This window comes from Ictidomys tridecemlineatus, chromosome 10 (genome assembly GCF_052094955.1).
Source record: "Ictidomys tridecemlineatus isolate mIctTri1 chromosome 10, mIctTri1.hap1, whole genome shotgun sequence".
In the NCBI taxonomy this organism is placed as follows: domain Eukaryota; kingdom Metazoa; phylum Chordata; class Mammalia; order Rodentia; family Sciuridae; genus Ictidomys; species Ictidomys tridecemlineatus.
The window spans coordinates 48,721,032-48,863,233 of record NC_135486.1 but is presented as its reverse complement, the minus strand read 5'-3'; the positions used below and the strand labels follow the sequence as shown (position 1 = coordinate 48,863,233).

The 142,202-nt window shown below is 36.2% G+C and overlaps 3 protein-coding genes across 8 annotated transcripts; 1 reads left to right on the top strand and 2 right to left on the bottom strand.

Moving 5' to 3' along the window:
• Positions 1–62,187: 62,187 nt before the first annotated feature.
• Positions 62,188–66,096, bottom strand: Fam177b (family with sequence similarity 177 member B). Its single transcript, XM_005326584.3, has 4 exons — positions 65,662–66,096; positions 65,290–65,356; positions 63,471–63,568; positions 62,188–63,140 (listed from the first exon to the last, which is right to left on the bottom strand). The coding sequence occupies exons 1-4, from the start codon at positions 65,830–65,832 to the stop codon at positions 62,958–62,960; spliced, it is 519 nt and encodes a 172-aa protein (XP_005326641.1). The 5' UTR covers positions 65,833–66,096; the 3' UTR covers positions 62,188–62,957.
• Positions 66,097–74,330: 8,234 nt separating this feature from the next.
• Brox (BRO1 domain and CAAX motif containing) lies at positions 74,331–98,398 on the bottom strand. Of its 4 annotated transcripts, XM_013359221.4 has the most exons (15): positions 98,182–98,398; positions 97,994–98,025; positions 97,526–97,653; positions 95,785–95,901; positions 92,096–92,202; positions 91,648–91,744; positions 88,363–88,458; positions 87,278–87,350; positions 85,188–85,293; positions 84,421–84,510; positions 80,248–80,333; positions 79,314–79,395; positions 78,841–78,991; positions 77,460–77,619; positions 74,331–76,575 (listed from the first exon to the last, which is right to left on the bottom strand). In XM_013359221.4, exons 4-15 carry the CDS (start codon positions 95,883–95,885, stop codon positions 76,489–76,491), a joined length of 1,236 nt encoding a protein of 411 aa, XP_013214675.1. In that variant the 5' UTR covers positions 95,886–95,901; positions 97,526–97,653; positions 97,994–98,025; positions 98,182–98,398; the 3' UTR covers positions 74,331–76,488. The 4 variants fall into 4 exon arrangements, with proteins under 4 accessions (XP_013214675.1, XP_021582827.1, XP_077878994.1 ...); XM_021727152.3 differs by lacking the exon at positions 97,526–97,653; XM_078022868.1 differs by lacking the exon at positions 84,421–84,510 and having other exon boundaries at positions 97,994–98,398.
• A 22-nt stretch (positions 98,399–98,420) lies between these two features.
• Positions 98,421–141,383, top strand: Aida (axin interactor, dorsalization associated). 3 transcript variants are annotated; one of them, XM_078022869.1, is made up of 11 exons: positions 98,421–98,723; positions 105,726–105,795; positions 112,296–112,343; positions 113,274–113,327; positions 113,683–113,737; positions 120,932–120,995; positions 121,262–121,368; positions 136,583–136,705; positions 138,396–138,518; positions 139,329–139,446; positions 139,570–141,383. In XM_078022869.1, exons 1-11 carry the CDS (start codon positions 98,614–98,616, stop codon positions 139,664–139,666), a joined length of 969 nt encoding a protein of 322 aa, XP_077878995.1. In that variant the 5' UTR covers positions 98,421–98,613; the 3' UTR covers positions 139,667–141,383. The 3 variants fall into 3 exon arrangements, with proteins under 3 accessions (XP_077878995.1, XP_077878996.1, XP_077878997.1); XM_078022870.1 differs by lacking the exon at positions 112,296–112,343 and having other exon boundaries at positions 98,424–98,723; XM_078022871.1 differs by lacking the exons at positions 98,421–98,723; positions 105,726–105,795 and adding an exon at positions 109,166–109,202.
• Positions 141,384–142,202: the final 819 nt, after the last annotated feature.

The following is a 142,202-nucleotide window of genomic DNA, read 5'->3' as shown; positions in this document are numbered from 1 at the left end:
AATTTCAATTTCAGGTTTTTTAAAAGAATAATTATGCCCTAAATATTGCATGGGACATATTTATAGTAAAGAATTACTCATTATTTATCTAAAATTCAAGTTTAAGTGGGAATTCTGCATTTTTATTTGCTAGAGTCTGGCGACCCTAGTTGCACACCAGCAAGATTTCTTAAATATTTCTAAAGGAAAGTTTCCTTAAATACATCTAATGCAACTCCTCCCAATTGACAAAAGTACAAAAGGGGCATTGGATTATCAGAGTACTGTATAAAATCTATCTACCTTTATATGGTTTTATTAATATTTTGAAATTTTTTTAAAAAAGAAACAAAACCAAAGAGCTCTGGAGGATATTAGAACTAAACCTAAAGTGAATAAGACTGAGCCAGAGAAACTGATCTAATTTTCATATGATTATAAGATTAATAACTAATGGATTGGATGTTATTTAGTTAGTATAGTCTAGAATTTTACTTTGCTTTCTCAGAGTGCACAAGTGATTTGAAATAGGTATCTTCACCATTGTTACTTTCACAGAATTTTTCTTTAATATTTTTAAGGATATATCTCGTTTTTTCTTAACCCATTGTTTTTTTCTCCTGGAAGTCATGTAGAATTTTGGCAATTGGGGAGTACAACCCAAAGAATATAAAGAGGAATTTATATGGCATTTCTGGGAAAAGGAACATGGGCCTTCATTTACAAATAAATATGGAGAAACCTCCTCTTCACATCCTTTTCTACATTCACTCCAGCAGGGTCAAGCTGAGCACATATCTGAGACATCACTGCTTCTCAGACCCATGGTCCTGTCTATATATGTCATCTAAGTTTCCAGTCTCAAAGTGAAGTTACTTACAAATGTTTTTCCCCACCTGATGACATCTTCTCACCTGAGCACAACAAACCTCTAATGAAGCCCATGTTTGTAAAATACCTTCTTTGTTTTCTTCCTGCAGCTCCTCTTTCCACATAGGCTAGAGATGGTTAGATCTAAGGCAGATGCCATCCTATCCTTATTAGCTTTGTGCATTAGTCATATTTCCATTGCTGCAACAAAATACCCAAGATAAAACAACTTAAAGGAGTGTGTGTGTGTGTGTGTGTGTGTGTGTGTACGCGTGTGTATATATAGATTTTTTTTGGCTCATGATTCCTAAAGTTTTATTCCATGATTATCCAAGTCTATTTTGGGCCTGTGGATGGCAGTATGTCATGGCAAGAATATATAATAGAGGAAGTTTCTCATCTCATGGCACCCAGGAAGGAAAACAAGAGAGAAGAAGGAGCTGGGGTCCCAATATCCTTTTTATGGTCACCACCTTCCAAATGACATAACATCTTTGTACTCTGCCCCAACTCCTAAATTTACACAGCCTCCCAATAGTGCAGCAGGCTGGTGACCAAACCTTTTAACACATAAGATTTTGAGGTACACTCATGACCCAATCTATAACAACTTATGTTAGCCTTTTGCCAAAGATCTTCTTTATGCTTCTTCAACTAAGCATACCCTCATTTATCAGATCATTCAATGAATATTCAGAGAGAATTTGCTGATCCAGATTCCAGGATGATGGTCAATTTTAGGTGTCAGCTTGCTTGGGTTAGGGTATATCTGGATAGCTGGTAAAGCATTATTTCTGGGTGTTATCTGTGTGGGTGTTTCTGGAGGAGATTGGTATACAAGTCGACTGAATAACTGAGGAGGATCTGCCTTCAACATGGATAGGCACTATCCAATTAAGGCAGAAGAAATATAAATATATGTTCTCTCTCTCTCTGGATCTGGGATGTCCTTATTCCTCTGATCTCAGACATCAGAACTCCAGATTCTCTGTCCTTTAGACTGGGACTTGCACCAACTCCTTTCCCCCAGATTCTCAGGCCTTTGGCCTCTGACTGAGTCACATTTTTCCTGGTTTTGAGTCTTTCAAGCTTGGACTGAATCACAACAACAGCATTTCAGGGTCTTCAGCTTGCAAATGGCCTGATGTGGGACTTCTCAGCCTCCAAAATTGATTATATGAGCAATTTTCCCTAATAATTAGTTCATTCTCATATTCATTCTCTCTCTCTCTCTCTCTCTCTCTCTCTCTCTCTCTCTCTCTCTCTCTCTCTTTCTCTCTCTCTTCCCTCCCCCCACCCCCATTGGTTCTACTTCTCTGAAGAGGCCAAACTAATACAACTACTCATATAGAGTTTACATCCTATTAGGGGAAGACAAAAAAAATCAACAATAAACCAACATATGAATATGTTATTTTTAACATTTTTATGTACTTAACATGATGATAAATATTTATTTATTGTATCTTAACATGATTATTTGACATCATGGTAAGTATTTTGGAGAAAATGGAACTGATAAATGGGCATGCAGCAGGGATTAGGTGGTGATTACATTCTTTAAGAAGTGACAGTTGAGAGACTAGGGATACAGCTCAGTTGGTAGAGTGCTTGTCTCACATGTGCAAGGCCATGGGTTCAATCCCCAACACCCCCCCCCCAAAAAAATTGATATTTGTAATAGATGGAACTTGATAATATTATGTTAAGTGAAATAAACCAAATTCAGAAAGTCAAGGATCCTGTGTTTTCTCTCATATGTGGAAGCTCGAGAGGTAAAAGGAAAAGAAAGATGAGGTGGAGATCTTATGAAAATCAAAGTGAGAATAGTAAATAGAGGAAAAGGATGGTGGGGTGGGGGAGAGGCAAAGGAGAAATACTAGAGAATGATATTGACCAAATTATATTGTTATATTGTGTGCATATATGAATATGTAACCACAAATCCTTCCATCATGTACAACTAAAATGCCCCAGTAAAAAAATGTGTGTAGGAGGGAGTGATATTCAAGCAGAATCTTGAAGATAGAGGGAGAAATATGTCTGTGGAAAGGTGTTTCAGGAAAAAAGCATAACCAGGGCAAAGGTCCCGAGGCAGAAACATGCAAATCTAATTCTAATTCTAAATCTAATTCTAGTTCTCTAGCATGCAACACGCTAACCACATTTCAATTCCACTTTAGATCTAAACTGAACCCCCTTCTAGGATGACTGAATTGTTTGTGTTTCTGGCTCCACGTGTCAGCTCTGCAGATATTTTTCCTTTGCCAGTTGCTTCCTGCAAGACTTTGCCAACAGGGGTGACAGAAGTAGTCTGGAAGCCAAGGGGCAGAGAAGGTATTTGCTCTTTTCTGGCTACTTGCTCTTTCCTGTCAGCATCACCTATGAATGACCTTTCACCTTGGGAATAAGTGGGTTTTAGTCAGTTTTTTCACTGCTGTGACTAAAAGACCTGACCAGAATAATTGTAGAGGAGGAAAAGTTCATTTGGGAGCTCACAGTTTCAGAGGTCTCAGCCCATTGTCTGACAGCTCCATTTCTCAGGTCCAGAGGTGAGACAGAACATCAGGGTGGAAGGGTATGGTGGAAGGAAGTGGCTCACATCGGGATCAGAAAGCAGAGAAAGAGATTCCACTCAACAGATACAAAATATATACCCTGATGACCCGCCTCCTCCAGCCAGCCATACCCTACCTACCTTCAGTTACCACCCAGTTAATCCTATGGGGGGGGGGGCTATAATTCACTGATTAGATTAAGGCTCTCATAATCCAATCATTTTATCTCTAAACTTTCTTACATTATCTCACACATGAGATTTTGGGGGATACCTCACATCCAAATCATAACTAGGTGTGAGGATCAGGTCTCAGCTTTTATCTTATTTCCAAAGCCAGCCCCATTGGACCCCTTGGAATACCTGCTACCATAGAGCAGCTGCACCTCAGAGTCCACAGTCCACGTTTGCTAATTCTGCCTATCCCTTTGTTCCCACTGCCCTTGAGGCCTGAGCTGCTTCTTGCAGCTCCTGCTCTCTCCCTGTGTCCTTGTTCTTTGGCCTTTTCAGTTGTCCATCATACATTTGACCAATTCCCAACACTGAATTCTCTCTGTCAAGGTCACTAGTGGTTTGTTTTTTTTTTTCTTGACTGGAACTTGACTGATACAGGGAGCTAGTATGTAACCTTCCTAACATCACAAGCTATATTTTATTCATCTCTGACTCTAAACACTTGGCAGAAAACCTAGCATATCATAGTGCTCAATGAAGGTTTGTTGAATGAGTAATGAACAAAGTCATATCTACTCACAGGCATGGTAAAGTAAGACAAATTCCCCGATGCTTGATTCCTCACCTCAACTGTCCCATAAAGCATTCAGAAAATTCCCTTCGTTTGCCTTGCAAGAGTGCCTAAATGGAGGGAGTGAATATGAACAGCAACCCCCACTCTCTGCTCCCATCCAACACACAGAGGGAGTCTGTGCCAGGTGGGAAGAGGGTGCACCCGGAGAACACAGTCAGGAATAACCAAGTCCTTGGGCAGGCTACCATTAGTCCACAGAGGTTTTGAAACAAAAAGAGAGTGTTTGGCTTAAAATGATTTACTAAAATCATTAGAGTTTGGCCCACCGCCCACCCAAGCTCTGCCAAAACATGGGCCACTTACTGACAGAGATTCATAGCAAGACACTGAGCAGCTTATTTTAGTCTGGTCAGAAAATATAAAAGAGCATCTCTTTGGGGATGCCTGTGCACTGAGGAAATACCAAACCACATTTCAAATGCTAAGCTGTATTCCTGCAAGGAAATTTGGTTGTAATAAAAATGAAGCAAATGAAAGTAGAAACGGAGTGGCACAGGGCCTTGCATGTAGTGAGCATACAATAAATATTTGTTAAATTATTCTATGGACACTTGTTACCAAAGTTCTAACCTGTGATTAAATTATCCTAGAGAACTTGGTTGCTTTGGATCTGATAGCAAGCAGGTGAGAGAGAACATTTGACACGGATACTTTTTGAGGTACTTTTCCACCCTGGCCACAGTTTCAATATAAACTCTCTTGTTTAAACAATTATAATAGCTTATAGACTTTACTTTTTGCTACTGGCTCTAGATCATATTTCACATTGCTATCATATATTCTCCCAAACATCCCTTGCTTCATTCAATCCCAACTCTGTCAATCACTCACTGCATGGCTTTAGATAATTTACTTGACCTTTCTGTGACTTGGTTTCAATCTTTTTTAAAAAATGCAGAGGATAATTGTATTTACCTTATAGTGCTGGCATGAAGTCCGAGTAAGTTAATGCATCTAAAACATTTAGGACAATTCTTGGCACAGCAAACGTGTAATATAGAAATGCAAGCTCAATTCTTTTTGAGTGAATGAGTCTATTGCTGCTGCCATCACCTGAGGACATTCAGCTCCAACACTCTTCCAGTGTGGAATCTCACCAGTGATTCTCCAAGGAATTTCAAGACCTCTAGTCCCAGACTGGAGCTGCATCATTGATCCCTCCTGTTCCAAGTTTCCAATTTCTCAGACTGAGAAGCTTCTGGTTCCTTCAGGTCTCTAGCCTGCAAACCATCATTGTGGAACTATCCAGCTTTTTTAAAAAATATTTTTTTTAATTATTGATGGATCTTTATTTTATGTATGTGTATGTGGTGCTGAGAATCGAACCCAGTGCCCCATACACCCTAGGCAAGCACACTACCACTGAGTCACAACCCCAGCCCTATCCAGCTTTTGATTATGCCCAACTAGAGCCAAGTTCAAAAGCTTCTTGAGGAACACTGTCCTTCCCACACAAGTGAGGCATAGCCAGTGCACTCTGTAGGAAGTTGCAGTCAAGGTCACCGACTCTCCTGACTGCTCTGATCATGCATTTTGCATTCCTCTCCCTTCAGCAATCGCCTTCCTAGGCACCTCTGTCATGGCCCCCTTTTATATGTGTATTTGGTCTGGGGTAGGGGGAGACACTTTTCTCCATCCTGACTCTGTAATTTTTCACTCATATAGAAGGACATCTATCGATCTACCTATATGTATTTATAGATAGATCAATAGATAAGTAGATAGATACATAAGTAGATAGATACATAGATAGACAACCCAGCCAGTTCAATATGACAGAAACAAGAAACCAAAGGCACATAGTTTTGAAATGGAGAAATAAATGTATTTATTTGTAGATGATGTGATTGTGTATATAGAAAACCCCAGGGCATCTACCAAAATATACTAGGATCAATAAATGACTTAGTAAGACTGTTATACATAAAATCAAAATCCTAAAATTAATTGCATTTCAATATATTATCACCAAAAGTTGGAAATTAAAATTAAATAAAGAATAGAATCAATAACAGCATTCAACCTACCAAAAAGGATAAATCCTGCAAAAGATGTGTTAGATTCTTTGCTGAAAAACCACAAAATATTGCTGAAATAAATGGAAAGATATAAGAAGGCTCAAACACCCCCCAAAGACATTGCAATATAAATGATAACTACAATTACTACATTTGTAATACTAGTTGGTTTCGTGTTGCTTATGGATAAAAATCCAATAGCTGATATGATTTTCCCACTCAAACCTCTAGTGACCTTTCCAGACTCATCTTCCACCTTTCCCACTCTACTTCTCCCCAAATCCCTTGTCTCCTCACCCCCTCGAATATAAATCTATTTTTTTGTTGGAAGATCCCATGAAATGGACCTCAAACCACCTGTCACTGCCACAGCTACCACTTTCTGGTCTTAATGTCTTTGTGTTTTTCTTGCACTTGGAATGCCTTCCTTCTGTCTCTTCATCATCTGACACCTCCTCCTCCTCCTTCAAGACCTGTAAAACCTGACTTTATGAAGCCTCCTGATGCTCTTCCAAGAAGACATACCTAGTCTTGTCCTCTGGCATTAAATAAGACTTCATATCTCTGCCATATTCATGATCACAGTACACACAATACCACATACTTACGTATCTGTTTCTTCTCACAGGAATTTAGTCTCCCTGGAGGGCAGAAAATACACCAAAACAGATGACTATGTTTTTCAGTGATCAATGAAGTTGTGTATGATAAATGATGAGTAAATGAACCAAGAGACAAGCCAATGATTTAAAAAGCCACTTGAAATGTGAAGATGGAGTTGTCCATTATTTGGGACCTTAAAAGACAACTGAATGACAATCTTTCATCATTGCTTTTAAGGAGAAGTAGGTGAGAGTTTGGACCACATCTCTTGTCTTCTGACTGTATGAGTCCAGGAGAATCTGGGAGAAAGTTTGTGTGTGGCTGTTAGTTTACTTTGCAGGACATCAATAAACTGAAATTGGACTCTGATTTAATCTTTGAAAAATGTAAACTTAAGCTATTCCTATTACCAAAGAAAGTCAAACAGAGAAAGCATGATAAAGTGATTGGTGAAGAAAGGTGGGTGCTACAGGAAAATAAAGGAACTGCCAATGGAACTAAAAAATGCAGTAAAAAATTAACAGTAAGATGAACAGTGAGAGGTCCTAGATGAAGAGGGCCTAGATGACTCAGAAAAGCTAACTGTCCAAATAACTTCAAATCTAAAATTGCAATGTTTATTTCAGTAATATATAAAATTGACAGTCAAGCAGCAAAATTACTATTGGTTTTTTCTTAACAAATATGTAGCATACCTATCTCAAATAATACCTCTTTTCATTTAAGAAGTTTCTTCCTCTTTCAGACTCCAGTTCCTTACATGTCAGTGCAACAGAAAACATTTTTTAGAAATGGAGGTCAAAGAATAATTCTGGAAAAAAAATATCACTCATTTTAACAAAACAAATATATGTTTAAAATATTAAAATTATTCAGTCTCGAAGTTAAATGTTGATTTGCTAAACAAAAAAACCCAATTAACTGTTTAGACAACTCAACACATTTAAAATACTGGAGAGCCACCTAATTCATTCATTTTTTACCTTCTTCTTCCTTGTTATTCATAGATTAAAGAGAAAGATAACTTTCCTGCTGTTTTTGAAGGTTCCAAAGAGATCTTGATTTACAAAGAGAGATAACATTTTTCTCTACCATCTTAGCATCAGTTTATCTTCAAAGACAGACTCCCCTCAGAATCCCCCATAATGCCAGATGCTCATTTATCCTTCAAAATCTCAAATGCAAACTTATTTAGGCTTTAAGCTTTTCCCTAGCCACCCAAATAAATTCATTGTGACCAATAATAAATTTTCTTGACATCTAACATATATGAAAATAAAATACAGAGTTTTAAAAAAAATGAAAATCCTTAAATGCAGGCATCCATATAAAAATTATAATATTACCCAAATTTTTTGACCAGTAATTATTCTACAATTTTTCAAGGGGAAGAAAACATTCTTGCCTAACACTTTATGTGGCATAAGCCCAGCAGATCTAATTATAAGTTGGAAAATGTGTAACTCCATCAGAGAAATGAGAGTCAGCCAACTTTGGCTAAAGTTCATTATAATCTCAAAGAGCCTATATCTGTGTAAGTACACTTATATTTGTCAGATCACTTGGGAATATTTTTATTTTGTAAACATGATCAGTGAGCTTTTGACATGTAGGCCACTAATGATTTTTCAAACTTTATTTTATTTGTTTGTTTTTTTAATGTGGTGCTGAGGATTGAACCCAGTGCCTCAAAAGTGCTAGGCAAGCGCTCTACCACTGAGGCACAAACCCAGCCTCTACTAATGATTTTTAATGCTGCTGGGACAGAAATTTTCAGAAAAGTAGATTCCTTAGGCAAAATTATGAAAAATAATCGTCAGCCCTTTCCTATTTCTTCTCTGTTCCTCCCTCTTGATATGGTATTAAATTATATCAAGATATTAGCTCTAGAGGTTTCGCCATTGATCCTCTCAGGAATATTTTTATTTCCTTGGAAAATAGTCTATTAAAAATTTGGAAGGAGTAACTAAGAACAGAGTAGGGACGAAGAGCTTGAGAAGAAGATTAACATTAAACAGGGAGGAGAGGTGGGAGGGAAAGGGAGAGAGAAGGGAAACTGCATAGAAATGGAAGGGGTTCCTCAGGCTTATACAAAATTACATACAAGAGGAAATGAGGGGTAAGGGAAGAATAATACAAGAGGAAGAAATGATTTACAGTAGAGGGGGTAGAGAGAGAAGAGGGGAAGGGAGGGGAGAGGAGGGGAGGGGGGATAGTAGAGAATAGGATAGACAGCAGAATACATCAGACACTAGAATGGCAATATGTAAATCAATGGAAGGGTAACTGATGTGATACAGCAATCTGTATACGGGGTAAAATGGGAGTTCATAACCCACTTGAATCTAACTGTGAAATACGATATATCAAGAACTATGTAATGTTTTGAATGACCAACAATAAAAAAAAAATTTGGAAGGCTTAAGAATTCATGAAATGAAGCAATACTAGTGGATATATTGGAAAAAGAAGTCCTCAATTTACCAGCCTGGCACCCTGCCCAGGATTTTGCCCGTTTCCTACTTAGAGATATGAAGCTCCATGGAGCTGCTGACATCTACCAAGACTTGTCTTTTCCCTCCATCCTCCCTCTCTTCCATTATGTCCCTGAAGCTGCTCCAGTGTCACCTGCCTTCCAATTCCTACCAACACTCGATGAATAAACTGCTAATAAGACTGCTTCTTTGGAAAAGAATGACTTCTGGCCAAATCACAAATAAACTGAAAAGACCTGAAATGGTCAACTTAAGTGATGAGCCCCTTGTCCTGTCCTTAGCTGGGGTCTAAGCTTGTGAATTCAGCCAGTCTACTTCTTCCTCCTCCTCCTCACCCCACAGCATTTCTGTTGAAGTATTCACCCATCTTCAGTCCACATCGAGCATTTTCACCTTCTTCAAAGACTGTGGGTAGACAGTCTTTTTACCTGAATGATATGCCTGATCCCCGCTTCACCCCCCAAAAATCAATGCTGGCAAATTGAGATCAGAGTATTTACAATAAATAGACCCTATCTTTCAGTGATGGCGGGTTCTCTCTGCTCCTGGACAGTTATTTCTGAGTTTAATGCTTCAGAACAATTGCCTATATCTTCTTTTCCACCCACCACTTCAGCTGTTTTAGATTAGCATTTTGCTCTTTTGTTTGTTTGTTTGGGTGGATGGTACTGGGAACCCAGGACTTTGTGCATGCTAGGCAAGTTGTCTACCACTGAATCACATGCTCAAAGACAGCACCCCTCTTTTATTTTGAGACAGAGTCTTATGAAGTTGCCCAAGGCTGGCCTCACACTTGCAATCCTCCTGCCTCAACCTCCTGAGTAGCTGGGATTACAGGCTGGTGACACCCGCCCGACCAGATGTCAGTGATTCTTACCCTATCTCTGTCACAGGATTTGTGCATGCACACACATGATTTTACATACCATTTCAGTATGCTCATGGATGGTTCTGCTGTTTGCGTCTAAGAACCCTTATATTAGGAATCTTTGATTAAAACTACAGAGAAAAAGTTAACCCTATCTATTAAAAACAAAGTTTACTCTGTGTGTTAGTCATATTTGTGTTGCTGTGACCAAAACACCTAATAAGAACAACTTAGAGAAGGGAAAGTTTATTTTGGCTGACAGTTTCCATGGTTCAGTCCATGGTGGGCCTACCCCATTGCTCTGGGGCTATGGTAAGGCGGACCATCATGGCAGAAGGACATAGCAGGGGAGTGCTGCTCACTTCATGGTGACCAGATAGCAGAAGGAGAAAGGGAAAGGGGGAGAGTCTTCAGGGAAGATGAACCTTCCAAAGCATTCCCCTAGTGGCCCACCTCAGCCATATCCCACTCATCAGTCTATTCAAACTAGGTCACAGCTCTCATAATCCAATAATTTCACCTTTGAATATTCTCACATTAACAGGAGCTTTGGGGGGACATCTCATATCTAAATCCTAATACCCTAAACTTATCAAGTATTTCAAATATATGGTACAGCTCAGCTTAGATTTTTTTTTAATTTTTTAAAATATTTATTTATTTATTTATTTTAGTTTTCTGTGGACACAACATCTTTGTTTGTATGTGGTGCTGAGGATCGAACCCAGGCCCCACGCATGCCAGGCGAGCACACTACCACTTGAGGCACATCCCCAGCCCTCAGCTTAGATTTTTAGGGAACAAGTTTCGTGGGACTCATCTTTGGAAACCCACACTATTACTGATATCTCCTCATCTTAGGCTACATTCGAGATCTATATAGTCAAAGATTCAGGCTTCACTTATTTTAGCTGGAAGAATGCCAATTAGACTACAATTTTTGCCTAAGGCTCAATTTTTCCATTACCCAAAACATGATTTGAATTATCCTTTCTTTAGGAAAAAGAAAACACAAATAGTTTATGCTTTCATCACCATGCCTGTATTTTCCCTACATCTTGTTTTTTTTTTAAAGTTGGGGAAGAAAGAATGTGGAAATAAAATAGCATTTGTTAAATATCTACAGTGGCATTGTTCATGAGTTTCAGAGAGAGACTATGTAACAACTTAGCTTGTTCAAGCGTAATGGAGTTACAATTATTCTCATGTAGAACAAATCTTGAGACCTGAAGAACTTAATGGTGTCATTATAATTACTGAGGATTATAATTACTTTTGGATTATGATTGTCCATTAATTTGATGATGACAGTTTAAGTGCAATTTGGCTCTTTAAAGAGATACTTTTGCATTTATATATTGAAATATAAGGATGATAGTATTTAAAAAGCACTTTCAAAGCATTATAACATCTGTTATAAACCCCTAAACCATTACTAATGTTACTTTGAATCTGGAAATTCCTGAATAAGAGAGTAGGTGGAAAGGGAAAGAAACAAGTAGATATGTTGCAATTTGTTTTTTAAAGAGGTATTTGTGTTCAACATTTCTGAGGATTCATGCATGCATTCTTCCCACAGAACTTGAAAAGAGATCCAAGCATCAAGAGCATACTTGTGGGCTCAAAATATAGCCAGACTGAGTACAATGAAGTCTACAGCTTCGGGACATAATGCTGGAACCAGATAAAGAGATGAATGCCTAAATCTCACATCTGCCTCATCAGAGCATCTCAGGCAGGATGAATGATCAGATTGTTGTCTTAGGGAATAAGGGACCAAAGATGTAAGGGTTGCTCCATATTTGGGAGAATGAGGTGGGGGTGGGGGACTTGCAGTAATCTGGTTAGAATAGGAGTAAGGTACTTTTCTTGAAGCTCTTCCCAAAACAAGCTTGTGATTGCCTTTTTAACTATAAAAAGGATTGGTCATAGGTTGTACTTATTTGAAATATTTAGATAAGTTTATGGAAATTTTTGTGTGGAGTATGCCCTAAGTCCCTCTCAGGAGCTTCTATTATACATGCTTTCTTGTTTCTTCTACTTTCTTGTCCTTCTCTCAGAAATAACTTGCTAGCCATCGCCTGTGGGACCCCTCGCCTAAGCCAGAAAATGGCTCCTATTGCTTTTTATTGCCAGGCTCCTCTTATTGTGTCAGGGAGATTCATTCAAATTGTTGACAACAACAGTTCATTCTTTTCCATTGATATGTAGCATTCAACTGAGAAAATGAGAACAGGAATTTCTAGGTTAGGTTTATATGTAGACAGAAAACACCACATATTTTTTTTTCCTATTTAGTTCCAGAATTACTCAAGCTTGAGTTACTAAAGTTCTTTAGGGATATTTTAATTACACTATAAAAATTAAGGTTTAGCCAAAAGATAGAAAAGGAAAAATTAAACTTTTGAGGTTGAGAGTATTTTGTAATCAAGAGTGATTGGCGGGGGGGAGGTTGTGGCTCAGTGGTAGAGTGCTTGCCTTGCATGTGTGAGGCACTGGGTTTGATCCTCAGCACCATATAAATAAATAAATAAAATAAAGGTATTATATTATGTACAACTAAAAAAATTTTAAAAAAAGAGTGGGGGTGGGAGATGATTCTAAGGCTCTTCTCTGGGCTCCCTGAAAATTTTGTTGTTGTTGTTGTTGTTGCTATTATTATTATTATTATTATTATTATTATTATTTTGTAGTTGTAGATAGACAGAATGCCTTTATTTTATTTGTTTATTTTTATGTGGTGCTAAGGATCAAACCCACTGCCTCACACATGCTAGGCAAGCGCTCTGCCACTGAGCTACAGCCCCAGTCCCTCCCTGAAGTTTTAAGGACAAGCCTGGATCTTAACAAAGTTTAACAAAAGACAGGAAAGAAAAAAAGAAGAAGAAGATGATGGGAAGATGGGAGAAAAGATGAGGTTAAACTTCAAGTAAAGTATCCCATTCTCTAAAAGTTAAACTTCCAGATGACTCTTCAATATCAGTTATTTTCTAGCTCACAAAATACAGTGTGGTATACCGAAGATTGATTCTGAGTGTGTCTATTTAACCCATAAATAAATTGGCATTTGAAGACTTAAAAATTTGGATGGTCAGCATTTCCTGATTACCTACTCTGAATTCATAATTTGCAAGAGAATAAAAAAGAATCCAGTAATCATTTTTCAGAAGAGAATACACAATATAGTCTCATTAAAATTTTAAGAAAAAATATATAATTCTCTTTGTTTTAGCAGAGTTTCTCCACCTTTGTTCAAATTAAATACTTATCGAGTGTCTACTATATATAAATCTTAATAATAGGTGTTATGATGGATATCTAAATAAATCAGAGAATTTTTCTTCTACTGAGTTACTTCATATTGGGAAGAATGAATGAGTCAAAAATACAAAAGGTAGCTGAGCGTGGTGTCGCACATAATCCCAGCAGCTCAGGAGACTGAGGCAGAAGGATTGAGAGTTCAAAGCCAGTGTCAGCAATTTAGTGAGGCCCTAAGCAACTCAGACCCTGTCTCTAAGTAAAATACATCAAAAGGCTGGGATATGTCTCAGCGGTTGAGTGTCCCTGGGTTGAATCCCCAAAACCAACCAACAAACCACACAAACAAAAAAATACAACAAGTAACCAGGCATAGTGGTGCAAGCCTATAATCTCAGCAGCTTGGGAGACTGAGGCAGAAGGATTGCAAGTTCAAAGCCAGGGTTAGCAACTTAACGAGGCCCCTAAGCAATTTATTGAGACCCTGTCTCAAAATAAAAAATAAAAAGGACTAGGGATGTGGCTCAGTGGTTAAGCACCCCTGGGTTCAAACCCAGTACCAAAAGAAAAGGAAAACAATAAATAAAGCTGCAAAAAAAAAGACACACATAAATAAATAGATACATATGAGAACCAAAAGAAAAGACCAACTGCATAAAGTTCTAAACAGAGAAAAGATGTTGGAGAAATTGGCTATGGCTTTGACTTTGAGGAATGAACAGAATTTTGATAGTAAAGTGAGAATGGAGAGGAGGATACACTCAGTAAAGAAAATGGCCAAGACAAAGCCATGGAGACTAGGCAAATCTGTGTTTATTAGGAGGAGAACAATAAATAATGCATCCGATAATAATGCATCACTAGGCTTATAAAGGAGAGAGAGTTTGACTCTTAGCTCCTCGTGGTTGGAGTACACTGGAACATTTCTCCAAAAATGTATTGCACTTACTTATTGCGTTCATTTTCCAGGCCTGCCAAAACAAACTATCACAGACTGGGTGGCTTAGAAGACAAAAATTTATTTTCTCCCAGTCCTGGAGTGTAGAAGTCCAAGATCAAGGTGCTGGCAGGGTTGGTCTCTCCTGAGACCGCTCTCCTTGCCTTGCAGATGACTGCTTTCTTTCTCCTTGTGTCCTCACATCACCTTTCCTGGGTGTGTGTACATCCCTGGCATCTCTTCCTCTTTTTATAAGGACACCAGTCTTTCTGAGGCCTGATTTTAAGACCTCATTTAACCTTAATCACCCCGTTAGAGAACTTATCTCCAACTACAGCCACATTGTGCCATACTGGCAGTGAGGGCTTCAAAACCTATGAAATTGGCAGGGTGGGGACACAATTCAATCCCTAACACTTAAATAACCTTCTTCTGCTTATCATAAGGAAGAGATCTGCTCTCGGATTCCACGAGCCTTACCCTGAAGCCTGACACATAAATATTTCTTGATCCTCTTTTTATAGATTGAAGAAGTAGAGTGCTAACTAGGTAGGTTGAAGTCAAATGATGAATGCTAAGAAAAGGTATTTAAATATTTTAGAATGAAGAGTGAAAGTAGAGGGTATATGGTGAGAAGTACTGTTTAAGAGAATTACCCTGTGAGCAAAGTGGACCGTTTGCTGGAGTCAAGAAGAACAGAAGTTAAGAAAACCAGTTAGGAGTCTAGTACTCTGACTCGGGCAAAAGGTACTAAAGATTTGAATGTTAGTGGTGGCTTTGAGGAAGAAGACAGAGAAGGGGAAGACCTATTCCAAAACTAAAATGTGACAATAGATTAGGATTAGGAGACAAGGACAGGAAGCAACGAAAGAAAACTGAGGTTTTGAATTTGGTGAATTGACAGAATTGGCAAAGTTTCCAATCAAGTTGATGAGCTTGACAAGTAGGTGGGCTATCTGGATGCTGCTCTGGGGTGATTTCCAATGTGGGGTAGAGAAAGGTCCTGAATTTGTTTATTTTATTTTACAGCAGAGTATTGGAAATGTGAATCTGTTGTCCAAGAAAAAGACAGCACAGTGAGTGACACAGTAGCCAGATTTTTATCTATTTTATTTACTCCTACATCCCTAGCTCCTAAGTTCAAGGCCTGGCACATGTATAATGTTTAACAAAGATTTGTCAAATGGATGAAATGAAGATCCAAGAGTGATCTCCATTGCATGAAAGAGGAGGAAGAAGGGAAGCAAAGAGGAAGACCAATTAGTCTTACTTAATTTTAAATGACCTCACAGTAAATTATGTGAAACACAATAGATAATCCTAAAAATCAAATAAAGAAAAAAACAATTTCAGTATCTACAAGAAAATGCACCTATTTGATGTTGCTTGGGGAGGATGTTAAAAATGTGTAATCAAATAGCAGCACCTAGTGACCAGTTCCAAAACCACATGGGGACTTTTGAATGTCTTAGGATTTTCTCAGTACTCAAACTAGAGAGGCAGGAAATTTTTAGAAATTGAGCAGTTCTGCTGTGGTTGTGTCACAGGAGAAGAGATATCTCCAAAGAAGAGTCCAGGGAGTTACCAGAGAGAAGGGGGAAATTGACTCAGGATCAGCAGGGTTCTTAATGTGTATCGAAGGATTTCAGCACACGTATGTCAAAGGCATAGACAGAGATTTATTTAGGAGAGTAGATACAAATTCAAAAGGGAATGGGGGTGACCTCAAGAGAGACACCTTTGGGATAAACCAAGGAATACACTATTCAAGGAAGAATACAGGCTATCCCCAGAAGGAAAAACAGCAACCTGTTGGTGTGGGGTGTTAATAACTATCAAGGGATGATTGCTGGGGTCTGGTGGGGTGGAACTACAAAATTTCATATCCATTTTCCCTGTGCTTGTGCATTGCCCTCAGGTTACAAGAGCATTGATCAAAGGCATGGGCTAAGGCCTGTAGCTGAGGATTTGGGATTGTGCATGGTGCTTTCTGCATTTCAATGGCACATGGATGTTTTCTTTGAGTCTCAGCAACTCTCCCTTTATTCCCAGGTTCTTATCCTAGTAGCAACCTTGATAACGAATATTAACAATTTGAAAGACACTCTCCTATACTCTATCTCATTTAGTAACCAAGATGAATAATGTTGTTAAATAAAATTAAAGCTGACATAGAGAAGAGAGTTGGGGTCTGGGTGGTCTAGCATGATGGAATATGGCAGGGTATCAGGGCAGCCAGAGAGGAAGGTTGATTTCTGTACAAGTTTTATTTGAAGAATTGGAACAGAGTGTAGACCAGTTCTCCAGCTCTGCCCTCTGTAGCAGAAATGGTGGGCCATAAGAAGCGGCAAGCAGGGGGGAGAGATAATTCACTCAGTTCTCACCACTATTAGAAAAAAGTCCCAAGGAGAGCCAAGCACACACATTCACACATGCGTGTACACACACACACACACACACACACACACACACACACACACCCCGCAGTCCCCAAACTCAGGTAGGAACTGTATCCAGTTTTTCAATCCCTCTATTGATTTCCACTTGAATTTCCCTCAGCAACCTTTCTAAACCTTTTCCACTCTGAAACTCTGAATGCTGAATTGCAGAGGCAGACTGCTTCGGGGTTTGAATGCCAGTTCCAATATTGTATGACCTGGGAAAAGTTGCTTCATCTCTCAGTATCTAAGTTTTACCCTCTATAAAATGGGAATAATAATAATGATAATAATAATAATGCCTGGTTTATTATAAGGATTATGTCAGTTAATATATCTCACACACTTAAAAATACCTATCTATAATAATGTTAGCAATTCTTTTTCTAGCACTGTTTTGTAGCTAAGTATTTATGGTTTTTTGGCTCTTCCCCTGGACTCTGGCTTTCTCAACTCTTAAAGTCTCATTCATCTTCAAAGCTGCAGCACTTATGTGTGGCACATAGTGGGTCCAGGTAATAGTTAGCCTCAGAGCATTCAGAATAGCATGCTGTCTGAACAGTTTTCTGGAACACAAAGCTATTTAAACAGGACATGTCAGAGGACTCAGGCAGGCTGTCAGTTTAGAATTCTGAACTGTCCCCAATTTGTTGAGTGGGGTAGGGTGAAAAAGTTAGGCACAGTGACAGGAACCTGGAAAGGGATCCACTTACCAGACTTAAGTGAGCAATAAGATTCAGGATTCAGGAAGAGGGCAGCAACCTTGATATCAGCATTGGAGCAAATCCAAGGCTGGACTCTCACTGCAAATTTGCTGAACTGATTCATCAGTCTTCAAAGTCTCTCTTGTTCCTGTTCTTTCTCACACTGCTCTCAGAGTTTGCTTTTAAACTCTGATTATACCACTTTCTTGCTCATGAACATTCTGTGGCACACTGTGACAGCCACTGTCTCACCTTCAAGCCTGCCTTTCTATACCCTGCTTTGCATTATTGAGAACCTGGACTTTGCAAAAACGACCTGTTCTTTTTGTGGCCTGGCTCCAAGCTCAGCTCTGCCAACAGGGGGCGAGAGAGAGAAACTGAAGAACAAAGGGTTGTTTATGCTTCCACACACACCCTAGCAAACAAGCTTCAGTGGCCAGTGGGGGCCTTCCGTTAGTTCTTATACCAGTTCCTGATCCCAGTTTGCCCTTTTCTGACACTTAAAGAGCCAGCTTTATTATGGCCCCTTCAGAGACATCAGCACCAACCAGTCCATTCCTCCTAAGCCCTACATGGTTCAGCATGCAGATTCACAGGCCCTTCCTGTGAGCTCAGAGATATCAACACTTTCAATTTCAAGTTTTAGCTCTGCAGGGCTTTTCCAAACTTTTAAGTCTTTTTTTCTTTTTTCTTTTTAACTGTTGGTAAACACCTGGCATAAAAGTTACATCTTAACCATGTATGTAGTAGTCCAGCAGCATTCAGTACATTCACATTGTTATGCAACCAATCTCCAGAACCCTTTTCATCTTGTAAAACAGAAACTCTATCCTTTAAATAATAATTCACCATTATCCTCTTCCCCCACCCCATGGCAGCCACCATTCTACTCTCTGTCTCTATGACTTGGACCTCATATAAGTTAAGTCATACAATATTTGTCATTTTGTGCCTGGCTTCTTTCACTTAACATAATGTCCTCCAGGTCCTTCCATGTTATAGCAAGTGCCAGAATTCTCCATCTATGTGACATGCATGGGGCATGCTAGTTGCATGTCTTTCAGGATAATTTCTATATATTTGGCATGAATAGCACACAGATTGTTGTCTTCAAAAAGGCCAAACAGATTAGCCTCACTTGCCTGTTTTAAAGTCCTGAGCAACCTTTCCCACCAGACACTGGATGTGGAATTGAGAATAAGAATTTTGGTGGACTTCTGATAACATCAAATTTCATGCTCCACAACCAGGCCTGTAATGCTGAGATTTCTTTTCTGCCACAGAACCAGGCCCAGAATGCTGAGATTTTTTTTACCCCTCCAATAGAAGGTACACTCTTGGCTTTTGTAGCTATTTGTTTCCTGAGTGCTTTTTCATTGGTAAGTTTGTGTGCAGTCTGCTCTTTAGGAGCCCTGGAAGAAAGATCTCCTTACTTACCCTCAGGGCATAGAGACCTCCTAACTTACCCCCCTTCTCCTTTGCCTGGAGCTCCAGAGCTAGAGGTAGTGCTGGCATTAGAGAGCAATGGCAATGCAATGTGTTAGAAGCTGGAAACTCTATTTCGTCCTCTTAAATACACAAACAGCTGAACAGATGTCTGGGTGCACCTGCTAGGTGCTGAACACTACAGAAGGAGCTTTCACACACACCATTTCCTTTTTTATTTACAACAACCTTTTGTCTTAGTCCACTCAGGTGCTATAACAAACACCATAGACTGGGTAGCTTATAACAACAAAATTTTCTTTCTCTTAGTTCTGGAGGCTGGAAGTCTAAGATTAAGGGCCCAGAAGATTTGGTATCTGGTGAGGATGTATTTTCTGATTCACAGAGTGGTGTCTTCTTGCTTCCTCCCAGAATGGAGGGGGCAAAGGAGCTTGTTGGAACCTCTTTTTTAAGGGCACTAATCCCGTTATGGGAATGATCAGGACCTAATCACCTCCTAATACCGTCACCTTGGGGATTAGGATTTCAATTTACGAATTTGGGGAAGGACACATTCAGACTATAGTATCTTGTGTTTTTGTTTTGTCCCCCACTCCGCAGCTGATTAAGTGACTTGCCTAAGGTTACACAGCTAATTGGTTGCAGAGTCAAGATTCCAGCAGTGCTGAAGTCTTTTTCAGTGCAATTTCCCCGTCAAATTCCACCTGTTTCATTAAGCCTTTGTCACTCTTCCTTATGTAGATTAGTGTCTTTCTTTTTCTGTTCTGTCCTGTGTCTGGACCATCTTTAGAATTAAGACAACACCATCTTACTTATGTGGGGTTTCCCGTTTACTGTGTTTTTATCTCCATGAGGATAAAAACTTATCATAATTCATTATCTATACCCACCACCAGCACTGAGCATACTGCCTTGGATACTATTGTACTCAGTAAACTGTGATGGACTTGAACATTGGGGATTATTTAAGGAACTCTGTGCCACCAGGATTCGCTTCTTTGCAAAGTGGCTAGTTGGCTACCCTGGGACACAATGTGTGACTTTGGGAGCCTTGTGGAAATACACATCAGAAAATCAGATATTCACTTTTCAGGGCTACAAATGTAGTGATCCCAGAGAGCTCCCTCAGCTCACTGAGGGCTCTTACATCTGGAATAATCTCCCTCTGTTGGATGACTCCATCCCAGAATTTAACTACCTTGAAGTGAGAAGTAAAAGGCAAATCATAATGTCTTATTCATTTGTTTTCTGTGGTTTCTCTGTTAGGATTTGCCAAGCAAACCAAAGTGAAAAATGTTCTTACATGTTCTGAGATGCAGAGATATACTATAATGACCCTTGTTTTGTTTCCCTCAGTGCAGCTATAGAACTCTTTGAAGACATGTGAAGAAGTGCTTAAATGCTGTTTCAGGGGCATCCAAAACAAGGCAATGATTAACATTAGCACCTCATGTTCCAGCTCTGGAGATTTTGAGTCTGTGCATTCACAAGAGACTCTCTTACAGGCATCAAATGGAACATGACATGACACAGCCTGACTTAAAATCTTTCAGAGGTTTCCTGCCCATCGGTTTTAGGACAAGATTCAAACTCTTTCCCATGGGCTATCAGCCCTGCAGGATGTGACCCTATCTCCATGTCCCAAATCATCAGGCATTACTTGTCTTTGTGTTTATACGCATTCCTGTTTGCCCAGGACAGTCTTGGTTTGTACTTATTGTCCTGGCATAATTGTGAATAGCACACATTTCTTGGTTTGCACAGTCAATTATATGTTCATTCCAGCCTTACTTGTCTTCTTTCATGTCCTATTTTTCACCACTCCAGGGCCTTCACAATATTATTCTCTCTGCCTGAAAGAATCTCCCCCTCCCCACATCTGTACTCAGTGCTGTCAGATTCCACACATCGTGTTCTCTTATCAGGGAAGGATCCTGCTCAATATCCATCAAAGGATTACCTATGGGGTCAAGCACCAGTACCAGATGCTGGCATTCAGCCAGGCTAGTCAACCTGCTCTTCTCTCCTTTTCTTTTCTCTCCCTCCCTCCCTCCCTCCTCTCTCCACATTTTTTTAATTGGTGTATTATAGTTGTACATAATGATGGGATTTTTTTCCTTACATATTCATACATGCATACAATATAACAAAATAATTTGTCCAATATCACAGTCCAACTCTACCCCTCCCTCCCCTTTCTCTTACCTCCTGGTTCCTTTTCTCTACTCATCTCCCTTTGATTTTCATGAGATTCCTACATACATGTGCGCGCACACACACACACACACACACACACACCACCTTCTTTTTCTTTTTCCTCTCTAACTTCCACAGATGAGAGAAAACATACAAACCTTGACCTTTTGAGTCTGGATTATTTTGCTTAACATAATAGTCTCAAGTTCCATCCATTTTCCTGCTAATAACATAATTTCATTTTTCTTTACAGCCAAATAAAACTCCATTGTGTATATAGACCACATTTTCTTTGTCCATTCATCCATTGATGGACACCTAGGCTGGTTCCATAGTTTGACTGTTGTGAATTGTGCTGTTATAAACATGGGCCTGCATGTATCTGCTATGCTGTCTTCATCTCACCTTCTTCAAGCCCCAATGAATTCTTACCCCTCTTATGTTCCTCCTGTCTCACTATGTTGAGTCTCTGTGTACATTTACACAGATTGTGCCCTCTCAAGTGTCACCCAGTCATGAGGTAAAGCAAGGACGATGTGCAGCATGGCTTCCACCCACAGGACTGCATGCCAGTGAGTGCAACTTTCCAAGGGTGTCCCTTTTTCTCATTCACACAAAGGTACCAAAAAGTCTGGTAAAGAGGCCATAACTGTGTATATTCTATCAATAAAGTTTTCATGCATAGTTAGGACAATGACTCCTGAAGATCAGTCTACGATATATAAAGAGCTCAAAAAACTTAAAACCAAAAACCCAAATAACCCAATCAATAAATGGCAAAAAAAAAAAAAAACCTGAACAGGCACTTCACAGAAGAAATAGGAATTGTCAACAAATACACGAAAAAATGTTCAACATCACTAGCAATTAGAGAAATACAAATTAAAACTATACTGAGATTCCATCTCACTCCAGTCAGAATGGCAATTATCAAGAACACAAGTGGCAATAATTGTTGATGAAGATGTGGGGGGAAAGGTACACTCAGACATTGCTGGAGGGACTGCAAATTGGTGCAACCACTATGGAAAGCAGTATGGAGATTCCTCAGAAAACTTGGAATGGAACCCACCATTTGACCCAGTGGTCAAATGGTCACTGTTTGACCCAGTTATCCCACTCCTCAGCATATATCCAGAGGACTTAACATAAGCATACTATATTGACTTGGACACATCAGAATTTTCTACATCACGTTATAGCTGCTCAATTCACAATAAATAAGCTATAGAACCAAACTATGTGCCCTTCAACAGATGAATGGCTGAAGAAAATGTGGTACATATACACAAGAGAATGTGACTCATCCATTAAGAAGAACGAAATTATAGCATTTACTGGTAAATGCATAGAACTGGAGGTTATCATACTAAGTGAAAAAGCCAATCCCCAAAAACTAAAGGTCAAATGTTTTCTCTAATATGTGGATGCTGACTCACAATGGGGGTGGGCAGGGGCATGGATGTTCACCAGATCGGACAAGAAGGAGTAGGGGGAAGGGAGTGGATATGGGATTGGGAAAGACAGTAGAATTAATCAGACATAACTTTCCTATGTTCATATATAAATACATGACCCGCAAAACTCCACATCATATACAACCACAAAAATGGAAAGCTATACTCTATGTAAGTATGATATGTCAAAATATATTCTACAGTCAAGTATAACTAAAAAGAACAAAAGATCAGTCCATGGTCCACATGCACCAGAATTCCCTGCATCACTTAATATCAAGAGAACCCTGGATCTTTTCAATTAAAACCTCTAAGCAATATTGAGAATCTGAATGAGATTTGTACAGTTAGTAAGTTCCCTTAGGTGATTCTGATGCACAATCAGATCTGAGGATTCAACCATGATAACCATTTCTTACTTTCCTATCTGGAGTATAACTCCTGGGGGTGGGCATTTTGTTACACAGTGCTTAATAGCCACTTAATAGCCACTTAATAGTGAAACAGGGGTCCGGGAATGTGTAAACTACAGGGGACCTAATTTCTCAACAAAGGAGAGTTCACTCACCAGATGGATCTCCATTGAATAAATACTTCATTTGTTAGTGGGGTTGGAAAGTAGGTTGTAAGGAGGGGAGGAAGATGTGGTTGGAGAGATAAGCAGAAGGCAGTTCAAGAAGAGCAGTAGGTATTGAGTGGCCAGGAATGGACTTGACCTCACACTAGATGCATACTCCCATTCAATGCAGTAGACCTTTAATGTAGGGGCTTGTTTGGAAAGAAAATTCCGTATCTCAAAACTTCCAAGCTAAAGGAAGCACACTGCTCCCCCAGGAGGACTTCCAGACTGGCCACAGCCCGTCTGCTATGTCAGTCATGGTCCTTCTATTCCTTAATGCTGGAGGGGGGTTGTGAGTGGAATATTAATGTATAGTTCTAGCTACAGAATTGGCCTCTTATATGGAGTAAGGAAGATGTATTGCTGACTTAAGTGAATTGCTCAGTTTGGGATTTGAAAGTGCTGAGGAATGCAATTTTGGCACAGAATCAAAAATACCAGGTGCTAGAACAATTGGAAAAATTTAGATTAAGCTCTGAATTAGGAGACATTACTGAATCAACGTTAAATATTATGGTTATAGAAGAGAGTATCCTTATTCTGTCTTAGGAGATAGTTCCTAAAGTATTTAGGAGTACTTGGCAATGTCTGCAACTTACTTTATACATACATTTGAAAGCAGATGTGACAAAATGCTAATGATCAGTGATCCAAGATGGATGAAGGCTCCGTGGATGTTTATTGTGTTATTTTTTTTTCAACTTTTCTGTAGGTTTCATAGTTTTCCAAATAATAAATTAAAGGACTAAGAGGGGGGAAAAAGACTGTCAGGTATCTGGCACAATTCAATTCTTAGATCTTATGTTTCTCGTCCATTTCTCTGAGATGGTAGGGTCTTTGACCCCTTTACTTACAACGGGCTCACTTTATCATCTTGGAGCTCCCAAAGTAAGCTTTAAAATCTGTTTGAAATTGCAAAAATACCATTCCTTCCCTTCTTCAAAACCAAAACACACGCTAAAAGACTAAAAAAAAAAAAATGGTTTTGCACACTTTGCAAGATTCTGTTGCTTTCCCCTGTCAGAAAATGATTTCTACAAACAACCAAGTCAGCATTATATTTGAAAATACCACGCACAGGAATTGTATCATTCTTTACATTTTACCTTTCTTGGGATTTTGGTTTTAAACTGCCAATTGAATTCTCATTTCAGGCACTCATAATGTATGCTGCCTTAAATAATTCATAACACAATTCTATCATCTGTCCCTACTATATTCCTTGGCTCCAGAGATTTATAAAATATGTTTTCAGATGATTGCATGTGGGCTTAAGAAATATATCAAAGATGTCTTTTGGGAGAAGAGGAATAAAGTGATTTATGACCACCAAATGTAATAAATGACACAAGAATGGGTGTAATTAATGAAAGAAAGCTATATGCTTGAACAAATAGTTTACTCTCAGCTTCAGCAACTGATACATGATAGGTACCCTTCTGGGAAATAATTATTCATAAAAACTCAGTCTGATCAGAAATCTTTCAATCTACTTGTCCTTTTCTCTCTGTTCTGAGAATGTCTTTGGCAATATCCCTAAAGAGCAAGACCCCTTCGTGTAACGAAGTTTTATCACACATAATTCACTTCTGGTATGTCCATTGGATGAAAACTACTGTACATTTCAGTGCAAATAGATCAGTGAAATAGATCAGTGCTCTGCAAACCTTTTAACCTTGACCCAGAGAAAGAAATACATTTTCTTCAGAGACCCAGTACACATCTACAAAACTGAAACAAACGCTTTACGAAATTATCTGTTTGACTGCCTGCTTTCTGATATTTTCTTTTTTAAAACCCCATTTCATTTTTTTAAAAATGACGTTGGAGATTCATTTAATCCATTTCAAAGCATATTGGGTCCTGACCTGGACTAGAGAAACTCTTAACTAAAGGACTACCTTTACAAATGCATCTTTCTGATGGAGAAACAAAACACTGAAATGGAAATAAATAGGACCTTTATGGGTTCTTGGCTCCATAGGGGCTTTGGACAAAGGACAGACAGTGGTCTGATGATTCAACAGCACAGGTTCCTAGCACTGTGCATTGGCACATAGTAGACACCTAACGAATGCCAGTATAACAATCAGTATCCACAGCAATAGTTATCTCCTACTTGATGTTCAGAGCCCACATCCTGAGAGTCTGCTTTTCCTTTATATCCTATTCTTAGTGCCTCCTTAGAATTGTCCTTGTTAGGTACCACCATAGGCAGTAGTTCTGGTCTGGTTCTATTTTTCTCTTTTCACACATTTAAGAATTCAAAAACTGAGATTTAAAATATAAAAAATGGATCATTGGCTTATAAGCCAACAGACAGTCAAGAGAAGGAAGGAATCATTATTCCCAACTGAATTCTATGTAGATACACTGGAAACCAGCAGCAAGCCAGAACACTAAAGTTCACTGCCTTAATTTCTTCTTCTTGGAATGATGGAGAATCCCCCCCAACCCCCTGCCAAAAGCCTTCACTAGAAGTGACATTTGGATACTTAGACTTCCTATTCCTTGCACCCTGGGAAGACAGCTATGAGACATCTAAATAGTCAAATGGAATCAAAGACTTATATCAATCCATGTCTTGTCCTGAAACATGTGTTGCCTGCATTTTTGACACAATTAGGTGGGAAATTCCTCAACACATTCCTGTAGAAGTCCAGATTCTTTAGTCCTCCTCTGCTGGCTTTCCTTTCTTTCCCAAGGTTTCTATATATCTTCCCTACACCATCTGTCCCACCATGGAGAACTCCCAAGGGGAAGAGGAAATCCTGTGGTTGGAGCCTCCTGTTCCATCTGGTCGCCAGCCCCAGTTGCCAGACACTGGAAACTATCATTGCTGGTCCTCATCTTGCTTTGATGGATAAGATTCTTCTCTCCCTTGGGCATTATTGTCATCTCTACTTCGCACTCTGGGAGCTGTGCTGGTCTAGCTACCCTAGTCAAACCAGGGGTTGGTCATTTTCTTGAGTAAAACTTATTAAACTAAACTGTTTTATTATCTAACTTATTTTGATATATTTTCCCATCAGATTTCCTTAGTACTTTCCTCTTGAGTGATTCATCATAAGTATAAACATTATAGATCAAAAATAATTTAATTTAAGCTATATTATGGTCAAAATCATCCTAGCCATCAAGATTTGGGCAAGTGAGAGCTGACAACGAGCGAGCACGCACATGCTTTTTCCAGGTTAACCATCTGCACATGCTCCTACAATCCTGCTGAGAGGCACTTGTTGTGGTTTGGCTCTGGAATGTTTCCCCAAAGACTGAAGTTTTGAAGCAATGTTCCGAAGTGGGGCAGTTGGGAAGTGATGGAATCATGAGGGCTCTGACCTCATCAGTGGATTAATAATTTGATGGCATTTGTGGGAGGTGGTTGAAACTGTAGGAGGTGGGACCTGTTGTTGGAGTGGGTCCTTGGGAGCATTCACTTTGGGACCATATCTCATCCCTGGACCTTTCTCTGATTTCCAGCTATAATGAGTTAATCATAACTTTCCTCTGCTCTGACATTCTGCCATGATGTCCTGCGTCACTTCAGGCCCAAAGCAACAGAGATAGCCAAACATGGACTCTAAAACTGTGAGCCAAAGTAAGTCTTTCCTCCACTAAGTTGTTTTTTTTCATGTAGTTTGTCACAGCAAAGAAAAGATGACTAACATAGCACTCAAGCTATTATTTTAAAAAGAAATGGGAACTGTTCTCTCCTCTTCCTTTTTTGAAAGAATGTGAGAGAGATTAGCATGGACTCTTTAAATGTTTGGTAGAATTTACTCATGACACCATCTGGTCTTGAGCTTTTCTTTGTCGGGAGGTTTTTGATTACTGGTTCAACCTCCTTACTTATCTCAGTCTATTTAGAGATTCCATTTCTTGATCATTCGGTCTTGGTATATTATATATTTCTAGGGATATATTAATTTATTCTAAACTATCCCAATTTGTTGGTACATAATTGTTCACAGCAGTCTCCTTGACCCTTTGTGTTTCTGTGGTATCAGTTATAATGTCTCCTCTTTCATTCATCATTTTATTTATTTGAGTCTTTTTTTTCCCATAGTAAGTCTAGCTACTGTTTTATCAATTTTGTTCATGTTATCAAAAACAAAACACCTTTAATTTCACTGATTTTCCTCTTGCCTTTATAATCTCTATTTCATTTCTTTTATAATTTCTTCAAGTGTGAGGTTCACTTGTTTACTTAAGATCTTTCTTTTTTCCTAACATAAGCACTTATCAGTAAACTTCCTGTTAGTAATGCTTTTCCTCTGTCCTATAAGTTTTGGTATGTTGTTGCCATTTTTATTTGTCTTAAGATAGTTTTTGATATCCTGTTTGGTTTCTTCTTGGATCCACTGGTTGTTCAGGAGTGTGTTGTTTAATTTCACATATTTGTGAATTTTCTAAGAATCCTCCTATTGTTGATTTCTAGTTTTACCTCATTGTGGTTAGAAAAGAGAGTTCTTATTATTTCAGACCTCTTCAATTTGTTAAGACTTGTTTTGTGACCCAAAATATTATTTATCTGGATGTGTAGACTGTGTGCACTTGAAAAGCATGTGTATTCACTGTCATTCTTCAGAATGTTCTGTATGTCTATTAGGTTAATTTGGTCTATAGTGTTAGCCAAGCCTACTGTTTTCTTATTGATTTGCTGTCTGGATGAGCTATGCCTTGTTGAAAGTGTGATACTAATGTCCTTTAGCTTTATTATATACTGTCTATTTCTCATTTCAATTCTGTAGACATTCGCTTTATGTATTTGGGTGATCCAGTGTTGGGTGCAGATATACTTACAATTGCTATATCCTCTCGATGAATTTACTCCTCTATCATCATAGTGACCTTCTTTGTCTCTTTTATGACAGATTTTGAATGAACGTCTAATTTATCTATGTAAGTACAGCATCCTTGCTCTCTTTTGGTGTCCATTCGCATGAAATATCCTTTTTCCATTTCTTCATTCTCAGTCCACATGTATTCTTGTAGCTAAAGTGAGTCTCTTATAGGCAGCATCTTGGGGAATATTGTTTGTTTTATCCACACAAAGCCACTCTCGATGTGATTCTGCAATTTGTATTTGGGGTAAAAATGGGAGTTCATAACCCAATTGAGTCAAATGTATGAAAGATGATATATCATGAGCTTTGTAATGTTTTGAACAACCAATAAAAAAATATTTAAAAAAAAAAGAAAAAAAAGCCACTCTGCCTTTTGACTAGAGAATTCAATTCATTTTCATTTAGAGTAATTATTGAAAAGCAAGGAGTTACTGCTGTCATTTGGTTAATTTTTACTGACCATTTTGGATATAGCACCAAAAAAAAAAAAAAAGGCAACATACCGAATACATGCAAGTGGACTACATCAAACTCAAAAGCTTCTGCACAGCACGGGAAACAGGAACAGGAAACAGCAAAATGAGAAGATCAGATACAGAATGGAAAATCATATACCTGACAAGAGGTCAATCTTCACAACTAATAATGAACTCACATAACTCAATAAAAACAAAACAAAACAAAAAGCAAATAACCTAACGAAAATGGGAAAGGACTGGAATAGAAAAATTTTCAAAGAAAATATACAGAGGCTGGGGTTGTGGCTCAGCAGTAGAGCGCTCTCCTAGCACATGTGAGGCTCTGGGTTCGATCCTCAGCATCACATAAAAAATAAATAAATAAAATAAAGGTACTGTGTCCAACTACAACTAAATATATATATATATATTACAAATCACCAACTAAATATATATATATAAAACATACAAATCACCAACAGGTTTATGGAAAGTTACTCAAGTGACTATTATCAAAAAGATAAATGATAACAAATTGTTATGGTTTGGATATGAAGTGTCCCCCAAAAAGATCATGTTAGGCAAGGCAGGAATGTTCAGAGATAAAATGATTAATTATGATAGCTATAACCTCATTAGTGGGTAACACATTTAAATAGACACATATTTTTGAATATATATTGCTTTTTATTAGAGCACCATAGTTATTTATACATAGTAGTTATGCTCATTTGGACAAAATCATACATGGCTGGAATTTGATTTTAATCCCCATCCTTCCCCTTTCCCTCCCCTATTCCCTCCCTCTACACTACTGATTTCCCTTTTACTCTTTATTCATTTATTTATTTATTTTTGATTGGTACTTTCTACATATACGTAAAAATGACATTCTCTTTGGGAGCTTGATTTTCTGAGTCTGTATTATTTTACTTAGCACAATTTTCTCCATTTCCATTCATCTAATGGCAAATTCCATCATTTCATTCTTATTTATAGCTGAGTAAAATTCCATTTTGTATATATACAACATTTTCTTGATTTATTCATCTATTGATAGGCAACTGGGATGATTCCATAATTTGGCTATTGTGAATTGTGCTGCTACAAATAATGATGTGACTCTTCCACTACAGTATGCTGATTTTAGTTCTTTTGGATAAATACCAAGCAGTGGGATAGCTGGGTCTTGTAATTTCATTCCTAGTTTTTTTGAGGAAGCTCCATGTAGCTTTCTAGAGTGGTTGTACTCATTTGCAGTCCCACCAACAATGCAAGAGTAACTTTTTCCCCATAACCTCACTAACATTTATTATTATTTGTGTTCTTGATAACTGCAATTCTGACCGGGAGTAAGATGAACTCTTAGATTAATTTTTGGTTTGCATTTCCCTGATTGTTAGACATGTTGAGTGTTATTTTACGTATTTGTCAGCAATTTGTGTTTCTTCTTTTGAAAAATATCTTTTTGTTTATTTTGCCTATTTATTGGTTGGTTTTTATTGTTGTTGTTGTTGTTTGTGTGTGTGTGTGTGTGTGTTGATTATATATTCTAGACATTAATCCCTTGCAGGGAAGCAAAATTGAATCCCATTCTATAGGCTTTCCCTTTATACTCTTCATGTTTCCTTTGTTGTGAAGAAGCCTTTGAATTTGATGCTGTCCCACTTATTGATTCTTGGTTTTATTTTGTGAGCTTTTAGGGGTCTTGTTGAGCAAGTTGGTGCCTCTACCTTTCCGATAGTGGGTTGACCCTCTGCTTCTAGCAGTTGCAAAATTTCTGGTCTAATACCTGAGGCTATCTTTTCTCCAATGCATATTTTTGGTACCTTTGTCAAGTATCAGATGGTTTTAAGTGTGTGGGTTTGTTTCTGTGCCCTCTATTCTATTCCATTGGTCTTCATGTCTGTTTTGATGCCAATACCATGCTGTTTTTGTTATTATAGCTCTGTAGCATACTTCAAGATTGGGTACTGTGGTGTATCAGTCTTCTTGCTCAGAATTACTTTGGCTTTTCTTGGTCTCTTATTCTTTCAAATGAATTTAAGGACGGATTATTCTAATTCTGTAAAGAATGTCATTGGTATTTTGATGAGGATCTAATTGAATATGTATATGGCTTTTGGTAGAATGATCTTTTCAACAATGTTAATTCTGCCTATCCAAGAACATGGGAGGTCTTTCCATCTTGGGGATTATATTTTGACCCTGGTTTCTCACTTTCTCTCCCTCTGATTCCTGGGAGCCAGGAGAAGCTTCCCATTGTCACCCCTTTCCACCATGATTTGTTCTGCCTCCTCATGCTCAAAATGATGGAGCCAGCTGACCATGGACTGAATCTCTGAAACTGTGAGCTCAAAATAAATCTGCTTCCTCCTCTAAATTACTCTTGTTAGGTATTTTGATCACAGCTACAAAAATCTGACTAACACGCAAGTGTCGTTTAGAATGCAAGGAAAAGGGAGGTCTTGTGCACTTTTAGTAATCATGTTAATTGCTACAATCATTACAGAAAACAGCGTGGAGGGTCCTACCATATGATCCAGAAACCCTACCTCTCGCTATATATTGAAATCAGTATCTTGCAGAGATCTCTACCCCTGTGTTTATTGCACTATAATTCATAATATCCAAGGTATGGAAACAATCTAAGTGTACACTGATGGAGAGAGAGGTAAAGGAAATATGGGGTATAGATATAGACATAGATATAATGGAATATTATTCAGCCATTACAAAGAAGGAAATTCTGTCACTTGTAACAACATGGATGACCCTGAAGGATATTATGTTAAGTGAAATCTTCCAGACACAGAAAGAAAAATACTGCATGATCTCACTTATATGTGGACTCTCAAAAAGTTTAGCTCAAAAACAGAAAGTAGAATAGTGGTTTCTAGGGTTTCGGGGTGGGAGAATTGGGGAGATGTTGGACAACAGGTACAAACTTTCAGTTTCATTCTACTAATCAGATTGATTGAAAAAGTAAGACCCTACTAAATATATATTTTTAAGAAGAAACTTACTTTAAGTAAAAATACACATACAAGTTAAAACTAAAAGGATAGAGAAAAAGACATCCTATATAAGTCTTAATCAAAGAAAACTGGAGAAGCTAAATTAATAGTAGACAAACTATACTTCTGAGCAAGAAACATTACCAGGAATAAAGAGGGTCAATGTATAATGTTAAAGGGATAAGTACCATAATGTTTCATTACAGAGGTCTTATAATATCTGAAAAAAATAAATCTCTCTTGTTAATTTCCTTTTTCATAATTTTCTTTAAATGTCATTAACATTTATTTTTCTTTAGATACTTTAGGATCATTTTTTTCACTAAAGAAAATAAATAGTGAATCTTATATATTATGTTTGTCAATTAATATTTGAAAAATTGATATTTTATGATATTGTCTTTTTAATTCATTAAAAATATAGTTTTTCCACTTAATTCCTTTTAGTTCAGGAGTTTTTTAGTAGGACATTTAAAATTTTCAAAGTAGAAGAAACATAATTGCCATCCTTTGTTTATTTATATTTAATATTATTAAATTTTGATGAAAGAATTTTGGCCAAGATAGCTCTACTTTATAAAATTTGCTAATGACTTTCTGGTTAAGATGAGAACAATTTTGAAAATGCTTCATGGACAACAGAAAAATTCTTCTTTTATTAAACATAAAACCATTGACTTTTGCATAATTCAATCATTGTCCTTACCTTTCTTTCGACCATATATTGCTCTGAAAAAACGTGAATTATAATTTCTCAGAATGGTTGTGTTTTATCAACTTCTTGAATTTTTAATTGCCTTTGGCTTCACATATTTAAAACAATGCTACTTCACATACATAATTATTGCATATCTCCTTTGTAAATTGTCTCTTATTCTTGCAAGATATTCTTCTTAAACCTGTTTCATGCTTTTACACTTTTGTTCTACCTTGTCTGATCTTGTCCTTGCCATTCCTGATTTCTTTTTGCTTGCATTTTGTCTAGTAGCTTCATGACTTTAGGACTGATACATAAATATCTGAGTTGACTTTTATTTTTGGCTGTATCAGAGGTTTCTATCTTTTCATGGATGAAATTATCTTCTTCATGTACAATCAAATAGCTGATGTACTCCTTTTCATCACTTTCATCTTTATCTTTACTATTTACTTTGATTTGTGGTTTCTTCATGTCCTTTTCATTGTTTTTTGTTGGTGTAATAATTTTTTTGTCTTCTTGTTAATTTAAAAAATTTCACCCTCCTTTCCCATCCCTAATAGTTATTGCCTCTTTCCTGACATTTATGATTGAATATATTCTTTGACAATTTTGTGAAAACAAGATCTTATCGGCCCCCACTCAGGTATTATACTCGTGATTGCTCTGGCTCTTCAAAAAGACTGTCTCTAGAGTGTTATTAAGGGGCTGTGGTGTGGTTCAGTGGTAGAGCACTTGCCTAGCACCACATAAAAATAAATAAGTAAAATAAAGGTATTGTGTCCAACTGCAACTAAAAAAAATGGATATTAATTACACATGCCTCATACAACCCCTCCACCACAAAAGACAAGGCTATGAGACCCCCTTCTTGCTTTGAGTGTCCTTATTCATCTTTCCTCCATCCATAGGTTTTGCTGAGGTAATTTGATGCCTTAATTTCAACATGTTATTAGATATTTTCATTGAAGAAAATATCCTCTTTCAAAAATCCAAATTCTCCCTATATAACCCCAGCCACTCTTTATTTAAATTTTAGCGTATATTGCAAGATTCATTCTTCATCACTATTTTTATCTTTTTCTTAATCTTCTCTCTTAAGATCTGTTTGGAGTCTTTTCCAACTTGTCAAGAATTCTTTCTCAAACATTTACTTCAGATGGGGTACATGGCTGATTTATTCTCTGATAACTTTCAGTCCTCTGTCGGGTGATTCCTTGGCAGCAGAACTGATATCCAAATACTTAACCAGACATTGGCCAATCACTCGCAAAGATGCTGGGTAGCAATTTTTCAGTTGTTGAATCCTGCACAATGTGTCCCTAGGAGGGGCAGGGAGGGATGGGAAGGGGTGAAGGTGCTTGGGGCCACAGCTATTCCTATCTGATGTAGAAATATTTCAATATTTTAACCAAAGATGTGGCTAAGCCAGTAAGTTCTGGCTATGAAGCCATCCTGGGTATCATTTGCCTCCTAGATGTTATTTCACTGTAGTTTAGTTTTTAGTTCAACAGATGGCAGATGCCAATCTAATTTCTTTTCCTCTGAAAATAATTTTTTTATGTCTTATGTCTTAAATAAGACTTTTCTTTAATTGGTGTATGTCTAGGTGTATGTGGGGTTTTTCCCCTTAAATTCTATATAAAAATTGGTGAACTTGAGCATTTTTCAGTTTTAAGAATTTCTTTAGGTCAGGGACATTTTTCTCCATTGTTTGATTTTTGTCTTTTTCCCATCTGTTATTTTGCCAACCCTTTTTTTTTTTTACTCTTCTTTTTTAAAAAAATTATATATATATATGTATGTATATATATAATTTTTAGGGCAGTTTTAAGTCCACCAGAATATTGAGCAGAAGGTACAGTGATGACTACTTAACTCTTATCCCCACTCATGCACAACCTCCTCCACCCTGCCCCCCATTTTGCATTTTGCATCAGAGTGGTATGTCTGTTACAACAGACGATGTATCTTTGACACATCATTATCACCCTCAGCCCCAGGGTTCACTCTTGCTCTTGTGCATTTGGTCAAAAATATAATGAAAAATATAATCCATCACTATAGTACCATACACAGTGGTTTCACTTCCCTAAGCATCCTCTGTGCTCTGCCTGCTCAGCCCTCCCTCCCAGCACCCCTGTTTTTCACAGGTATTGTCTTTGGGCCTTACAAATCTTTTAATTTTTTGTTCTTTCTTTCCATCTCTTTGCATTTTTTATTATACTTCAAGATATTGCTTTCATTTGATCATCCAGGAAATGCATTAGGATTTCTACAGTGAATGCTTTTTTCTTTCAATTTATCTATACATTTTAAATTTATGAGATCCTCTTTTCCAGACAGTACCTTGCAGACTGTAATTGTGTTCCTATTCAAACATTTCTATTCTATAGGACCTGTACATTCTAACTGTCCTATTTCTGGTTTCTCCCTGGCTACGAGTCTTCATAAATGGAATGCTACATGTCTTTGCCTGCTCATGATTTTATACATCCTTGGAATCCAGGTCTAGTTATTTTTTTTTTATTCTAATTGGTTATACATGACAGTCTGGGTCTAGTTCTTAAGTGTGTCTTCAGCAGTGGTCATTCTGTGAACTGTGAGAAAAGATGTACCAGCAGTGAGTCATCAGTTCCTTCTCCGGGAGAAAAACCTCTCAATTCGCAGTCTTTTCAGCTGTAGAGGGTGGAGCCCTGCCAGCCTTAGGAGTGAGTGGTAAGGAGCCAGCCGGCTTCTTCATTTCTCTCCATGCTCCTTGGTGCCAGGGAAGCCAGCAAATGCCCTCAAGAACACTAGCACAGGCTGTGGCTCCCCTTCCTGTACGAGCTCATGAATCACATTCTGCTCTCTGCCCTAGTGCTTTCTGCTGTAGATCTCCAACATTTTGTAGGATCCAGAGGGGAAAATAAGGCTTTCCAAGACTTTCCATGTCCCTGATATGCCAGAATCTAAGGTCCTGATTATACTTTACAGATCCCACCTGGGTATTTCCCTGAGATGGTCCCTTTATCCATGTGGTTCGTAGCTGAATAGATGTTCCAAAGGAGGGTATCAGGGTATTATAGTCAGTCTACTGCCTTCCTGGGAAAAAAAAAATATATGTATGCACATATATTTAAGTGATTATTTTCTTCATCAATTTTTTAAAATTATATGTATTTTTCATCCATATAATAGATGCACTATTTTTTTCTTTTTTATTTGTTCTTTTTAGTTATATATGACATTAGAATACATTTTGGCATATCATACATACATAGAGTGTATAACTTCCCATTCTTGTGGTTGTACATGAAGTGGACCCACACTGATCTTGTATTCACTTTATGAACATAGGAAAGTTATGTCCAATTCATTCTATTGTCTTTCCCATTCCCATTCCTCCCTGTCCTATCTGGTGAACCTCTACTCCTTTCTCCCAGATGCACTATTTTTTGAATAGGATCAAAAAGTCATAATCCACTGCTAATGTATACCAATGTGGAGATTCGTTGCTCTTAACTCCCTTGAAGAGAGATGCTGTTACAGGGAATGCAACTAATGGATAGGCTCCAGTTGTGAGTGACTCTATATGCCTCAGCTTTCAAGCCAAGGCCACATGCTTCCTGGGAAGTCTCTAATTAAGGACTAGTCTGGGAGACTGGTGTTTGTAGCCAACAAGGGATTCCTCTATGGATGAGCTTTTCTCCAGAGCTCCTCATGGGGCTGGCCAACACTTGCACTGTAGGAAATATCTGAGCCTTTTCCCATCCGATCATCATGTCTTCCTCTTCTACTTTCACAGGTCAGACTAGCACCGGAGTCTGAAGGTTCTCCCTGACTTCCTGCTTCTTGTACTCCTTATCTTTCACAGGTGTTGACCTCAATAAATCTCCTGCCTTTCTAACTTTGTCTTAGTGTTGGCTTCCTGCAGTCAATTGACACCATCTGTGTTAGTCAGCTTTTTGTTGCTGTGACCATAATATCTAACAACAACTTAGAAGAGGAAATGTTTATTTGGTCTTAAAGTTTTAGAGGTCTCCACCCACCATCAACCAACTCCATTGCTCTGGGCCTGAGGTGAGGCAGTACATCATGGTGGAAGGGCATTTCAGAGGAAAACAGTTTAGCTCACGGCCACTGTGAAGTATGGAGGGGGTGTAGGGAGGGATGACCCAGGGACAAGATAGAGTCTAGAAGTACGACCCAGTGAACTGCTTCCACCAGCCATGCCCTGCCTGCCTAGTTTCCACTCATTCAGACTGTTTATCTACCAGATGGATTAATCCACTGATGAGGTCACAGCCCATAATCTAATCATTTCATCTCTGAACATTCCCGAATTGCCTAACACATGAGTATTTCAGGGGAAACCTCATATCCAAACCACAACACCGCCCAAGAGAAATTCTTACAAGTATCAAGTAATAGTCTGCTTTTCATCACTCTGGAAAAATACCCAAGACAATCAACTTGAAAAGAAGAAAATTTTGGCTCACAGTTTTGGAGGTTTCACTCTGTTGGCTCTTGCTTTCAGGCCTGTGTCTAGGCACTATATCATGGTGGGGAGTCCATGATTGAACAAGGTGCTTATCTCATGGCAGCTAGGAAGCAAAAATAGAGAGATGAGAGTTTGAGGTCCCCCAATCCCCTTGACAATCATGCCTCAATGACTTACCTCTCCCACTAGCCTCCACCTCTTAAAGGTTCACCACCTCTGAATAGCATCATAGGTTGAGAACCAAGCCTTCAACGTTTATCCAAACCATAGCAATGCCAAAGAATATTTCTGATAATACTATTCATACCAAAATGAAACAAAATTTGAAACCACACAACTAAGACCTCCATAGTGGCAAAGATACCATGTTTTATTTATTTGTTTAATTGAAGACAAAAAAATCTTAGAACTAAAAAGGACCTTTGTTCAAAGGATGTAAACTGGTAGCCTTTGGGGATAAGCCCTGCTCACGAAAGTGTTTGCTTGGCAGGCACAGTGTCATTAAAAATTGTAGTATGTATGACTCCAACGAGGTTTAATTATCTCTAATTTACCACTGTTTGTCCTACACATTATTGTTACACTGGCCTAATTCACATATTTATCTTATGAATTTGGACCCTCTGGATATTTGAATTCACATCCCAAATAGATCTGAACATTGAGGCCCAGAGGTGAAGTGATTCACTCAGTTCACACTTCTGTTGCCTTGTGTATACCTGCAGAGAATGAAAGGATGTCGCCTGTTGTAGGTAGTATTAAGCATTCTCAATAGGAGTGATATCACTCCCAAAGGAGCAAGAATGGTTTCAGGGGGAGGGGCAGAAATCTCGCTCATTTCATGTATAAAGCACAGAGAGTCCATAAATATATATAAAGTGTATTTGTGGCATTAAAATTTCACATTGGAGGCCAATTAGAAAAAAAAATTTAAAAAGCTCCTTAAGAGGACAATAATGTAAAAAGGTTGAGAAATATTGAACCATATGTTCAATAAATGTTTGTGAATTTTTTCTTTGTGCAGGGATTGTAGATACAACACTGCATAAGATAAAACTGTTTCCTGTTCTCAGGTGAGAGAGAAACTCTAAACTCACAGGCCTAGATATGGATGTTAGACCTGCCACCCACTGGCTCTAGGACAGTGGGTAAAAATTTTAATTTTTACATTTCTTGGTTATTTTATGTGTAAAATAGTTGTTGGATATTAATAGTACTTTTTATAAAGATCTGTGAGAGAATTAAATGAACCAATGCAAATTACTTAGCACAGTGCCTGATAGATAACAAATGATCGCTTCACATTAGCTACTAAGTAATAAATGAATATATAACTTCAAATTGTTGCAAATGTGTTAGTTATCAATTCATCACCCCTCATTTTCATGTTAACCCTTCCTTGCCTGCTCTATGAAAATGGATTTGGACCCTTTACATTTTATTTTAACCTTTGTTTAGTTGGCAGTCACCTTCACCAATAAAAGAAGCTGAAGAGGCATCACAGAAAGAAAGGGTTTTCCTTCCTGGTTCTGATATGATCTCTTCTGTCACCTGCCCTGTGAGCAGCTTCACCACTATCTACTCCTGTAGCACAAGCAAGGCTTCCCCAGCACTCAACTCCAACAATACAAGCAGCTTCTCCAGTATCTGATATGTAATCGACAGCATCCTAAAGACAACAGTTGTCCTGTACCCCTCCTCTGAGGTGGTTTTGTAACTGAATGTCTCCACTGGGACCGTTCTTCATAAACAGCCTTTTCCAGCATCTTGGTGGAGAGTTTCCCAGCAGGTTGCAGAGAAGTTTCCAGTAAGTTCTATTGGCATGCCATCACAGCACTTGCTCTGCCATTTAGTGAGTCAGGGTCTTTCCTTCTCCAACAAAATCTGAGCACTGAGGTATAAGAGCTCTTTCTTGTGTACCCTGGGTTATCTCTAGAGCAGCTGGTGACTGCTACTGATGCCCACTATTCTTATATTCTTTAGAGTTCTCTTTATGTTTTACTAGCTAGTCCCAAGTTGTAGCAATAGTTTTTATGTTAAAAATTTCCCATTCATGATGAAAGAGCGAGAGCACTAATCTCCAGGATATATAAAGAACTCAAAAAACTTAACACCAAAAAAACAAACAACCCAATAAACAGGCTAAGGAGCTGAACAGACACTTCTCAGAGGAAGATATGCATTCAGTCAACAAATATATGAAAAAATGTTCAGCGTCTCTAGTAATTAGAGAAATGCAAATCAAAACTACTCTAAGATTTCATCTCAAACCAGATAGAATGGCAGCTATTATGAAGACAAACAACAATAAGTGTTGGCGAGGAGGGGGGAGAAAAGGCACACTTGTACACTGCTGGTGGGACTGCAAATTGGTGCAACCAATTTGGAAAGCATTATGAAGCTCTCTTAGAAAACTTGGAATGGAACCACCATTTGACCCAGCTATCCCACTCCCCTGACCATATACAAAGGACTTAAAATTAGCATACTATAGTAACACAACCACATCAATGTTTATAGCAGCTCCATTCACGAGAGCTAACCTGTAGAACCAACCTAGATGTCCTTCAATAGATGAACGTGTTAAGGAACTGTGGTTCCTTTAATACTGAATATTATTCAGCATTAAAAAAGAATAAAATTATGGCATTTGCCTATAAATGGATAGAGTTAGAGAATATCATGCTAAGCAATGTTAGCCAATCCCAAAAAAGCAAAGGCCAAATGTTCTCTCTGATAATTGGATGCTGGTCCATACTGGGGTGGGGAGATGGAGAAACTGATTGGGCAAAGAGGAGGAGGGGAAGAGAGGGGGTCTGGGGGCAGGAAAGATGGTGCAATGAACTGGAAATTATTACCCTAGGTACATGTATGATTGCACATATGGTGCAATGCTACATGGTGTACAGAGAAATGAAAAGTTGTGCTGCATTTGTGTACAATGAATCAAAATACATTCTTCTGTCATATATACCTAACTAAAATAAATAAATAAAAAAATTTTTTTTTAAAATCCTCATTCAAATTACTATGTGATTTCTCTCTCCTAACAAGACTTAGTTTGATACAGGTGTCCTGAGACCAAAGAGTTTGAAAACCATTATTTTAGAACACTAGTTCCATAGTATTACAATAGCTATTATCTGTGTCAAATAAGTTTAAGACACAAATGAAAGGTAGAAAAGTGGTGAAAGTGGTATATGTGTGTGCATGTATGTGCATGTTTATGGAGCACTTGATGGGACTAATATTCTAAGGATAACACTATAAGAAATGCCGAGTTAATAGTTGTATCTACTAATGTTGGAATCACTTATTTTGCTTTCTCTTTTTTATTAATTTTTTATTTATATATGACAGCGGAATGCATTACAATTCATATTACACATATTGAGCACAATTTTTCATATCTCTGGTTGTATACAAAGTATATCCACACCAATTCATGTCCTCATATGTGTACTTTGTATAATAATGTTCATCACATTCCACCATCATTTCCAACCTCAGGCCCTCCCAGGTTCCCCCTCCCAAACCCACTATGAATCAGGCTCCTTATATCAGAGAAAATATTCAGCATTTTTTTTTGAGATTGGCTAACTTCACTTAGCATTATTTTCTTTAACTCCATCCATTTACCTGTAATTACCATGATTTTATTCTCTTTTATTGCTGAATAATATTCCATTGTGTATATATGCCACATTTTTTTATCCATTCATCTATTGAAGGGTATCTAGGTTGGTTCCACATTTTAGCTATTGTGCTGCTATAAACATTGATTTAGCTGTGTCCCTGTAGTATGCAGTTTTGAAGTCCTTTGAATATAGACCGAGGAGAAGGATAGCTGGTTCAAATGGTGGTTCCATTCCCAGTTTTCCAAGGAATCTCCATACTACTTTCCAGATTGGCTGCACCAATTTGCAGTCCCACCAGCAATGTATGAGTGTACCTTTTCCCCCACATCCTCACCAACACTTATTATTGTTTGTCTTCATAATAGCTGCCTTTCTGACTGGAGTGAGATGAAATCTTAAAATGGTTTTGATTTGCATTTCTCTAATTGCTAGTGATGATGAACATTTTTTCATATATTTGTTGATTGATAGTACATCATCTTCTGAGAAGTGTCTGTTTAGGTCCTTGACCCATTTATTATTGATTGGGTTATTTGTTTTTTTGTTTGTTTGTTTGTTTGTTTTGTTTTTTCTTTTGGTGCTTAGCTTCTTGAGTCTTTATATATCCTAGAGATTAGTGTTCTATCAGATGTGTGAGGGGTAAAGATTCGCTCCCAAGATGTAGGCTCTCTATTCACCTCATGGATTATTTCTTTTTGCTGAGAATAAACTTTTTACTTTGATTCCATCCCATTTATTGATTCTTGATTTTAATTCTTGTGCTACAAGAGTCTTTTTAAGAAAGTTGTAGCCTAATTCCACATGATGGAGATTTGGGCCTACTTTTTCTTCTATTAGGCACAGGGTCTCTGATTTTATTCCTAGGTCCTTGATCCATTTTGAGCTGAGTTTTGTGCATGGTGAGAGATAGGGGTTTAATTTCATTTGTTGCATATGGATTTCCAGTTTTCCCATGCACTCTCTGTTGAAGGGACTATCTTTTCTCCAATGCATGTTTTTGGCACCTTTGTCAAAAAGTAGCTCACCTTCCTTTAAATCTACTTTTGTCCCTTTGTATACAATTTCATTGTGCATTCTCTAATTTATGGATCTTCAGGTTTTCATCTTTGTTTCTTCTCTGACCCATGAAAGGTTTTTCCTCCCCAATCCTGGGACATGTTTCTAGCTGTTTACCACAAGAATGAGTCCACAGCAGCTTCTAGTGAAATGGAGTGTGATATTTTTGTAGGTTGAGTCCTAGGCAAAGACAAACAGTATAACACACTGTCTACATGGACTGGGGAAGAGCAGTGATGGCATTAGCCTAACCATTGGGAATGGCTTGTGTCGTTGGGTTTCATATGTACATCAATGTTTTTTTTTTTCCTTCAAAGCAATATGGACCATTTTAAGTTTCTCCCTGCAGAAGTATCAACTCAGAACAATATTTTTTTCAGTTATGTTGGAAACTGAGAAAAATGGCATCTGAAAAAGCTGCCAACTTTACACAGAAAGTTCAGCTCACCAAATGCCATAACTGAATAACTTACAAGCGGTTATACCTTCAAAAATATGTGATACATAGGAAACAATAGCCACTGATTAACGAACCCTGGAGCCCATGGGAAACTGCCAAAACTTTCATTCAGTCTTTAGGTGAGGTAGAAAGCAGCCCTCATTTGCTCTTCGCCTCCAACCCTGGCCTTGTCCTTCCTTTGAATTAAATTCTGCACCTGCCACATGCAAAAGTCCTGTGCTAGTGTCATGGGTGCTACAAATGGAAACAGAACACGGTGGTCTTCCAAAGCCCAAGTGGTTTAGAACTGAGATGGAGACACAGCCATGTGTGTTTGCATTTTTAAAGTGATAGAGGAGACAGGAGGAGGAGTGAGAAGAGGACACAGGAAACAGGAAATAAAGAACAAGAATTAGGACATTGAGCAAGTAGGAATTTCCCCCCCACCTATAAGTCAGGAAGTAGAAATGAGCTGCCCAAACCTGGAGCCTGGGTGAACTGCTTCTCACACAAGTTCTCCTTGGCTTTTTGTATCTCCATAGGACAGCACAGACTTTCATATGGAATTAGATGTCCTGAGCTGAAAGGGACACCTCAGTGTCATCGTGCTTCACCTCCTTTCACAGTGGGTTCTAAGTGGAGATGAACGCACCTCTGAATGGGGAGGTAGCACTTCCAGAAGAGGCTGTCCCACCATCAACCCTGCTCATGATTTTTCTCCCGTGGTAGGTATGGTGACCACTAATCCCTAAGGCCCCGGAGCATACTAACAAAACCTGTCGTGATGGGTGCTCTCGTTCTGGAACCAGTTAGTGGTCAAGGAATTTCATTTTTTTGTGACAGGAGATCATAGCAGGGGCTCATGTACTGGGGAGATTTTATAGGCACAGATATCAAGGTTCCCACTCCTGAAATCAGAATCTCTGAGGGTGCGTTATGATATGGGGATTTTTTAAAACTAATGAAGGAAATATTACATTTTTTCACCTTTGCTTTGTCATTGTTCCCATCTGTTCTCTCTCTATATATACATGTATATGTTACATATTCATATAGACATACACACACGTAAAATTGCTTTTTTTCTGAAACATTTGGGATTCAGTTGCAAACATGGCACTGCTTTACTCCTAAATACTTCAGTGTGTGTATTATCCTCAAACAAGAACACTCTCTTGATATTATCACAACATGGTTATTCAGATTAGAAAACAAACATTGACACAATATTATATACAACAAATTGCTCCTTTCTGGTGCCTTGGGTGTATGATTTGCTTTTAAATATATGTCACACATGCTGTTGAGCAATCTTTTGGTTTTTCATTCAATAAAGATATTGAATATTTCATCTCCATTAGCATAAATCTATGACACTTCCTTTATTCTTATATAATATTAACTATTAATTCACCATATTTTTTTTAAAAAAGTATGATGGGGATTCTGATATGCTCTTATGGTCAGGAACCACTGCCTCACAGGATCCCCAGTGCTCAGTCCTATACTAGAACCTCAGAAAGATGCATGATCCCTGAAAGAAAGCACTAGGCAGGTGCCTATCCCAGCAATCTGGAGACATCATGCTTTCTTTCCACCCCTAAATTTTATTGATAAATACTGACAAGTTGGGAGAATATTGCAATGAATTCCCTTATATCCATCATCTAGATTCTACCATTAATATTTTACTGTACTTGCTGTCTGTATATCTATCCCTCTATTCTTTCTTCTATCTATCCATTAATTTGTCTTAATTTTGATGTATATTAAACTAAACTTTAGACATCAGTACATTTCCTTCTAACCATTTCAGTACATGGATCATTCATTAAAGCCCATTTGTTTTTTATTCCATCTGGGGTAAAATTTGTATTAAACAAAATGTACAAATCTTAAGCATGCATTGTGTAATCCAATGCAAACACCTGTGTGATCTAAACTGCTTTCAAGCTACAGAATATTACCATGACCCCAGAAATCTCCCTTCAGCCCCTTCTCAATCAATCCCCTCTCCTACTTCCAAAGGCAACCACCAATCTGGTTTTCCTCCACCATAATAGTTTTCTCTGTTCTAAAATTTCACATTAACAGAATTACATGTATCTACTCTTTTGTACTTCTTTCACTTAGCATGACATTTAGAGATTTATTCTTTTTTTGCATATTCTAGTAACTTGTTCCTTTTTGTCACTGCCTTGTATCCCATCATACAAATATACTAATTTGTTTTCCTTTTTTTCCATTGTAGTATGGTTGAGACAGTAATCATTGGTTTCAGAATGTATTTGTGAGAGATCTCACTACCCTATGCTAAAATGTATCTTATACAAAGCAAATACACCATACCTTCCTCTGGGATTGTAATTTTGAGAACATCAATGGGGAATCACGTGTGGAACAAAAACTTCAGAGACAATTAAAAGAATGTAGGAGCAGAATACTTTCAATAGCGCTTTGATTTTTCTTGTTTTTAAAGGGAACCTCCCTCCCTGTGTGTCCTCATCTAATGAGTCTATCAATTATGTAATTATGCAATTACATTTTATCATAATTAACTTTTTATTTATCTGTCTCTCCAATTAACTGGAAGCTTTTCTATAGCAGACGCTGTCATGCATGTATCCTCAGCACAGAACCAGACACAGAGTAAACGGCTCATGAATGAATAAATGAATGAGTGAATAAAAACAAAATTCACTGAATGTCTTCCTTACCCAAGCTTTAGCCTTGATAAATTCTCTACATAATTTTGGTAGTATTTTCTTATATCAGATTATCTATAGCTGTAGAACATTTCAAATGTTGTTTCAGTTATATGTGCTTTGATTTCTAACAAGACTCTTAAAACTTGATGCCAGGGGTAAGGATGTGTTTTCTACATCCTTCGACAGAGTGCTGGAATGAGATGCTGAACAACAGAATTGATGGTGGAACCAAAGTTCATATTTGATACAACAGAATCCTGACTCCCAGAGGGTGCTGAGAAGTTAGAGTTCCACCTCCTGATTCTTCAAGAAGAACCAGAAGCACCTGGAGGAGGGACAGTGTCATTTGTACTTTGATGAAGTAGTTGGCACTCAAGAAATACTCAGCAGAAGAAAAGAAGGAAGGACTGGAGGAAAGAAGGAGATGGGAGGAAACAAGATGCTGTGGCTTAGAGTTGTAAAATGATTCCACCAAAACTGACATCAGAACCTACCCTTCTTTTCCAGTCCGGCTCTGTTTCTACTAGATCATTTGCATTTTAACATTACTAATGTTGTCAAAAATGGCATCTATTTTCCTTTTACTGATGGCAATTTAATCATGAAAAGCAGTTGCTTTGCTTCACTGCAGCTGTTGCCTCCATGTACCTGAAATGCCAGTGCTCCAGCTGTCTTGATTGAGAGGCCTAGTTTGCAAGAAAACAAGACAAAATACTTTGCTGCCTTAATTCTAGTGGGAATTTAATTTAATTAGCATCTGATTTACACAATGCACTTCTGACAGCTGTGTTTGTGGAGTCTCTGTGGAAGCAAGAAATTACCATCCATTGAAATCATCATCAAAGCGTATTTATCATCCTGCCGAATCTTTCCAGCCTTGAGCACTGGGGACTTCTGTGTGTTTATGGCACGCTTCTTGGAGGTTACAGTAAATAATACTCAAGTAAGTACACCAGGGTGTGGAGTGTTTAGTGCGGGCTTGTTCCAAAGCCTTAATAGGATGAATCTGGAAATGAGGCTTTGCAGGTTTGATCAAAGGACAGGTGTCTTTTAATGTTGGGTTTTAAGGATCTCAAATTCTCATGCTTAGCACCTGGGCAAAGGGGACACTAAGCAGTGGCATTTAGGGGCTTGTGCAGTCATTCTGCTGATGGTAGCTCAGGAAGGATGTAGGAGATCTGGAATGTGGACTCCCACAGGGGCCTTTCCTTAAGGACCTGGAGCTGGATTGGGGCAAACAAGGTTATTAGTTCTAAGGTCTTAATCATCTTCATGTTCCCCAGTGCCTGGCACATGATGAATAGTCATTGAATGTGTGAGTGAATGAATGAATGAATGAATGAGGTTATGAAACAAAGTCCTTGGTCAATAGGCCACATTTTTTGTTAGCTATTTACTAAAATATCTAATAACTGTAAGGATCAGAAGCATCTCTCAAGTAGGAGCTGAGAGTAATTTCAAAGGATGAAATCATGAAAAGAATGAGACCACTGTCTCCAAGATTCCATGGGAGGACAGAGTCCTAACTTTGCTATCAGCTAACAAACACAGCTGGATTGTTCTCAGGAACACTAACCCGCCCTTTGTACTTTGTACTTCTCTGACTAAGCACCAGTCCTTCCCCTCCCTCTAAAACACCCATATCAGAATGGAGCTGAGTGCTTTCTCATATTGTGAGGCATTTTAAAATAATCTCACTTCTAACTACTGTGGAAGATATTTTATATGACCTGGAGGGCACCTCAAAGTTTGACCAAAGGATGGCCTTGAGTTGAATGTAGCTTAAAGTCTCAGACCAACACTACCCTGGATTCAGGACTGGGAGCTATACAAACTAAAATCAAGAGCAATGGGCACTGATTATGAGACAACAACATGGGACTATACCTTGAAAATCACAAGTGCACCCAACATATTATTGGACCCATCAACCTGTCAGCTCCCCAGATCCATTTAAAACCCTCTTTCCACGGGCTGGGGTTGTGGCTCAGTGGTAGAGCACTTGCCTAGCACATGTGAGGCACTGGGTTTGATCTCCAGCACCACATAAACAAACAAACACAACTCTCTTTTCCATCTGATCTTGGAGACAGATTTGAGCAAAAATCTGTTTCTCATTGGTTAACCTTCAATAAATATCCTTCTTCTTGCAAAACTAGTGCCAAGGAATTGGCTTCTTTGCATGTAGGCAGTAAGTCCTTGCAGGGTATCAATCAGATATGATTGACATGACTGCCCAGTGTTTAAGACTAGTTCAGTCATTCAGTGTTTTTCTCACCCATCCCCACCCGCCCTGTGTTCAATAAATCCATTATCTCAAGAATTATTAACATGGGCTGGGGCTGAGCTCAGTGGTAGAGTGCTTGTCCTGCACGTATAAGGCACTGGGTTTAATCCTGAGCACCACATAAAAATAAATAAAGATATTAAAAATATATATTAAAAAAAGAATTGTTAGCATGACCATAAATCATTGTAATCCTGGCAGGAGGTATATAAGATGAAAGAGGTAATAACCAGATACAGAAAGGGAAGAATACATGACTAAGGCTGCAAGGGAAGGCTTCAAAGAGGTAGCATTACACCTGAGCCTTGAACACTACAAATCCCTTATTGGAGTCAATTGTTTTACTAAGAAGAGATAAGAGGTAAGAATCTCAAGGAGGAGAAATTATGCAAACAGAGATGAAAAGGTGTGAAACAAGATTTTTTTTTAAGGAACAAGGAGCTTAGCTTATAGATATAGAAAAGATAAGTGAGGCATAGAACCTAAATAACTTTGAAGAATTTAAAATTTTATTATGTAAGCATCTGATATCTTTGAAAAGTTTTGAGAAGGGGTGTGACCTGATTAGATTTACAGTTAGGAATCAAACCCTCTGGTATGAAGGTAAAGAATAGACAAGGAGGGGCTGGGGTTGTGACTCAGCAGTACATCGATTGCCTAGCACTTGTGAAACACTGGGGTTGATCCTCAGCACCACATAAAAATAAATAAATAAATAAAACAATAAGATGAAGATATTGTGTTCATCTACAACCAAAAAAAAAAAATAGACAAGGAGGGAAAGAGAGACTTTTCATGTTCTCGCTCCTTAGAGACATTGTCATTTCCTATGGGTCCAACTGGGTACAGTAGTGCATGCCCGTAGTAATCCCAGCTACTTGGGAGGCCAAGTAAGGCAGGAGGATCACAAGTTCAAGGACAGCTTGGGCAACTTAGGAAATACTTTGAAAATCACAACTGCACCCAAGATATTATTGGACCCATCAACCCTGGGTTTGACCCTGTTTCAAAATAAAAAATCAAAAGGGCTGGGAATGCATCTCAATGGTAGAGAGCCCCTGGGTTCAGTCCCCCCTACCAAAAACAAAACAAAAACAAACAAACAAATGGGGGGGACAAATAGGTCCAGCAGTAAAATATGGAAGCAGGATGTGAAATGAATTTCCCAGATACCATAAAGAATGAATTGTCAGGAGTTAGCAATGGAGAGATTGAGAGCTGATATTCAAGCTTGCTCCTAAAGTTCCGAAGTTTCCAATTTACCTTACTGCAAGAATAGGGACTTCATTACAAAGAGCCATGTCTAAGGAGATGCCAGTAAACATAAAAAAAAAAAATGTTTCCTGCTTTAGCATGTCATTCATACCTGGTAAATGTTTATTTCCTTGGCAACCTCCAAGGAAGGTTCTTATGGAATATTAGAGTCACTTTACAGATTACCTGGTTTAGAGTTTCTCAAAATAAGTTCCTCAGATTATTGCTTCTCCCAATGCTATATGTACAAGTGATTTTATAATAAAAAACTCTGGAAATTACTGTAGACTCTCTACCTTTTGTAGCTTCACACATTAATATTTGTAGAGGAACAAAATTTTTCTCATTTTTTAAAAGTCCCCTACAAATTAATTTTCTCAGCTTGTCTTTTTTATATGAACTATATTATTCAGAAGAACATACTTTTGAGTGAAGTTAGTTTAGCACAACTCAATTCATTGATCAGAAAAGTGAGATCAGAGGAATGAAATGGAAACTTTCGCAAAGTCATAAACCTGTTCAGTGGCAGAGTCAGGACTAGAGTCTCATTTTTACAACTTCTTATCCAGTGCTTCTCTCACTACTAGGTTTTAGTTTCTCTGAAGATGGCCTATGTCTCTTTCTTAACCAGGGGTTTGAAGACTCCATTTGTCCTATCTTGCTCTGTTCTCTCCTTTCCACCTCAGGCAGGAAGCTCTTTCAGGTTGGCGAAGAGCTTAACCTCTCTTTGTCATCTCTTCGTACCTTTCTAGCAGAAAGACAACATTGGTTGCTGAGTACTTGGGGACCAGTTGAGAGGAAACCTCTCAATTCACTCTGACCCAGAATAGAGTTCCTAATCTGGCCCCCTGTCAGCCAAAGTCTCTTCCTTTCAAAATGAAGAATATCCTTCATTCATTTTATTGGTCCCATTGCTGTATGTACATCTCTCAAAATACTGTCTCCCTCCTTCCCTGAGTCTGATCTCAGCAGCCAAGGATCTTTGTCTCGGTGCTGCTCTCTGACCTCAGTTATTGAGGTCACACTCCTGGGAAAGCTCCCTCGGTTGAGCTGCTCATGGTGTGAAACTATAAAAAAAAAAACTATTTCTCCACAAACTCTTACTTTCCTCAGGGAAGCGATTTGGGTTGTATATTTCCCACACAGTGACACATTTTGTAGATACTGGCTAAAATGAACCATCTCTGGCTGTTTATAAATGTTGAGGAGTGTTGAATGTAACACATTTCATTTCCCACAAAATCATACCTCTAGTGAGAATTCAAGCAGAGACACGCATAAGAATAATCTCTAGCATACGTTCTAACTGTACAATTTACAGCTTCTAAGTATTATTCCACAGGGGTGGAGGAGACTAAAGGAGATGAGGTAACACTGATGGGTGCCCCTGGAATAGAGCTTGGACTAGTGTGTTCACATAATGGGACCATAATTCATTCTCACCCTTCTTAAGGAGGCTGTTTTTATTATTCCTCTTCAAGACAAGACTGATGCTTGACCTGTATAATGTCCAGCCAGCTAAAAAAAAAAAAAAAAAAAAAAAAAAACCTGGAACTGAAATCTAGGTTCCCTGGCTCTTGAATGCTCTATGTATTTCCTTTAAACGCCAAGACATGTTCCCATTCCCAGATTCCAAGCATTCACTTTCAGGCTCTGGTGGGAACTGCTGGGCCTGTCTTTCATCTACTCACTGTCCCACAGCCAGCTGGATGGGAGACTTGAAATTCTCCATTATATACGGTTCTACGTGATTGCACAATTAATCTGTGAGCAGAGGGAACACAGACCCAGGTATTTCTTCGTAAATATTAGGATGCTGGACGTCATTTGGTGAGCCATGGAGAGCCAAGAAAAGGGGTTTTGCGTAAGATTGGAAGACTTTAAACGTATTTAAATTTGGACTGTAAGAAAAAACATGAAGCAGAGTAAAGAACGATCCTGCACATTGCATAATGGTAATGTTGGCCAACTGGCCTGTAGAGTAGCTCACTAAATATGGTAGTGGTAACTTCCTAAGTGCATGTTGGATACCATCTGTATTCATCACAGTTTTCCAGAGAAACAGAATCAAAAAGAATTATTTCAAGGGATTGGCTCACATACTTCCTGGGGCTGGCAGGTCTGAAGTCTGTTGGGCAGGCTAGCAGGCTGGGAACTCAGGAAAGATTTGATGCTGTAGTTTTGAAGCAGAATGTCTTCCTTTCCAGAAAAACCTCTTTAAAGGCCTTCAACTGATTGGAAAAGGCCCACCCTCTTTACTGAGATCAATCACCTCTACATAAAGTCAACTGATTGTGGCTATTAACCACATCTATGAAATGCCTCCACAGCAGCCCTAAATTAAGCTTTCATTAAATAACTGAGTACTAGGACCTTTGCAAGTTGGCACATAAAACTATACATCACCTCAGCCAATGAGGAAAAAAATGGATATTTAAATCAGTTGCTTAAAATGAGCATTAATAGTTTATATATAAAGCTTCAAGAACTACCTTCTTAAAATTTGAAGATCAAATAAGTTTCCTCTCCATCAACACATTCTTGGGAACCATCATATCCTTGGGGCTATCTTGCTATGTCACTGAAAATAATTTTTCCTCTAAGACCATCAAAAACCATCATGAAATACTTGTCTTAGGACAAATTTTCCTCGGAAATTCACTCAGTTCTGAATAGAATTTTGTTTCTATCACTTTTTCCCTGATTTATTTAAGCTGGTCAGCCTGAGAATAGCCTTGAAGGAGACAAATACAATAAATGTTCCAGAAAAATAATATCTACTTCCTTTAGAGTAATTTGTTGAGTGCCCTTCATGTTACTTTTCCCAGTGAAAATGCTTTCCACCCAAATTAAATAAAGATTGATAGAACCACTTGCCATTCCTCTCCTGTCCCCAACTTAAATGAGAAACCACAAGGAAGATTCTTTTTCCCTAAGGAGATCTCACCACTTTTCCCTTTTAAAGGTGTTTGGCTTCATTTTGCTGTAGGTATAGGAAATAATTATATCTTGAATTTGGAGGCGGTGCAATTTGGCAGAGGATGGAAACTTTTACAAGGATAATTGATGGGCATCATCACCATCAAGCCTACAAAGATGAAAAAGACCCAAACACTTCTTGGCAGGTCTGCTCATTCAGGGAAAAACATTTGAATGATTTATGTATGGAGATAAAGGGTGGATGCCTGTGTTCATTTGCCAAAGAGCTCCTCAGATCACTTCAGACTTCCTGAATTTCCACTCTGAAGGTTAAAGTTTGGGTGACTTAATCATTAGAAAGAGAAAACTAAAATAAAATTGACTTTCATTTACCTACCTGATGCATAATAATAGCCTAAATATCAAGAATATGAATATGATTTCAATGTAGATTATTAACTCAAAAGACTATTGCAACATCATTTATTTAATTGGGGATATTTGCCACTTGGCAAGAATCAGAGACTTACGTGTTGCTGAAAGAACTTAGTTACCCTTTTTCCAATATGCCATGGAATCTTGGAAGCCACCAGGTGGAACTGGGTAATACATTTTCCCCGAACGTTGTTCAGCATCCATAAATTTATAAGGGGCAGATATGTCCTCTGAAAATAAAAGGTCTAGAACTGTGACTGTTTCAAGTTCTGAAATTTTGGGGTATATTTTCTCCAAAGTTTTATATTTGAACTTTCTCCAAAGTTCAAATATATGAAACTGAGTTTAGGACTGGACTGGGATGACAATGATCAATGATTAGGTGGCATGGAAGGATAATAAATGCCCAAGAGGAAACCTAGCATAAAAAAAAAGTGATGCTGAACTGGTGACAAGTATACCACTGTTTAGATTTTTGGTGGGGATTTGTTGGTTCTTGTTAGAGAATATGGCTAACAGTAGAATCCCTTCCTACTGAGCCAACTTGACATTTGATGGTACTTTGGGGAAAATGGTCACAGATGTGCACATGTTATATCACAAAAGAGTTGCATGTTCTGGGAACCTGTTTTAGTCCACTTTTTCATTTCTGTGACCAAAATACCCAACAAGAACCATGTAGAGGAAAAAACGTTTATTTGGGGCTCACAGTTTCAGAGGTCTCAGTCCATAGATGGCCTACTCCCTTGCTCTGGGCCTGAGATGAGACATACCATCACGGGGGAAGAGCATGGTGGAAGAAAGCAGCTCAGGACATGACAACAGAAAGCAAAGAGAACTCCACTTAGCAGGGGAAAATATAAATCTCAAAGGCATGCCCCCCAAGAGCTACCCACTCCATCCACACCCTAACTGCCTACAGTTACCACCTGGTTAACCCATATCAGTGTATAAAGCCAATGATTAGGTTACAACTCTTATGATCTAATCGTTTCATCTCTGAACACTTCTGCATTGTCTCACCCCTGAGATTTTTGGAGGATACCACATATCCAAACCATAACAGAGCCTAAACTTTTTTTTTTTGCTTTGGGAAGCTTATGACTGAAATTATAAAGAACCATTTTTCTAGTACATAGAAGATGGCTTTGGGTGAATGGGAAGATGGCAAATGAAATAAGATAAGAAACTTAGGAGATAGTTATGCGGTATCCTTAGGAGTCCTTTGGAATATCTAGGAATAAAAATTTTGTATTTGTTACCCATTACCATGTGAAAATATACCCCAGAATTTCAGAACTTGTAACAACAAGCATTTATAATCTCCCATTTTCTATAATCAGGAATCTGGGAGTGGCTTCTCTGAGAGGTTCTGGCTCAGGGTGTCTTGTGAGGTTGCTGGCAAGCTGTTGGCTGGAGCTGTGGTCCTTTGCAGGCTAGAAGGAGATGGTCTTCCAAGCATGCTCATGTGGTTATTGGCAGGCCCCATACCTCACTAGCTATTTACTATAACTTTAGTTCCTTATTACAGGGACCTCTGCTAGTCTTGGTCAGTTCAGGCTGGTATAAAAGAATATAATAGACTTGGTGGCTTATAAACAACAGAAATTGATTTCTTACAGTTCTGAGGTCTGGAAGTCTAGGATCAAGGTGTCAAAATGGTTGGGCTCTGATGAAGGCCCTCTTCTGAAATGCAGACTGCTAACTTCTCATTATATCTTCACATGGGGAGAAGAGAGCTAAATAACTCACTGATCTCTTCTTATAAGAACATAAATCTTATTCATCTGCTCTTGTGTCTGAATTACTTGCCAAGGGCCCAAAACCATCATTGAGATTAGGATTTCAACATATGAATTTAGGGGGCAGGGGGACATACGCAGTTCACTGCACTGCCTGAGAGTCCTCATAACTGGCAGCTGGTGTTGCCCAGATTGAGTGATCCAAGAGGAAAATAGGGAGATCAAGACAGAGCCTTAACAATCTCAAAAGTGACACACTATCACTTTCACCATACCTGATTGGCCACATAGACCACCATTGTTTAGTGTGGGAAGGAACAAGACAGGGTATGAATACTAGGGGGATGGAGATCATTTGGGACCATCTGAGAGACTGGTTATATAAAAACTGAATGTCCTAACAATTTAGCTGTTGGTAAATCTAGATCAACAACAAGAAATTTTGTGTCTAAAATAAGACCCGTCTTATAGTAGATGCCAAATTACTATTAAAGGCACTGTGATTTTATCTTGCAGTCAAAGCTGGTAAGATATGGACTCTGGGTTCTATTTGTTTCCTTTATTATACATTTGTTATTATATTTATTATAATTTTTTCAAGATTCAGCTGATTTGCTTATAGTCACTGACCACAGAGGAAAGCAATCTCCCTTCTTTTTAGTGGAAAAGAAAATTTAATTGATTGTATAATTTTTACTAGACAAAATTCACATTTGATATATGGTTGACCTAGTTCTCTAGAATATTCATCAAGTATATATTCGTAATATTTTTTGAGGAAAATGTAAAAGTGAAAAATCACTAGGACTTATTCTGAAGCAAAATAGCAGGAAAATCAGGTATAGATTTTCCTATCATCTGGCACCTGAGACTTATATAACCAAAGCTTACCTGTGAGATGTGGCAATATCATAAAACTCTCAGATTTACTTGAAACTGGAGCACATCAGATACACATCGGATGAAGAACTAAGACTGACTCCTTAGTGAGGACTAACCATTCCAACTCATGAAATCAGGATTCTTATTCAATATTGTATTAGTTAGGTTCTTTAATGAAATTGAACCAATGGGTATAGGAGGTAGATAGATAGATAGATAGATAGATAATGAGAAATTGGCTCACATGATTATGGAGGGCAAGAAGTCCCACAATCTCCTGTCTGCAAGCTGGTGACCTAGGAAAGTTGGTGATGTAAATCAGTTTGAGTACAAAAGCCTGAGAACCTGAGGAACCAGTGGTATAAATCCCAGTTTGAGGGCACAATGAGAAGAAATGAGATTTCCAAAAGTTCAAGCAGGGCAGCAGGGTAGGGGGAGGCAAATTCCTCCTTCTCATTTAGCCTTTTGTTCTGGATGGATTAGATGATACCCACCCACATTGGGGAAGGTGATCTATTTTATCAAATTCATGGATTCAAATGCTAGTCTTATCCAGAAATACCCTCAGAGACCCATGCAGAAGGTGTTTAATCTGGGAAACCCCAGGGCCCAGTCAAGTTGACTCATAGAATGAATCATCACAAATATTAATAATTATCATTGACATCCTAACTTTAGTACTTAAAGCCAAGTGATTTTCCTAAATTTTCACAAAGGATAATCATGGAATATCTATCTAGATCACTTTAATTATCTTTTCCTTAGAATCATCCTCACCCAGAAATAGGTCCTACAATCATGTCACTACTATAAGATCTACCTCCCTGGTCACAGTTGTTTGAGTTAGGAATTGGTTACCTGACCAAAAAAAGGATAATCATATTCTATTCTCAGCATGTCTGAATTGGGACAGAGGGCTGGTATACCAGTCACTGGAATAGAAGAGTTATAAAGCAGTATAGAGTGTCATCTAACTCACACACAAAAAAAGATGACGAGTGGAGAACACTTACTTGTCAGACTGTTCTAGACCCTATTGAGACTTATCTGCCCTTAGATTCCATGATATTTCTCAGTATCCTTTCAAAAAAAACTCCTTTTTTAAAAAAAAAATTATACAAGCTAGTTCAAATTGGATTTAGTTCCCATATCAAACCAGTTTTATATACATCAGAACATTGAGAAGTTAAGTGACTTGCACCGTACCACTGGATCATGAAGAGGCAGCAGAGATGAAATTAAACCAATACCATTGATTCTCAAATCTATCATCTATCTCTTATGCCTTTCTCAGCTATCTTATGTGACTCAACCTCCTATGAGATTCATTGTGGCCATATGACTTGTTTCGATAGAAGAAGCATAAGTGAAGGTGACAAGATTCATTCTTAGTGGGGATGTTAATTACCAGTGCTTAATGTCTACTCCTGCTTCAGCAGCCCTGTGCACACAGTGCAGAGGAACGATAAGATCAAAGAACATGCAACACTGAAGAAACACAGAGAAAACCAGTCCAGATCCTTACCTTAATTGACCTCTCGTGAAAAAGAAAAACATTGGTGGTTTTAAGCCACTGAGGTTTTGGAGCTATCTGTGCAATTTAACTTATTTTAGCATATTCAACTAACTATACCTTCTTCTCTAGGCCTACTTCTGATCTTGATTTCATATCAAATTAATTCCAATTTCTCCTTCTCTCAGAGCTATTATTTTAATCATATATGGCTATATGACAAACTACTCTAAAACTTAAAACAACAATGAGTTTTTTTTCCTTATTCTGTGGGTTAACTGAGCTCAAATGCATGGTTGCTCTGTTCCAGGTAGGGTATCAGAAGGTCACTGAGGTGGCTGCATCCAGTTGTGAGCTTGACTGGGACTGGAATGGCTGGAGACCTCTCTCCTGGTGGCCTCTCATCACTTAGAAGTCTAGTTCAAGGCAGTAGGTCAAGCCCAGTGGCCCAGATTCACCCACACCAGCCTCTGTGGGGCCCACATAGCAGGCCTGATCCACCCATCCCTCAGTGGAGCAGACACCCTGCAGAGCCTAGCCTTTGGCGCAAGACCCCCATTCTGACCAGCAGACTACCTCAGGAGGTCAAACCCAGCGGCCAGATCCACCCACACTGGCCTTTGTGGGGTTCAGGTGCACAGCAGGCCTGATACATCTCTTTCTTGGCAGAACAGACACTTGCCGGAGCCTAGCCTCTGGTGCAGGATCATCCCTACTGACCAGTGAACTACTGCAGGAGCCAAAATCCATCCCAGACCACCCACACCAGCCCATAAGGGATCCAGGCTCTAAGTAGGCCCAGTTCACCCCTACCCCAGAGGGGCAGACACCACCAGAGCCTACCCTTTGGCACAAGACTGCCTCTTCTGACCAGCAGATTACCCCGGGAGATCAAGCCCAGATCCATCTACTCTGACTTATGCAGGACCCAGATCTAGAGTGCAGTAGCATTCATTGAGGGACACCAGTAGAGTCTGTAAGCCCAACATCAAGGTGAGGAATAGACAATCTGTAAAGGTACTACAAGAATAAAGGGATGAAACTGTAATATCTCAGATCCACACTGCAAGAAAGGAAGACACATAGACAACATGAAAAAACAAGGGAGGAAAGTGCCCCAAACAAACCAGGACACTATAATAACAGAACCCATGGACAGTGAAGTTGGTGAAATATCAGAGAAGGAGTTCAGAAGGTTCATAATTAAAATGATCTGTGAATTAAAGAATGACCTGAATGAGCCAATACAGAGAAAAATTGATCACTCCAACAATGAGATAAGAGAGCAAATACAGGTAGCAAAAGATTATTTCAAGAGAGAGATAGAGACTCTGAAAATAAACCAGTCAGAAATCCTTGAAATGAAGGATACAATAAATCAAATAAAAAACTCAATAGAAAGCATAGCCAACAGACTAGATCACTTGGAAGAAAGAACATCAGATAATGAAGACAAAGTATACAATCTGGAAAATAAAGTTGATCACACAGTGAAGAAAGTTAGAAACCATGAACAGAAAATACAAGAATTAAGGGACAGCATCAAGAGACCAAATCTAAGAGTTAGTGGGATAGAGGAAGGCACAGAGTTTCAAACCAAAGGAATGCACAATCTCTTCACTGAGATACTATCAGAAAATTTCCCAAGCATAAAGAACAAATTGGAAAACCAAATACAAGAGGCTTACAGGACACCAAATGTACAAAATTATAACAGATCTATACCAAGACACATTGTAATAAAACTGTCTAGCATACAGAATAAGGATAGAATCTTAAAAGCTGCAAGAGAGAGAAATCAGATCACATATTGGGGGAGACTAATTCATATCTCAGCAGATTTTTCAACTCAGACCCTCAAAGCCAGGAGATCGTGAAACAACATATACCAAGCTCTGAAAGAAAATGAATGCCAACCAAGAATCTTATATCCAGCAAAACTAAGTTTTATATTTGATGATGAAATAAAAATCTTCCACGATAAACAAAAGTTAAAGGAATTTACAACTAGAAAGCCTGCACTACAGAACATCCTCAGCAAAATATTCCAAGAAGAGGAAATGAAAAACAATGATGAAAATCAGAGGAGAAACCAAGTCATGTTAAATACCAAAAATAAACAAAAGTGGCTGAGAATACAAATCATGTCACAATAATAACCCTGAATGTTAATGGCCTAAACTTACCAATCAACAGACATAGACTAGCAGATTGGATCAAAAAAAATAGACCCAACAATATGCTGCCTCCAAGAGACTCATCTCCTAGAAAAAGATATCCACAAACTGAAGGTGAAGGGTTTGGAAAATCATACCACTCGCATAAACTGCGGAAGCAAGCAGAGGTTTCCATCCTCATATCAAATAAAGTAGATTTCAAGCTAAATCCAATAAAAAAGGACACTACATACTGCTCAAGGTAACCATACACCAACAAAGCTTAACAATTATAAATATATATGTCCAAACAACGGAGCAACTATGTTCATCAAACTCTTCTCAAGTTTAAGAGTCAAATAGACCACAACACAATAATTTGGGTGACTTTAACACACCTCTTTCATCACTAGACAGATCTTCCAAACAAAAGCTGAACAAAGAAATTATAGAACTAATTAATACAATCAATAACTTAGACTTAACTGACATATATAGAATATTCCATCCTTCAACAAGAGAATATACTTTCTTCTCAGTAGCACATGGATCCTTCTCTAAAATAGACCATATACTATGCCACAAAGCAACTCTTAGCAAGCATAAAAAAGTAAAGATACTACCCTACATTCTGTAAGATCATAATAGAATTAAATTAAAAATCAATGATAAAATAAAAAATAAAATCCACTCCAACACCTGGAGACTAAATAATATGCTACTGAATGAACAATGGATTAAAGAAGACATCAAGGAGGAGATTAAAACATTTTAGAGGTGAATGAGAACACAGATACAACATATCGAAATCTCTGGGACACTAAGAAAGCAGTTCTAAGAAGAAAGTCATTGCATGGAGTTCATTCCTTAAAAGAAGAAAAGGTCAACAAATAAATGACTTAGCACTACATCTCAAAGCCCTGGAAAAAGAAAAAAATCAATACCCAAAACAGCAGAAGACAAGAAATAATTAAAATCACAGCTGAAACCAATGAAATTGAAACAAAAGAAAAATTGAAAAAATTGACAGACCCTAATGAAGAGTAGTAGAGAGAAAACTCAAATCACTAACATACATGACAGAAAATGAAATATCACAACAGACCCTAAAGAAATACAGAAGATAATTAGGAATTATTTTGAAACCTGTACTCCAATAAAATAAAAGATATCAAAGCATCAACAAATTTCTAGAGTCATATAATTTGCCCAAATTGAATCAGGATGATATACACAATTAAAACAGATCAATTTCAAGTGACAAAATAACAGACACCATCAAAAGTCTACCAAGCAAGTAAAGCCCAGGACCAGACAGATACACAGCCAAGTTCTACAAGACTTTTAAAGAAGAACTAATACCAACACTCTCCAATTCATTTCAGGAAAGAGAAAAAGAGGCAGCACTTCCAAACTCATTCTATGAGGCCAATATCACCCTGATTTCAAAACCAGGCAAAGACTCATAAAAAAAACAAAACTTCAGACCAATATCTCTAATGAACATAGATGCAAAAATTCTCAATAAAATTCTGGCAAATCAAATAGAAAAACATATCAAAAAGATCATGCACCATGATCAAGTGAGATTCAACCCAGGGATGCAAGCTTGGTTCAACATACAGAAATCAATAAATGTAATTCATCACATCAATAGACTCAAAGATAAAAATCATATGATCATCTCAATAGATGCAGAAAAAGCATGTGACAAAATACAGCACCCCTTTATGTTCAAAACACTAGAAAAACTAGAGATAACAGGAACATATAGCAACATCACAAAGGTTATCTATGCCAAGCCCCAGGCCAACATCATTCTAAATGGAGAAAAATTGAAGGAACTCTCTCTTTCACCACTTTTATTTAACATAATTCTTGAAACACTGGCCAGAGAAATTAGACAGATGAAAGAAATTAAAGGGATACACATAGGAAAAGAAGAACTCAAATTGGCACTATTTACTGATGATATGATTCTATACCTAGATGACCCTAAAAGTTCCACCAGAAAACTTCTAGAACTAGTAAATGAATTCAGCAAAGTAGTAGTATATAAAATCAACACCCATAAATCAAAGACATTTCTGTATATCAGTGGCAAATCCTCAGAAAGAGAAACAAGGAAAACTACCCCATTTTCAATAGCCTCAAGAAAAAAATACTTGGGAATCAACTTAACAAAAGAGGTGAAAGATCTATATAATGAAAATTACAGAACCCTAAAGAAAGAAATCAAAGAAGACATTAGAAGATGGAAAGATCTACCTTGCTCTTGGATAGGCAGAATTAATATTATCAAAATGACCATACTTCCAAAAGCACCATACCGATTTAATGCAATTCCAATGAAAATTTCAATGACATTCCTCATAGAAATAGAAAAAGCAATCATGAAATTCATCTGGAAAAATAGGAGACCCAGAATGGCTAAAGCAATCCTTAGCAGGAAGAGGGAAGCAGGTGGCATCACTTTACAGACCATAAACTACACTACAGAGCAATAGTAACAACAACAGCATGGTATTGGCACCAAAACAGACTGGTAAACCAATGGTACAGAATAGAGGACACAGAGACTAACCCACAAAACTACAATTATCTTATATTAGACAAAGGTGCCAAAAAGATGCATTGGAGAAAAGATAGCCTCTTCAACAAATGGTGCTGGGAAAACTGGAAATCCATATGCAATAAAATGAAATTAAACCCCTGTCTCTCACCATGCACAAAACTCAACTCAAAATGGATCAAGGACCTACGAATACAAACAGAGACCCTATGTATAATAGAAGAAAAAGTAGGCCCTAATCTCCATCATGTGGGATTAGACCCCAACTTTCTTTATAAGACTCCTTTGACACAAGAATTAAAATCAAGAATCAATAAATGAAATAGATTCAAACTAAAAAGTTTCTTCTCAGCAAAAGAAAACAATCCGTGAGGTGAACAGAGAGCCTACATCCTGGGAGGAAATTTTTACCCCTCACACATCAGATAGAACACTAATCTCTAGGGTATATAAAGAACTCAAAAAGCTAAGCACCGAAAAAACAAATAACCCAATCAATAAATGGGCCAAGGACCTGAACAGACACTTCTCAGAAGATGATGTACAATCAATAAATAAATATATGAAAAAATGTTCATCATTGCTAGCAATTAGAGAAAAGCAAATCAAAACTACGCTAAGATTTCATCTCACTCCAGTCAGAATGGCAGCTATTATGAAGACAAACAACAATAAGTGCTGGCAAGGATGTGGGGGAAAAGGCACACTCATACATTGCTGGTGGGACTGCAAATTGGTGCAGCCAATCTAGAAGCAGTATGGAGATTCCTTGGACAACTGGGAATGGAGCCACCATTGACCCAGCTATCCCTCTCCTTGGACTATACCCAAAGGACTTAAAAACAGCATACTACAGGAACACAGCCACATCAATGTTTATAGCAGCACAATTCACAATAGCTAAACTGTGGAACCAAACTAGATGCTCTTCAATAAATGAATGGATTAAAAAATATGGCATATATACATAATGGAATATTACTAAGCAATAAAAGAATAAAATCATGGCATTTGCAGGTAAATAGATGGAGTTAGAGAAGATAATGCTAAGTGAAGTTAGCCAATCCCAAAAAACCAAATGCCAAATGTTTTCTTTGATATAGGGAGACTGATTCATAGTGGGGTAGGGAGGGGGAGCATGGGAGGAATAGAACTCTAGATAGGGCAGAGGGGTGGGAGGGGAAGGGAAGGGGCATGGGGTTATTAATGATGGTGGAATGTGATGATCATTATTACCCATAGTACAGGTATGAAGACACAAATTGGTGTGGACATACTGTGTAAACAACCAGAGATGAAAAATTGTGCTCTAGGGGCTGGGGCTGGGGCTCAATAGTAAAGCACTCGCCTAGCATGTGTGAGACATTGGGTTCAATTCTCAGGACCACATATAAATAAATTCATTAAATAAAGGTCCACTGACAACTAAAAAAATATTTTAAAAAAAGAAAAATTGTGTTCTATATGTGTAATAAGAATTGTAATATATTCCGCTGTCATATATAAATACAATTTTTTTAAAAAGAAGTCTAGTTTAAGCTTCTCTACGACATGGAGATTTCCAAGTGGACAAACCCTAATGTGCAAGTGCTTATCAAACCTCTCCTTGCATTATATTTGCTACTATCTCAGCAGCCAAAGAAAGTCACATGGTCGAGCCTAGAGTCGATGTGGGTGGAGCTGTACAAGGGTATAAATTCCAGAAGCCTTGGTTCTTTGGGGACCATCAATATAATAATCATTAATTATATATTAACAACAGATATTTACATTTTTATAAGTGTTTTCACATTTATTGTTTAGTTTTGTTTAACAACAATCCCCCCAAAAACAAATAAATGTCATCTGTATTTTACAAAGAAGGAAACTGGGGATCAGAAATCTGGACACCTTCAAAATCACAAAACTAGCAAATGGAAAAAGTAAACTAAAAATGAGGTTTCATTACTGAAAGTTTTGTTTCTTTCTACTAAATCACATTTATCTTTGTCCAGAACAACCTGTGCTTTGTAGCTCTGATTTTCACATTTGATCTTCACAGGTTTAGAAAAATTGTTGACAAATAAACAAAGAAATCATCCATTTTTAAAAAACTTGTGTAGTGCTCTTATTACTTGTTTCCAATTTTTTGGGGGGTGTATATAATTCTCAAAAACTTTGATAAAGACCATTTCATAGTGCTACTAGCAATGTTTGCTAATCATAAAGCAAGTTCCAACTAAGACAGGATGACTACTTAGAAATATATACCTTATTTTAATCCCTAAAAAGGGAATTTATTTATACTCTATGAAGCTCAATTTTTCTTCTGAGGAACAGAGATTCTTTACTCCACTCTAGCCCTATAACAAAGAATTTAAACCCAAATCTAAATGTCAAGACTAACAGAGTGTATTACTGGGTGGAGTTAGAATAGAAACTTATATTAAAAAAATTATATTGAGAAAGTATCCAAAATCACTCACTGTTTGCAATTCCTCAATTCTAGAGTCACAAGCTTAGTCCCAGTTCTGGCCTAAAAAGTGCTACCTGTGGTGCTGTTGCCATGGTAACCAATAGCTCAAGACAGAGATACAGGGGAACTACAGTCTCTGATTCCCATCATGAGCTGGAATCTGCCGCCAAGTCCTCCCTAGATGAGGTGCCCTGCTGAGGAATGGCCTTTGCCAGGTCCTGTTGTCTGGTCCCATATTCAGGGACTCCAGTTTTCAGGCGACACTTTTCATTAGAAGACTTAGCTGCCTGGTCCTTTGATCCATTCTCTTCCCTTTCTTTGTTACTTTCCTGGTTTGGAGAGAAATAAGGAAAAGTTTAACTATGCAATAAACTCCCCATTTTATAGAGATGCCTGTGCAAGAAGCAATGTCAGGCTTTACATTCAACTACTTTTGTCACCCATCTCATGACACACTAACTTCATGGGAGTGGGAAAAATACAAACACAAACAAATGTCATGGGATGAGACTTAGAACAGTCACTCAGTCTGACCGTGGGAGCTCAATGAAACTGTAGTTCTTGATAACAAGGTTAGGAAAATTTTCTTTTATACCAGCCTGAAGTTGGAACAGTCAATCTTTCAGGGCCCTTGATGTCCCTATCAGGATGTCACATACCTTATATTGTATTCTGTGGTACTTATTTAACACATATTGATATTTGGTTTGAGTAAGACCAAAGAAGACAGCAAATCTTCCACCAAGGAATTCACAAGCTAAAAGAGAGAATAAGAACTTGGGCAAATTGAGTCAATAACTGTTGCTTAGCATCAGTTGAGGAGCCAAGGGTTTAAACTTGCCTGCAAGTGATTTGTCACTTAACTTTAAGTGCATTTAACTGACAAAATATTTCAACTGCCTTGGACTCTCAAAAAATTCTAGGACTCAAAGGAAATTTGTGAAATCTTCTATCTTCATATGGTATTATATTTGAGCTATCCTTTCTAGATAAATATGTCAGGAAGAATTTTTGAAACACTGAACAAGTATAGTATGGGCCTTGAACAATCGGAAAAGACTCTCCCTCTGCCAGATGAATCACTGGACAACAGTTAGGAGTGTATTTCAAATGGTACCCAAACTCAATACAGTGTTACCAAAATCAATGTCAGAAGTTCTTCCATGGATGAAGACAAACTTCTGGGTTCCTCTTTCTTTGTTTGCTTTTTGTTTTTTGGTTTTTGGTACTAGGAGTTGAACTCAGGGGTGCTTACTCACTGAGCCACATCCCCATCCCTTTTTTTAAAAAAATATTTTTAGTTGTTAATGGATCTTTATTTTATTTATTTATATGTGGTGCTGAGGATCGAACCCAGTGCCTCATACATGCTAGGCAAGCGTTCTACCACTGAGCCACAACTCCAGCCTCCCAGCCCTTTTTTGAGACAGGGCCTTACTGAGGCTGGCTTTGAAGCTGTTGGTATACAGGCATGTACCACCATGCCTAGAGAAAATGAATTTCTTTGCAGAAGTTCAAGGTCTTTCTTGTCTGCTTCCAGTCATAGTAGCAAGGACGCCTAGAGGCTCAGGACTCTATTAGTGTCAGTGATTGATATTTGGCGTGAACAACAAGTGTTTTCCTCAAGGGGTCTCCTAGAAATGTTTTCCTTTAAAATCACAGGACTTTTGACTCTCTTCTCCAGTGTAGGAACATTGAGTGTCTTAAAAGCAGAGACTGTCATTTGTCTTTGTGTCCCAGGGCCCAATGTTGGGAATATAGTATACACTCAGTAATGGTTTTATGATGAAAGAATAATTTCTAAGAGATGCATTTTATATTTTCTAAGAATATTAAAGTAAGTTTCCTCCTTGTCAAATTTACAAGAATATTCAAGTTAGAAGGAAATGAGTAATTAGATGTTGCCAGTTGTGTTCAAAAGAAGATGGGTAAAAGTCACATGAAATAAAATTCAGTGTTTCTTCTGTTGCAAATAGGCATGTAGGCCACTCATTATGCCCCTGGTAGGGGCTGATGAAGTTTATATTTGTAACAGAGTAATCAGGAAGAAGGAACTTAAAACTGTGTCACAAACAATATTTTTTTTTTAAAAAATAAAAGTTTATTGAAGAGTCAACCCAGGAAGGACTGGATCTTGTCTTCAAATATTTGAAATTCTGTCCTGTGAAAGAGGAATCTAGACTGATTTGGATAGCTCTAAGAAAGACAATCAGGAGGACTAGGAACTTCTGAAACGAAGACAAAATTTGGGCCAAGAGAAGGAAGAATACTAAATGTTGGCAAAAGATGGAAGGTTCTGCATGAAGAGGTGAGGTTCCATACCTCTGGGAAGGTAAAGGACAGACTCAGAATTCTGTGACCAATAGTCACTTCTTCAGAATGGAGTGGATTAAACCTTTGCAAGTCCCATCTAGTTCAGAGGGTGGGTCTGTCAGAGTGTAATCAAGACTAGAAAAAAAAAATCTTAACCATACTTACTAGAAAACGAGCTGCTTGCTATTCGTCCTGCCCAAAACCACAGGTAGGGCCCCCATGAGAGTTTAGACTGAAAAAAAAGAGAGAAATCAAACTCGAATAATTAATAACAGGCGTGGTGACTGCAGAGTCTTATTTTTCTTGCAGAGTTTTTAATGTAGAGATTTCAAAACGCTTAACAATGTTCCATGTTCCTTATTATAGATGAGAAAACAAAGATGATCAAAATGATAAGCTGTCTATATATGGATCTAGAAAGCAAACAAGGGATCTGAGGGCTTAATAATGTAAAACTCAATTTTCTATAAACCTTGTGTGGCTCAGCCTCTCATTTATTCAGCCCCACATGCACCAGTATTGACGCTATAAGCTTACAGGGTCAAGTGTTGAACTCATTCTCTGTCCATCTTTTTCTTCCTCCTCCTCCTCTGTGCTATATTCTTCCAAGGTGTCTCCATCAACAAAATGGATAATCCTTTTGGGAGTAGTCTTCTTGGAAGATTGACTCTTCTCTCGTTCTAATTGCTGGAAATCGTCTTTCTTCATTAGGAAACAAGACAACTAGTATCTTAAAAACAGGACACCTTAGGGCAAATTGCCCAGGGCAGTATTTATATAGCTGAGAGGTGTCTAGTTATTTTCAACTAACAGTAAAAACAGAGTTCAGAGGTAATTACATCCGAAGGCTCATCAATTCTTCAAGTCCAAGAAAGAACTGTTCAGTACTGTGCTAAAATGGAAGAAACTCAGTTAGTGAAAATGTTTTCATTGGATCTTGAGACAAAAATTCCAGCAGGGTTTCCTGACTGCAAAGCCCACAACTGCTAATAGAAAGTGGCCACTGCCCTGCTTAGAAGTTTCTCCATCATTTTGATTTAAATTGAGAGGCAATATAGGGAGTGTTAAGAGTACAGACTTTATGCAGAGAAAACATTTGCAAAAAAATTATATATATATATATATATATATATATATATATATATATTCATTGGTGCATCAGCTATTGGTCTCTGTGACTATAAAATACCTGACAAGAATAACTCAGAGGAGGAAAGGTTTATTTTGGATCATGGTTTCAGACTGTTTCAGAGGATTCAGTCCGCGATCAGCTGGCTTTAAGGCAGAAACATCATGGTGGAAGGCAAGGCAGAGGAAAGCTGCTTGGCTCATGAAAGCCAGGAAAGACAGAAAGAGAATAGGGGTATGGGAGTGCCTTTCTTTCCAGGGCATGCCTTAGTGACCTACGTCTTCTAACTAGATTCCCACCCCCTAGTAGTCCATTCAGCTATTTGAATGAGGGCAGAGATGGTATGATCCAATTATTGCAATATAAGCCCCACCTCTGAAACCTGCAGTTGCACTGGGAACCATGCTTTCAGTATGCGAGCTTTGGGGAAATGCTGCAGATGTAAACTATAGATAAAAGACAAACAGTTCAATTAAAACATGGAGAAAAGATTTTAATAGACACTTTATCAAAGAAGATTTACAATTGGCAAATAAACACCTGAAAAGATGCTCAGTACCTTTAGAGGGGAAATACAAAATGTAACTCTAGTGAAATATAACAACATAGCCATCACAAGGTCTAAAATTAAGAAATATGAATACCAAGTGTTGGGGAATATGTGTTGAAACACATTGCTAGTGGGAATGCAAAATGGTGCAGCCACTTCAGAAAAGAGTTGGGCAGTTTCATAAAAGTCAAACATACACTTACCATATGATCTTGTAATTTTACCCTTAGATATTCACCCAAGAGAAATGAAAACACTGGTATGTGAATATTCATAAGTTTTAATTTGTGAGAGTATAAAACAGAGAACAATTTTAATGCCCATTAACTGATGAGTGAACATAATGTGATATGTGTGTCTGATGGAATACTACTCAGCAATTAAAAAATAATAGACTACTAATATTTTCAACATCATGAATGATTCTCAAATGCATTGTGCTAAGTGAAAGAAGCCAGACACTGCAGAGTATGTGTTTTTTTCATGTGAAATTTTAGAAAAGGCAAAATTATAATAAGAGAAAACAGAAGTGTTTGTTGGAAATGATGAAAGAGATGAACTACAAATGGACAAATGAAAACTGTTTAGGGTCATGAAAACATTTTAATGTTGTGATTGAAGTAATGGTTACTTGACTGAAAACATTTGTCAAAACAAATTTGAGGGGCTGGGATTGTGGCTCAGTGGCAGAGTGTTTGCATCGCACGTGTGAGGCAGTGGTTCGATCCTCAGCATCACATAAAAATAAATAAATAAATAAATAAAAGTATTGTGTCCATCTACAATTAAAAAAATTAAATATAAACCAAATTTGACACTGAAATTAGTTAATTTTACTATATTTAAATTATATCTCAATAAAGTGGAAAAGCTTTGGAGCCAGACTACCTAGATTTTAAAAATATTATTATTTATTATACCTGTACCATATCTCTTCATCTACTAAATAATAATATAGGATGACATAATATCGAGCTTGTATAACTGTTGTAAGGAGTCAATAAGTACAGACACATAAAGGAGTTAAAATAATTCTTAGCAAATAGTGCTTAATAAAAGCTAGTTATTAAACATCTGCCTAATAATTTATATGTCAGGCACTACTCTAGTATTGTAAGCACACTTATTGCCTTAATTCATATTTAATGTATTTTAACCTTATACCAACAATTTGGAATAGTCCCTCCTGTTTCAAACACTCAGAAATCCTGGATAAAATTAAACAAATAAAAACACTACATCATAACTGCATTAAGGAAGTAAGAGAGAGAGAGAGAGAAACAGAATAAAGATGGAGATAGAGAAGAAGAGAAGAATATGCCAGCCAGCCAGCCAGCCAGCCTAAGTTTCAGAAAAAGAACAAAAAAATAAGGGTGAACTAAAGCCCAGATGACCCCTGGGGGTTTCAGAACCAGATACAGGCCATGGAGTTGGAGTTCTAACACTGATACAGAGAGGAGAGAACACATTACAGATGCCCTGGGTGTGGGGAGCTTAAGTGAAGCTACCTAAACCCACATCTAAGTAATAAAGCACTATCTTATCTATAACATACGGACTGGAAAAGCTACCCCTTGACTGCAAAAAGTATATATTTGCTACCTCTTGGAAATATAGGTAGAAACTTTCACCTGAAAAAAAAAATAGAACCTCAGGTCAGTAGTAGATGCTGCCCAAATTCAGTTTTCATATGGTATGATGTCCTAAAGTGAAGACAAGTGAGCTAAAGACAGACACTCACAGAACTCTGTCAAAGACAAACATGAAACCACCTTGGAGTATCTTCAATAAGACATGGTATAATGAATCTCTACTGAAAACAACCCTTGCTGAAGATGTACTTATTACAAAACATCAAAAACAATACAAATAAATTGACCATAATTAGGAAGGTTTGGCAGATGAAGATATTATAAGAGTTCTTACGTTTGTTGGCAGTCTGTTACCATAATAAAATGCCTGAGGTGATCAACTTATAAAGAAGAAAGTTTTATTTTATTTCATGATTTCAGAGGTCTTAAATCATGGTCTGTTAGCACTATTGCTGTTGGGTCTGTGATAAGGCACCAAATCATAACAGGAGCACATTGTCAAACAACCTTCTTACCTCAAGGTGGCCAGAAAAAAAAAAGAGAGAGAGAGAGAGAGAGAGAGAGAGGGGAAGAAAAAGGGGCCAGGGTCCCAATGTCCCCTTCAAGGTTACACCCCAATGACCTAACTTTTTTCAATTAAGGCCTACTTTCTAAAGGTTCTACCACCTCCCAACAGCACTATGGGCTGGGGATCAAGCCATTACTAACACATAGGCTTTGGGGGACATTCAAGATTCAAATTATATCAGTCCTCATACAAGTATTCAAATAATAGAAAAATAGGAAACTTTAAAATTAGGTTAATACATTCAAAAGTAGTAGGATAAAAAAGAGCAATGAAAAAGCATGATTAATAAAAATACTAAATAAACTATTAGAAATGATTCCAAATAAATCAGTGATTATTACAAATGTAAAAATGTAAATAGATTGTCAGCCGTATATTAAAATGGGGACTAACAAATTCTGAGAACATTTTATGGGCAATACAAACATATGAATACATGCATACATTATGTGTACTCATATACAAGTTTAAGTAGTTTTAAATTAATCACCAAATCTTTTTCATTATTTTTTTAAAGAGAGAGAGAGAATTTTTTAATATTTATTTTTAGTTTTCGGTGGACAAAACATCTTTACACAACATCTTTATTTTCATGTGGTGCTGAGGATCGAACCCAGTGCCCCGGGCATGCCAGGCAAGCGCGCTGCCACTTGAGCCACATCCCCAGCTCTTAATCACCAAATCTTATTGTGTAATGCTGAGTTTATCATTACCAAGCTCAGAGTTTCAAAGGTCTGGAAGACAAAGGGTTAAACTGGTCTTCCACAGGGAGAAGATGTTATACCCGACCCTCCAGGGACCTCTGAGGAGACTTGAATGAAACATTTGTTTTTCCTGACTTAATTAGTGCCAATCTATCCCAGAAGAGCCTTGAGCAAGAAATAGGAAGATAAGGTTACCCTTTAGTTTCTGATGCCATAGGGAAGTCAAAAAATACCCATTTAAATTTGTTATTTAAGACCAATAATTGCTAAGCATAATAGCATTGAAAAAGTAAATATTACCAGTGCTGTCAGAACTAAAATACACTGTGCAACAACAAACAAAATCAGAACATTTCCAGAGAGCAACTCACATAATCCTGCTGTATTTTCTTTTGTTGATGTAATTAGTTCTGTTTGGTGTTGGAAGTACGGCAACATTTGGTTCTACACTTGTTTGATAGATGATAAACTAGGCTGAGGCCAAACAGAGCCCCTGAGTGTGCTGACGTGGAAGTGTTCTCCTGTGTTTGTCTTGTAGGGTGGGACGGGATTGAGTTGTGGAAAGGTCTGTAGGATTTACACAGTCACCATTAACAATACTCAGTGGCTCTCAAACTTGTCTTTATATTAGAATCAGCGAGGGAGCTTTGAAAAAAATTCCAAACATGGGCCACAGTCCAGACTACTTAAATCACCATCTCTGGGGATGAGATGCAGACATCATTATTTTTTTAAAGGCTGCTCACCGTGTAGACAAGTTTGGAGCCCAGTGCCCTAAGAAGCGAGAGGAAAGAAACTGAAGTCGAAAACAGAAAGTCTTGTGTGATTCAGTAACTTGTATTACAGAAAGCTTAAACAGCAAACTGGGTCCAAAACACATTCCATGAAGGTTTCTTGCTTTCTGTTTCCTAAGCCTCCTTCTACTCCACCCTATTTAAAAAGCTTAAATATAAAAAATTTTTTTAAAAAGGGCTGGAGTTTTAGCTCAATAGTTAGCACTTGCCTTACATGCATGAGGCACTGGGTTCAATCTTCAGCACCACATTAAATAAATAAATAAATAAACAAACAAAGATATCTTATCCATCTACAACTATAAAAAAATTTAAAAGAAGGATTTTAATCTCATTATAGTTGATTTACTCTTAAGACCATCCAAACCCATGCATTTCCAAACCGAATAAAACATACATGTGCACACATCCCATCCTTCACATATCTGGTTCAATCCTGTTATGTTGGCTCTCTAAAGGAAACACTAGTCTCTGTTCCTCATAATAGTTATATACATCAAATGGACAGAGACATGTTTTAATTCAGAGGTTTTTAGGGAGGTTTTAAAGGAGCAGGGAAGAGATCTAGCTCACAGTTGATTTAGTAAATGTTTTTTCTGCCACCTAATGGGCGTTTTAGAATATACTATACAGAATCCATCCTTGTCATCACAGGGCCTGTCATAGAAAGGGGGCTCTATAGCTGACTGAAATATGTTTTCATAATCCTTGGGAGCACTGCTAACTTCACACCACTACCTAGACATGAATATTCTAGAAGTGCTCTTTCAGTGGACCAAATACTCTCTGTATCAAGCTCTTTTGACTTTAGTTTAGTTCTTATGAACACCTCTGCCTTAAAAACGCCAATCTAGATTATCAAGGATAAAACATATAATTAGCAGATCGTATACTCTGTCCAACTGTACAATATTGGAGTAACCCAGGGCTCAGAGACTGGGCCTTTTTTCTTTGCATCCCTTGATGCTCCTCTTTGACCCTGTGGTTTAAATACTGTCTACACACAGATGACTTGGACAATTACATTCTCCACATCAGGGTTTTCCTCTGAATCTAATTTACATGTGCAACTGCATGTTTGACACCTCTTCTTGGATGTCTAATAGACTTTACGATTCTGATTTGTCTAAATCTTTGCTCATGTTTTGAGTGCAAACCCCTCCAATCCACCCCATCCCCCAACCCCCATTCACAGACAAATTTACATCTACTCCTCTGGCAGTCTTCCCATATCAATAAATGGCAACTCTATTCTTCCAGGTGCTATGGCCAAAAACATAGTCATTCTTGATTCTTTTCCTTTAATCACACCTAACATTAAATCTGTCAGGAAATTTTCTCAAATATTTCCAGAATTCTGATACTTCTCACCACTTCACTGCCACCACCTGCTCTAAGCCATCACCTCTCACCTATATTATTGCAATGGTCTTATTAAGCCCCCTACATTCTACAGTTAAAAAGCAGTTAGAATTGTTAAAATTACGTCAGACAGATCCTGCTACTTGTCTGCTTAAAACTCACCAGTGAGTAACTCAGAGTAAAAGATGAAGCCCTTATGATGGCCTACCAGGCTGTCATTGGACTTCCATCTTGTATGACTCTCCTCTTAGTGACATTTCTCCAACCACATGGCCTCCTTTCTACAGTCATTTGAGGGAACACCATTCCTGCAGGGACCTTGGTGCTTGCTGCTCTCTCCACCGTTCTTTTTTCTATTAGACTTTGTTCCCTTGTTTACTTCAGGTCTTTAACTCAAGTAGCACCTTCCCTGAGCTCCTGTAACTCCTCCCAAGCAACTTACCATTCCTTTCGCCACCACCCTCCACCACTGAACTTCTTACCTCCAGCTTCATTTTTCTCCTTAGCACTTATCAACATCAAACACATTTCACCCATCTTTCCTCCCTCTTCCCTTCCCTCCCTGTGCCCTTTAGCAGAGTAGGAAAGATTTTTAATTGTATGTTCACTTGTCTATCTTCTGCTGCTATCTTCTGATGCATAGCTGGAACTCAGTGTACGTTTGATGAATTAATCACGTATTTAATTTTAATGGGTGGGAGAAGGTACTCTATAATAGGTTGGAAAAATAAGAACAGCCTTGCAACTGTTTTATTTCCTGATTTTGAAAATGAATATTTTCTCATTACATCTGTGCACTACTCATTTAACTCCTTTGCTGAAACACATAATTGTAACCTATATTAACACTATTAATGGTTCCACAGCTTGGCATTTAACTTCAAAGTGTAATATCTAAAATTTGCAGAGTTCTTTCAGTTTTATCTAGGCAATGTTTTCAAATGCATAAGGTTAAATTGCAGCAAAGAACCAGTGCCGGGCAATTTACACAAGAGCTCATTGGCACTGTTTGCCTGGGCCACCGCTGGCACCCCTTCTGGTTTCCACTTTTTCCTCTTCCCTTGAGATTGTCTTAATGGTCTAACCTCTGTGAGAGCAGGGCAGGGACCATCAAAACCCCACTTCTCATGCTTAGACACAGTGCTTCAGAGACAACTGGCCCTAGGGTCTGTGTGTGCATGTGTGCATACGCACGCATATGTGCAGCAGCAGCAGGATAGTGACAGAAAACCCATGAAATATGAATAAACACAATGTATAAGCAAACCACTGCTGCTTGTTCCTTGAAAATTATTGACAGAGTAGCACTTGGCAAGATTTTTAAATCTTTTTTTTCCTTCAGTGTTAAACTGTGTACATGCACCAAATTACTTAACCTGCTTCCCCACTGGGGTGTTTCCCAACTTTTTCTATATGACACTATATAGAAAACTTGTTTGAAATTCTGAAGGTGACCAGCCTAGGAGCTCTAGCCACCTCAGGTCCTAGCCAGTTAGGCTCCCAGAAGGCTAAAAACCAACATGAAGATTCAAGATACTGGGTCATCTACCATTTTCTCAGGGGAATACTAAGTGACTAGATGAGCTTAGGACTATCTCAAGTACATCACGGGAATCAGATGCACTGGGTTGTGTGACAGCTAAGGCCTTTAGATGAGCATGATCAAATATGTTTTCTGTTCTGTAATTCATAAACTATTAACTATTTAATTAATTAAATTTTAAAAATTAAGTTTTAAGCAATTACTCAAATGACAAATAAAAAAGTATTTAGACAGTTATGGTAACCCAATGTGACATGAGTTTACTATTATATATGAGATTAGAAATGCAGTATTTTCTGAAGCACCAGAATTAAACTCTGGAAAGTAAGGAAATATTTCCAAGTGGTTTTATTTAAATGCCACATCAAGTGTGCAAAGTACAAAAGCTTTTCAACAGATTATGGCACAACAATGATAAGCTCCCTAATTTAGCTTACCACAGTACACAAATGCTGCATCATTCTTTATATTTTTGCATCAAAAATAAACAGGTCCATCAAAATCCTACTTTGAGATTAAGAGGTGATAGGTACCAATAAACATAAGTATAAACCAAACAGGTCAAGGAGTGATTAAGGTTTATTAGTAAGCACACAAAGCAAAAAACAAATGAATCTGTCATTTTTAAAAAATTTTTCTGCAATTCTGGGAGTTGAACCCAGAGCCTCATGCATGCTAATCAAGCGCTCTACCACTCAGCTGTACCCCAGCTCTGTATTTGTCCTTTTAATCATTAATGTGAATATTAACATTTCGCAAATTGCTACTGGCTTAGGAAGTATAAAAATATTTATCAAAAAGCAAAAATTCTGGGCTGGGATTGTGGCTCAGTGGTAGAGCACCTGCCTTGCATGTGTAAGGCACTGCGATCAATTCTCAGCACCACATATAAATAAATGAATAAGAAAAGTCTATCAACAACTAAAAAAAAAATTTTAAAAAAAAGCAAAAAGTCCAATGAAAATGTAGGTAAAATTGCTTTTATTTTCATAAATAAAAAGATAATTCATTATACAAACAATACTTAGCAGAAGCAATATGTAAGCTGTCATAGCCTGGTATGAAATTTATGCAACGGTTAATACAAATAGTTACATCTCCCTCTAGCCTTCATGCAACTTCTTTACATTTGATCATTTCCAACACCATTTTCAAAAAATCTTATATATAATGGGGTATTAAAAGGATATAATGTTACCTTTGCTGAGTCAACAAAATACTATTTGAATATGTCAAAATTGACAATTATTTATTTAAATACCAGTATTAACTGCGTTTTACAGAAGCACTGAGCATACTGCATATTTCCATTTCATACATGGTAGTATAATCCACAAAAATATCAATGTGAAAATTTAGTAACTAGGTTAAATAAGCACTAGTACCTAAGATAAATAGGTCCTTAAGTACTGTTTAAAATTGTCAGCAGATAACATACAGAAACAAGCCAATTTGTAGTGACTGTTTACAGTGAAATTTAATATTTCCCATAAGCAGCAAAATAAAACTATTCATTTATTGCTCCAAATATTCTGGAAACTGTAGCTTCAAATATTAAATATTTTATATACTGAAAATAGTAGTTAGCATTTCCACATATTAAAAAAAAAAACAAAACTTGATTTCTATGCAGCTTTTTAAAAGCGGTGAAAGCTATAATATCTGATTTAAGCAATTATTTATTTGAACACAATCTTGGTTCAGCTAGACATAATTTGTTCATTCTTCAAAATGAAATGCATATATTCCTATTTTGACACTTTATGCAAATTTTACGTATTTATTAAAGGAGCGTTATGGTGTATCTACATATGTGCTCAGCACAGTGACTGGCACATAGTAAGCTCTCAAAATATACTACTTTTATTATTTCTGGTAAAAACCAATGTGTCATTTATAATAGCAAATTATCTAACACTCTAGGAGAATAATCAACACAAGATAAATCTACAGATGTGTGAATTTTGTTTAAGTATTATGCATTATTTCTCAATTCTGTGTATATACTAAACTGTTTCAAATGATTATAATCTTTTTCCCCCCAACAGTGGGAACTGGACCCAGTGCTCTAGCAATATCCCCAGCCTTATTAAATCCATTTTTTAAGATTATATTGTATCTGTTTGTTCTCTAAATTTTTGCTTTGGCCTTTGACCTAAAACAATGCAATTCTGATAGGAGATATGTATATAGATATATATATTAGAAAACCATATAAAAACAATGTACACTAAAATCAGCTAACAAAGGTATTTTACTAAAACTTCTCTAACAAAGTAGTAGTTACCAGTGTAATAACAGGACAACCTATCTCATTCACGTTTAGTTTTTTTTATTATCATGCAATATTACTTCTTCAAAAAACATTCTTCATTTTTACTGTCTTCCCTTACATATAAACATTAAACACTTACAAAGTTCTATCCTCTAAGTAAAAAACCCATTAGAAAAGGAATTTATAAAAAAACATTGTAGGGTTTTTGAGACTGAATGAAGCAGATACAAGAATAAGAAAAAGTTCTTAGAGGTCTCAACTTATTTATAAACACTAATTTTTGAGTAAATTATAGATTCCAGTATATTTGAGGGATTTCGCAGGAACATTTTCTGATCTTCAACTATTAAGAGCTTTTTTCCCCCACCAGAAAAGATAAATGACTCAGAACATAACAAGTCTGTGCTATAATTAACACAATGGTGAGGGGAAAAAGACCATCTCTGCTCAAAATTCATTCTTGCCATTCTTCTGGTATCAAATGAGAGAAAAAAAAATAAACATTTTTGTGAAGATAGAAAAACATACCTGAAAAACAATTCAGGCCTATAATACATTAAGCTGAAACTTACTAACCAGAATTCAAAAAAGATCTAACCCTCAAATACACCTGTCAGAGGCACAATAAAACCTTTCAAATGTTGTCCTGATTAAAAACATGTCTACCACCTTAAAAATCAAAAACAAATGAACTAAAGGCAGATTCCCTCTGAATGTAATAATTATGCTATAAGCTTCAGAGAAATCATTTCAAGAAATGTGTACCAAAGTTCTACAGTTTTCTCTTCTACTTGTAGAGTTCTCAGTTTTCTCTTCTACTTGTAGAATTCTAAGCACATATTGTGTTTTAGGAGATGTAGCACCCAGTGTCCTTTTGAGGTTTGATATCTGGTTCTTTCACAGGTTTTACTTCTTCATCTGACTTAGGTTTGGCCTAAAGAAGGAAAAATACAATATTAAGCACTTACATAAACTCAGAAAACAAACAAGAGATCTTTTCTACTTTAGACTTTCAAAAGGTACAATACTGAATGAAGTAACATTGAGAATAACAAGCTGTCCCAGAAGCAACAAATCAACTCATTTTAAGAAACAGTTACTTTTGCCTATAGTCAAGCAAATGGTCTTCCTAACCTATACTCTCCAAGGAAGAAATGAATAATCAGTCTATGCCTATGGAACCCCTAAGTTTGGAATGAACTTATGACAGTAATAGGCTATTTCTTCAGAGTCTGATCAGGATATAAAGATTGTTATTTTAAAGAATAATGATTTTAGTATGGGAAGGGAATTACATAAAAAATGCAGTTTGAAGGGAGGCGCTATTCTTGCAAAATTATTCCCATTCTTTTTGTCATAGATTTCTAGTTTGCTGGCAGTTAAATCTCAAAATTTCCTCTTGAGCTTGATTTAGAACACCAAGATTTACTTAAATATAAATGAATAAAAGTATTTTACTCTTGGATGATTCATGGAATGCTGGAATTAGATACCCTGCAATATGCTAAATGAAAAAGAGTATTGTTATGGTAATACAAACAAGGATACTCTTTCCTCCCACTCTCTTTTAAGGAAGAAGCACTGACAAGTTGTAAAAAGGCAAGATAATGTGTTGATGTCATTCAGTTATGTTTAAAATCAGAGGCCACTGAGGATCTAAAGGCTTTATCTCACAGTGCTCTACAAAAGATCACACTACAATTAGCTGATTTAACATAGACAAACAGGTATCTATTTAAATAGAGAAAAACATCAAAATGCTAACTCTGAGTTAGCATTTTTAAAGTTTTGTGAGCAGAAGAAAAATCTCTCTCATACACTATCATCCTTAGGTCTCTTGGTGAGATCAAATGCAGCCAGCGTTTCTGGTGTCCAGTGAGCACTTGTAGGAGGAAATTCAAAAGGCACCGGTTCTACCAGCCCATAATTTGCTTTGAGTTCCAGCTGTGGGGCTTCTGTTGGAATTTTCTGAAAGTAACTGCAAAAAAGCAATTTAAATAGTGATTCATTCATTTATTCAGTAACTAAGCTCCTAATATAATCATCAATGTAATGAGGGGTCAGAGATTTCCCTGTCTCATGTAGTTCACAGATGAATAGGTGAGAAAGTTAAGAAACCTTGTCAATATAATGCAGAGTTAACTGAAGCTATGATGATATAAAGTGCCATGAGAATACAAAGAGGATCATTAACACAGATTAGTAACTATTTCCAAAGGAAGTGATGAAATGTGAACTAGACATGTTTAAGAAAGTGCAAAGTTTGGAACGATTATATGCAGAATATAAAGAGGAAAATGTACAGAGATTAAAAACAGGGACAAGATCGATTCTAGAAACCAACGAAGGTGGTGGTTCACAGTTTGAACACAAATAAGGGAAACTATTTTAAAGGAATAGGAAGGATTGGAAAAAATTAATTATCCTGCTTAACAGGTAGCCAAAACCAGAGTGAGGTGAACATGCAAAGGGAGTTGAGAAGATGTATGGTTGTATATGTATATGTATGTGCGTGTGTTTGTGTGTGGGAAGGTACGCATAAAACATGCAGAGAAAATAAGAACATCATGGGAGTATCCTAAAGAAGTAAGCTACATGTCAGTAATTAAAAGGTTCTAAACTGGGCACAGTCACACATGCTTATAATCCCAGTGGCTCAGGAAACAGAGGCAGAAGGATTGCAGGGTCAAAGATAATCTCAGCAACTTAGTGAGGCTGTAAGCAATCTAGAGAGACTCCATCTCAACACAAATAAAAAGGGCTTGGAGGGGCTGCGGATGTGGCTCAAGCGGTAGCGCGCTCGCCTGGCATGCGTGCGGCCCGGGTTCAATCCTCAGCACCACATACCAACAAAGATGTTGTGTCCACCGAGAACTAAAAAATAAATATTAAAAATTCTCTCTCTCTCTCTCACTCTATCTTAAAAAAAAAAAAAAAAAAAAAAAACCTTTAAAAAAAAAAAAAGGGCTGGGAGGTGGCTAAGAGCCCCTGGGTTCAATCTCCAGTACCACAAAAGGTTCTACACACTTGAACTTTATCACTACTATAAAGAAGAAAAAAAATAATGCTAAACTTAAGTGCACTTTAACATAAACCCTTTGAGAACACAGACTAATAGAAACCATGATATTACTAATTAATATTCCAATATAACTATAAACTGATATAATGTTAATATTATATATTAAGTTAGTCTCACATAAATCCATTTTCTCGTTGACATTTTTCTAGGGTATTCTTCACAAGGTTTCCAAGTTTCCTAAAGAACAAGTGTCCTGATGGTTTGACTGTTGGTCCAGGTCCTTTAGTTTCTCCATATTCTTTACATAATGCTTCTGCTTTTGCATATACTGCACATGAAAGGAATAAAAGCTGTTTAATAATAATAAAATGCTCCTTCTTTATGCTTAAAAAGCTTTAAATCAGAAGATAAGATTTCTGCTGCTTTCTCTTCCATAGAGTAATAGAAATATCAATAATAATACTCGAATGGAAAGAAGGGCATTTTCTACATGTTCTAAGTTTGAAACACTTTTTCTCCCTCCAATTACCTCACCTGTCCTCATTCCCTTTCATGATCTTGGCCAAAACCTCTTAACCGCCAATTTATCCCCCTTTATGGTAAAATACTTATTTTAATAAAAGAATTAAAATTCTGACAGGAATACTTACATTTTTCTGCTTCTTGCAGAGACCTGATTGCTTCACCACATTTATCACTAGCCAACAAAGTCTGACCATGATAACAATAAGCCTAATAAAAAGAGAAACACGCTTTTATTCATTCTCTCCCTATCCTTATACATGTCAGATAAATGCCTTTATCCATTCTTTTAAGTATAAATAATCTATTAGATCTCTTTACTTGAGTAAGCTTTTCCCATCTCTATTCACATAAAAGAGAATTATATCAAGCCTTTAGCTGAACTTAGCCTTCTAACCATTTCCTGAGAGCAAAAGTTACTTGTTAAAATCTGTTAAATCAGGACATGGCAGATAAAGGAGGAAATTACTGTGCTAATGTAGAGCAACTGTTTTGAGGTTAAGGACTAAAGAAGTTTTAAAAGAAATGTATCAGCCTGAAAGTTTACTCTTTAAATGTGCAGGGATTACATGTGGTCCTAAGTAGTAAATGTAAAACAGATTATAAACTATAAGAGATAAATACATTTATTTAGACTTGAGAAAAGGGTTTTGACTCTCTCACATAGCACTTAATCAATAAAATAATAATTAAGTTTGGTTGCTATAATAAGCAGATAAACAGTGTGTAGTAATGGTTCACCAATCTAGGTGATATATAGTGTATGATATGCCTTAAGACTGGACTTAGTCAACTGTACTTGAGAAAATTTATGTTAAGCACATAGAAGGCTACAGGAAGTTTTGACTCAAACAGCAACTCCACTGCTATAATCTAGGTCTACAATTCTACATCATCTCTTTCCACCTGTGTTAGTTCACAATGGCTACAATGTCAGTGAACATTTACTGAGAACTGCTTGTTATTTGCAAAATGCTAAGACTTTGGTAAGATGAGAGACCTAGCGCTTAAGGGGATGGAAAGAGAGTAATTTACATCATATTTAGGGCTATTAATACTTACGTAAGCTGTGTAGAAACACATTTTCAAGTGAAGATATTTTCTCCATTTTGCAGAATATGCAGGCTCCAAACTGGATAAAGTATGATCTAAAGTTACATTTTAAAAAGTAAAATATAATTTCACCCTGATTCACTAGAAGACTTTTAGTTCATGTATTTTCATGCTAAACGCAGAATGCCATTCAACTCTAAGACTCAAGCATTTATAGATTTTAAAAAACCTTCTTTATTAAAAATGACTTAGCTTCCCATAATTATATTTCAAGGTACATAATAGGGTTAGTTAAATACCATGGCATTTCTTTGATTTGATGATTAAGACAAAAACATAGATAAAAATAGATATGGACCAAGAATTTTAAATAATGTTGCTTCCAAATTTTCTCCTTTTCCAAAGGCAGAATTTCTTCTTAAGTGCTAAGTCAGCCTACTACTTCATGCAGCAAGCCTATCTCATACTGCAACCAGAAAGATCTTTCTTAAATTCAAACAAATCCAGTCAGACTCACTGGTTAAGATAAAATGGATTCTAAATATCTATAGAATCAAGGCCAAACTTTTTAGGTAGGCTTACAAACCACTTCTTTATCTCACACATATGTATTTTCCCAATCTCTTCTCATTTTACTCATTCTGTGTTTCAGCTACAACTGTCTGAAAGTGCCAAAATGTGCTAAGTTCTTTCTTAAATTGTAAATAGCACAAAATGTTCTATTCTCACACACTAATGCTTTCTAAGAAACATAACAAAAAGTTCTATGTATATTTCAAAATGAGGCTAAGATGTAACCTTCCTTTAGAAAGCCTTCTCTAGCATGCCCAGACTGTTGAGGGTCTCATCTCACTGCTGTAACATCATCATAAAACTCATGATACAATAATGTAATTACATGTTTGTCTATGCCCCTTAGCTGTGAATTTATTCAACTTATCTCTACTCAGCAGTAAAAGAGTAACCATCTCATAAAAAGAAACACATGCAAAGATCTTAAATTAGTAAATGAAAAGAATAATAGGATAATTAGAGAAACTGTGTTCTGGTCTCAACCTCCCACCTGCTAGCAGTTAAGTTTTGGGTTGATCATGTTAACTCTTTGGTTTGTTTCTCATCTAAGAAAGGATAGTAATTACAAAATTACAGTAAAGATCAAAAACTTATTTGTCTGCGGGAAGCAGGCGAACGGGAGCTTGAATTCAGCCGATCCGGGAAAACTACAGACCAATATCTCTAATGAACCTAGATGCAAAAATCCTCAAAAAAATTCTGGCGAATCGAATACAAAAACACATCAAAAAAATTGTGCACCATGATCAAGTAGGATTCATCCCTGGTATGCAAGGCTGGTTCAATATACGGAAATCAATAAATGTTATTCACCACATCAATAGACTTAAAGATAAGAACCATATGATCATCTCAATAGACGCAGAGAAAGCATTCGACAAAGTACAGCATCCCTTTATGTTCAAAACACTTGAAAAACTAGGGATAACAGGAACATACCTTGACATTGTAAAAGCTATCTATGCTAAGCCTCAGGCTAGCATCATTCTGAATGGACAAAAGTTGAAGGCATTCCCTCTAAAATCTGGAACAAGACAGGGATGCCCTCTATCACCACTTCTATTCAATATAGTTCTCGAAACACTGGCCAGAGCAATTAGACAGACGAAAGAAATTAAAGGCATAAAAATTGGAAAAGAAGAACTTAAATTATCACTATTTGCAGATGACATGATTCTATACTTAGAAGACCTAAAAGGGTCTACAAAGAAACTACTAGAACTAATAAATGAATTCAGCAAAGTGGCAGGATATAAAATTAACACGCATAAATCAAAGGCATTTCTGTATATCAGCGACAAAACTTCTGAAATGGAAATGAGGAAAAACACTCCATTCACAATATCCTCCAAAAAAATAAAATACTTGGGAATCAACCTAACAAAAGAGGTGAAAGATTTATACAATGAAAACTACAGAACCCTAAAAAGAGAAGTAGAAGAAGATCTTAGAAGATGGAAAAATATACCCTGTTCATGGATAGGCAGAACTAACATTATCAAAATGGTGATATTACCAAAAGTTCTCTATAGGTTTAATGCAATGCCAATCAAAATCCCAATGGCATTTCTTGTAGAAATAGATAAAGCAATCATGAAATTCATATGGAAAAATAAAAGACCCAGAATAGCAAAAGCAATTTTAAGCAGGAAGTGTGAATCAGGCGGTATAGCAATACCAGATTTCATTTCAAACTATATTACAGAGCAATAGTGACAAAAACAGCATGGTACTGGTACCAAAACAGGCGAGTGGACCAATGGTATAGAATAGAGGACACAGAGACTAATCCACAAAGTTACAACTATCTTATATTTGATAAAGGGGCTAAAAGCATGCAATGGAGGAAGGATAGCATCTTCAACAAATGGTGTTGGGAAAACTGGAAATCCATATGCAAAAAAATGAAACTGAATCCCTTCCTCTCGCCATGCACAAAAGTTAACTCTAAATGGATCAAGGAGCTTGATATCAAATCAGAGACTCTGCGTCTGATAGAAGAAAAAGTTGGCTCTGATCTACATATTGTGGGGTCGGGCTCCAAATTCCTTAATAGGACACCCATAGCACAAGAGTTAATAACAAGAATCAACAAATGGGACTTACTTAAACTAAAAAGTTTTTTTCTCAGCAAGAGAAACAATAAGAGAGGTAAATAGGGAGCCTACATCCTGGGAACAAATTTTTACTCCTCACACTTCAGATAGAGCCCTGATATCCAGAGTATACAAAGAACTCAAAAAATTAGACAATAAGATAACAAATAACCCAATCAACAAATGGGCCAAGGATCTGAACAGACACTTCTCAGAGGAGGACATACAATCAATCAACAAGTACATGAAAAAATGCTCACCATCTCTAGCAGTCAGAGAAATGCAAATCAAAACCACCCTAAGATACCATCTCACTCCAGTAAGATTGGCAGCCACTATGAAGTCAAACAACAACAAGTGCTGGCGAGGATGTGGAGAAAAGGGTACTCTTGTACTTTGCTGGTGGGACTGCAAATTGGTGCGGCCAATTTGGAAAGCAGTTTGGAGATTCCTGGGAAAGCTGGGAATGGAACCACCATTTGACCCTGCTATTGCCCTTCTCGGACTATTCCCTGAAGACCTTAAAAGAGCATGCTACAGGGATGCTGCCATATCGATGTTCATAGCAGCACAATTCACAATAGGTAGACTGTGGAACCAACCCAGATGCCCTTCAATTGATGAATGGATAAAAAAAATGTGGCATCTATACACAATGGAGTACTATGTAGCAATAAAAATGACAAAATCATAGAATTTGCAGGGAAATGGATGGCACTAGAGCAGATTATGCTTAGTGAAGCTAGTCAATCCCTAAAAAACAAATACCAAATGTCTTCTTTGATATAATGAGGGCAACTATGAACAGAGCAAGGAGGAAGAGCAGGAAGAAAAGATTAACATTTAACAGAGTCATGAGATGGGAGGGAAAGGGAGAGAAAAGGGAAATTGCATGGAAATGAAGGGAGACCCTCATTGCTATACAAAATTACATATAAGAGGTTGTGAGGGGAATGGGAAAATAAACAAGGAGAGTAATGAATTACAGTAGATGGGGTAGAGAGAGAAGATGGGAGGGGAGGGGAGGAGGGATAGTAGGGGATAGGAAAGGTAGCAGAATACAACAATTACTAATTGGGCTTTATGTAAAATTGTGGATGTGTAACCTATGTGATTCTGCAATCTGCATTTGGGGTAAAATTGGGAGTTCATAACCCACTTCAATCTAATGTATGAAATATGATATGTCAAGAGCTTTGTAATGTTGTGAACAACCAATAAAAAAAATAAAAAATTAAAAAAAAAAAAAGATCAAAAACTTAAAAGCAAAAGACCATATAGTTATTAGATGACTGGTTAAAAAGTACAGCACTGTCCTTTCCATTAAAAGTTATGTAGCATATTAACTGTGAGCAACTCTAATTCTTTAAACATCAATGAAGTAATGAAGATACTATTCTAGTTTTGCAAATAATGGAAAACTTAGAATCTTTTTGTTCTGTTTCCTATTCAATCAAATGCAAATAAATCTGAAAATATAAAGAATAAAAGTATAACAACAGAATTAGCTTACCAGCTTTTTGATAAAAATTGGCTGTTTCATATGCCAGTGCAGCAATTAGTCCAGGAGCATGTTTAAGTTCAATTGCTCGGGCAATTGTTACTAAAACCAACACACAATAAAAGGAACCTATAATTACATTCTTTTCCACTCAGAGTAAGCTCAGTTTTAATAGCAAAATAAAGTCTGATAATCTTTTTGGGTTTTCATACAATTATTGTTAAGTTTTACTATGAAAAAAATAGAAAATGCAAATACAAACAGAAAACACAGCTTGTTGGTTCTGTTACCATTTCATTAAATAAATCAATAGCCAACTACTAGTTAACTGCAGAGAATTACTACAATGTAGATTGATATAAAAAATACTTTCAGAGCACTGGCATTTGGAAAAAATCCAAAAGCTTAGAAAGTTGTTTCCTGTTATCACATAAGTCCCACTGTTTCTTGCCACTGAAAAGATAAAGACTTCAAACTAAGCCAAACAGTGGAAGAGAAAAAAGAATGAACGTGGTAGTTGGGGAAACAAAGAGTTAAAGAACTAGTTTTGTATTGTCAGAAATGGCAGGGAATCAAAGTCCTCTTTAAAAAAAGAGTCAGTAAGTTGTAAAATCTGTTCCTGCTAGCTCAATGTCAAAGGTAGAATTATTCCTCCTGAAATTTCTAAAAACTGAAACTCAATTGCAGCTAATTCTGATTATTTAAAAAAGATTAATTAAATGCAAATATAGACTTTCTCAAAAATAAAAACAAGAAAAATCTTACAATATTTAGGATACCTTCTTGAGCTTCGGCCTGACACTGGATAATATAAGCTTCTATGAGCCGTGCCTCTAGATCCCTTCCCTTTTCTGCAGGTGTAATAAGTTTTGGGATATGACTTTCCTGAAAAAAAAACAGAAGATGCCAAATTTCATGTTAACCCATTGTTAAGAGATGAAAAAATGAAACTAACGAGACATTCAATTGACAAATTTGCCAGAAATTTAATGTACAAACAAAAATTGTAAAAAAAGGAACAACAGTAAGCTTACAGATGATATCAGCCCCTGTACACTAAAATTTAGCTTTTATAAGAAAAAGAAAATCAAGAGTGCTGAGGGCCATTACCAAGTAGGAATGACGCATCGAAATTTCCTTGCCAAGCGTACCCCATGCTGCTTAGAGGACATATGATGGAACATTGCATGCATGCTTTAATAAGGTGACCTTGCTCAAGGACTCTAATAAAGTGACCTTGCTCAAGGACCAAGGCGGATCCGGGTTTAGAGCTGATCAGGTTTGAGGAAGTAACCGGCTCCTTGAGTTTAAGGCATTGCCAGTTTAAGATAATGGGTTTTAGGGAAGTTAGAGATTGAAGATTATTGCTGGGATTAGGGTATTCCTGCTGCTTGTTCCCCTTGAGTTCTCGTGAGATTAAAATGGGATTTGGAGAGAGCCTCGTGGAGTAGGTGGATTGTGCAGGAGACGGCAGAACACGATTGTCCCTGGACCTGTGTGGAGGCGGTGTGAGAGCTGGAATAAAGAATTGCTGTTTGAACCTACAAAGGTGTGTGGTGGCTCGTGATTCTGGTGCCAAGCCGAGACCTTGGCACAAGAGCAAAATTTTGGTTATAGTAGACTATTCCATATGTAATTCACACTTTCACTTTAGAAAATGTTTCACTGAAATAGTCAACAAAATTCCTTTTTGTATGATAGCCTGAATTATTCATTTATATTAATAATTAAAGATACAAAGAAAATACTACAATTTTCCACCTAAATTTAGCATCCTAGCTTTTTCATCACTGTAGACGCATCTTATTTTATCATGGGAAAAAACTCTGACATTGAGCCTCCATGAGTTCTTTAATAAATAGTAGTTTAATTAGAATGAAGAGAAGGGGAATTCTAGTTGGAAAACACATTCTTCTTTCTCCTAATGCCCACTATAGCTCCAGGCAATTTAATGTATGAGTGCCATAATTGCCTCTCCAGCATTTTCACTGATGTACTGAGAATATGTCAGAAGTTCAGTTCTGTGGAATTGTGACTGCTGCTGACACCTGCTTCAGAGAACAATGAGAAACGCTTTGTTTTTGTCTATAACTTTTCAGAAGAGACAGAAAAATAAACAGTGTATTACAACTGAAAATTTCTAATTGTAAGAGTCTCTGATGTTTTTAAAAGTAAAATGCAGAAACCAATAGTAATTGGCTGAACTCATCAATAAGGTACTATTAAATATGGAAAACAGAACATATGCAGTTAGCCCTACATATTCAGTTTCCACAATCACATCCTCACACACACACCTTGGACTGAAAAGATTTGAAAAAAAGACTCTGCATGTGTGCTGAACGCGTATACTATTTTTTTGTCGTTATTCTCTAAACAACACAGTGTAATAACTACCGATACAACATTTGCATTTACATTGTATTAGATACTATAAGCAAACTTAAGATGATTTTTTTTAAGAGAGAGAATTTTTTTAATATTTATTTTTTAGTTTTTGGTGGACACAACATCTTTTTATTTTTTTTATTTTTATGTGGTGCTGAGGATTGAACCCAGCGCACCGTGCATGGCAGGTGAGCACACTACCATTTGAGCCACATCCCCAGCCCTTAAGATGATTTAATACGAGAGGGAGTACATACATTATATGCAAACACTGTGCCATTTTATAAAAGGGACTTGAGCATCCACATATTTTAGCATCCCTAGGGAAAGGGAGCAGTTTGTATCCTGCAGATACTGGAGGGACAGTACCAGCTCTTTATACATAATGAAGTGTTTAAAAATTCTTCCTCTCTTGCCAGAAAGGAAAAATTATTTAAAAATTAAAGCATTAGAAATTCTACATAAAATTTTATATTTTTACCTTTAAATGTTTGAAAATACCAGCAGCAATTTTCAGGCTTCGATGGACTTCCTTTGCTTCATCTTCTGTTATGCTTAAAGACAGTGTTAAATTGTTAGAGGATGAATCGAATTTCAGGTACTAGGAACAACAACTAACACATTATCATTAAGCCAAATTAATTGTTTGCATTTCTCATCACTAGTTTTCTTCCATTTAATTAAAAAATCTAATCCTGATACTTTTAAGTGTCAAAGCAACAAATGCAAATGAGATCCAAAGAGAAGATACTTCCAAAAAAAAAAAAAAAAAAAAAAAGACCTGCCTAGAGGTGAACTCTGAACTCTGAAATGAAGTCTTCTGGTCTTACCTTCTACTTTCTTCTGTTATAAACAAGCACTTATACATATGAAATGAATGAAATGATAGCTATCTATATTCGCTACTCTACTAATTTTAATCACTTTAGAGATAATTTTATATCAGTACACAAGATTCAAGTTCATTTTTCAATGGTATCATACTATTCCTATGTATGGATAAATTATAACAATTTTGCCAATTTCCTATTGCTCTAGACACTTTTGCTATTATAAAAATTTCACCTCATTTTATTTTGTAATTCTTTTAGTCCTTCAAGATCTTTTCATATACTTAAAACCTTTTGCATTTCTTTTTCTATGAATAGCCTATTCACGTCCATTGCTTATTTTTAACTAATTTGATGGTCTTTGTTGATTTGTATGATTTGTAAGAGTATATATTTTAAGAAATGAATAATTTATCATACGCATTGCAATGTTTTAACCAATTCTGTCACGTGCTTCTTAAACTATGTTCATAGGACTTCTAAGCGGACAAATATTCAATCCTTCCTTTTACAGTTTCTTGGTATGGAGTCTTATTTCGGGAAACCTTTCACATTACAAGATTATTTAAAAATTTTTTCCTCTCTTAACACTAGGCTCCCTAATTCTAAAACTTAAAATATGTGCACTCACTCAACATGGTACTCTTTAATCAGCAGCCTAAACTTTTTATAATGAAACTCAAAATATTTGAAAAACATCATATTACATACATAAACCCTTTGTCTTTTAACTTACTTTTCTTTTCCCGCCAGTCTTGAAGCATATTTGGTATACCACAGAGCTACATTAAATCCCATGGAAATTAATTCAAAAACAGCATCCTGCTGGGCACTGAAATTAAAAACATGATTATTATTTTCTGTAATTTTTTTTTTTTTAAACTGGAGATTTTACCATTGAGGGACACTTTAACCATTGAGCTACATTCCTAGACATTTCTATTTATTTATTTTATTCTGAGACATGGTATCACTAAATTGATGAGGATGGCCTCCAACTTCCAATTTTCCTGCCCTCCGGAGTTGCTGGAATTACAGGCATGTGCCACCACACCCAACTGAGTTCTATAAAATTATTGAGATATTGCTACATGAAGCCTATTGAATATCCAACTCAGAATTACGAAGATCTATATGCTAAGTGGTTGAGTGTGTGTTCATGTGTGAGTAGGAATAATGAAAATGGTTCTATGTTTAATATAGATGGGGAGATAAGACCCAATAATTATCAATCAATGGCTAAATATAGTAATGCAATATGTACTATACAACTGAATAACATAAGAATAGTACTTCCCAAAGATTACTGTAGATAGGGTAGCTTTAAAAACATAGATTTCTGGGACTTACCCTCAAAAAGTTAGAAAGTCTGGAATGGAGCCCAGAATCTATAAAATACTCAATTGATTCTGAAATGGATAGTTCTTAAACCATATATTAAGAAAACAGAATTAAGAGGAGAGGTAGTTTTAGGCTAGGATGATTAAAAAAGGATTAATGGTATATATAAAAGTTGAATTGTGCCTTGAGAGATGATTAGAAGGGAAGCAAAAGACATTCTAGGTGAGAAACTTAAGCTGTTAAAGTACAAGAAAGTATAAAGATTTTTCTGATAAAACTGACCCAAACTGCTTGATTAGAGCAGATAGTGTAAAAAGAAATGGATGAAAAGAAAGATGAAATGTCAAAATGAAGTAAACTATAGAAGATTTTTGAATCAGTATTTTACAAAAGAAAAGTTCCTGAAAACAAGTATATGTACTTATTTCCTTCCTATTCTATTACTATAACATTAAAAGATGGCAAATGGCATTAAGTCAATTATATGAACACCAATTTATTCACCATCATTTTAAGAACCTGCAAATTCTTTACACACTATCTTATTAATTTCAACTGATGAAATAAGAAAGCAAAAATAGCATCCTTATGCAAAATAAGATAGATACTGAAAAGTTACCAAAAGGGAAAAGCTTTGAAGGATGTCTCTACTTTGTATTTTATTTATTGATTTTGGCCAGGCAAAATGGCACACAACTGTAATCCCAGGAAAAAGGATTACAAATTTGAGACCAGCTTGGCAAATTAGCAAGACCTGTTGTTAAAAAAAAAAAAAAAAATTAAAGAGCTGAGCATGTAGCTCAGTGTAGAGAGCTTGCCTATCGATGTGCAAGGCCTTGGGGTTTCCATTACCACAAAAACAAAACAAACAAAATTTATGAGGTGTGAGCCCTTGCCTAGTATGTGTAAGGCCTTGGGTTTAATCCCTAGCACCAGCACCACATACACACACAGAAAGCTAGAAAACATTGTAATTAAAATAAGTTATAGATAATTTATAAATAACTTTAAATATAAATATAATTTAATATACAAATTATAGTCATAAATTAATGTAATTTCCATGTACATTACATTAAAAAGTTTATGAACAAACCTCACAAAACAGTTTTACCATCTTAAATAAGTTATTCACAGTTAAATAGCTTATTCTTTTTGAAACTTGAGAAATTTCAAATGAATTACACCCTGTGATCTACTGTGTATTTCTAATTTATAACTTTACTTTTAAATCACATGACAGTTTTCTTAATTTACATGAAGCCTAATGAATAATTCTTTTCTTTTTATACTCATTTTTTCAATCCACCTTGTTCCAAAACACTCCATTTCTGTGACACCACATCTAAGTAGCAGTCAGAGCATGTATAATCCAAGAAATAATTTTTCCGAGCAGGTAAGATTCACAGCACAATCTCAGCTGAATAAGTAGAAATAAAGTATAAAGTAAATTAGAAATCTCACATGTACTAAGTTTTCAGTGTTACTTAAGGTTTTCATCACATAATTTTTCACTCTCTCATAAAATGCTAAAAAAAAAAAAAAAAACAATAAATAGTAGCTTGCTGTAACATGAAATAAAAATTTGGTAGGTAGGCCAAATTTACATAATGCAAAACATTTTAGAATCTGCCAAAGTCTGCAGTAATAATAAAGGTTTGAATATTAACTTGAAATTATGAATATTTAGAAAGGATCCATCTTCCCTACTTTCTATCCAATTATGAATTCTACACGAGATATTCCCAAGGAAAAAAAATGAATTAACATTTAGTGAATGTCTTCTTAAATGCCTGGCATTATAATATTATTCACGTAACCTAAGTTTTCTTATTTGTTCCTCACAAAGTCTTATAACACCAAAATCTAGTTGAAGACGCAGATGTTTCCTTTGCAGAAAACGTGGAATAGGTATGTAGCATAGCATCATACCTAGATGCTATGTGTAAATTCAACCTCCATTCTCTTTCTATATAATGCACTATTTGCCCTGTTCTTCCAGCAATTGTCCAGCCCTTTCTTTCTTACAAAACAGTAATTCTACAGCAAATTGAGATGAAAATATACAGGTATTTTTAACTATTCAAAGATGTTTAAAAACAAAAAAAGTAGTTGAATAAAGTTAATACTATGACATATTTCCTGCTAAAATTTCATCTATGATAGTTTCAAGTGAGTGATGAAAAAGCTCTGAAGGAAAGTTTGTAAACAGAGTAGAAACAGTAAAAAGAAATTAAAAAACCAAATATCTAGAATCAAAAGACTATGGAGTTAAGAAGACAGATACAGACTGACCAAAGTATTCTGAACTATCCCTTAGAAAAAGAAAGTAGGGGAAAACCAAAATTCTGCTTGGCTTGAAGGTAGGCAAAGACTGAAAGTCAGTTTAGGTTTCAAATTTCTAAAACATTCTTTGTGTCTTATTAAAATAAGACTGTTCAATTTTTATTAGTATTTGTATTGAGTTTATAAAAAATAGACATGCTCTGGGAGAAACAACTAATAATTTTATTTAATACTATATATTAGAATTAGAATCCAAAGCTTCTGATTAATTTCCTGACAAGAGAAAATGCTGATCAGACCTTATTTTTATTTTTCAAATACAGAATCTATGAGTTAATGGCTGGCTATATAGTTACAAAAACTGGCTTCCATTTAGTACATTAATATTGCTTACCTTGGAACATGTCCTTGTAACGTATCAGTCCACTTGAAATTTTGAATATATCGCAACTTGCTTTCCTGGGTAGATTCATCCAGTGAATTTATGAAACCTACAAAAAGATACAAGACATTTTAGATTTAGAATAAATATCATGTATTCTATTTGGACATATTTTCAGATAATTACTTTTCCAGGTGCCTGAATGAATTTTTTTGGCCCCCTTCTCTCTTCCCACATCCCACACCTCTTTCTGAGATAATGTAATATAAAATATGTACATATTTAATTCTCAAAATGTTAAACCGCACACTACCATTACACTCTCACATTTTTGAAATTCAAGCATACAAGTATGGCCTAGAAATTAAACTGTCCAAATTTGAAAAGTGTATAAGAGTTAAATATTAACTTCTGCATAATTTTTTATTTTTTAGCTGAGAAGTTCATACAAGTAACTGACCTTGTAAGAGTGAAAAGTATGAATCTGCTGCATTCTTCATCATTTCTGGATTACAGCTCAAATCGGTGAATAATTCAAGGAGTCGTGCCCTGGATGTTCTCAAGTCACTTGTACAAAACAGAGACAATAAAATTAAGTAAGCTGTACTACAATGACTGTGTAAAAGTGGCTTAAAGGTTTTAATGTAAAAGTTTAAAAAAAATAACACCCATCATCCTCCACTATCTCCTTTAAGGTATCATCAAGTATAGAGCAATAAATTTGATTAGGACTAACACTGGAGATAAATGAAGTTTCTAAAAACATTTAAAAAGTTGTACTAAATAAACCTAGTCCAATTTTTATGAATAAAAATTATGCAATAAGAATACCTAGCAAGTTTTAATTTATAAAAAATAAATCAAAGTTGGACATGGTGATGCATGCATTCATGCCTATAATCCTAGCTACTCTGGACACTGAGGCAGGAGGATCCCAAGTTCCAAGTCTGCCTCAGCAACTGGTGAAGCCCTAAGAAACTTATTGAGACCTGTCTCAAAATAAAAAATATAAAGGACTGGGAATGTAGCTCAGTGGTAAAGCGCCCCTGGATTCAATTCCCAGCACACACACACACACACACACACACACACACACACACACACAAAATCAATCAATCAAACAAACAAATGTATGCATTTAAGATTGACAGGAGGAATTAGAACTAAATAACCAGTTCGCAGAAGTTTCTTGAAATATGGAAATTTGACAGTCATATTTGTGTTTGATTTTAGTATCTCCTTAATCCATTTTTTCCAATCATCCCAGATGTGAAACACCTATAAAAACTTAAATACAGTATAGAACATGTAATTATGCAATATAACATAATATTAATATATAAGCTCTAGAATGTGATTTCTAACCTATTTTAAAGTACCTTTGTCAATTTTGTTGAAATGTTTACAGAATTAAAACTTGAGACTTAATGGTTTAAAATGGCTAACCTAGACATTACTCACAGAATGTCAAAATACACTTTATTAAGTAGAAAAGTTTTAAAAGTGAAATTGCATTCTGTAGTTCAATGCATAGAACATGTGGCTATTAATCATTTAAAAATGGCTCCCTACACTCTATTATCCTTTACTTCTTTGCTGCAAAACAAAACACCACAGATCTGCCTTTTCCTTCTTGAAATTCTTTTCTCCCATAATTCCAATGTTACCAAATTTTCCAGGTGCTCTTTTTTATATCTAAAAGTTCTCCCCATGTTTTTCTATGTCCCCTTCTTATTTCCACCTATGAAACTGTTCAATCTTGGGCTTTTTGGTTTTATCTTTTGAGATCTCATCTATTAGTACATCTTAAAATTACCTTTTATTCCTAGATCTACATTGTCAGCTCTAACTTGGTTCTGTCCATATCCACATCTAATCCCGAAGGCAAATAGCTCAGTCAGTGTTCCAGAAATCATATTACATGAACAATGACTGAAGACACTTAAAATGTGTGTTAAGTAACTGCTAGGCATGGTGGCACACATCTATAATCCCAGCAGCTCAGGAGACTGAGGCAGGAGGATTGCAAGTTCAATTAGGTAATTAAAGACAGACTGGATTTAAACTGTGAGCACCAAGAGAATACGGGCTGCATAGAAGAATTCAGTAGGTAGCTAGGATAAAACACATATTCAAACTTACTTGTTGAGTGGAAGAATAATAGCTCTGCAAATATTTTCTTGAGATTAGGAGGGTTGTAACACAGTTATGATGTTTAGAAAACAGCATGGACTAAATCCTGAATGAGGTGGATACAGTGCTTATTCATTAGTACTAATTCTGAGGAGGCTTATTTCAAAGTTATTATTGAATTATTAAATTTATCAATTTATTATACCAATAATTACATGTAGTTGACTAAAAATGGGATACACTACCTTATGAATATGTCATTGTTTGAGGCATCTAGATTTCACTTTATCTAGAAAATGAAAGAAGTGATTCCTAAACTCAGAAGAAATGTGAATCCTTAAGGCCTATTCTCAACTAAAATAGTTTGCCAGAAATTTCCATGTAGGTACTCAATCATCACCTATAGTTCAACTTGGGTAAAATAATATTCGTTTTAAAATTATAGAATTAGAGAAAAATGTAAATATCTGATGTAGGGTGTTTATTTTATAGATAAGGAATTAAGTCCAAAGAAGTTCAGGAACTTGTCTTAAGGCTACAGAAAAAGCAATTGAAGTGGGGCCTAGCCTCTTGAAGTCTAGATTCAGGGTCAAGAAACTATAATTTATTTTTGTATGGCCCACAGAATAAGGATGTGTTTTACATTTTTAAATGACTATTTAAGGGCTGGAGTTGTGGCTCAGTGGTACAGCGCTTGCCTAGAATGTATTAGGCACTGAGCTCGATTCTCAGCCCATATAAATAAATAAATAAATAAAGGTCCATCAACAACTAATAAAATATTTTAAAAAATGACTACTTAAAAGAACAAAGAAGAATACAAAACAACATCTCTATGTGGCCAATAAAGCCTAAAATAGTTATTATTTATTGCTTTTCAAAAAGTTTGCTGAAGCTGGGCATAGTGGCACATGCCCAAGTAATCCAGACTCTGGAGGCCAAGGCAGAAGGACAATAAGTTTCAGACCATTCTCAGAAACTTAGTAATTCCTGCAGTAACTCAACAAAATGCTGTCTCAAAATAAAGAATAAAAAGAGCTGGTAATGTGGCTCAGTGGTTAAATAACCTTGGGTTCAATCCCCAACACCAAAAACAAAAAAGTTTGCTGATCATTGGTCTAGATTAATAAGACAAATTTTCCTGCCTTGTACTATAATCACTTCTTTCCTCCAACGCAGTATCTCTCCTGACTGTCCTATATTGGTATCACCAATATCTGAATTATTTGTTTTACATTTCAAACATACTGAAACCTTTTCAATCTCAGAGCCAGTCCAGTCAGCTAACTGTTCCTTTGAAATACCTCTTGTATCTATCCTTCTTGCTCCAGCCAAATTGTTCTCTTATCCCTAGAACAATGGTTTCCTTGATAGAAATCACTCTTTTCACCCTGTCTAAATCAGGAATCCTCAAACACTTTCTATACAGAGCTAAATAGTAAATATGTCAGGCTTTGTGGGCCATAAGGTCTCAGCCAGAACTATTCAATTCTGCTATTGTAGAGAAAACCAGCCCAAAGGAGCTATAGATAATACATAAATAAATGTGGATCTGTGTTCCAAAAAAACTTCATTTACAAAAACAAGCAGTAGGCTGAACCTGTGGGAAGCAGTTTGCTAATCCTTGAATTAAGCCACAGAATTTACGTAATTTCCAGTTCAAGTTCTTTCTCCTATATCACTTTAATAGTCATTGCAAATCATAAGGATCTCTCCCTGCTCTGAACTCAGTGAACTTACAATCTGGCCATTTAAAAATGTCCATATCCTATTTTATTGAGTCTCTTACACTATTGACTTTTTTGTCATTGCTTTAGACCCAGTAAATTTAAGATTCATTTACTGGTCTTAAATTAAGGACCAAGGGCTAGATGATTGCCAAAATTTAACTCTTCCTCTATCATTTGTAAATTTGAAAGTTAGAAACAATGTGTTACATAGTTTTGTATTACCATGGAACCTAAAGAGTACCATTTATCCAAGAGTGGCAAAAATACTTGTGAGTCTAACACATACTTGCAAATTTTTGAAGCAGGAGGACCAGCGGCCACACCATAGTAGTTAAAAGAGACAGGAGCTGTAGCTTTTAAAGGGTTCCTATGAAACCAATGGGTCATTTTTTCTGGATGTTTTCTGTAAACAAAACAAAAATACATAAATTAAATAAAATATTTCATAAACAATGAATGTAGTATAGAAATAGTTATTTTTAAGTTGAGAGCTTACTATAGAATATGTTCATTTTATATATAAATGATATATTACTTACATATATAAATAAAATACTTTACCTACACAAATCAAGTTTGTTTTAGGTGGTGGCTTATTTATAGTAGTCTATGTTTACATCAGGCCTATTAAAAAACAGAATTTGGGGCTGGGGATGTGGCTCAAGCAGTAACGCACTCCCCTGGCATGAGCAAGGCGCAAGGTTCAATCCTTAGCACCACATAAAATAAAAATAAATATGTTGTATGCATCAAAAACTGAAAAATAAATATTAAAAAATTTTTTTAAAAACCCAAAAAACAGCATTTGGAAAGATGCTCACAGTAACGTTAATGTTAAAATATATCAGAGCAGAAATGTTAATGAGTGGGAAAAAAAAATCACCTGAGGGTATAGTGCTCTTGTTGAAATTAAAGTTCTAACTTAACAGTCTTGGAGAAAACATGAAATGCTAATGCTGCAACTCCCCAGACTACTTTCGAATAGTAAAGTACTAGACTTTGGTTGGAAAGCTGCAAGTAAGAATACAAGATCAGAGGAATGAAATTTCCATAAGAGGTTGAAATGATGACCCTCATTTATACTGTTAAGGATTTAAGTTAACTATATTTCCCACATATTGCAGACACCAATGGATAACTTATGTGTTTTATAATAAATATATTTTTATAAAATAGCTGAGTCAATATTTTATAATAAAAATGTTATTCAATATTTGATTAATAACTGTAACCTAAAAACTTTTGAAAACCTACCTAAGTGAAATGCCAAATTAAAAAAAATTGTTTCACAGCTTTTAAGTTTAAAAAAGAGAAGTATTACTGTATCTCTTACCTGAAAGTCCCCGGGTAGGTAGTGTATGTAATAATACAGGAAAGTCAAGCCAAAGATTTACATATGGCAATTAGATTCCCGGAAACAGTATTGAAAAAAATTCCCATATTTACTTAATTTGAAAGCTGTTACACAGGTTGCCAATCAAAATTTTCTTATTAGAAAAAATACGTCGACTGACAGTGTATAAAAAAAACCTACATTAAGCACTTCCTTTAAGATATTTATTCATGACAAAAATGGTTTTGAGAAGCACCGAATGATTTCGTGAACAGAATGCCTTGTGCACTCACGGAAAAACTGGGCAGGTTCATTTACGACTTAACGAGTCCTTTTAGAAAATGTCATCTAAACATCTTCCACACAAGCCTCTTTTTCAGCCTACAGACAGCGTCTGCGTGCGCTTACTCCAAGCTTTCTCTAGAGAGGGCCACACTCTGGGCTTAATTCTCTGAGAGCATATTTTCTGCAAATACTGATTTAAGTACTGTACTCTGCCTCTCCCCCACCGTTCCAACCGTTCGGTGACCCTGCACTCTACCGTATTCAGGAATTCCGAGGGTGGGTGGAAGCGACAGGCCCCTCCGCAGGTGCAAGAGTGCCTTTAAAAGCACCAACACAACATTCGAGTATGTCAACCAGCCCAGCAGCACGTAAGACCACCAACACTAACGTAGGTCCCCGAGAAACCTACCTGAGAGGGGTCCGGAGCTCTGAGAGTCCACTTCCTGTTTACCACCCAGCCTCTTCCTTCCGTGCCCCGTCGGGTTCCAGACAGCGGGCAGCACCGCTGCGCACGCGCCAACACTAGCTGGCCCCTTTCTTTGGGAATAGGCATTTTGGTGGAAAGCCGATAGTATCAACCCGAGAGGGGCGGGCAAACGACTACCGAAAGAAATCCTACTTCGCTTATAAAAGCTCTTAACAGCTAATAGAGATACGGGGCAAAGGGATTCGGCGAATCCAGCTGTTAATGCCATTGATTCACGGGACCAATATGGGTTTTCTTTCTCTTCAAGGCGTTAGAAGGTGGCTTTTTTAGATCACCATCCAAGGATCTAAAGAGACCGGTGTAAAAGGGGAGTGACCCTAATGCTTGGACTCCAGGGAATAACAGAGAGAGGGATATTAGTGGGGAACGCCCGTCCTCTGTCATACTTACCGGGGTTCTCAAGGGTCTGTACGGCACTCTTCCTGAGGAAAGAAAAGCAGTACTAGAGTCCGCAAGAGAGAATAGGAGGGAATCGAAGAAACAAGAGTACTGAACTAGAGCGACTGGAAACCAAGCCCGGGCCGAGTCTGGGTCACGTGACTGACGGCCATGACAGCTACCGAGGCGGCAGTGCTCACCGAGCACGGGCGGGGGCTGCCTCACTGTCGCAGCCACCTCAAAACGCTCCTTTCACTGGACTTTTCTAACTTCTCCCTGGTCCTTCCTCTTGGGCTTCAATGTCGTCCCCCGAAAGGAAGGAAAGAGGTGGTGGGATTCCCAAGCCGAGAAAGGATGCCGCAATAGCTATGGCGGCCCTCGGCGGAGTGGGGCGGCCTCAACCTAACAGGGGCGGGGCCTAGGGGGCGGGGCCTTGGCGGGGAGGCCGCTTCGGAGCCGCAAAGTTTGGCTGTGGCGGCAAATGGGCTTGGGCGGCTCCTCGGCGGGTGGCGGTGGTGGCCTTAGCGGTTCCTCCTGGCTCTGTTAATGTCGGGGCCAGGCCCGGGGAGGATGGCGCCCTAGAGCCCGGCCTTGCTGGGTAGGGGCGGGAGGGGACGGGGTGGGGACCGGCCATGTCGGAGGTGACCCGGAGTCTGCTGCAGCGCTGGGGCGCCAGTTTTAGGAGAGGCGCCGACTTCGACTCTTGGGGCCAGCTGGTGGAGGCGATAGACGAGTATCAGATGTGAGTGACTAACCGCGGGTCAGACCGGCTGCAGTGGGCCGCCTCCCCTTGTTTCTGTTGGTGTCTCTCATCACAGTGTCTGCAGTCAAGGCTTCCCAGGGCGGGGCCCCCTGCACGGGGGACTGAGGTCCCACTGGCCCCGCGAGGCTGCTCCGGAGGAGAAGGGTCCGCTCCCTGGGGTGTCTCGCCCTTCTTCCCCCTCCACTTCCACGAGACCAGTTCCATTCAACAGGTAGTAGTCCTTAGCTGGGGCGCCGGCTCTCACAGGCTACCTACTTAGCTCCTTTCGAGTGTCTCCCGGGGCCCCCGGCTCGGCAGTCAATTTCCTTTCCTCCGCCTCTCCCAGGTTGCCACCCCCCAATCTCTCTTTGAATCTCGAAGGAATACTTGTGCGTTCTCCGCCCACGTTCCAGGCATGAGTGGCCTTGCTCTCTGTGTGTGTCTTCCTCCCTCCCATGTGTAGGAGAGGAGGGAACTGGTTTTGATAGAGAGGAGTTGGGTACCCCCAGGAAGCAGCGAGGGCTAGGGATGCCTCTCCTTCTGCCGAAAGAAGGGTCTGCTCTTGTGCTCCTTCTCCACCCCACTTTCTGGTGAGCCGTGTTTTCACAATTCCACCTCGATTTCGTTTCGGTTTCTGGGACTGTTATTTGCTGGACTGTGAGTCCCACCCACCCCCTCGCTCGGTTTCTTTGGGTGGAGTCCGCGCAGGATGTGAACAGAAGAGAGCAAAATGTGAATTAATAGACCAAGCACAGGAGCTGCCCCTCCCTCCTAGGATCCCTCCTCCTTTTCCTGTGTATAATGTATAGCCTCAGGGTACTTGTGGGTACCAGTTTCCTTTATCAACCTAAGACTGATTTTTTTTTTGCCCTTTCTGCTTTCCCCCAGAAACTTTAAAGATGGTTTTAAAATGAAAAGACAAGATTTATGTATGTATAAAAACCTTGTTTAATTTCTTGGACATATTACTGAACTTAAGAACTGCCTACTAAAATGCTATTGTTTCCAAACTTGCCATTACTTGCTTGTTGGTTTAAAACAAATTATTGTTTGAGGTTTCATGGAATATGAAATCATGCATGAGTAAAATTCACCACCACCCCCCGCCCCACACACACCTTCTGGAAAGAATACAAAATTGGTACTTGGAAAATCCAAACTTCTGTTCTCCTGAACAATACTTGTTTTTATCTGACCACCAACATAATTTAGATGTGTATATGTTTTCTACCCCATCTTTCTGACTTTGAATTGCCTGTAGTTTCAAAAAGTACCTGAAAACAACTATGCTCTGGGCTATCTGGTTGTGCCTAACAACTTTTGGCATTTATTTTTCACTTCCACTTGATTTCATTTGCTTTTACAACTGTCCAGTGAATATAATTATTTTCATTTTACAAAATAAGGAAACTGAAATTCAAGTTAACAGATTACTCACAATCGCAAAATGGTATCACTGAAGCCTGGAATTTTTTTTTTCCACTCCAAATCTGGTGTTCTCTAATATATAAATGCTTAAGGTGCTTGTTTGATAAAGCATTGATAGAGTTATTCTGTAAGTGAATTGGACAAATTTCAGGATTTCTTTCATTGGTGAACATACCCTTCCATATGCTAACCAGTTAGCATCGATGTATACTTATCCTATATGATAACGAAAATTGCATAGCCTGAAATGTAAAGCTGCCTCTTACTTGTGATACTGTGGGACTTAGCAGCTGTCGGCACTGAGCAGCAGATCTCCCAATGGAAAGTGAAGAATACCATGTCTAATTGAAATTACAAAGGAAAATCGAATATGCAAGCTGTTTAGTTGGAATTTCTAGAAACTTCTGAATGAAGGTAATAGGCACATACAAAGCTATTGTTGGATCTCAGCCCTATCCTTTGAACTCCATGATTCGGCATAGTCTTCCATTTATAAAAACTGCAGTGTAAATTTCAATAGAAATATGTCATGATTGACTTCAGTTTTGTAGACATACAGGCCACGTGTAAAATGAGTTTGTTTAAATTTTCGAATATATTCAGAAATAAAGGCAAATTATATTTTGCATTTGAAAGAACTATTTGGAAAGAAAGGCTACAGCAAAAGAGACCAATGAGGACCACAAAGATGATGTGAATGATCATTGACAGGATTTAGTCACTGGATATCTAGAGTGAAGGAGGAAAAGTCTAGGATAAATGTGACTCCTAATTATGTAGGCAGTGATGTCTTTATAGTCAACATGATTTAGAGGTGGGAAGAGAATGTTTTTACTGCCATAATGTGAGAATACTATAACTTGAACAATTTCATCATTGAACAATGAGGATTGGGAGGAGAAAGATGAACAAAATTTGGTATCTGACCCCAAAGCACTGAGTTTACTGGAACATTTTAGACCAATAAGGTACTTCAGTCAGTGAAAAACAAAAGTGAATGTCCCCATACTTTTGCTGTTTCCTGAAGCACACTTCTGCCTTAGGGCTTTTCCTCTTCAGGTCTATGTTCAAATATTGTTCTTTCAGCAAGGTCCTTTCTGGCCACTCTGTCTAAAAGTGCAAAGTCTGCTGTCCATCCCCATTCCATCCTCTGGCACATCCCCTCTGGCAACTCTCCCCGCTCCTGCTTTTTCTTTTTTTTTTCCTTTCTCTTAATTTAGTCTGTTTCTTTCCATTGACCCTTCCCTTTCCCACCATTCCTCCCTCTCTCCTGCTTAATTTTTTCCTATAGGACTTATTATAATCTAAACTTCATCTAAAATATATTTTATGTATTTGTTTTGCTTATTGTTTCCCCAAGGGACTATCACATTCTATTGAATGTATGGATTCAGGAGTACATTGTAGCATTAATGAGCTGATGCCAAAATACTATTAGAAGATTTAAAGAAATAATGTCAAATTAAAATTGTTATTCAGAATACACATGGCCAGTTAAAAACAATATCTCCATTCAGCAGGCTACCTCTTTCAGCTACCTGGGCATACATGACTCTTAACTTGTGGTGTAGTGGAATTAAAGCTTGTCCAGAGTAAGAGGTTCCACAGAATCATTCCTGAGATATTTCTCTAACACACGGATGCTCAATAAATATCTGTTAAATGAGTAGATGAATTTAAAGACTGAGTAATACCTGGTTTTAGTCATCTTTAGAAAGCTTTGTCTCTGCTGCTTACAGTGTAGTCCATGCATCGGGGCCGGTCTACAAACCTGCTGGTCTGCATCAAAATAAAGAAAGAAATAAAGAGTAAACATTTAGGAACTTTAAAGCAACTTGACATCTTGACCATATTTTTGTGTTTTACAAAAATATTAGCTTGGGACAAATAGAGAGGAAAAACTATGGTTTGCTGCAGGTTGAAAAGCTCTAATTTCTGTGTCTGGAATCATGTGGGATTTCCATCAGTCACTTGTTTATGTATTTAACGTAATATTTAAAACTCCCCCTTGAGAATAATACTCTTTTACTTGTGAGAGGAGTCTCTAGAGAAGAATGTTTGATAGGTTTCTCACCTTTACCAGTAGAATGTCGACTCTTATATTTGCTCATCTAAAATCCAGAACATGTAGATTTTCTCACAGTAGACAAAATCAGGTCTCACTTTGTCTTAAAATGATACAATCTTTTGTTTATTTAGATTTTGAAGGTGGGGGGGCGTTTTGCTGAGGCTTTAAAAAGTTTTTCTTTAAACAACTCAGGTATGCTTTACATACCATGAAGTTCATCAGTTTTACATGTATAATTTGTTGATTTTTAAAAGTAAAAGTCACGCAGTCACCACCACAATAAAATTTTAGAACATTTTCATCACATTCAAAAGATTCCTGTGCCCATTTGCAACCACTCCCACTATCTATATTTTCTCTCTATAGATTTGTTTTTTCTGGACATTTCATATGATTTGAAGCATCTAATATGTGATCTTATGCATATAGTTTCTTTCAGTTATCATATTTCCACATCATAGCATGTATTATGATTTTATTCCTTTTTATTGGTGATTTTACAGTATTACATTGTATGGCTGTCTCATGTTTTATGTGCCTATTCATTCATTAGTTGGTTGACATTTGAATTTTGGTTATTATCAATAAAACTGCATTGAACATTCATGTGCAATATTTTATGTGGACATATTCTTCATTTCTCTTGAATAGATACCTATAAGTAGAATTGCTGAGTCATATGTTAAGTTTGTAACTTTTTACAGTAGCTGTCAAATTTTCCAAATGGGGTGTACCATTTTATATCTCTACCAGCAGTATGAAGGGGTTTTCTGTTTCTCTGTATAGCAACATTTATTATTGTCTTTTTGATTGTATCCATTATCAGTATACTTAACTATAGGTTTAATTTACATTTTTCTAATGACTAATAATGTTGAATGCCTTTTCATATGCTTATTTTTCCCTCTGTAAATCTTGTTTGTGAAATGTCTGTTCAAATCTTTTACCTATTTTTAAATTGAATTATCTCTTACCTATTGAGTTGTAGGTGTTCTTTACATTTATGTGGTGCTGAGGATCGAACCCAGTGCCTTGTGCATGCTAGGCGAGCACTCTATCACTGAGCCACAACCCCAGCCCTGATTATTAGTATTTAAACAGGAGTTGAAAGCTATACTTTTTTTTCCTGACAAGAATCCTGCTTAGGGGCTGGGGCTGGAGCTTGGACTTATTGGTAGAGTGCTTGCCTAGCACGTGCAAGGCACTGGGTTCCATCCTCAGCACCACATAAAATAAATACATAAAATAAAAGGTATTGGTTCTAACTACAACTAAAAAAATAACAAAACAAAACTATTTAAAGAAAAAAAAAAGAATCCTGCTTAGGTTGATAGCCACTCTTAGCAAATTATATGTAGAAGTATTCAAATAAAGAAACTATTACACTATAACTTCCCTGAACTCAGGGATGTATAGTTGACATTGCTAAGGGTGTATAGACCATGAATTCCTGTAAGAGTCCACATAGGTCAGCAAGAGTTAAAAAAAAAGAAAGCAAATCCAGAAAAAGGACAATGGGCCATATTTATTTTTGTACCTTCTCCTGCATAAGAATTCATAAAAATGTGAGACTATGAGTCAATGAATGACATTTTAGGAAAATATATTGTGTGGTTTCCAGCTTTGGAAGCAAGTAAGTAAATGGATGAAAATTTGACTAAGTAACATGGTGGAGCTGTCTTAGCAAATGTTAAGATTTCTTGTAAGAATTTCTTGCTTAATGATAAAGGATGCAGACTTTTCATAAAGAGGATAGAGACCATTGAGAATACTACTTGATCTTTAAGGATATGATTGCATAGAATAGAACTCCTATCTAGTACTTGTTTTTTGGAACTGTGATGAACTCTCTTCTTTAATTGCCTTTTCTAGCTAGTACTTGCTGCCATTCCTACTCCCATACCTCAACCAAAATAGCAATCTTATTTTCAAAATCTTTTGCTAGCTTTTTTCTTGCATTTTTTTAGCATATACCATAAAACTCACTATTTTAACATGTACAGTGAAGTAGTCTTTAATGTATTCACAATGTGTTATAACCATCACTATTGTAATTCCTAAAAATTTCTCCCACTCCCAGAAGAAACTTCATACCTGGTGTCAGTCATTCTAAATTTCTCCATATCCTGGCAACCAAAATCATCTGCTTTCTTTCTCTATGAATTTACCTTTCCTGGACATTTCATGTAAATGGAATCATATAACATGACCATTTACATCTGACTTCTTTTATATAGCATAATCTTTTTGAAGTTCATTCATACTGTAGCTAGCATATTATCTGAGTTTCATTCCTCTTTATGACTGAATAATATTCTACTGAATATATGTACCACGTTTTGTTCATCCATTAATTGATGGACATTTTGGTTGTATGACTTTTTGATTATTACAAATAATGCTGCTGTAAACATTTGTGTACATGTGCTTTGTGTGAACATTTATTTTTAGTTCTTTTGGATATATCCATCTAGGAGTTTGATGGAGCATACAGTTTCTCTGTATTTAACTATATTAAACAACGGCTGGCACCAATTTACATTCCCATCAGCAATGCATGAGGATTCCAGTTTTTTCCGTACTCTCCCTACGCCTATTATTTTCTTCATCTCTTTATCTCTTTTTTTAAATTATATCCATCTGCATGGGTGCTAAGTAATTATTTTATGATTCTGATATGCATTTCCCTGATGTCTAATGATACTGAATATCTTTTCATGTGTTTATTGGCCATTTTTATATCTTGTTTAGAAACATGTCTAATCAAATACTGTGTCTAAAATTGGTCTTTTTTTTTTTTTCTCTTTCTTCATAAGAGTAAATTTTTGCCTTCTGCTGTCTCAGAAATAGCTTTGGATCTTCACTGTTGAGCTTGGACTAGCATCATAAATTCATCCTGGAAAACTCACTCAAGGCCTACCTGCCATTTTTAGATATGATGATAACTGGGCAAGCAGTATTTTCTGTTTTTGATTGGTGGACGGCTTTTTTTTATTTTCCATTAAAAATGTTTCAAAAGCATATTTTGATGGAGTTATTGTCATGGCTATAATTTGGATTTGGGCAAATCTTATTGGGAAATTAATTATGATAGAATGATAATGTATCTATGGTTGATACTATTATTGGTGCTCACTGGAAGTGTTAAAGTAGAATCTGGACAACTATTTATTGGTTGTTTATAGAATAAATTAGAGCATAGTAAAGAAAGTTGAATTATGTGCTTTTTGAGATTCTTTGCAGTTCTAAGATTCTGAAATTTGTCCCAGTGAAATGGTATGAAAAGTATCTTATTTCATCATTATTTTGTACAAACTTTTTTTTTGTAAAAAAGTTTGATTCTCAGGGTAATGTAGATTTGCCTTGAAAATGTGGAATTACTTCAAAAACAGAACAAAGTATTATGTACTTTATTGTTTTTAAGAGATTTAATTTGTTTTACTTTGTTGCAGTTGAGTTAGTTTGCTTTCAGTTCTAAAAAAAAAAAAAATGTTTTCTTCTTACAGATTAGCAAGACATCTACAAAAAGAGGCCCAAGCTCAACACAACAATTCTGAATTCACAGAAGAGCAAAAGGTACCATCAAATAATATCTAGATATATTCAATTCCAAATGAAATTGCTCTTGAGTCCATTAAGCAGAAAAATAAACAAAAACTGTTATATTTAAGTAAAAAAAATCAGATTGATTATGCTTTGCCTAACATTAAGTGAACATTTATACAAATATATAACTTATCACTTAATGAATTTCTTTACTTAACTATTTAGACCTTATTTAACTTTAATGGAAGTCATCCACACTTTAGTTGAAAAGCATGGGTAACCCAAAGAATGGAGTTTGTTCCGAGTCACTTGGAAAAACAGAAGGATTGGGAATAAGTGCATTCCACCTCAATGCTTAACTCTGAATTTTCATAACTCTTTATGTATCACCTCTCAAAGCAAAACAGAAAACACACACAAACCCCCCAAACCAAAAAACAAATGGAAAAAAAATTAGCTCAAGTCAAGAAGTTGGCGTACAGATCTCTCAGCTAAATAAATATATAAGATTGCAAAATGTTTCAGTACTGTTCTTTCTTCCTTGAATTAAAATTTTTGTATGTCAAGTTGATTCCCTGATAGAGATTATGTAAAAGGGGATACTTTAAAGTAACTTTATTCTAAAAGAAGAGAATAAATGGGAGGAAACAACTCCCATTTTCTCCTGGCTCAGAGTAACTAGTGTTAAGTCAATTTTTAATCTTGTAGATAGTGAAAAATATGTGTTAGTCTTTTCCTCATCTCTTAAGAAAAGGCAGTGTGAAAACCCTGGTGACCTAATTCACTTTTATTAATACTTTTCTTTTTTTGCACAAGAGGAAATGGGAGTAATTTTTTGCATAACTTTTTAATTAAACCTAAGCAAGTTTTTAGTCCATAGGCCTGTGTTTATTGATTCTTAGTTACAGGAGTTTGGGGAGAAAAAGCCCCCAGAGGGTTAGCCGTATTTCTTGCCCAAATATATTTGTATTTTTAAAATATTTAAAATCTACTTCAAAAAAATTATATTAGTGCAATTTAAAAGGGTGTTTTTCTTTTTTCCTTAATAAGTGCTAATATCCACAATAGATTTAAGAGACTTAGGATGTTAGTCCTGGAAAATAATTATCACAAAGAAAATAGCTGATGTGCTTAAGGAAAGGAACAAAGACTATACACTATACCACTTCTGTAAGATTTGTGAAATCTATCTAGGAACTTATTAGGAAGTGATCAGCTGGCATCATTGAATTAAGACTTAAAATGTCTAAATGTTGATGAATAGAATCTTAGATATCCAGGTACATAAATTAATAGTTAATGAAGTATGTTATGAATATGAAGACAATAAAAAAATGTAAAAAAGTTTTAATGATCCCATGTTTTAGTCACTTGTTTGCCTTCAGTTAGTTAGATTTCTCCAGCATTTGTTGCTCCGGAGTAGAACCTGTGAGCCACATGGCCTGAGATTAAAGTCTTTTGACCTCCTAAAACATTCTAAAATTACAAAACAAACAGGTTAATATCAAAAAATGAACCTTGTTAAGTGATGAGGAAAAAATTAACTTTTTTTTAATTTTCTTTAGTATTCTGAGACTAGAGTTGGTGTTGATAATGCTATTGATTCTTTAATTTATAGCTGTTCAGCTTGTCTTTGGTTATAAAGACCCCCAGATCTTGTACTCCAAAAGATCCAGGAGGCTGCAGGACCTAGAGGAGAGAGCTGAGACCTAGAGTCAGAAGACTTAAGTCTTGCATCCTGGCTTGGCTCTGGTCCTGATTTTCCTTATATAAGAAATGAGAGATTAGAGAACTCTTAAGTGACTTTAAAAAGTCTTTCCTTCCTAAAACTTCAGTGACCTCTACCTGTGAAGTGGTCTGTACCTCCTCCTTTCCTGGAAGCCTGATTTCTGGGGAACATATTATTTATAATACCTGCCCAGGAGGCATTTCTGGCTGCCAGGTGTAACTGCAGACAGAGCTTCTGTCTGCCTGTCTATTCCTTAGTCTTGGAGAAGGACCCCAAGTCATTCTGTTCTACTATATAAGGCAAGTTATATGCATTTAAAGGTTTAAATTTCTGTGAAAATACAAGTGAAATATTCACAACAGACAGAAACACTCATACTGATGTATAGGCCTTATATGATTGTTCCATAAGAAAAAAATTATCAAAGTCTTCAGTTAATAATGATTAGAAAAGAGAGGTCTTCAAGACATGTTCTGGGAAACACTGGCTCTTAAAAATTAATAGATTATGTCTGTGTGTTGTGCTAAGAATGGAACCCAGGTCCTCATGCTAGGCAAACAAGCACTCTGTATATCAGTAAGCTACATCCCCAGCCCAATAGGCATTACTTGCACACAGTTTGTGACTTCTCTGGACTTTTAATATTCTAATGTGTATGTTGGATATTTTAAAGAGTTTGGTTGTGCAGTATTTTAAAAATTATTTGCTTTTGAAAAGCTCCCCTCCTTTCTTTACAGAATATTTCATTGGATCTAGTGTTCTAAAGAACATAATACAGGAAATTTTGACACATACTGTTAGATCTGCATTAAACACTATGCCTGTACATAAGCTGGAGAGAAAACTGAATTATGTTTTTCTCCAAAAAGGAAAATAGAAAATGCTTTTAACCTTATTCTTTGCAAAAATGTTGTTTTATTTTGAGTTATATTTCTTATGCTTATACTATTTCATGTTTTGATTATATAATTATGCCAACCATTCAGTAGTTAGTGGAACTTTGAAAAATGTTTTTGGTTTTTAAAAACCAATCTTATTATTAAAGTGCTTTCTTTATGAAACTTTTTGCTGTCTAGTTCACAGTGAGCTCTCAAATATATTTGATGAATAAATGTTTTATTGGATCTATTGATATTTATTTTATATTTATTAAAATAAATCCTAATTTTTAAGAGAATAACATTTTTCCAATATTTATTTTATATCTAAAGAATTCTAAAGCAGAACTGTCTAAATCTGTCTAAGCCATATTAATTGGTGATAGAATAAAAACTTCACATTTATTTCCTATTTTTAATATTCTCAAAGATTTCTAGTTAAAACAAGAGTTTATGATTCTTACTTGATCTTCTCTCATGATTAGTTCACTTAGCTTTCATTTCAGTTTTCAATAGTTTTGTCATTATAACAACTGGGTTTAGTGGCCAACAAAAAGCTGCCAAAAGCTTTCATTCCATGGAATTCCCTACTTTGGTGTCGTAGATTTTCTCATGTAAGTTTCTGGACAAAATAGAACATCCTGTCTCATGACACTTAGAAAGTTTTTCCCTGTTTTGAGTCAAACTTGGTGGTAATGAGAATCCCAGCACTATATACTTGTTTTATGTTTTATCGATTCCACCTTTCTACTTCCACTTTCTCTCTACCCCAGTGTTTTCTCTCCCCCAACAGCTAGATGGAAGATGAGTGGCTGCTTACATATTTAAAAGTTAAGTCTGGATTAAGTAAGACTGTACTGAATTATGTTTATTTTTAAACTGATTTTATTCATTACATAAATTGAATATATTTTAGCAAAATTAATTTAGCTCATTAATTGTCCATTTTTATTCCATGTTTTCCTTTAACTGATCTTTAGAGCTCTCAATTTTCTTAACAATGACAAACTAAAGTAGCTAATACTCTAAAAATGATACTGTTTTCTGTTTCTTATCATATTAGGTATGAGAAATTAATTTGAATAAAATGCTAGTGATTTAAGTCTTTCTAAAAATCAAACATCACTTCAGTGCTTGGTTTAATGTACATTAATTAAAGTAGTCAATACTTATACTCTGGCATATGTGAACTTGTGCTTCTTTATCACTTTTCTGAACTGTTCATTTTAAGGAAGGTGACACTGTTTCAGTAGCAAGCACTTGATTTTGACATCAATAAATTCTACATGTTTTAAAAGTTATTACCACAGCTGGAATAATAGTGTTTCACTTCTTTTTTAATACTGAAGCTGGGTGTGGTCCCTTAAAAAAGTTATGAAAAAGGCCGGTTGGTATTTTGCCATAGTTCAGTACATTTCTGTATAAAAAGCTATTGCCTTTGCTTAACTTGAAGAAATGTTTAAGTGGGAATAGTTTGTTAGTGGTCTCTTATTGTTCAGCTACAACATTTTTATCTTAAATGTTTGAAGTGTGAAATAAAATGGATTTTAAAGTCAAGAAGGAAAAAAAACTAACTACTATTTTGAAGATTAGCTCATTGATACATCTCAATACAAGCAAAATTCTTTTATAAAATCAGTTTTGAAAGAATATAGTAAGTCATAGCCAAATGGAATTGATGGAAGTGTGTGGTTTTATTGAATATCTTGTGTGTTGTATAGAAGGCATTGATGACTGGGACAAATTACTTAACCTGTCCATACTTAAGTTTTCACACCTGTAAAATGATCATAGCTAACTCAGAGTTGTGGGGAGGATTAATTAAATTAATGTTTATAAATCACTTAGGAGAGCCTATCAGTAAGTGCTCATTAGTTATTAATAAGTGGTTAATAATTAATAGTATTTGTTATTAATAAATTATTTGATTATTATATTTATACTTAATTATTTACTAGTTTTGCTGGAGTTGAGTGGTATATTTGAACAACAATGATTGGGGATATTAGACTTTATGTAGAAAAGATTGCTTACTGCTGGTTTCTATACATAGCTATTTAAGAGGATGAATAAACCTGAGTATTTTGCAAACTATGTATAAACATAATTTTCAAATATAATCTCTTTTCAGATTAAAATTGCATATTTTCTAAGCTTTTATATTGAAATTTTAAAAAGATTATAGAGATAATTAAATATTATTACTTGTGTGTCTGAGAGGCATATCTTGCTCAATAATAGGTTTTTTAGTGAGTTGCTATCCTGTTTGTTGAAGATACAGTAATTGAAGAATGTCCACTAGCCTAAGCACCAGGGGCCAGGACAATACTGTTACTTCCCTTTACTCCTCTTTTACCTTTCAAAGAACATTAACCAAACACAAAATCACCAAATCCCCAATTTACTAAACTTTTTGTAAGTCATACAGAAAATACATTCAGAAAAACATGTCAGTTTTTTTTTCCAAAATATGTCATTTTGAAAGCATTGTAAATGTTGTACACAGTTTTTTGCTTTTATGATCTAGACTTATTCCTAAAGACATTTCAGAAATATCTTTTTTGGAAGGACCTAGAAGTCTCAGTAGCATTCTTCAGCTGCCTGCCCTGATAATTTCTTTTATGAATCTCATGAATCTCCCCTTTTCATTTCCAACTTAGCTATTCATATTCTTATTCTGAATATTGTTTAGACAGTTTGAAATAACTTACATGATTTTTCCTTCAGTTTTTCCCCTTTCCTTTAAATTATGTATGCATTGCATACCTGTATCACAGCAGTCAAGGGTTTTTTTTGTTTGTTTTTTAGAAAGAGTCTCACTGTGTTGCCCGGCCTTAAACTCTTAGGCTTCTGCCTTAGCCTTCCCAGTAGGTGGTACACATAACTATGCCCAGCTCACAACAGTGTTCTTAAGGGCATGTCTGTTAAAAAAAAAAAAAAAAAAAAAAAGAACAATAAAAACACACTTCTGTGTAACTTATTGTTAAAGAAATCCTAGATTCCTCAGCAAGGAGTTTGTGGAAGGTCCGTTTCAGAATGACTATGCCCTACTTCACTTTACTTTTCAAACCTATCCCTCTGCTTTCAGTTGGGGATTTTAAGTAATTGAACCATGACAATTTTCCAAACTCTTTGATTTGGAAATCCTCCCTAGTCTTTGGGACTGGATTCCTAATATAGATCTTGTTCTTTTCCTTTAGGACATAAAAGGAACTTATTTTGCTGAAGCTTATAGATTGAGTGTCTCTCTTTTTAATATAGTGATTTTGTATATGTTTTATCACACATAATAGAACATGAGCATATTAAAAGCAAGGACTGTGCCCTATCACATCTGTTTTATAGCTTATTTTATAAAACAGATTGACTTCAAAATTTGCACCATTCACCACAAATACTGATTTTGTTAATATTGCCTACGTTTTTAAACAAGTCAGAATTGAGCTTAAATCAGAATTAAATTAGACCATTGTGCTATCTTTCAGATATCTTTTAGTAAATTTCAGGCTTTATGAGAAGATGGTTGGAAGGGAAGATGTCAAAAATCCCTTTTCATTGCCCTCCCCCTTTTTAATTTTCTGTTAGTATTTTGGGGCTAGAGTTGTAGCTCAGTGGTAGAGTGCTTGCTTGCCCAGCAAAATGTGTGAGGCACTGGGTTCAATCCTCAGCACCACATAAAAACAAATTAATAAAATAAAGGTATTATGTCCATCTACAACTAAAAAAAAAAGCTATTTTTTAAAATAAATAAAGTCAATATTTTAACTTACAGATAACAAAGATAGTACATATAAATGGGGTAACATGTTTTGATACATGTATATATTGTGTTATATTTAAATCCAGTTAACATTTTCTACTCACGTATCATTTCTTATGTTTAAAAACTTACAAAATTTTTTCTTTTTTCTTTTGAAATGTAGGATGCATTTATTTATCCCCCCACCCACCCCTACTGGCTCCAACCCCTGGTAACTACCATTTTACTTTCAACTTCTATGAAATCAACTTTTTTGTATTCCACATGAAGAAGATTTTGTGGGTCTTATCTCTATGCCTGGCTTACTTCATTAATATAATGATCTTGTTCCATCATGTTGTTGCAAAGGATAGGATTTCTTTCTTTATTTTTATGACTGAATAGTATTCCATTGTGTATATATAACACTTTTTTTTTTATCCACTTATCAGTTGATGGACTCTTAGGTTTCCATTTCTTGGCTATTAAGAATAGTGCTGCTATGAAATTCTCTCTCTCTCTCTCTCTCTCTCTCTCTCTCTCTCTCTCTCTCTCTCCCCTCTCTCTTTAAAAAAAAAAAAAAGAATAGTGCTGCTATGAATATGGGAGTGCAGGTGTCTCTGCAGCTTACTGATTTCCTTTCCTTTGGCTATATATCCTGGAATGGAATTGTTGGATCATATCATAGTTCAATTTTTAATCTTTTGAGGAACCTCCACACTGCTTTCCATAATGGCTATCTTTGTTGCCCTTTAAATCATATCTAGACCTATCACCAAACCAAACTTGATTTAGAATTGGTTATGGCATATTAGTTTAGAAGAGAATATATACTCATCTCTCTCCCACTTCTCAGCCCTTTGTCTTCTGATTCTCTTCTCTAAAATCTGCAAGGTGCTAGAAAAGGAATAATAATTTATTTCAAGAAGTATAGATCTCTTTTGTAAATTTTTTAAATTGTAGATGGACACTATATCTTTGTTTTATTTTTTTTTTATGTGGTACTGAGGATCGAGCCCAGTGCCTCACACATGTGAGGCAAGTGTTCAACCACTGAGCTAAAATCCCAGTCCCTATAGATCTCTTATAAATAAAAATTCTTGATTTTAGTAACTGAGAGTTAAATTATCTTGGGATTTATAGCATTTTTTTTTCCCTACAGAAAACCATAGGCAAAATTGCAACATGCTTGGAATTGCGAAGCGCAGCTTTACAGGTAAATGGATTTTTTTTATGAATTATTCTAAATTGTTCTGATAAGATATTAAATATTCATGCCCAAAGCAATATTATCTCAGAAGGGTTTTATAACAATTGGAATTGATCAGTTGAACTCACACTTAAATGATTTAGTTCATACTTTATACACAGTAGAAATAAAGGATATGATTTTAATTTTTTCTGTTTCTGTTAGCTTGAATATTCCAAATATCAGTTTGGAACTTTTCATTTTCTACCTTTAAAGCAAGAAATATATTTATTTTAAATATTTTATTCTTGCCACTTAAAAGACATAGGGTGCAGTGAAATCTTTGTAATGAAAAGATATAATATGCATATTTTAAATTTAGTCCACACAGTCCCAGGAAGAATTTAAACTGGAGGACCTGAAGAAGCTAGAACCAAGTAAGTTTGTTTTATATTTTTTAGTGATATTCCTTTAGGAAGAGAGTTTTATCTGTTGTGAATATTAAAATTGTTTAGCACAGAAAGTGATTGGATTTATTTATCTTATTTTTTGGTGCTTTTAAAATTCCTACAATATTTGCATTTTTAATTACCATTTGGATTTAATCTTTATTATAGAATATATATGTTATACTTCATCTAAATATCCAAATTAACCTTTAATTTGTTAATGGCTTTAATAAGATTATAATTATTTTGATAAACATTTTCAGTAGAGTCCAGTAGAGAATATAAGGTTACAGTCATTAATGCCCATTCACATTACATGTTATTGAAAACTACAGTCTGAATGTTGGGAATGCATTACAAAGTATTTTTTTGTTGTCTCCATTTTTTTCCCTTCTTCAAAACTTTTAAAAAGTAAAAAATTCCTTCAGTTATCTTGTTGGTTAGGATATTCCCAAATAAAGCCTTTCTGCTGTTTCAAATGATTGCTCTCTTAGAACTGTCTGCAGTATGGGCAAAGGCACAGTGTGAATAACTGAATGAATGTAAGTTAATGTAGCCTTTTTTAAAAATTTTTTTAGTTGTAGACAGATACAATACCTTTATTTTATTTATTTGTTTTTATGTGGTGTTGAGGATCAAATCCAGTGCCTCACACATGCAAGGCAAATGCTCTACCAACTGAACTATAACCCAGCTCCTGTACTCTTTTTTTATTGAGATAAGATTGCACATCTCAGTGCATTTATGTGATTAGGGAATAGTAGATTTTATTTATCCAACTAAGTAAGATTTTTAAGTAGGGAATCATAAAATCAAAGCATTTTCAAACAGAAAGGATTCTCAGACTTGTGATCACATTCTCTATTGAGGAAAGAAATGAAATGATTTGTTTGTCCTGTTTCACTTCAATCCCCAGTAACTGAGCAGGGCCTAAATCTCAGAACATTTGTCAGTGTATCTCAGTTCACACTAGTGCAATCCTTTTAATGTAAACATGCTTTGAGTAAGAGGTAAAAAATTAATTTAAGAACTAAAGAGAGCCTTGCTTAGTGGCGCATGCCTGTAATCACAGCCGCTCGGGAGGCTGAGGCAGAAGGATATCAAATTCAAAGCCAACGCTAGCAAAGCAAAGCACTAAGCAACTTAGTGAGACCCTGTCTCTAAATAAAATAGCAAATAGGGCTGGGGATGTGGCTCAGTGGTCAAGTGCCCCTGAGTTCAATCCCAGTACCCCCTGCCAAAAAAGAACTAAATAGAATGTTCCTATAAATTCCACAAACTACCAATATCTAATTCATTATAGCAATTCTAACAAAGACATATATTATTGGGATAGCTGAAATGTGATTGTATTGCAGATCCAGGATAGAAAAAGGATTCTCAGAGTATACTGAAGGGGATCTGATTTTCTGTTGTTTGGGTTGGAAAAGAGAAGTTAACAACAACAACAGACAACAACAAAGGAATGCATAGCAGATTTGTTGTGAATCTGGTGGCTTTTGCACAGTTTTAGAGGATCATATTTCATTTCTTCAGAACACCATCCTTCTGAATATGGCAAGAATTCTGATGAACTCTGTCATTTTAATAGTTTTGGTTACTTTATGTAATCCAGATCATAAAGTTTTTTTTTTCTTTGTGGTTCTGGGGATCAAACCCATGACCTCACACATGCTAGGCAAGCGTTTTACCACTGAGCTACATCTCCAACCCTAGATCATAAGAGTTGGAGATGTTATAAGAGACACAACTTATATTCAGAAATATTTCTTATGCCTATATCCAATGTATATAAGGATACTAATCAATGTAATATTTCTCACAAATTTCTGGGGTTTTTTGTACCTAAAACTTTATTTTTCAAAAGCATTAATAAATACTTTGTATAAGATTGAGATATAATTTATATAAAGCACAACTCACCAATTTAACGTATCATATTCAATTTTTTTAGTAAATTGGAAGAGTTATGCAGACATCACCACAATCAATTTTAGGACATTTTCATCACCACAAGAAGAAACCCTATTCCCATGAGCAGTCATTCACTTCTTGCCATCCCCCTAAAATCCCTTCCAATTCCCAGCCCTAGGAAGCCATTAGTTTGATTTCTGTCTATAAATTGTCCTATTGTAGACATTTTATTTAAATGGACTCATATGATCTTTTATGACTTGCTACATATAAGATTATTTTGAGAAAAACACATTGATGGCTTTAAGTAAAAGATTGCAACAGTTGTTTATACGGTAGTTCTACTGAAAATTATGTTTGTGTGTGAATGTGCGTGTGTGTGTGTGAAAGAGAGAGAGAGAGAAAGAGATGATGCTGGGGATTGAACCAAGGGCTTGGGCATGTTAGACAAGTGCTTTACCAGTAAACTACGTCACCAGCCCTCAGTTTTTTATGATAAAAATAATTAGGATTTTGGCTTCTTATTCAGTCACTATTTCCTATTAGTTGTTTGTTTCCAAACAAAATTTAAGAATCTTATAGATACACAGAGTGGCTGTAAAGACTGTGGATGTTTATTGCATATATTTATTATCTCTTCTCTTCCTCTGAGCATGCTCAAGTACTTCTATTGCCTCACAAGATCTTTCATTAATTGCCCTTTTTTTTTTTTTTTTAGAATAGCATCTATATGCTAAGCACTTGAGTCCTCTCAGTAACATTTTGCTAAGGACAACACCGACACTAGCTTGTAAATCCCAGGAATGAGTTTTAGGGTCACCTGGATCGGTTCTTTCACTATGCTATTAGTAATACCTGTAGTGGTGCTGTACTACATCATTCCTAAGTACAGCTCTCCAGTTCAAATTCCTAAGAAATTATTGACCCATATATTAGTCGAAGATCAGGTTAAAATCTATTACTTTTTTGGCTTTTTAAAAAAGATTTGGAGTAGAAATGGAAAGAGTATTTTGGAGATTCACTTTATTATACTTTATATAATGTTTTTCATTTGTACTTTACCCTTCTTGATAGTTATCTTTTTAGATGATTTTAATTTGCTGTTGCTTCTCAAAGAAACATAAATGAGTATTCTGTATTTCAGTAGGGTAGACTCTGTAATTTGGAATTTATCCAAGCAGGGCACTTGTTGTGAGTTAATTATTGAGTTGGAATTAAATATTTTCTACAAATTGGTATTTAGTAATATTTGAGATTAAGTATACTTATTCAAGCTTTCTTTTTAAAAAGAAAGTTAGAATTCACTATTTTTCCTCTTCTAAGGAAAAATAGTGAATTCTAACTTTTAATATGTTGAATTTAACTGGTTTCCTTTCTTTTAAAAAAAAGGTTTTTTAAATTTAATTTTGTGTGTGTGTGTGGTGCTGGGGATCGAACCCAGGGCATTGCCCATATAAGGCAAATGCTCTGCCACTGAGCTACATCCCTAGCTCTTGGCTGGTTTATTAGGCTGATGTAGTCTTTACTTCAACATTTTGAAATCTTTTAAATTCTGTCTGAAAATACTAAAACAATGATTGTGAAAGTCTGAGCCATTTTTTCTTATGTTAATTGCAGTAATGTACTGCTGCTTACTCAAGCATATCTCCCCACCACCACCCTGCAAAATTCCCTTCTATTAAGCCACCCTTCAAGGCTTCACAGAAATTCCACCTCTCCCTGAGAGCTTTCTCTGCTGTCTCTATAGAGGCATAATTAAACTCTGCCTCCTCTCCTGTATAGGATCATTTTAACTATCCATTGTCAGACTCTCACATGTGTTAATTTCACTTGTATTTGTTTCAGTCCTCAAAGAGATTATGAATGGATTCTTCCCCCAACCCAGAGCCTATTGAATGCTTTAAGTGTAGTATGAACTTGGCAAGATTGTGTTGAGTTAAATAGATTTGAGTGTTTTGAAGGAATCTTTTCCTATAATTTAAAAAATAACCTTTCAAAATTGAGGCAGCTGCTCATTTTCCTACCACAAAAATGAAACACGTCAGTCACCAAAAGCAGAATGCATTTTGATATTTGCCTGTGTGTCATCTTTTGAGGGTTAGCTTCAGGAGGTTGGTAGGTCCGTGCTCCAAGAGAAAGGCTGGGAGTGCTGAATTTTCCATGGTGGAGTAGCATCAGATGTCTGCCATGTAGTGATCCAAAGTGTGTAAGTCCTACCAAATCAGCCAATGAATCTCCAACCCATGACATGCTTCATACTTATGATAATGTCTTTTGTAAAATTCAAGCTCCTCTTCAGATCCTCCTAAGACATCATTGCTAGTATTGGTAGAAAGAAAACTCTACACAAAGTTTAAACTATTTTAAAAGAACAATAGAATCTGTTATTCCATAGTTGTTGAAAATGTAAACCTATACTACAGTTATAGAAAGTAAAACAGAATTTGTTTTAAAGCTATTTAAATTTGTTCTAAAGCTATTCACATAAATTAAATGTTTGATAATACTTTAACTTGTAAAAATAATATAACAAAGCTATTATTCTAAAGCAAATACTTCCTCTTCAGAGCTTTGATACCAAAGAAAAGAAAATACTATTTAATTATTCTGTTACAATACAAATGCAAGATAACCACTGAGCCACATCCCCAGCCCTATTTTATATTTTATTTAGAGACAGGGTCTCACTGAGTTGCTTATGCCTCACTTTTGTGAGGCTGGCTTTGAATTCTTAATCCTCCTAAGCCTCTGGGATTACAGGTGTGCACTACCACACTCAGCCAAGATATTCTTAATAACCAAGATATTTTTCAACTTTTTTGTTTGTTTGTTTTTGACATACTAGGGATTGAACCCAGAGGTGCTCTACCACTGAGCTATATTTCCAGTCCTTTTTATTTTTTAAAACTTTTTTAGTTGTAGATGGACACAATACCTTTATTTTATTTATTCATTTCATGTAGTGCTAAGGATCGAACCCAGTGCCACATGTGCAAGGCAAGCACTCTACCACTGAACTACAACCCCAGCCCTTTTATTGTTTTATTTTTATTTTGAGACAGGGTCTCCCTACGTTGCTTAGGCAGATGAACTTCTAGTCCTCCTGACTCAGGCTTTTGGTACCTGGGATTACAGACACATGCCACCATAACAGGATCAGCTTTTAAAAATTATTCTTATATACATTTTTAAGGGTTGATTTTTTTGCCCATTTCATTAAACTCTTATTACAATATGATCATTTCTGTGTTTTTGTTTTTGATATGAGTGAGACATGATCTTTTTGTTATATGCTCCCCATTCTTGGTATCTATTCCATTGTTGTATAAGTGATCAATATTTATTAATATTACTTATTAATATTGAGTTGATTTAATAGTTTAGTAACAATGATCATGCAGAAGTATAGAAAACATGTTCTTGTATTAAAAAATAAACAGTACTTCTTAGTGAGATAAGAAATATTAGGATTCTAGTCAACTAGATCAAGAAGGTCATGGAGAGAGTGAATGTCCATTTTAGATTTTCCCTTGCCATTTTGTATACATTTATTTAGGCTGTAATTCTCTCAATAGCCTGTAAAGGAAGTAGCATTTTCATTTTAGAACTGGGGAGATTAGAGTATTTATGTAAATGTTCAAGTTATTGTTGTAATTGTAGGGCTAGGTTTTGATTTAAACCTTCTACTTTGATCTCCTGCTGCTTCCCCTTTGCTTGTCAGACTTAAGTTCCCACAGTCCTTTCTGTGCCTTGAATAAGGCAAACTGTTTCCTACTTGGAACCTTTGTTGTTGCTCCAGCCTGTTCTTTAATACCTGGGAAGCTCTTATGCTAGAGCCACTTGTGGATGATTCCTCTCATCTCAGGTCTTGGCTTAAATGTCTTCTTACAGTTTAGTTTTGAAAGGCACCCTGTCTACCTTAGCTACTCTACCAAGTTCTCTCTGCTTTTACATAGCATCCTGTTTGTATCCTTCATACCACTAATCACATCTTACATTATCTTGTTTATTTGTTGGCATATTTATTGTCTACTTTTCCTTAGTAAGGTCTAAGGTCCAAATATGAGTTCTTGATTACTGTGTATCTTTAGCACCTAAAACAGTGATTGGAACATTGTGAGTACTCGGTATGCATTTGTTGAGAAGAAGAAAGAGATAAAGGATGAGGAAGAGCTAAAGGGAGAGAGAATAAGAGTGAGTAATGAGAATCTAGGTACAAGTTTCCAACTTCTTTCTCACTGGATGATTGACTCCTATTGGAATAAGTTATGTAATTACAACCTGTTCTTTTTGAATTTCTTTATTTAGTAACCCAATATGCCATACTCCTTTTAACTGAAATCTGCAAGACTCCAAAATTAAAGTCTGAGTAATTAGAGTAAAAACCATGGGTTACCCAATTAATAATGCTAAATATTCACCTTGAAATAATTGCAGGTAGTCACTAGGAACCCATAAATTGGGAAATGAAACAATAAATTTCATAAAATACTTTTCCAGTTACATATAGAATTGTAGAACATATGTCTGTAGGCTTACATGCCAGAAAGTAATCAACCAGGACACAAGAGGTGATAGCATTATGTTGTTTGATGACTTCCCTGAGGAGAAAGTCTGCTGTGTGTGTGTATGTGTATGTGTGTGTACACACGTATAAATATATATATATATATATATACACATATATATATGCATGTATATATGTGTGTACACATATACAATAAATTTCATCATAAAAGGAATATTAGAATTATAACCTTGCTGCTACAAACCTTACCAGTGTGATAAGTATTGAGGGAAATCTACTTAGGATAAAGAATAAGATGTGATTATCTATTTCTCTTTAATTAATCATCTTCAGTATCAATCTTTTAATTAAAATACTTCAGGAGAAGAGGTATTCTCTTTGACTGGTACCCCATATCACCTAGGACCTTGTACATTGGAGAACTATTTTATGGTTCATTTTCTATGAGGGCTCTGAGACTTTCCTTGGAGATCTTACAGTACTCTGAAAATACTGGTACCTGCAGTCCACTATGAACATTTTTATTTTGCTAAGACACTCAGTAGTCAATTGCAGAGTCTTGAAATGATAGTGAAGCTCGGAATTTAAAATACATATATTAATATGTGGTTAACACACTATAAAATATGATTAAAAGTATCAATTTAAGATATAACATATAAGACTAACTAATATATAAGACTTACATAACATGTAAGACTAAGATATAAAACTAACGTTTGTCTATGTCTTTATTCTAGTCCTAAAGAATATTCTCACATATAATAAAGAATTTCCATTTGATGTTCAGCCTGTCCCAGTAAGGTAAATAAATAAGCATCTATATTTTGTCTTCTGATTTTATTATCTATTTTATGCCTGTTTTTCAAATATTTCTGGATTTTTTCCCTATCAAATTTGGTATTGGTGATATGACTGTTACCATTGGTAGCAATGAGATGATTGACATTGACATTTATATCAACATTAACCTAATAATCAGCATCTTATCTGGGAAGTTAGTGGCTATGAGGGTTAGCTGGTGTATTAAGTAGAGTAGCTCACTAATTTTTCTGTCCTTTTTTATAAAGGAGAATTTTAGCCCCTGGTGAGGAAGAGCATTTGGAATTTGAAGAAGATGAAGAAGAAGGTGGTGCTGGAGCAGGGTCTCCTAATTCTTTTCCTGCTAGAGTGCCTGGTGGGTACAAAAAATGTACATTATATAATTCAAGGTCAGGTGTTTGGAACTTAGTTTTGTACTTGTTAGTGGCGGGTAAAACATCTCCAGGTTTGCCAATCTTAAGCAAATTATCATGGCCATTCTGTTAGCGGTAGCTATCGGTTTATTGTGAAAGTATCTTACTATTTGTGTCAGGGATCCTCAAAACATCCCATGTTTAGTGATTGGCTAGGAAGACCCACAGGACTCAGCATATAGCTGTACTCACAGTTGTATTCTGAGTCATTACAACAAGAAAACACAAGAACAAAATCAGCAAAGGGTAAAGGCACACAGGCAAATTCCAGGGGAAACCAAACTTCTAAGAGTCCTCTCCCAGCAGAGTCAAATATGTACTTGATTCTCTCAACATTCTTTCACACCTGTGAAATGAAAAATATTGTCTATTGGGGAAGCACTGTAGAGATTCAGTGCACAAGACACTTATTGGGGTTAGCGTGAACCAAAACTACAGACTCCAGGAAGAAAGCAAGTGTTCAGCACAAACCATATTGTTTGCATGGACGGTTTAGGCACAGTGATCTTCTTAACAGGGCATGATGGGAATCCTGCTGAAATCCAGGTTCCCAGATGCTAGCCATGGACCAACATTGTAAGTAGGCTTTCTAGAGTAACTGTTTGCTATGTTAATTCTTTTCTTTATATATCTAGCTGTTCTTTAAATAATCATATATGATTGTGAAACCTGGACCTGGAGGAATAGATACGTTTAGGGAAATAAAGAATACATAGCAAGTCCTTTTTATTTGTGGAAGATCTTGACAAGGTTGTAAAATACCCTAGTCAAGCACCCTGAGTAAATTATTTGCCTCTTCTACTTCTATACTTTCTTCTGTTCTTATACAGTGCACAGTTTTTACTTCTGATGAACTAGTTCATTTTTGGAAGTGTAGAAATAACACTGTACTATTGTGATGCATTTTTTTAAAAGACTCTATGCTTTATGGTATAATTAAATATAATATACATATCATCCAGAAAACTTCATAATTAAAGTCATATTCCAGTAATTTAAATACTCTTTGGTAGAAGACGTTTGAAATATAGACAGTATAGGCTTAGACAAACAAGATACCTGCGCTTTTGAGTCTAACATCTGCCAATCAGTAGTTAAGTGACTATACTTAATTCTTTATAAAAGGAGATGTTGACAATGCCTAATTCATAGGGTTACAATGAAAATTAAGGTACCACATACAAAACATTTGGCATGATACTTTTCATTTGCTGGGGTAGTGGTGGCTACTGTATTTTCATTATCACCTCTAAATGGTGCTAACAGTCCTACACCATAGGATTATTAGAAAAATTACAGTCACTATAAAATGTTATTGTTAGTGTTTCTTTGGTACAAGGTAATTATTTCCAATCTGCTTGTCCTTATGAAGAAAGAGCTATATTTTCCTTGTCATATTTGTAGGAAATTTCAAGATTGCTGAGATGATGAGGTAAATAAATTTGCTAAAATTTTTCTGCATTTTTTATTTCCTTTTCAAACCACATGCTGTAATTGAAATAGATTCCAGTTCTATAAATTTCTGGTTTGGTTATTTGTTCACTAGTTATACTTCTGTAGCAAACAAGATCCTTGAAGCAGATGATGTAAGTCATGAAATGGACAGATTAAGGTCTTTATGGGATTCAGGTTGCTGAGTTGAAAAGAAATTCTGTAAAGTAAGTCTATTTGCTATGAAAGATTAAGCCCAAAGTAATTAGATTTTTGTATTCTGATATAACATTTTGGTATTTTATTTCCGAGATACAGAAAGCTCACTAAACCTTTCTATTCCCTGAATTATTTTCCTCAAAGTAAGACAGAGTATATATAGTTCAATTGGCTATATTTGATTTTCAATCATATTTTCCAGGGCCTGTGTCATTATAAAATTGAAAGTGTCATTGAAGGACAATTTGACCTTTAACTTAATTGTAGAATGGGAAAAAAATTGTTATACTGTGGACATCCAAGATTTCATTTGTGATAAGGCTGTTGTGTCTACATTATCATGGCAGGATGCTTCTAAGAATTATAACATTTTTATTACCTTTATTTTATGTAATTTATATAATTGTAAGTTTGTTGAACTTTTTTTTTTTTTTTTGGTACTGAGGATTTAACACAGGGGTACTTTACCAGTGAGCCACATCCTCAGCCCTTTTTATTTTTTATTTTTAGACAGGATTTCACTTGGTTGCTGAGGGCCTCACTGAGTTGCTGAGATTAGTCTTAAACTTGGGATCCTCTTGCCTCAGCCTCCCAAGTCACCTGGATTCCAGGCTTGTGCCATAGCATCTAGCTTATTGTGATCTTTTTAAAAAAGATTTATTAAAGTGTCCCTTACATATATAAAAGGCATCTTTTTTAGTGTGCAGCTTTATGAATTTTGACAAACACACATGCTAAACACTACTACTGTTAAGCTAATGAGATGAAGTATAATATATGAATATGGTATGACCCAAGAGTAGTTTATTCCCATTTAAAATCAAAAATGGATTTTTATCCAACCTTTCTTGAAAAGAATAAAAAATTGTTAAACCTTTCTTTGACGTTAATATCATTTTCAAAGCCTTCAATTCTCATAAGACAAACAGTAACTTTTTTGTACTGCTTTAAACACTAACTGGCTTAAGTCCAAATAGTAGTTTAATTTTCTTAAGGTAATCTCAGTAGATTTCATTTAAATAGAGGATAAAAATTTATAACCTATTATTTATTACTGAAAATTTATTTATCATGTTGAATATTAAAGCTTCTAAATGATAAACCAAAGTAATACAAATTAAAAAAAATAGCTGGCCAGGATTATATGCTTATAATCCTAGCTACTTGAGAAATTGAGGCAGGAGGATTGCAAGTTTGAGGCCAGTGGGGGCAACTTAGAGAGACTTTGTCTCAAAATAGAAAGAACTTGGGATGTAGCTCAGTGGTAGGGTGCTTGCCTCACCTGTGTGAAGCCCTACATTCGTTTCCTAGTACCACATGCACAAATAGCCATGACACAATTTTAGACAAAATTTAAAAAAACATTTCTGAGTGACCTAAACATAAGCCTAGCAATCTCAACATTATTCTAGATTTGTATTGGTTATTCATCTTTTATATAGTCTTAGATATGTACAAAAAATGTTTTTTTTGAAACTCAAAATGAAGAGTGAATCTTACTTCTTTAATATCAAACCTGTACTTGTTTCTTTCTTGCATAAATATTCAATTCTGAGTTGAACTTGAGAGTTAAGCAAATATGGATTTCATTTTCACCTAAAGTGCAGTTTTTTTCTTACCCATGCATATAGGAAGTTGAAAACTGCAACAAAGTATTCATTGCTGTTCCATGAATATTAGGGCATCCTTATTTCACAGAATTTCAGAATATATCTAGGGTTAAGCAGTAAATACCACCAAAGTGTGCAGTTAGACTCTGGCTCTCCAAGCACTTCCTTTCTCTCAAAGTCTCAAATTCTCAGACTGAGCCGAACAGTCAGAGCCAGAGTCCTTCATCCAGTCATGTACTTATATTGAAAGGAAAGGAAAATACCATTCAATGTTATCTGGTAGTTCTCCTAGCTGTTTTTCAATAGTTTTAAGGCTTGTTAATATTCTATTACTCTCAAGCAATTTTGGAAACATTTTAAGATTTCTTTTTTATAATTTGTTTCTTGTTTGTTTGTAGTACTGGGGATTGAAGTCGGGGGGTGCTCTACCACCTAGCTACATCCCTAGCTCTTTGATTTATTTTTTTATTTTGAAACAGGGTTTTGCTAAGTTGCCCAGGCTGGCCTCTCCTGCCTTAACTTGCCAAGTTGTTGGGATTACAGGCATGCACCACTATGTCTGGCTCAGTTTTGTTTTGTTTTGTTTTTTAATCCATGAATCTTGTCACTTGAAGTCAAAAGGTTTTCTCCAGAGCTTTGCAGAAATTGGTTCATAGGAAATGTCTATTGAGTAGGCTCTTCATCAAGGCTCTAAGCAACATCTGGCCTGCTTTTTCTTGAAAGTGCTCTGGCCACTCAAATTTTTAACCCAACACCTGTAGTAACTCTTCCTTGCATGCTAAATGGCATCTGTGTATGAAGCATATACCCACTGATTCATCTTAGGTTTTGTGAGAGTATTTATTATTTTTTTCCAGATATGATGGTGACACTTAAGAATTCAGCCATTATCCAAATCACATATTTCTGAACACAGAAAAATACATATTTCTAGTACCAGTCAATAAAGAAAATAAAAACAAGAATATACTCATATAACCTATATACAAACAACTTTAATAAAGTATAATTTTTGACAGACCTAGAAATATTATTGTTTGAATGCTAATGACCCCTAAGATTTTTATCAAACTTTTAATATAATTTCAAAGTGAACAAACTTCTTATGATTTTACTCTTTATCTTGAAAGGTTGGAGCAGTTCCTCAACTACTAATCAGTTACCAACCAAAAGAAATTGTGCATGTGTTTTCATATTTTCACACAATTTGTATGTGTGTACAAATTACAGATGTGCAGTACAAATTGCAAAACTTTTCTCTTGCTAGATTTTTAAGACCCATTTCATGTTTTGTGCCATCTACAAAATGTTATGACCAAATAATGATTTGACAATACCATTATTTTAAATTATGTTAAAATTATCCCAAAATAATAGAAAATATTATTTTATATATATCCTTTTTATTGGATTTTAAAATTACAAAGAAATGTGCACTTAAAAAAAGTGTGTGACAGACTTTGAATTGGTAGTATCAAACATCTGAATTTAATTACAAGTATGATAAATCTAAAACAAAGAAGACATAAATATATAATCACATACATATGATAATGCTTAGTTTACATTTTAGATATCAGGTTCATCTCTGTCCTAAAAGTATGGACAACAAATTTTGTACTCCTTATTCATGACATTTAATTCACCAAGCACTAAGGCAAAATGAAGACTGACTCACCTCTTATTGAAGTAAATGCCTGTGACAAGCATTTGTACAATATCATGAAAAAAGCAAATTCAAATCAGTGTTTTAAAAAAATACAATCTTTGGTAATTTTCCTCTTTTAATGTTCTGACCTAAACAATAATGTACTATTTTGGAACAAAGACTGTCATGCCATTTCCAATTTTGGACTAGAAATTGTCCTTATGGTATGATATGAGATATAAACAATAGAAATTTTTAAAAAGCAAAAATAAAAAGTTGAAAGAAAAAAATGACTTCCTCTTCTGCATGTGAGGACAGGGTCTTAAGGATCCCACTGACCCATATCCATGTCACTCCAGACTCATCCTCAGGCTGGTGGTCCTTTCATTGTCTTTCTCCATGATCTCTATGGCTACACAGAGACTATTGAATGTGAGGCCATCCTACTTGATACTTAGACCTTCATTTTTCTCAGCATCCTCTTGGAACAAAGAAGTTATGGGCGGGGGGTGGGGGGCTTTCAGATGCTCTCCCATTGTTTTTCTGTACCTGTTGCAGGTAGAGTGGTGCTTCATTGCTTGGTCTGTGTCAGTGCTGTGGGGTGCCCAGCAGAGGCAGAGGCCTTACTTGCACAATTCCCTTTCCTCTCCACAGTGGTAGTGGCTGTAACATTCTTGGCTAGGTCAGACGCTTTTACACAGTTTTTAAAATATTCTTGAGCGAACTTGTCTATGTTTAACAAACAGCCATTTGGGGGATCCATAGCTACTTTCATAAATTGTTTTCCACAGATGAAGCACAATGAAATAGAGCAACTTGAGTTTTTACCCAAGTACCACCTGTTAATAAACAGTTTCCATCAACAAGATGGACTTTTTGGTATCCCCTATTACAGTAGTGTGGTAAAATGGTTCCAAACCTTCTAATTCATTGTCATTACTTTATCAGAGTTGTCTTTAGGTTTAGGCTTAGAATCTTCCTCTCGCAGAAAATCACACTGAATTGAGTAATTCCTTCCAACTCTTTTTGACACCAGTGAGAGCATGCTTGCTCTGGTTGGTGCATAAGAGGTGGTTGGGGGCAGATAAGTCAGAAAAAGACGTGCTTTCTGTGTTCAGTACAACTTGGGGCTCACTAGATACCAATGGCTTCCTTTGTCTTGCAGTAAAAACTGAAAGTGGAATTAACCAAATGAACACAGTCCTGCTGCTCACTGCTATATGAGTGTTAAAGACCTATCATGTTGCTATCTGGGCTACTCAGTCTCTGTCCATTTCTGTGAGTGTGCATTGCCCAGTGTACAAAGTTCAAATGTTACTCTTTTTTAATCACTCCCTTACTTGGAGTTCTTAGTGACAGCTCAATAACATCCCTGGGATGTTATTGAAAATTTGGTTTGGACAGCTGTAGCCATTTAGAGTTTTCCATATTTAAAAGTATGAGGCATAAATAGTGGCCTCACAAAAATGTCTATATTCTAATCCTGGGAACCTGTGACTGTTATGTTTACATGGCAAAAGGAACTTTGCAGAAGCATGAGATGGGGAGGTTCTCCTGTAGTTCCTTTTAAGGCTTTAGGGACAATTAAAATAAAGATGTTAAAATGGGACATGATGGTTAAAAGCATGGACTCTGTAGCCAAACTGCTGTGTGATTATGGATAATTTGTTTTTCTATGCCTCACTTTTCACCTCTGAAAAATAGAACTAAACTATTGTTGTGAGGATTAGATGAGAGGATTAGGATAGTATGTGGCACATCACAAATTCTCACAAGTGTTAGCTATTTCTTATTTACATAGCAATTCCATGTGGAAGAACATTTCTTCTGATCTTTGCTCTAGATCTGAGAGCAGATGATCTAGCTGGAATAGCACAGTTTACACTGGATTGTGTGTAGTGATTTCTTTCTTATCCTTGTTAGTCTTTGAATATTATGAATGTAGTTGACTTGTTCTCATATTACACTGTGTAATTGGATATGTTAATTCTTCACTTAGAAATCTTCCTTTTAATGCATTGGCTCAATTTACAACTATCATGGTTTTATCTTTGATGCAAAAACATGCACCCTTTTTCATCTACCTGGGAGCTATAGATGGTATGGTATTATTTTAGTATTTGATCTTCTTTTATGTTTATTATTTCTTCACTCATTGATATAGATTCTCTAGCCATTTGTTTACTAGAGCATGATAACCTCTAGAACTGGAAATTCAGTCATTCATTCAATAAAATATTTCTTCAACAAAGATCTGCTTATTCCTTGTGCATACTACAAAAGGAACAGTTCCCACACCTTTCAGGATGCTTATTGTGTAGTCAGCAAGACAGAGCCAAAAGCACATGATTATGATTAGAGATGTGCACCAATGTCAAAGGTTGGCAAAAAAGAAGGGCTGAGGGAGTTCAATAAATCTAGCCAGATTTAGGACTCACTGAGTATGCAGAGAGAGAGCACATCATAGACCATTCTGAAACACCATAAATTGGCACCTTTCTATGTAATCTATGATCTTAATTACAGTCAGCTTCCTTCATCATGGAACACAATGTTTGACATTCTACCTTGAATTAAACAAGAAATTCAGACTTGAAATCACTGCCTCCATATTAAATTATTTGAAGCATAATGATTACATTAAACCTTTCTGTGTAGTCTCAGGCAAAAAGATTGTTGGTAAGGAATGTAGCATCAGCCCTACCATTTCAACTGAAAGATCTAGATGATGACAGGTTATAAAATTGACTCACCCCAAAGTAACAACAAGTTTAATATCAACTTGGAAAAAAATAATCTTAACATCAAAAAGACTTTGAAAGTTATAAAGCAACCATCTTTTGAATGTCAAAAAAAGGTAGTAAAGAGGTAATACATAAAAGAGGTAACATTCTTGGGGGTTTTTGGGGGTGGGGTGGGGTGGGTTCTTTTTTTGTCTTTTTTAAAACTGGGGATCGAATCCAGGATTTTGCAAATGCAAGGCAGACACTTTGCCACTGAGCTACATCCCAACCCAACATTCTTAATATATAAAGAAAAATTTTAATTGTAATAACCAAAGCAGAATACATGAGAGGAACAGACAACATGAGCATGTGTGCACACACACACACACACACACACACACATTTAAAAATACCCATTAAACATATAAAAAGATACTCAACTTTATTTTTAATAAAAAACATAAATTAAAGCTACTGTTGGTGAGTCTTAGGGAAAATAGGTACTTATTAATCACTGGTGGGAATAGAAAAATGGTACAGTTCCTTTGGAGGGGAATTGAGCATTCTCTAACAACATATAAGTACATATTTTTTCCTTAGCAATCCCATTCCTGAGAATTTACTCTGAAGATGCACCCCCAAAATACAGGAAAAAGAGGGGGAAACATTTGCATATACACAAGATTCTCTGTTTAGGTGTTTTTTATAATGATAAAAAGTTAGAAATAATGTAACTGCCATATGAAGATTGACTGAATAAACATAGGATGCTGTAGAAAATAATTCAGAAAATCTGCATGAACTAATGAGTGATTTTTCAAATTATTGTTAGCAGAATTTATCAAGGTAGTTGACATTAGCAGATTAAGAGGAAAGATTTCATAAAGTTGTCAACAATGCAGAAAAAGTTTTCAGTTAAGTTTGAAATACAGCCTTGATTTTAAACAATTCTTGGCAAAGAACAGAAAAACATCCTTAACTTGATAAAACATGGCTACATGACATTTACAGCCCAAAATCGTTTAATGATGAATTTGAACAAAACAAGAGTGTCTATTACTTCTTTTCATCAGCACTGTTTTGGAAGCCCTAGCTACTGCAATAGGACAAGAAAAATGAAATATAAAAGGGGGGATGTTCTTTATTTGCATATTTATGAATATATAGAGAATATGCAAAAAACCTATTCATAACTCATTAATAAGATAATGCGGTTCCTGTATATAAAATCTGTACAGATAAATCAATTCTATCTCAAACAAGTAATAGTTGCTTAGAAAATGAACTATTATAATATTTATAGTAGTATTAAATAATATCAAGGACCTTATTATAAATTCAACAAAAGAAATATAAGAATTTTATGTAGAAAATAAACCTTTGTTGAAAGAAATAAAAGAATATCAAAAGGAAAAGGAAACTGGAGCAATCTTGAAATTAGGGATAAAGATGGAAGAGTGACTTAATAATTGTTATGGTTGGTAAGATGTTGAATTGTACATTCTCTTTTACTGTTTTCATTTCTCTCAATTGAATTGTTTATGAGAATGCATTTTATAAAAACAGTGAAGTCATTCTTTTTTTCATTTGTTCATAATAGTTATTCTTGACATTAGATTCATTTGGACTAATTATAAATGCATGGAATATAATTTGCTCCAATTCAGTCCCTTCACCCTCCCCATCCTCTCTCCCACTGTTCCCTTTCATCCACTTTACTGATCTATTTATTTACATTTTTTAAAATTAGTATCTTATAGATATTCAAAATGATGAGTTTCATTATAGTGTATTCACATATGTGCATTGGAAAGTTAGTTTGGGTTCATTCCACAGTTTTTCCCTACCCACTCCCCATTCCCTTCTTTTTCTTTTATTGATTTTATTTTTTTTAAATACACGACAATGGAGTGTATTACAATTCTTATTACACATATAGAGCACATTTTTTAATCTTTGTATAAAGTATATTCACGCCAATTCACGTTATACATGTACTTGGTTTTTTTTGCATTACAATTCTTATTACGCATATATACCACAATTTTTCATATCTCTGTTTGTATATAAAGTAGGTTGACACCCAGTTTGTGTCTTCAGACATGTACTTTGGATAATGATGTCCATCACATTCATTCCCCATTCATTAGGAGGCTAATCCCCTGCCTCCTCCCTTTCCTTCACTCCCCTCTTCCCTATCTAGAATCCATCTATTCATCCCATGTTCCTCCTCCCTATCCTATTGTGAGTCAGCCTCCTTATATCAGAGAAAACATTTGGCATTTGTTTTTTGGGGATTGACTAACTTCACTTAGCATTATCTTCTCCAATGCCATCCATTTACCTGCAAATGCCATGATTTTATTCTCTTTTAAAAACGTTCATAGTGTATATATGCCACATTTTTAAAAATCCATTCATCCATTGAAGGGCATGTAGGTTGGCTCCACAGTTTAACTATTGTGAATTGTGCTGCTATAAACATTGATGTGGCTGTGTCCCTGTAGTATGTTGTTTTTAAGTCCTTTGGGTATAGTCTAAGGAGAGGGATAGCTGGGTCAAATGGTGGTTCCATTCCCAGATTTCCAAAGAATCTCCATACTGCTTTCCAGATTGGCTGCACCAATTTGCAGTCCCACCAGCAATGTACGAGTGTGCCTTTTTCCCCACATCCTCTCCAATACTTATTGTTGTTTGTCTTCATAATAGCTGCCATTCTGACTGGAGTTGTATCTTAGTTTTGATTTGCATTTCTCTGATTGCTAGAGATGTTGAAAATTTTTTCATATATTTGTTGATTGATTGTATATCCTCTTCTGAGAAGTGTTTGTTCAAGTTCTTGACCCATTTTTTGATTGGGTTACTTGTTTTTTCAGTGCTTAGCTTTTTGAGTTCTTTATATACCCTAGAGATTAGTGCTCTATCTGATGTGTGAGGGGTAAAAATTTTCTCCCAGGATGTAGGCTCTCTGTTCACCTCACGGATTGTTTTCTTTTGCTGAGAAAAAAACTTTTTAGTTTGAATCCATCCCATTTATTGATTCCTGGTTTTAATTCTTGTGCCATAGGAGTCTTATTAAGGAAGTTGGGGCCTAACCCACATGATGAAGATTAGGGCCTACTTTTTTCTTCTGTTAGACGAAGAGTCTCTGGCTTAATTCCTAGGTCTTTGATCCATTTTGAGTTAAGTTTTGTGCATGGTGAGAGTTATGAGTTTAATTTCATTTTGTTGCATATGGATTTCCAGTTTTCCCAGCACCATTTGTTGAAAATGCTATCTTTTCTCCAGTGCATGTTTTTGGCACCTTTGTCTAAAATAAGATGATTGTAATTTTGTGGGTTAGTCTCTGTGTCCTCTATTCTGTACCATTGGTCTACCAGTCTGTTTTTGTGCCAAAACCATGCTGTTGTTGTTACTATTGCTCTGTATTATAGTTTAAGGTCTCATTTAGCGATACTCCCTGCTTCACTCTTCCTGCTAAGAATTTCTTTAGCTATTCTTGGTCTCTTATTTTTCCAGATGAATTTCATGATTGCTTTTTCTATTTCTATGAGGAATGCCATTGAGATTTTGATTGGAATTGCATTAAATCTATATAGTGCTTTTGGTAGTATGGTCATTTTGATAATATTAAGTCTGCCTATCCAAGAGCAAGGTAGATCTTTCCAGAAATAGTAAATGAATTCAGCAAAGGAGCAGGATATAAATCAACACCCATAAATCAAAGGCATTTCTGTATATCAGTGACAAAGCCTCTGAGAAGGAAATGAGGAAAACTACTCCATTCACAATAACCTCAAAAAAAAATGATACTTGAGAATCAATAAAAGAAGTCAAAGATCTATACAATGAAAACTACAGAACCCTAAAGAGAGAAATCAAAGAAGATCTTAGAAGATGGAAAGATCTATACATTCCCTTCTTAAAAGGAGGGAGGGAGAGGGGGAAGGTGGGCAGGGTCAGATCAGAATATGATAGCCCAAAGGGTGGGGTTTTGGCCTGCTGAGAACTTCTAACTGAAGGAGATTGGAATCCCAAAAGCAACCTCAGCAGCAAAGCCTCTGCTCTCCTCCTGCCCTCCTGTCCCCATTCATCCTTCTCTCCCAAAGCCAGTCATAAAACCTAGAAAGCGCTCATTCTCTCTCTCTCTCTCTCTCTCTCTCTCTCTCTCTCTCTCTCTCTCTCTCTCTTCCTTCCTTCCCTGCTATTCCCTTCCTGTCCCCCTACCCTCCCTTCCCCCCTCCCTTAAAAACCCTCATTCCAGACAGGACCTGCCTTAGGTCCAGAAGGAAAGAAGGCTATACAGAGAGGCCAAGAAGAATCTGACCAGACAGGGCTTGCTGGGACCCTGGCAGCCTTTTACCATTAGCTCACACCCCCTTTTCCAGTCATTTCTACATGGCCATCCATTCTTCATGGAACATAAACATAAAAACAGGAGTTTTCCCTGGATCTGTAGGTCTTTATTTCTGAAGGCTTTTAGGTCAAATAAAATTCTATTAAATAATTGTTATGATTTTTAAAATGTAAAGATATATACTAGTTCATAAATTAGAAGAAGCAGTTTATAAAGATAGACTCTTTCTGAAACTCATCTGAATTTTTATTGCAGTTCCTGGACCTTTTATACAGCTATAGAATTAAGATACTGTATTAGTGGTAAGAGGATAACAGTCCGGTAAGACAGAATAGAAAACTCAGAAAGTGATTGCCACATGATTTATGATTGAGGTGGGACTGCAGATCAGTGGTGGAAAATGTCAGTCTTTTTAATGAGTAGTGCTGAGACAATTGAGTATTTAAGAGAAATTGAATGAAATTAAAGCTCCTACTATACACCGTAGTCAATAATTCTGTGTGACATATAGAATAAAGTGTGAATGGCAAAACAATAAAATGCTTTCAAGATAATACCTTTATCATTTTGGAGTGGGGTAAGTTTTCTTAAATATGACATAAAAAGCACTAATTGTAAAGGAAGATATTAAGAAATTTGATATTACTAGCAGTAAGTATTTATCATAATCAGAAGACACCATGGCAGAGAAAAGTCATTCTTAACATTCAAAACTAATACTTGGTGTTAGAAGTTAGCAATGGTTGCTATCTTTTGGAAGAGTGAATTGGATAGGGTTGGGGGAAGGACACTCCCAGGAGGCTGATCATATCTTTCCTAGAACTGATACTAGTTATACAGGTGTATTCACTTTGTGGAAGTTCAGCAAACTGTACTAACAATTTGTACATTTTAAAATGTATATGCTCTACTTAAACAAAAAGTCTTTATAAAGGAAAACTACTAAGAAGCTATTTGTAAAACATTTGTCCATCAAAATAATAGAGACCTCCTACAGCGCAATAAGACAGACATCTCAATAAAAAATCGAGCAAAATAATTGAACACACTTCAGAAAAGAGGAAATCATATATTTGATTTATCCTAAAAGGTGCTCAGCCTTATTAATCTTCAGAGGAATGCAAATTAAAATGATTGATCTCTTTATACCAAAATTAGCTAACATGAAGAATCTGAGAAAACAGTACCTAGTGAGGATGTGGAGCAATGGGAACACTACTGCACTTGGGCTAGGAATAAAAATTGGCACAACCACCTTGGGAAATGGATTGTCATTACATAGTAGGTATGGAGGTAACATGCCAGGTGACTTAGTGATTCCTCTGTTTCAGAAATGGGTGCTTATGGGCACCAGAAGATATTCAGAAGAGTATTTATAATAGCCTTGTTAACTATATCCAAACACTTGAAGTAATTCAAATGTCTATCAACACAAGAATGTGTACATAAACTGTAGCATATTTATACAGCCATGTACTACATAGAATGAACTTTTCTGCGGAAAAATTCATATATGATATACATACATGTGAATATGTATGTATATAAATATAAATGTATACATATTCACATTTTTCATAAAATTTCAGAGGTGTTTCTTAACTCTCTGGAGTTCATCCCAGATGTCCAGGTACAAGCCCCTCTTCTAAAAGTACCCTCATTTGTCAATCAAAGAAGATGCATAAAAGGTATTATGTATATATTTAATGATATCAACCTGAGCCCATTTAGGTTTGTTAATGCAACAGTGGAATGCAGCCTCCAGGCCTTCCCATTATTGCATTTGTCTGTATTGTCTTCATATTTGTTTAATTTAGAAAGTAATACATTTTTAACAGCACTGTTGAGGTATAATTTGCATATCATAACATTTCCCTTCTGTAAGTATAAAATTCATCGATTTTTGACACCTCTATAGAGTTTTGCATCTGTCATCACTATACAAGTTCAGAACATTCCCATCACCTCCCAAAATTTCCTCAAGCCATATTTGGCATCAATCAAATGTGTATTTTCAAATGTAGTGTGTTGATTGCTTCATGTATTTCAAATAACTCATCATTAAAAGTAGCATAACACATTGTTGAATAGAAACTTGAAAAACATCAACCAAAATCTTTTGTTAAGTGTATTTTGAGGTTCTGTATACATACTTGATTAAAATCAGCTTATTTGCATCTGTTCTCTATTGGTAGTTTCAAAAAAGGGAACATACTGAACAGTTGATTTCTTCCTTCATATGTTCTTGGTGGGTGAATGTTGTCATGTTGTTCTGGGTGGGTTTTTAGTTTTAAAAAATTTAGTTGGTTTTGGGGAAAATGTTCAGTTATACAAATGGCCCTTTTATATGGCAGTCTGTATAGTACTAATTTCTGAGAGAATAAATCATACACAATAGAATGAAGAATAGAAGTTAGACTATATAGTTAAATTAAAACATAAATATCAAATTGTAAATTATTGGGGCTGGAGATGTGGCTCAAGCGGTAGCGTGCTCGCCTGGCATGCGTGCGGCACAGGTTCGATCCTCAGCACCACATACCAACAAAGATGTTGTGTCTGCCGAGAACTAGAAAATAAATATTAAAAATTCTCTCTCTCTCTCTCTCTCTCTCTCTCTCTCTCTCCTCTCTCACTCTCTCTTTAAAAAAAAATTGTAAATTATTTTCTTTATTAGGAGTAACTAAAGAGAAGAATGTATTGATCAACTCTGATATTAAATGTCTCAGACTTTAGAACAGTATAACAAGTATTTTAAAAGCTTTTCTTGTCTTTGTTCTACCACTTCATATTAAGATGCTGAGTATAATGTAGAAGTACATATGGAATATAAATATTATGTGAGCATATTATACTATTATGTATAATTGGGCTTCCTCAAGTGATGTTTTTAACATACTTTTATTATACATACTATATACTATTATTATAGAAATTATTATTTCTGCTTAAAGGTGATTGTATGGTTGGGAAATGCAGATATATTATGTGTAAAATTAAATATTTTTCTAAAAAAGTATAACATCAGATGTTCATGAATTTTGGAAATAAAAATACATAATGCCTAGCTAGTTCCTAGGAGGTAGGCTATATCTTCTGTTTGTCAAAGTATTTACTCTGAATTATTGATGGAGCTAACTTTTATTGAGGTTTCTCTGTTGCCAGGTACTTTATTACCAAGGTTGCCATCAGAACCGGGAATGACATTACTCACTATCAGGATTGAGAAAATTGGTCTGAAAGACGCTGGACAGTGCATCGATCCCTATATTACAGTTAGTGTAAAGGGTAAATAACTGGCAAATTGCATTATGTTTTTTCTCATATGGGACAAAGTTTTTGACAGGGGATGGTCTTGTATATGTGACAACTTACTTTAATGCATTCTATAATGAGGCAAAATCCTAGAAGAGATCATAACAGAAAATAGTTCGAAAGACTTACAAAAAATATTTCCTACTTATACACTCACTTTTGCTTTTGAGTTTGTATAGATTTTTGCTCTTCAGATTCCATCTAACGTGCAGACTAAACATACACATTGTCCTTAACAGCAGCTACAGCCTTCAGGATGTAGATTAACAATAGCACCCCTCACCTTCTCCTATCTAGTCTATATTCATTTCTCTCCACAAAGCCCCATGTCCTGTTTTCCCATCTCTCCTGCTTCAGCCCCTTCTTCTTCCTGTGCTACTGAGGTATGTACTTAGGTGAGTCCTACAGAGGCAGATGAAAATCAGGGGACAGGGAAGTAGGGTGCTTCCATAACATCTATGCCCTGAAAGCAATCCCGTGGGATGATGATGTGATTAAGAATAAATTATACCATTTTACAGAAATAACTATAGTTAGTACAAACGGCTTATTTTAATCTGTAGTTTTGCACCAAAGGAACAGATCGGTGCTGAAATTAAATGGAGGAACTTTTATTAATTGCAGAAATAAAGTCAGAGCCATGGGTTCATTAGTGCTAATTAAAAGAAAAATATGACCACAAAAAAACACATTTATTTAAAGAACATAATCCACAGCACTAATACTGGTACACTTTTAAATTCCGATGTTACCAGTTATCAAATATATAGTGTCCTGGAAAATATTTACATTGTTTGATAGGTCATTTGTAAAACTGCATACTCATTCAGAAAGTATACTTAAAACACAAAAATATTTAATGATGTTGTAAATGTTAAATTACCTTTGCATATGTTAAACTGAAATATTTTTATGTAAATATTTTTTAATTATTAAATGTACTAAATTGTTTTTGAGCTTTTTGAGACACATAAATGAATAACACATAAACACTGAGGAGTTATTAAATGAGTCCATGTTGAATTTGACTAAACTGAGATTTTAAAACCCGGAAAATTAAAATTATATATAACGTACCATCTGGTTGTTGTAAATTCAGGGTATGTTGTAAACAGTATAACCAGAATTTAGATAATATATATGAAAAATTATTCATTAACAAAAGGGTTTTTGTTGGCTGTTCTCATCCATTTTTGGTTCTTAACAGGGAAATTATGATAAGGTTAGGTTTAAAGGCTTTTCTAAATAAGTCATATACTTGATCAAAGTTAGAAATTGGTGGCAGAGCTCCATTGTGGCAAATTATATACTCCAGATTTTTTTTTTTTTTTTGCATAGAAAAATATAGTGGGCTCTTCCCTAAGAAAAACATGTTTGTTCTTTTTACCACTTCACTATGAAGATCAAGTTTGGTCCACTTGGCCATGTAAAGGCTTCCTTGTCCCCTTCATGAGGTCTCCTATCCAGTCTATATTCATTTCTCTCCACATACCCCATGAACTTCAACAACTCTCACATACTTGCTCACACCAAATAGGAATCTCTTAGCCTGAGAATCTCCTCTCAGCTCTTTCCATGCCTCTTTAGGAACTGTAACCTTTGCAGTTTCTATATTTTTCGTCTGTATATGTGAATGCTCATAAGCAGAAACTTGTTTCTCCAGATCTGAATGGCATAGATTTAACTCCTGTGCAAGATACTCCTGTGGCTTCAAGAAAAGAAGATACATATGTTCATTTTAATGTGGACATTGAGCTCCAGAAGCATATTGAAAAATTAACCAAAGGTTTGTAATTATCAGTTACTGACTTCTTAAGGACACAGTACTTATCTGGGTTTGTGTTCATAGTGTACTTAACACAAGATCTTATGTCACATAGTTATGAATATTGACTTAAAGAAAGTCAAATCAACAATTTTAAAATATGAGAATTAGCAGTTGCATTATCTAGTTGTGTAATAATGTGGTTAAATATTATTTGATAGGGAAGTTTTTCTCATAATACAGAGTTAAGGAAGCAGGTTCCCTAATAATTACCTTAAGTCCTTTTAGAAACCTAATGATTACTTTCTAACAGTTAAAGAATATTTTTTTTCTTTCAATAAGATGCATTGGGTAAAAAGATACTATAACTGGCAGTTTGTAAGAATATGGAAAGGACAATCTGGGCGTGGTGGTTTCAGGAGGGAGAGAAATGATATAAGGTAGAATTTTTTTTTTAAAGGAACTCTTAAATTTCTATTCTAATATAGGTGCTTATTGAAACCATTTCTATAGGTACTGCTGATACTTAAGTAACTTCTGTTTTTCTTGTGGTATTTAATATTCTATATTCTTTGGTAGTTTATGATTCTACCTGTGTACATAACTTACATTCTTGCTATACAATTTTGTTGTACTTTGTAGAATTAAATGATATGGAGAAATGTCACTCAGACATGCTAGTACCAGAGCTTGGAGTGACAGCCACAGTGAGTTATCAACAGTTGTGTCATCAGACTGTTTGACACATGTTACTTTGTAAAATCATAGGCTTCTGGTGACACATAAGAAATGTGTGGTCTCTGGCTTATGTTGTTTGTTTTAATTCCTTAGGTGCAGCTATCTTCTTTGAATTCAAACACTACAAGCCTAAAAAAAGGTTTACCAGCACCAAGTGTTTTGCTTTCATGGAGATGGATGAGATTAAACCTGGGCCAATTGTAATAGAACTGTAAGTGATATACATATAGGATTCATACTGTTCTAATGGTTCATGTTTCTTCTTAGAATGTAACATTGGAGTAGATCAATCATCAAAGTATTTTAAACAATGATCTTTCTATTGTGGTTACAGATACAAGAAACCCACTGACTTTAAAAGAAAGAAATTGCAGTTATTGACCAAGAAACCACTTTATCTTCATCTACATCAAACTTTGCACAAGGAATGAGAATTATTCTGACATGAGTAATGTGGAATTTCTGTGAATTTTACCACTCAGTAGAAACCATCATAGCTCTGTGTAGCATATTCATCCTTCAGGAGGCAGGAAGTGAGCCGTACCTATAGGCCAGTGAGTCCATTGCAAAGCTGTACCACAGAACTAAAGTCCAGCACCTCATTGTTATATGACTCCTTTGGATACAGGTTTATTATAGATTTTAAAACTTGTTTTTACTTTTCTATTAATTGTGCAATTAATAGTCTGTTTCCTAATTTACCACTGTTCCTACCCTGCTTCCTGGAACAATACTGCTGTGGTAGGTGTGCTCATCTTCAAACTTAATATAGCAATAAGAATGTGCTAGAGTTTACACATTTGCTCACTTTTGCTCCAGTATGGTCTTTTGATTTGAATTAACTTCAAACTTTTGAGTTGAAGTGGGTAGGATAATACCAGATTGCTTTAAAAGGAAATTGGATCAGTTATGGTCTGTCTTATAGGCTGTTCCTTAGAGCTGGCCTAAATCCACCCTCATCTGATAGTTCTACTTAGAAATAGTGTGCCTTGATCAGATCAATATCTTATATGGGAGTGTTCCCAAGATTGTAGCTGTGATTTTTTTCCAGATGACCAGATTGTTTTTCTGAAAGTGAGCACATTTTTAGTCATGTTGATTAGTTGTTCTACATCACATTGCTATTGTTTCTAGGGTTAACATTAATGATTCTAGGGTTAACATTAAAACCATCTCTCTCAGAATAATTACAAATTTTTGGGTGGGTTTACGTCTTCTAAATCATGTCATCTAAAAATAATTGAGTCAGATGCTAATGATATACTGCAGGAACAACTGCTGTTTTTCTGACAACTAATTGTGAAACCTTAAAACCTGCATACCTTGTCTTTATAAAGTGATGAGTATGCAAAATCTGGAAAGATATTATATTTTTTTTAATATAGGTAGATATGACTGCCATTTATTTCCTATTTAGATATATTGACATTCATATGAAAATATGCAGGTCATTAGCCTATTATAATTTCACTATTTACATTACTTTTAACTTGATGAGACATAAATAAAACTTTCATAGTACACAAGGTGGATATTTGATATACAGAACATAAAGATTTGTGAGGAGCTTTTTTGTGGGTTACATGTAGAACCCACGTATTTTAATATTCACTATTTTAAATGAACAATGCATGAAGGGAATGCAATACTTGGCCTATTTTTAAACTAGTGTAAACCCTAATCATACCATCTGTTTACTTTTTAAAACGAATAACAGTTATTTTAGCCCTTGCACTTCAAGAGATCTAGTCTTTAATTTTTCAGTTGTCTGTTAGGTCAGTTTTGTTTACTAGATGAATGTTAATAAAACTATATGAGCCTGAAAGAATTATCAACCAAATTTAGTCTTTTCTTTCATCTGGATTGGGTTAATTTCACAAGTGCAAAAATAGTTCAGTCTACAGTAGTTCTAGGAAATGAAGAATTTGCCTTAATAAAATGTTCACTCAACTGAAACTCTGAGTAGTCAAAATTTCCAGACTGTAAACTTCTCAAGAGAAGGGCCTCATCTTCTCCATGTCATGTAAACTTTCCAAGGTGCTTGGCAGCACTCTGTACCCTGTGGAGTACTCAGTACCTTTTTGTTTGATGTTACTGATGTTTGATGTTGCTCCCTTAAAATCTACTATTAAAATGTAGCAAAACTGATACATTGTTCCTTCTGTTTTCTCATACTATAAAACATGTATATCAAAGTGATAATTTAAAAAAAAAAACAAACCTTTTTTTTGGTTGTAGATGGACACAGTACCTTTATATTTATATGTGGTGCTGAGGATCAAACCCAGTGCCTCACATGCAAACCCAGCCCCTCAAAGTGATAATTTATATGAAGAAACATTTTGCATCCTTCACATAAGAATGCTTTTTTTTTTTAACCTCTATTTATTTATGTGGTGCTGAGGATTAAACCCAGGGCCTTGCCTGTGCTAGGCAAGTAATCTACCACTGAGCCACAACCCCAGCTGCCACCAAAGAATGGGGTTATATGAAAAAAAAAAAAAAAAAAAAGAGGATGCTTTGTATAAATGTCTTTCATCAGCATTAAACAAACTTAAATTGAACATTGTCATCAGCTTAGCTTTAATTCAGACCTGAATGACCAAACCTCCCCCCCCCAAAAAAAAGGTGATTTTATCTTGAAGCAATTAACACAAAGCAATCTGTATCTCACAAATTAGTTGTTTAAATTTACTTTCTAGTGTGGGAGGGGATGAGTCACTGGACAATAATTACAACTATAGCAGTAATACTTTCAGGTTGAAACACTACTGCTTCACAAATGAAATGATTTTAGTAACTAAACTCGAACATAATTTGCTGGAGAGGACTTCTAAAACCTTTGAGATACAAAAGTATAATTGAATCAAGGGACAGTATTCTCTACACAACCTGTATATGGGCAGCTATCTTGGGCTTTGCTACAGAAGTGGTACAATCAGATGGATGTAAGGAGAGGCAACTATG

What these genes read in the sequence shown, in the direction of transcription:
- Fam177b (XM_005326584.3), bottom strand. Translation starts at nt 65,832, where the DNA reads ATGAAGAAAGACGATTTCCAGCAATTAGAACGAGAGAAGAGTCAATCT. An exon ending in AGCAAGCAGCTCGTTTTCTA is followed by an intron (nt 63,569 to 65,289) that starts GTAAGTATGGTT and finishes TCTCTCTTTTAG; the next exon opens with CTTGTGAATTCCTTGGTGGA. An exon ending in ACCACAGAATACAATATAAG is followed by an intron (nt 63,141 to 63,470) that starts GTATGTGACATC and finishes TCTCCAAACCAG; the next exon opens with GAAAGTAACAAAGAAAGGGA.
- Brox (XM_040276959.2), bottom strand. Translation starts at nt 95,885, where the DNA reads ATGACCCATTGGTTTCATAGGAACCCTTTAAAAGCTACAGCTCCTGTC. An exon ending in TTACAAGGACATGTTCCAAG is followed by an intron (nt 88,459 to 91,647) that starts GTAAGCAATATT and finishes TTTTAATTTCAG; the next exon opens with TGCCCAGCAGGATGCTGTTT. An exon ending in TGTGTTTCTACACAGCTTAC is followed by an intron (nt 79,396 to 80,247) that starts GTAAGTATTAAT and finishes TCTTTTTATTAG; the next exon opens with GCTTATTGTTATCATGGTCA.
- Aida (XM_078022869.1), top strand. Translation starts at nt 98,614, where the DNA reads ATGTCGGAGGTGACCCGGAGTCTGCTGCAGCGCTGGGGCGCCAGTTTT. An exon ending in TGCGAAGCGCAGCTTTACAG is followed by an intron (nt 113,328 to 113,682) that starts GTAAATGGATTT and finishes TTTTAAATTTAG; the next exon opens with TCCACACAGTCCCAGGAAGA. An exon ending in GGGCCAATTGTAATAGAACT is followed by an intron (nt 139,447 to 139,569) that starts GTAAGTGATATA and finishes TTGTGGTTACAG; the next exon opens with ATACAAGAAACCCACTGACT.